This window comes from Crinia signifera, chromosome 4 (assembly GCF_055691185.1).
Source record: "Crinia signifera chromosome 4, ASM5569118v1, whole genome shotgun sequence".
NCBI lineage: Eukaryota > Metazoa > Chordata > Amphibia > Anura > Myobatrachidae > Crinia > Crinia signifera.
In genome coordinates, this window is record NC_139220.1 from 301246327 (window position 1) to 301390505 (window position 144179).

General features: G+C 48.1%; 5 protein-coding genes and 1 long non-coding RNA gene across 7 annotated transcripts in view; 4 read left to right on the top strand and 2 right to left on the bottom strand.

Annotated features, from left to right (window-relative positions):
- Positions 1-13785: 13785 nt before the first annotated feature.
- HOOK2 (hook microtubule tethering protein 2) lies at positions 13786-57236 on the top strand. Its single transcript, XM_083185264.1, has 22 exons — positions 13786-13973; positions 19828-19913; positions 20772-20844; positions 21219-21269; positions 28135-28267; positions 28734-28801; positions 29016-29078; positions 29569-29649; positions 32505-32665; positions 32818-32958; positions 38956-39157; positions 39330-39440; positions 41384-41471; positions 41573-41639; positions 41753-41890; positions 42343-42430; positions 42512-42546; positions 50318-50400; positions 51051-51154; positions 52444-52548; positions 55056-55127; positions 55206-57236. The coding sequence occupies exons 1-22, from the start codon at positions 13926-13928 to the stop codon at positions 55377-55379; spliced, it is 2172 nt and encodes a 723-aa protein (XP_083041390.1). The 5' UTR covers positions 13786-13925; the 3' UTR covers positions 55380-57236.
- Positions 57237-67466: 10230 nt separating this feature from the next.
- LOC146072817 (protein Hook homolog 2-like) lies at positions 67467-77145 on the top strand. Its single transcript, XM_083180014.1, has 7 exons — positions 67467-67592; positions 71436-71568; positions 72746-72813; positions 73022-73084; positions 73584-73664; positions 76648-76808; positions 76961-77145. Exons 2-7 carry the CDS (start codon positions 71520-71522, stop codon positions 77103-77105), a joined length of 567 nt encoding a protein of 188 aa, XP_083036140.1. The 5' UTR covers positions 67467-67592; positions 71436-71519; the 3' UTR covers positions 77106-77145.
- Positions 77146-82574: 5429 nt separating this feature from the next.
- LOC146072818 (uncharacterized) lies at positions 82575-87509 on the top strand. The gene is made up of 3 exons (XR_014473236.1): positions 82575-82685; positions 84449-84520; positions 84599-87509. It is a non-coding gene; the product is annotated as an uncharacterized LOC146072818 (long non-coding RNA).
- A 7449-nt stretch (positions 87510-94958) lies between these two features.
- BEST2 (bestrophin 2) lies at positions 94959-111591 on the bottom strand. The gene is made up of 10 exons (XM_083185265.1): positions 111483-111591; positions 105249-105438; positions 104975-105069; positions 104064-104297; positions 103268-103422; positions 98042-98119; positions 97335-97487; positions 96959-97039; positions 96035-96189; positions 94959-95850 (listed from the first exon to the last, which is right to left on the bottom strand). The coding sequence occupies exons 2-10, from the start codon at positions 105398-105400 to the stop codon at positions 95409-95411; spliced, it is 1545 nt and encodes a 514-aa protein (XP_083041391.1). The 5' UTR covers positions 105401-105438; positions 111483-111591; the 3' UTR covers positions 94959-95408.
- Positions 111592-131543: 19952 nt separating this feature from the next.
- Positions 131544-141290, bottom strand: GET3 (guided entry of tail-anchored proteins factor 3, ATPase). The gene is made up of 7 exons (XM_083185267.1): positions 140374-141290; positions 135853-136000; positions 135507-135655; positions 134160-134310; positions 133958-134065; positions 132223-132420; positions 131544-131793 (listed from the first exon to the last, which is right to left on the bottom strand). The coding sequence occupies exons 1-7, from the start codon at positions 140514-140516 to the stop codon at positions 131662-131664; spliced, it is 1029 nt and encodes a 342-aa protein (XP_083041393.1). The 5' UTR covers positions 140517-141290; the 3' UTR covers positions 131544-131661.
- TRIR (telomerase RNA component interacting RNase) overlaps positions 140889-144179 on the top strand; it is a 7876-nt gene continuing 4585 nt past the window's right edge. The window contains exon 1 of one of the 2 annotated variants that reach the window (XM_083185269.1): positions 140889-141742. In XM_083185269.1, the coding sequence (XP_083041395.1) occupies positions 141110-141742 (633 nt within the window). In that variant the 5' untranslated portion in view covers positions 140889-141109. The remainder of the gene's footprint in view (positions 141743-144179) is intronic. The other variant, XM_083185268.1, reaches the window with a different exon arrangement.

Genomic DNA, 144179 nt, shown 5'->3' on the forward strand with positions numbered 1-144179 from the left:
TGCCCGCGAGGGGCGGCGGTACGCGTCCTCCGACCTTTTTTATACCCCCACTATCCACGTCAGCGTGGAGTTGAGAATAGAAAGTGTGGCGAGCGCAGCGAGCCACAGAGCCCGAAGCGTGGCAGCCCCGCGAGGGGACGCGGATACCTGTGGAGCCCGCGAGGGGACGCGGATACCTGTGAAGGTATCCGAGTCCGCTCGCCACGCTTCGGGCTCGGTGGCTCGCTGCGCTCGCCACACTTTCTATTCTCAACTCCACGCCGACGTGGATAGTGGGGGTATGAAAAGGTCGGAGGATGCTCGCCACGCTTCGGGTTGACGTTAATCGTGGGGTGGCGTTAACAATTGGGGGGGCCATTTTACACTTGAGGGTGGCTATTTGGGCTCTGTGGGCCATTTAACATTGTTCCCTATGTAAAATCGGGTCAATTGGGCCATTTAACATTGTTCCCTATGTAAAATCGCGGTAATCGTGTCGGTCGCATCGCAAGCGATTTTTTGGTCGCATGCGATGCGACCGACGCAATTTTTTACCTTGCGATGCCCAAGATCCAAATCTTGGGCGCCGTTCTAGGTAAAGAGTACCGTCTATTGTATAAATATATGTGACATTCGGGGTAGACGTATGAAGCAATGAGTATAGAACTGAGCCGGAAAAGAAGTTTCCCATGGCAATCAATTAGCTGCTACCTATAATTGTCTAGAATGCCCTGGATCAGGGCTGGGCAACACCGGCCCTCCAGATGTTGATGAACTACACATCCCAGCATGCCTTGCATCAGTTTCAGCATGGCCACATAGCAAAACTAATGCAAAGCATCCTGGGATGTGTAGTTCACTAACATCTGGAGGGCCGGTGTTGCCCAGCCCTGCCCTGGATAAATGTTACGTCAAAGCTGATTGGTTGCCATAGGCTTCATTCATCTCCCCCCATATTACCAGCTGTGTGCGCTCATTTGGAGCAATCGAACAAATCACACGCACACTATTTACAATTCTTACATTCTATTTCACTATTTTGTCCACATTTTTGGTTATATTATATAAGCTTAATAAAGTTTTAATTAAATGGCCGCCATTTTAAGACATCATATTTCTCTCTTACATTTAGGATCTGTAAATAGCCTATTAAAGGGTATAAAGGAAGGGTATTCAATATGTGGCATACTTACCTACTTTCTGGCTGCCCTTTCCAGGAGAGGGCAGCCATCTCAGGGTGGGCGGGGCCGCGGGGAGTGAAAAGGGGTAGGGCGGGGGAAGATACTTGTTGGAAGGCGTGACCAGAGCGATCGCACCATTTTAGACACACCCCCCGACATGCCATGCCGTTTTTAATGCATTGCACTGCTGTAGGTGAGGCTAAAATGGCATGCTTTGCATCATTTGACCAGTGGACCCCCATGCCGAGGGGAGAGGGGTGTGTTGCCGGAGCCAGGAGGCTTTTCGGGAGGGTTGTCCCTCTTTCTGGGAGGCCTCAGAGTTCTGGGACCCCCACGGCCATTCCAGGAGGGTAGGCAACCCTGATATGCGTCCCTCCAACTGCAGTGGCACTGCACATCCCAGCAAGTCCTGTCCCAGATTTAGTATGCCCTAATGGCAAAACTGTGGCATTGTGAATGGTTTTCCCCATATTTGACTGAAAGAGGTGATGTTACCTATAGAAACCAATCAGATTTTGGCTATAATTTCTCTATTGCATCCTAGAAAATGATAGACGATAGACAGAATCTGATTGGTTGGGCAACATCACCTCTTTTCGTTTTTAGAAGCTTTAGTAAATTTACCTCTCTGACTCAGCCCGTTGTAGTCACCGCTCCTGTTGAACTGGTCCTAGATGGTGCCTGTTTAGGGATCAAACCCTCCGGGTGCTTTGCTATATTTATGTACCTGTGACAAAAGGAAGATGCTGAACTCGGTCATTGCCACGCGGGAGTGGAGAGTGTGGCTCAGCAGCGGAGACTGTGCACTGAAGTGACTGACGGTGCCCACATACTACAAAGATCTTAAGATTTGCCCTGTACAAAAGATTTGGTGCAAAAAGTACAATTTGACTAAGATTTATCTTAAGCCCCAGGGCTTTCCGAGCGATTTTGTGAACAATATCGGCAAGTGTGTACCCGCAATCTCGTTACCGATGCTCGCTCATGTAGGTGAGCACCATCCTTTGGTCAAAAAATATTGCTGTAGTGTGTGGGCACCTTGACACATAGGTAAGTTAGGAGGTTGTGCAGTTTGAAGTGTGGTAATACTCCCTGATATTTTTCCGCATTTTAAGGTACCTTCGATAGAACTGAGGATATATATCGATGGACCATCATTAAGTGTCACGGGTGGCGGAGTGGATGGAGTCATGTGGGTCACAGGAGAAGCAGATGAGTCAAAGGAAGTAGGGTTAAAACGAGCTGGTTTAATGATTGATCTTTTCATCAATGGAAACAAAACATCAACACTCTCAAATACTTCTTTGAGAATAACCGAGGGTTAAATTAATAGTAAGCAATAAATTCTTGCTGGATTGGGAATAACCGGAGATGACAGGAACACTGTGAAGACTGTGACTGATGGAAGGGTCAAAAGGATCCTATAGAGGCACGGAGAAGATTGAAGGTAAATGAAGACTGGAGATGCTGAGAACAGGCCCGAGAGGAATGTGAAGGACTGTATCGTCAGCACGGAGGCCTAGATGGCTACAGAGCACAGGAAGCAGGACAGGGATTCCAATAGACACTAGGATGGCCAGGAGAACTCCCAGAGATGGAGCAAGCACTGGAGACTCTTTGTACTGACAGGGAATCAGCCTAGACAGCCCTCCTATATACCTAGGAGGAAGCTGCCATTGGCTAAGCTGTCAGGAAGGGGAGGAACTCCTAACCTTGCCTAAGAACGTTCTTTGCCCACAACAAAGATGGCGGCCTCCCAGCTCCGCCAGAAACAGACCCGGCTCCAGAGCGTGCGTCCCGCTCCCCCTGCTGCCAGACACAGCGTCCACCGGCACCAGACCCCTGAAGCAGCTGCACACAGGCCAGGCGCTGGCGGGCACGAGCGGGTGAGTACGCAGCCCGCCGTGTCCTGCCGCAGCGGCCTGTGAAATTATGTGTGCACCATCGATATATATGGGACCATATTGTCCACAGATATCGTATTGGCTGTGCAACACAGCCAATGCCCAATATATATCTAAAGATATACCAGCGCATCTCTCTGTGTGTACAGGAGAATCACGACCGCCCATACAGCCACCAGTGATTGACAGCTCCCTGAGCGGGCGCATGCAAATGCGTCCGCCCACTTTTGATGTTAATCCTGACGGATCGGGCAGCGTGTATGGAGAACACGATCTATCCGTAGATATATCTACTAATGTGTACACGCCTTTATTAATAAATGTTCCTCTGTCACTCAGTACGTGCATTGATGGTTCCATTAAACCACAAGGTACCGGGAAGGCCTGGGAAAGATGCATAAGGCTGACCTATTGGCAAATCAGTGCCTTCCCAGGCGAAAAGAGCTGCACATTTCCCCAGGGTCCTCGCAAGGACGCCTGACCTGGAGAAATCGCCAGGAAACTTCCTGCACAGTCTACTACAGATGGTATTATAATCCAGACAGACTGAGGTGGTTTGTGCCCTAAATACTGGTGGCAGATGTTGGTGAAGCTATGTCTGTGGACATGTCTAAAAAAGCCAGACTCACGTGTTCCTGCAGCTGCTAGATGTTTAGCCAGGAACTGGAAGAATTCTTTTTTTTACCTCATAACAGGAGCTCAAAAGCTACATCCGACAAGTAGCTGCCATAGAGGAAATAACATCTTCCATGTTATTTATTAACAGTTTCTGATATAGCGCACGCATATTCCGCAGCGCTTTACAGAGTATAATTGAACATTCACATCAGTCCCTACCCCAGTGGAGCTTACAATCTATATTCCCTACCACATGTACACAGACATTCTAGGGTTAATTTTGTTGGAAGCCAATTGACCTACCAGTATATTTTTGGATTGTGGGAGGAAACCGGAGTACACAGAGTACACCCACGCAAGCACGGGGAGAATATACAAACTCCGCACAGTTAGAGCCATGGTGGGTATTGAACCCATGACCTCTGCGCTGTGAGGCAGTAATGCTAACCATTACACCATCTGTGATGGCCATGGCAGGAGCACTTGTGAATTTATAATTGTTTCCATAGAGTAGAGCGCACATGGGCACCCAGGGTCCACAGGGGCCCACACTGCACATCCTGCACCCATTGTTTTCAAGTACTTCCCCTACGGAGTTCAGCACTGCAGAAATTACCAGGAAAACGGCCATTTTACCAAGGCTTGGGCATGCGCAGTAAGAAAATCACTGTTAAAATGTCTGCCACACCGTTTCCATGGAGACCTGTGCATGCGCATTAGACTCTAGGACAGTGCTCCCTAGTGCCCAAAGTCTACAGCCAAAGTCAGCTACAGAGAAGGGGGCCCAGACGGGATACGGTCGTATTGTCGACCCCACTTAGGTCGACACCGTTGGGTCAACAGGCAACAAGGTCAACAGGGTTCTAGGTCGACATGGATGAAAGTCGACAGGTGTCTAGGTCGACATGGGACAAGGTCGACAAATGTGTTAGGTCGACATGGGTTAGGTCAACAGGTCGCGAGGTCTACATGTTTTTTTTACTGTTTTTTTGAGCCGAAATGTGCCGACAGGCGGTATTTCATACCCTACCATCCACTAGGGCGTGGTGGGTGAATAAAATAGTTTGCAGAGCACACAAAGGCACCGTGCCCGAAGCATTGCGAGCAAAGCGATCGATGCGAGGGGCTGCGGTTGACTTCCAACTGTGTCCATGTCGACTGTGTCGACATTCAGGTAAAAAAGCAGTGAAAAAACCCATGCTGACCTCGCGACCTAGCCCATGTCGACCCAACGCATTTGTCGACCTAAAACCATGTCCACCTAGACACCTGTCGACCTAAAACCATGTCCACCTAGAACCCTGTCGGCCTTGCTGTCTGTCGACCCAACGGTGTCGACCTAAGTAGTGTCGACAATACGATCCACACCCACCCACACACCTCTGGACGAGAGACATACTGTATGGCTGGATAAGTCTGAACCGTTAATCATATGGGTCAGGAGTTCCCAATCTATTTTGAATCACGGCAGTATCAGAATTTGTTCATGGCACCCCTATGCCAAAAAAAATGTACTTAGATTGGGTCTATATGCGATTCTTAGGGTCAGTTATGTGGTGAAGGGCAGGATTTGCTTCTGTTTGTCCACATTTTATGGTTGGCAGCAGTGGTCGAAGTGGGGCGGTATACGGGGGTATGCCATACCGCCACTTTAATCTGAAGATAAAAAAAAAAAACTTTTTTTTTCCCCTCAGGATGCTCTCTGATCACTCAGCAGTGCATATTGTGCTTTTGTAATACCCCTGTACAACGGGGCAGTCTGGCAGGGGACGTTGATGGACAGGGGGGTGTCCGAAGGTGCGCACTATATTCACTCTTTACTTTTCCATACCCCCACTTCAAAATTTCCACTTCGACCACTGGTTGGCAGCCACCAGCACTGGTTTTGCTCATAAATAATTAACCAATAATAATTTGAGTTGGTCCTGGACGACCAACCCAGGGAACCCCTGCATGTGTCCCGAGGCACTCCAAGGAGCCACGGCACACACAGTTTGGGAACCACTGGTATGGGTAGATGTATCAAGCCTCTGAGAGAGAGATAAAGTGAGGCATTGCCCATAGCAACCAAATGCTGACTGCAACGCTGCAATAGAAACTCGCCACTCTCGAGTGTAATTCAAATTAAACTTTTTACATTCCACTGGCCGGATCCCGGAACCTGACAGGCGTCAGGACCGGCAGTTGCACAAAAGTTGTGCACAAAGCCCTGGGGCGGGGAATTTACTAAGATGGGCGTTCTATTTCACATGGGCATACCCATTACCGGGGACCCGATTACCGGGTCCTGTCCCGCTGTCCCACCCGCGGCCGGAGGTGTCCCGCTGCGGGGGGGGGGGGGGGCAGTTGGGAGCCCCCCAATTTGACAGAATAGACGCTGTGCGCATGCGCACAACGTCTATTCCCAGCCGAAAACGGGGATGTGGCTCATTTGCATAAGCAGCGCCCCTCATTTACATAAGCCGCGCCCCTTATTTCTGCAGCTACAAAGTTGGGAGGTATGCATGGGATGTTGCTATGGGAAACCAACCAGATACTATCTACTATCTTCTAGAAAGAGCTAAAAAAAAAATAGAACTGCTATCTTAGTATATTCCCCCCTCGGACACAGACGGAGTTTGCAATCAGTATCATCGCTGCGCTTCTCCTCTGTGTCCTACACTCAGGGCTCTGCTCAGCAGGTTGTGCTGTGACTGGGGAGCACAGTGCAGAGCGGAGGGAAGGTGCTGTCACTGGCTGTGGTGGGGAGTATGTAGGGGCCCCTAATGTGTGGGGGCCCCAGGACAGCTGCCCCCTGTCACCCTTCCCATAATCAGGCCCTATATGTCCAGAGTAGTATGTGGCACTATAAAAATAAATAGCCTTTTACGTTTGTTATATAAGTGCTAACAAATGATTATATATATATATATATATATATATAGAACGTGTGGGGTGTCCGGCACTCCTCGCTCAATCAGCTGTATATGCCCGGGTGCCTTCCCAAATGGCCTTGCTGCCACTGATACAACCTCCGATAACACAGGCGTCACTCCAGGTCTTTGGTGAAAACAACGTGATATTTATTTTATCCTTCTAACGGATCGTTAGAAGGATAAAATAAATATCACGTTGTTTTCACCAAAGACCTGGAGTGACGCCTGTGTTATCGGAGGTTATATATATATATATATATATATATATGTGCACGAGAAATAGATATAGAGAGCGCTATTAGGGAACCTCCAACTTAGTGTATTGTGCAACAGTAAGGTACAGATTTTTACAATTTGTAAAATGGCTTTATTAAAACATAAATGGTGTGGTCGATGTCAGACACAATTGACAACATTGATGGTACATTTATGGTACATGAATTTCAGGTGAGTCGAGACCCTTAACAAATGATTATATATATATATATATATATATATATATATATATCTCTTATATATTTGGCTACATCTGTCACTCAAAGTGTGTCTGGAGCTATAACGCTGGGTTGTGGACTTCCATCTTAATTTAATGATTGTCATCACCTGTTTTAAACAGGGTAATTGATAAGAAAGGTGTTTAAGCACAGGTGATGGTAATCCATAAATTAAGAAGAAAGTCCAGAAGCAGAGCAATGTGTCCCTCCTGGAGAGGGTCATGTTGGGAGGTATGCACCTCCCTCCCCCCCCCCCCCATTCACGGCATCCCCACGATTAAATGGCACATGCAAAACACTGACATGGCTATGGTCGACAATGAAAAAGGTTGACAAGATTTATTTTTCACTTTTTCAATGTTTTCATATTCATTCTCATGTGTCGACATGGACACCAATGAAGTGCCACACTTATGTCCACATTTACATGTGTTGACCTTTCTGTGTTGATTTTTTCTTGTGGCGATTCTCGGCACCCCCCGCGACCCCCCTCCCGCAATTCGCGCCCCCCCCCCCGTGACACCCCCCCCTCCTGCGATTCGCGGCACCCCGCGACCCCCCCTCCCACGATTCGCGCCAACCCCCGGGCCCCCCTCCCGCAGTTCACGGTGCCCCCCACGACCCCCCCTACCGCGATTCCCCACCCCTGACCCCCCCTCCTGTCATTGCGGCAACCCCCCGCCCCCGCGACCCACCCTCCCGCGATTCACTGCAACCCCCCGCGCCCCCCCTCCCACAATTCGCGGCACCCACACCCCCCCGCGCGACCCCCCCCTCCCGCAATTCACGGCATCCACCCATGACCCCTCCTCCCGTGATTCGCGGACACCCCTCACCTCCTCCCTCCCCCCCCACCCCCGCGCGCGATTCACGGCAACCCCAGGATTAAATGGCACATGCAAAACACTGGCACGGCTATGGTCGACAATGAAAAAGGTTGACATGAGTTTTTGAAGATTTTTTTTTCTTTTTTGGAATGTTTTCATATTCATTCTCATGTGTCGACATGGACACCGATGAAGTGCCACACTTATGTCAACATTTACATGTGTTGAACTTTCTTTGTTGATTTTTTCTTGTAGCAATTTTTTTCCAGTGACAACTATGAACTATGGCCCTTATTCAGAACTGATCGCAGTACCAATTTCTTCTTAAAATGGGCAAAACCTTGTGCACTGCAGGTGGGGCAGATGTAACATGTGCAGAGAGAATTAAATTTGGGTGGGGTGTGTTGAAACTGAAATCTAAATTGCAGTGTAAAAATAATTCAGCCAGCATTTACCCTGCACAGAAACATAATAACTGACACAAATTTAACTCTCTCTATACATGTTACATCTGCCCCACCTGCAGTGCACATGGTTTTGCCCATTTTGAGAACAAATTTGTACTGCAATCAGATCTGAATAAGGGCCTATGTGCACGTCAACCTACACATCATCAACCAATTCTTTGTATAATATATAACACCTGTTCTGTTTTACTGTAGGTGTTTTAAGTCAGACCTTTTACTGCTACTATTACTGTTTATGTAAATGCATTCTGAATCACAGCAACATCCTACCATCCTTCTACAAGAATATATAACCAACTAGGTGATTCATCGCGCCCCGTGCCCCCTCCTCCCGCAATTCACGGACCCCCCGCGCACCCCCTCCCGCGATTCGCAACCCCCCCTCGCGCAATTCACGCCCCCTCCCACGCTTTGCGGACCCCCGCCCTCTCCCGCGATTCGCCGACACCTGCGCCCCCCCTCCCTTGATTCACAGCACCCCCGCGCCCCTCCCGCAATTCACGGCACCCCTAAGCCCCTCTTTAGTACCCCGTATACTCACACACCCCTATCACTACCCAGCTTCCTGCTCTCCTGAACCGTAACTTCCACCACTGGGGAGTCGCTGACGCTGTTTTGCCCACATGCCCCTAACATGCCTCATAGCCCAGCCTCCTGCTCTCATGCACCCTAACTCCCACCCAGTAGGAGGAGACACTGACGAAGGGCCACCATCCTGTACTCCTGTACTGCCACGCTGGACCCTCACCCACTGGCAGAAGCTGCACAGTATCACCCACCCTCCTCTTTAGTCCCCCTTATGCCCACACACCCCTATCACTACCCAGCCTCCTGTTTTCCTGTGTCGTGACCTCCGCCAGTGGGGAGCCGTTGACTCAGAAACACCCTACTATACTATTGCACACACACACCTAAACAGCATGCACACACAGCCCCCCCCACACCCACAAATGTCACTGTACCATCCACACTATCAATGTACATCTTACTCTGTAACCGCTTTTTAATTAAACAAAACAATACACACCCCCTTCCACATCATATGCTCTCTATTTAACACATTTCACCTATAACTTAAGTTGCAATACAGGCCATCTTTCATACAATTCTAACCATCTTTCTCATATGCAAATGTTCACAAATTAAGGGGGCGCAGCCCCTTACGACGGTGTGAAGAGCGCCCGTAGGGCGCGATGAATCACCTAGTATATATATATATAGATACGCGGCGATGGTGGCACTCGGTCCCGGATTAAATGAATAACACAGAGGCAGCTCAAATGTGCAACGTTTCAGCGCATGTAGCGCTTTTATCAAGAACAGTTATACAAGTGTACACTCACCATTTTTATAGGAGCTCGGGTCCGCGCAGGTGCCGCTGATCTTCCAACTTACGTCTTCCCGGCGCCAGCCTCGGTCGCCCGGAAGTGACGTCGCGGCTCTGTACACGGTTTCCCTGGCAACCTGTGCAACAACACTGGGTAACATGGTTACAGTGTCCGTGGTGACAAACATTTGTGCAGATACAAAAAAATCAATACAATAAGAGGATGACCTGCATTCATATACTGTACATGTGCAAATATTCAAACGTAAAACCGTGTCAGGTTTGTTCACTCCCTACCACTGATACCTAGTTGCTCGTGTTAGATCGTGATCATAGTATTAAAAAAATCACGTGCTGTTATATCACTAGTGTTTCCCCCTAAAATTTATCTCAATGAAATCTGCCTCAGTTTCCTGAAGACCCTAACTAAGATCACTCCATTCTGGATGGTTTGCTCTGCTGGTCATGATATTTTAAAGCTAAACTTATCCGGTGATCCCAAAACAACCTCCTCTATGGCCCTCGACTTTTGGTTTACATGTAGATCCTATCCGGATTCAGTATTGAATCCCGGCGGTCGGGATCCCGGCGTTCAGAATCCCGACGCCGGAATCCCGACAGCCAAAATCCCGACAAGGGGGGGGACGTGGATCGCCCCCCCTTGCGGGCTCGCTGCGCTCGCCACGCAGCGGGCCCGGTGCCTCGCTACGCTCGGCACACTAATTTATTCTCCCTCCAGGGGTGTCGTGGACACCCCAGGAGGGAGAATGTGTCGGGATTTCGGCGGTCGGGATTCCGGCGTCGGGATTCTGAACGCCGGGATTTTAACTGCATCCCTCCTATCCTGGGTCTACTTTTTACATTGTACTCTCTTTCCTATATTAGGAGGGTTCAAAATGGGACATAAATATACTGAGGCATTGGCACACCTAGTGGTTCCCGACTGCCAATGAGTTGATCTCTCTGTGTTAACTGCTTTCATAAAAAACAACTTAGTCCCAGATGCTCATTCAGGCCCCTGGGTGCCAGGGTGCCCAACCTGTGTATCCTGGCACTTTCCTTTTGTAACAGCTTTTTTCCCCTATCCCCTCCCCTATTGGAGGGTGGGACCTGGTCTATAATGCGATATCTGATGGTCGAGACACTGTGGCCAGCTATTGCAAAGTGCCTGGCCACAGGTTGTTCACTGGTTCCTTTTAACAGTGCGGCTTTTATAGAGGACCTATGCATGGCCATTTGTTCGCGAAACTGTCGTTCTGTCTTGCCGACATATTGTAGCAAACAGCCACAACCATTATATATATATATATATATCAACCAAACCCCTTCTTTTTCGCGCTAAATTCTGAGAGATTATTAGTTTGCTGCCTGTTTCCACAATACCCCTGTTGGCTGAGGGGAATTAGAAAAGATACGAGAACAAGTGTGGAATGGCGCACTTCTCAACTTTAGTCCATAATATAGTAAACAATGTCCATAACTTGGTGTTATTCTCTTTATTAAAAGTCTTTTTAGACAAAAAGTGCTGTTTTCACCCAACGCGTTTCGCCCAACAAGGGGCTTCCTCAGGGGTATCAGCTTTATAGAATAACGTTGTGGTAAAACTATAAACAGGGTGGAAAGTGTGTGTGATTCTTTCCTCTAAGCCAAAAGAGAAGGACACCCAGCCTATGCTACTGTCTCAATCGGTTGATAACTGGCCCGAAATGGCCCCGCCTCTGGTAGTAAGAGTTGTTTTAGGGTAATAAATGCCGGTATTCAAGTGGATCGCCCATACAATTGGTCACCTGGATAAGTGTTCACTTGTCTGGCTCAGCAAGTGATCTGATGGAGAGGAATGGAGAGGAATGTGTGATGTCTGAGCTAGTGTAAAGCTGAGGCTGACAGAATGCAATAGGGTAGCGGTCCAGGAACTCCAAATCAGCCACAGTCCATGTAAAAGTCTGAGGGTTCTGAGTGAGAGTCCTCAAAAGGTCTAAGGGAGGTTAATCCCCTATTAGCCCAGAGAACGGAAGGGGATGCAGCCTGGCCTGCCCGAAATCTAAGATTACTCAGCAGAGGGAGGAACAGAGATTGGCATGCTTTTTCCTCACCAGTTCTTTTGTATTCCTTAATAAAGATACATTACTGACATCAATATTGGGCAATCCTGCGCAGTATAAGGTAGCATAGGTATAATGTGTAATTCAGGTGCATAGTGTGAAACCTGACCCTTGGGAGGTCGACCCTCCAGGCAGTGGCAAACGCAGGATTGTTAGAGGGGAGTTTCCAAATGTTATCCAAAATCTCCCACTCTGCAGCGCATTGGAGTAAGAACGGGAGTCTGGGGGAGCGGTAACAGCCTTGAAAATTGGTCTTTTTTTATACACTGCATATATAAAATAATTGGTCAGGAAAAGGTTAAACATATAATAAATAAACACACAAACATAATAGAACCTGTACTGTACTTTCTAAGCTCACAATCTCCCACTTCATGGTAAGGCTCCTGTCTCTTCCTCCTGGCAGCTGCTCTCTGGTCCATTGCGATGTTTGAGGGCTCAGATCCACACATACAGTAAATGTGGTAGAAGAATCTGGTACACTAGGCATGTGCAGCAGCTCTGCTCTGTCCCTTACACTGCATGATGTGTTGGCCGCTCTTTTGATCATATTGTATACCAGTGCTATTTTTGTCATAATTTAAGGCACTTGCCAAGAGGAGGGGGGTTTGGGTGCATCGATGGTGTGTGCACCGATGGCCATCCCTAGTGGCTATATACCCGTGTAGGACAGTCCAACCCAGGCTCCAGGTACTTTGTATTGATCAGTGCATCCCTGGGTCCCAGTTGCAAGCCGCCAGGGCTTGTCTTAAAGTGTAGGCTGGGGTGACTAATGCTGTGGTGAGCAACATGTGTCCAGCGATGTACAATCCATGTGTCCATCTAATCAGGGGATCCCCCACAGGAAGGTGGCCCAGGAATTTGCTCACCCTTACAGGTCATTTACAATCAGCGGTTGAAATCAACCCATCAGGTGAAGGGATGTGAAAAATCCTGTTCTTCAAAATATAAGACACAGACATCTCCAGTAGATTATATAAATCAACATTTCAACATTGAGATTCAAATACATATTGGACCTTATTCTGCTCCACACACACAACGCTGCAAATTACTCAGCATTGGGTGTGGATTAAACGCCGCCCACACAGCCGCCATCAGTGACCATCGAATGATTTGGAACATACACGCATAACTAAAACACTCTCAGGATCCTTAGCTTTGCATGACCCCTGTACGGGAACAGGACGGGCAGCTGACATCCGGTGATGTCAGTTGCCCGCCCCCGGCAGCCGCGTCACTCCCTAATTTCCATGGGAATGCCCAGCGGTTTCATGGGAACACACATGAAATGCTGGGTGTACCCATGGGCGCATCCCCTCGCCGCCGCCACACGCCCCCCCCTCTGCCCACATGTGTATACTCTTGTACCCATGCGCAGAAATGCACATTCGCATAAGCAAAACCTTGCTCCCCCATGCAAACGCGCAAGGGAGCGAGCGCATTAGAATAAGGCCCCCTTATTTAGAAGCAATGATTCCCATAAATATTCAATCACAGGACTATCAAATTTAAAGTCAGTTAATTGCAAAATATTATTGCAGCTAATAATTTATAAAGCCAAGATAATAAGACCAGGCAGCCAGACTGCATCAAACACAGAAGACAGAGCTGTACTCAACAGAAGCAAATGTTAAAACTGAGCAACTAAAAATAGGGACAAGTGGTTAAGGAACACTAGCCATGCAATGAGATAACTCCTGAGAACGAAGCCTCGTTGAGAAGGACTGGTGTACGAACCGTCCGTAATTTAATCCGATGTGCACAGGCTGCATGTGTCTCACTCTGACACGTCACATATTATCATTAATGTGTAAAAAAAAAAAAAGCAGGGTAAAACTTTTGGGGCATCAGGCAGTGCCGGGGGCAGCCCACTGCTGGCAAAAGTGGCATGCGGCGGTCCTTTTCACCATGGCAACCGGCACAAGCTGCGCGCTGATTGGAGGAGTTTGGAGAAGCGGGCGCATGTGATCGGTTACGGGAAGTGTAAGTCAGCCGTGTCTAGTACGGAGGCCGAAGTTGGACATATACAGTTTACCTTCGCCTGGCGGGGCCTGGATTCTTCTACCTTTCCCCGAAGTGCAGGAAGAGCCGGCGGCGACACAGCGGAGATGAGCGGCCAGAGGAAAGGGGAACCGAGTGACCCCCTGCTCACATGGGTATACCTACAAGCTTAGTAACGGGGGGAGGCACCGGGCTAACTGCACCGGGGGTTACTGAGCGTGGTCCCGAACCGCCACGCAGTCACAGTAACAGCTGGTCTGACTAGTACTAGCATACCAGTACCAATACTACATGTTGCTCCCCACAGACCTTCTTACTAATTATTATTCCCAGAATTTGACTACCAATTACGGTTACTCCCCTATGCTACCACTTCTTAGATCCTCTTACCCATTATTACTACTGCTGTTACTCCTGTATGCTACCAGTGCACATACCCTCTTACCCATTATTATTACTACTGCTGTTACTCCTGTATGCTACCAGTGCACATTCCCTCTTACCCATTATTACTACTGCTGTTACTCCTGTATGCTACCAGTGCACATACCCTCTTACCCATTGTTACTACTGCTGTTACTCCTGAATGCTACCAGTGCACATTATTTATTTTATTTACAGTTTTTTATATAGCGCAGCAGATTCCGTTGCGCTTTACAATTGGAAACAATAGTGATTAAACAAAACGACTTAGAGGTAGGAGGGCCCTGCTCGCAAGCTTACAATCCTTTTTTTACGTACTTTTGCAAACAATCCTCTTTATTATTATTATTATTATTATTCATTATCCCAACGTCGGGTTCCCGACTGGCCGGACCCAGACAGCATGTTGAGCGCAACTAAGCCCCTATTCTATTCTCCCGCTATGGGGGTCCTGGACCCCCATAAGGGAAAATAGCGGGTGGCCGCCAGGAACCCGGCTGTCTGGTGAATGCCTGTCGGGATCCCGTCCAGCACCCGTTACTCCTGTATGTTAAAGTCCACAGAACCACTTACTCCTTATTACTACCAGAGTACTAATTAGAACCCATTATTCCTCTGTGCTACCTGTTACTTCTATGTGCTCATTATCCACAGACCATCTTACTCATTATTACTTGCAGAGTACCAATTAGTTCCTGTTATACATATGTGCTACTAGTCCACATTATTTATTATTACTGCTACCTGATTACAATTCTACAGACTCTTACCCATAATCACTACCATACTAATTAAGGGATACAGTTACAATCCCGGCGTTCAAAATCCTGACCCCGAAATCCCGTCACTCTTCCTCTGTGGGTGTCCACGACACCCATAGAGGGAGAATAAATGAGTGTGCCGAGCGTAGCGAGGCACTGGGCCCGCTGCGTGGTGATCTCAGCGAGCCAGCAAGGGAGGGGGGTGGGGGGGTGGGTGGGGCGATCCACGCACCCCCCTTTGTTGGGATTTTGGCGGTCGGGATTTTGAACGCCGAGATTTCCGACCACCGGGATTTAGAACCACTCCCCTAATTAATACCCAGTGCTTATCTATGCTTACAGTCCACAGAGCCTCCTACTAATTACTTCCAGAGGATTACATGATACATATTCCTCATCTATACTACCAGATTAGAGACTCACTAATTATTACAGACAGGGTACCACTAGTCCACAGATCCTTACTTATTATTACTACCAGAGTACCCAGATAGTGCTTGTTCCTCATCTATACCACCAGGTTAGAGACTCTCTTATTATCCCTACCAGTTCATATTTTCATTTTGCTCATTATTACTACTAGAATATGTTACGCGTGGCTGTCATTCCTTTATACTATCAGTCCAGAGCCAATTTTACTCATTATTGCTCTACCGCCAGAGTTCCAAATACAACCTGTTACTCATCTGTGCTACCAGATCCAGGGATTCTGTATTGAATCCCAGCGGTCGGGATCCCGGCGTTCAGAATCCCGACGCCGGAGTACCGACAGCTGAAATGCCGACAAGGGGGGGACGTGGATCGCCCCCCCTTGCGGGCCCGGCGCCTCGCTACGCTCGGCACACTAATTTATTCTCCCTCCAGGGGTGTCGTGGACACCCACGGAGGGAGAATGTGTCGGCATTTCGGCGGTCGGGATTCTGAACGCCGGGATCCCGACCGCCGGGATTGTAACTGTATCCCAGATCCAGAACCCTTACTGTTCCTACCAGAGCACTAAAGCACCTGTGTTACTCCTCTACACTTCTAGACCAGAGACTGCCATGCTACTATATTACTAAAACAGTACCAAAGCCTACTGGTAATTCCTATATATTACCAGATTAAAGACTCTGATTGCTTATTACTACCACAGTAGTACGAGTACTTGTTATCTCTATAAACTCTTACTCATTGATACCACAGTACCAAATACTACCTGTTATACCCCTTTTAAGACATACCACCCATCCTGCGCACCTGCAATTGACCTGGGATTTTAAATAACCCAGGATTGTACCCAGGGTTTAAAATCCTGGGTCAATTGCAGGTGTGCAGAACCTGGGATTTTAGTGGACTATAGTCCCTGGTAGGGCCTTCCAGACATACGCTAGTCCTGGGATGATGCACATGAAAAATCCTGGTATTTTTGTGTATGCCTGAAAGGGGTATTACTGTTCTGTTCTGCTAGATCAGTTTCTCGTTTGACATTAGAACTGCCAGGTTTCCCACTCCTCTATACTCCCTCCTTTAGTGTTCATTCTAGCACCCGCCAGCTTTGAAAACTCCTGCAGTTCCTGTTCCCTGCCTGGGGTGTCGCTGTCTGCTGTGGTGTTTCTAGCACAGATTTGGTTTGCATATCAGTGCTGATAAACAGACCACACTGTGCTAGAAGCACTACAGCGGACAGGGGCACCCCAGACGGAAGAGTAACTGCATGGGTTTTCAAAAAATGGCGAGAGCTAGATTGAACACTACTCCTTTATTATCCCGAGTTCCAAACCAGATCCCCTTTTCGTTGATTAATGGCAGCAGAGTACCAAATAGTACCTGTTACTCATTTACTACTACTACTGTATAATCTCATACTCTTGTGCAAGAATTTCCTAGAGTACCAACCCAGATAGCTCTTACTCATTCTTATTATATTACGAAACTTGTGCCTCCTTATTCATATATATACCAAACCAGATTCTCCTATCGCATTGTATACCACCAGACGTTAACGCCTACCCATTTATATCACCAAAGTTCCTCTTATACAATTAAAAGAGGTATTGTGGTAGTATAAATGCTGGGATGTATAGTTCAACAACAGCTGGAGTGCCAAAGGTTACCAATCCCTGGTCTAGGGCAAGTGTATAGAGCAGGCATGTCCAAACTATGGCCCTCCAGCTGTTGTGAAACTACATGTCCCATCATGCCTTGCCACAGTTATAGCATTCGATAATGACAAAACTTCTGGAGGGCCATAGTTTGGACATGCCGGGTATAGAGTGTCCTTGGTTATGCTTGCCGCGTTTTCTCTGGGTGTCTTTCCTGGTGAAACTGGCTTCTCCGTCAGTATCACTATATCATCCCTGTAATTATTACCCGTTATACGTTACACAGGTTCTGTGGCTGACTGTATCCAGCCTGTAACATGGCTGTAATTATCCCCAGCACTTGTGTCATTTACATGTTCCAAAGGTTACAGCGATGATTGTGCAGCCCTGCTCACCTCTTCCTTCAGCCTTGGCTGGAGAGGCTGAAATAATGCTCCATTGTGGTGCTAAGTAATATCACCAAGTGCTACTGTTTGTAGGGGCTGATTCAACTTTGTTGGCAAAGCAAAAAGAACGCAAGTGGGCAAAACCATGTTGCACTGCAGATGGGGCAGAGAGATTTAGATTTGTGTGGGGTGCATTCATACTGAAATCTAAAATGCGGTCTAACATCTGTGGGCTGCATGCAAAAGCAGCCAGTATTTACCCTACACAGAACCGGCCTTAGGCATAGGCAAACTAGGCAATTGCCTAGGGCATTTGGAATGCCTAGGGGCATCAGCAGCTTCTGCTGATTAAAATGATATGCAGCATGCCTATATTCTGTGTGTGAGTGAGGGTGTACCTGCATATGAAATAGTGTATTCATGGAAATCACTGTAACATAGCATTCCGTATGCAGGTACAGCCACAGTTGCACACAGAATATAGGCATGTCGCATATCATTATAATCATCGGAAGCTCCTTGTGTGTGCTGGTCACAATGCAAATAAGATGAATTTTCAGCAAAAAATGCACCCTACGTTAGCAGAACTGGCCAGGAGCTGCATGGCCTAATGAGGCAAGATGTATGAGGAAACATCTGTATCCAAGCAGAGACAGAGGTCACAGTGTTAGCGGCTGTGCGAGTGCTGTCTGCAGGTGGGTTGGTTGTGCAATAGTGTTCGGCATTTGTGTAAGGGGCATTATGTGTGTCATGTATAAACGCATTAATAATGTGCGACATGTGTAATGGGCATTATGTGTATCGTGTATAAGGGCATTAATAATGTGCAACATATGTGTAATGGGCATTAGGTGTGTCATGTGTATAAGGGCATTAATAATGTGCAACATATGTGTAAGGGGCATTATGTGTGTCTTTATGTGTATGAAGGGCATTAATAAAGGTTGGCATAATGTGTAAGGGGCATTATGGTTATAAGGACATTAATAATGTGTGTTATATGTAATACCCCATTCACACCAGCATAAATTCCTGGGTTGAGTCCGGGAACAACCCGGTACTACCTCTGGTGTGAAAGGTACCCGGGACAAATTACCAGGCTAATTTGCCGGCAATCCAACCCGGCTAGGTAGCAGGGTTGTTCCCGGGGACCTGGCTGGTGTGAAAGGTATAGGGTATACTTACCCGGGTTGCCGTGTCCTGTCCGACGGGAATTAATGCAAGCGGCGGGTGCAAATGACGGGACATGATGATGACGCAGCTCACTGCCGCCGGAGAGCTGCGTCATCTTCATCCGCCGCCTGTCCTGTCATTTGCGCCGCCGCCTGTGTGGATCCCTGGCCTGTGCGGTGGACCAGCAACCGGAGTGAGTATTCTCCCCACCTCCTGTCCACCTCCGCCGCTTTCCCGCAGACTGCCCAACATCATCCCGCCGACTGCCCGCCTCCTTCACACACCAGAAAATGCAGGGACATTTCTGGTGTGAATGGGTCCAAACCCGGGAATGTCCCTGCTTGTCCCGGGAACTGAATTCAACGGGTTTGTCCCTGCATTTCTGGTGTGAAAGGGGTATAAGGGGCATTACTGTGTGGTGTTATCAGGGTTGCCGAGAGAAAGGGGTAGGGGGTACAAATTACCCAGACCAAAGTCTGATGGAAGGGCCCAGTGGGGGCCCCGGTCTCACTCCCCTTAAGTGACAGCAGCAGCTGCAGCTCTTCTCCGCTGCCCAGCACACACTGCTTTGTGCTGGGTTGCAGTGTGGCCATGGAGGTGGTTAAAATACAATATTTTCTCAGGATTTTTTTCTAAGGGTATAATGTAAATAATGTGAGGAGTAATGTACATAAGGTAAAGTGGTACTACTGTGTGATGTAACGTGAATAAGGGACACCATCGCATGATATAATGTGAATAAAGTTGCACTACTGTGTGGCATAATTTGAATTGGGGGTACTATTGTGTGGCCATGCCCCTTCCCAGCAAGAAAACACCCCTGTTTGGGCTGCGCACGGAATGTGTGCACTGTTTCTATTTAAAATATTGCTGGTAGGAGCACCAAAATGATGACTGCTATGATGAGGGTTGATGGTGCTGGGAAAGGGGAGAAGGGTCAGAGGCGGAACTAGTGACGGTGCTAGGGGGCACCAGCCAAAATCTTGCCTAGGGCGTCATTTAGGCTAGGGCCGGCTCTGACCCTACAGAGAAACCAAATAAATGCATTTGCTCCCCTTGCATTACACAACATGGTTTGTTCCACAATGACTTCATTTCTTGCTTTACGGACTCTGGTGGCCTGTAATCCGATTGGTTCCCTTGTGACTAAGCATAATTATACCGTTTCCTTTCCTCACACAGATGCAGACGTTTCAAGTGTCGGGCCCCTGCACATCTTACGAGGACCTGACCGGTGGGGTAGCGATTGCCCAGGTCTTGAAGCTCATGTGAGTGTAAACTTACATAACCCATCACGCCAATTAAATTGCAGGTTCTTTATAGACTATGGAAGCAGCACTTTGGCCCTTATTCTAGTTGAATCGGGTTCTTAGCCTCGCCTACCGTACAGATCGCTCACACCGTCCGAATGCGGTAAGACGCCGACCGAACGGACCGCGAGTGGATGTTTCATGTGAACACCTCCTCCATCTGTGGGAACCTCCCCCATCCTTCGATGGTCGCCGACCATCTAATGATGGACCGAGTGCTCCAGGCCACTTGGACATTTGTCCCAATGAAAGCAGGGATATGGGCGGTCAGCTGACATCCGGCTATGCCATATGTCCACCCCCCACACGTGCGTCACGGCCGCATTACCATACGTACGCCCAACATTTTCCTTTAAAGGACCATGACTCGCGGGTCGTACGCATATGTTAATGAGCCTAAACAGCACTTCACGCCCCTCTCCAGCCCCTGCTCTGATGGTTCCTTACGATCATTTTTTGCACGGAACTCACGCCGTGTTCGTACGTGTGAGACATTTGCACATGCGCAGATACGCCTCCGCACATGCGCAAACACCAACCATCGGCCGTCCGTACGCATTCGGGGCCATCCGACTCAATCAGAATAAGGGCCTTAGTGTGCAGAATTTGACTTATCGGATCACTGAGGTTCAAGGTGTTTAATTGTTTTGCTGCAGTCTTATTAATTGTAATGTCTGCCAGTGATGTCACAATCTTCTAGCATGCTTGTAGGCTATTATTGGTTCAAGGCACAAAATGGCTGCTTCTACTTATAAATGTACCTTTAACCTGTGTCTCATTAAGTCGGGTTCAGCTGCTTTTTTTTTTCACTTGCAGAGACCCCACCTGGTTTAACGATGCTTGGCTGATGCGGATAAAGATGGACTCTAATGACAACTGGAGGCTGAAGGTGAGTCCGTGCCGTATATTTAGGGGTAGTGCTTCCAGGTTTACTCATGGCCTAGGACAGGCATGTCCAAAATGTGGCCCTCCAGCTGTAGGGAAACTACAAGTCCCGTCATGCCTTACTATTAGGGAATGCTACAACTGTGGCAAGGCATGCTGGGATGTGTAGTTTCACAACAGCTGGAGGGTCACAGTTTGGACATTCTTGGCACAGGAGATAACAAATTGGCACATTTCTGCTGTTCAGTATTTATCTACTAAAGCAATGGGGTAACATTGTGTGCCTCTGGATAGAGGCTGTAATGTGACTGGATGCACAGGTGATGTTCCCCTGGAATTTCTAGCTGTGATCTGATTGGTTCTCTTATCTTTCACCAGGTCAGCAACCTGAAACGTATCCTGCAAAGTGTTCTGGAGTATTATCAGGATGTGAGTATCTTCCAGTCACGGAGTGCAGAGCCTCCATAGAGCTATTACAGAACTCGTAACACCTTGGAAGTCGTACAGTCCCATGTTCTACTAATCTCTGGTTCCTAGGTGTAATCTGTCCTTTGTTCTTGTCCTGATTTGCACTGTTGTCTGTACTCACTGTAATGTAGTAATCACACATATATTTAATTTTTTGGTACTTATATGTTAGTTGGGTGCCCACTAAGCAACTTGCTTAGTTTTACGTGTCCCCTCGCTCCGCTCGCCACACTATATTAAATCAATTCCATGCCGACATGGATAGTGGGGGTATGAGCGTAGTAACTATAGTGGGCGCCCAACTAACATATAAGTACCTATTTTTCCTTTTATATAACAAGTGAAGTTTTTTTCTAAGCCTGTATCTAAATGTCCATGGATGTCATCCAATGTTTTTTATCTCCTTTTCAAAATCTCTCTGAGGGTGGAGAAACACATAGCTTCCACTCAGATGCAGACTCACTATGCCAGGGGTGTCAAACTCAAATTCATCGGGGGCCGCATCAGCAGTTTGATCACCCTCAAAGGGCCGGTTGTATCTGTAGGACTATGTGTCCACTCTTTATTATCATAATAGTGTCCTTCATACAAGTATGTCCCAAATAATACCACTGTAACTCAGCAGTAGCATTTCCCTCCTGCTATTGCTGTGAACTGCAGTGCATTAGGGCACACGGGGGCAGCACTCAGTCTTAGGGCATATGTCCTGCTTATTATCATGGGACACAGCAATTAATGATGGGCTACAATGTGCCAGTGCGCACACACACACACATAGGCAGAGAGTTTGACACTTACCCGCTCTGATGCGTCCACTCCAGTCTGAGCTGCTCCACCACCAAGGACACAGCTGCGCTCTCACACAGGCGCATTTCCCCCTCCCTCCTGTGAGTAGCGCTCCTCGCACTATCTATCCAGGAGTGGGGGGCAGCATGCTCCCGGTCACTGTGCAGTGCACACTCAGCAGTAAGTGACCTGGAGCGCACAGCAGCAGCAGCACCATTCACCACGACGGACCTGCTCTTTCCTTTCTCTGGCTCCTATACAGCAGGTGGGAGCAGAGGAGGGGTTGACGACCGGCGGCACTGCGCTAGAGGGCAGATGTTCTCTGGCTTGTAGGCTGCCGCGCATGTGCTGAAGAGGCGGCTTTCTTGTTTAAAAAAATAATAATTTGAGAATAAAAGGTGAAGGCTGGCGGCGGTTGCGCGGGCCACATGAAGAGGTCTGGTGGGCCGGATTTGGCCCGCGGGCCTTGTGTTTGACACCCCTGCACTATGCCATGTGATACTAGGGTGGGGGAGGAGCTTATAGTTCACAGGACAGAGCTCAAATGGATGTTCCAGAGAAGGGGTCCTCAAACTTTTTAAACAGGGGGGCCAGTTCACTTTCCCTCTGACCGTTGGAAGGCCGGACTATAGTAAAAACAAAAACTATGAACAAATTCCTATGCACACTGCATATATCTTATTTTGAAGTGAAGAAACAAAACGGGGACAAATACAATATTTAAAATGAAGTAAAGTTAAATCAACAAACATACCAGTATTTCAATGGGAACTATGGGCCTGCTTTTGGCTAATGAGATGGCCAATGTCTGGTTCCATATTTGTCACTGTTAGTCGTAACAAGTGATGCAAGTGTGCATCCGTTAGTCTTGATCTGTTCCTGAGATGAGGATATGTCTCAGAGGGGAGAGATGCATAGAAATTTTGAAGGCTGCTTGACTTGAATGCGTCTTTCAGAGAGTCACAATTCTGCAGTTCAGGCAGTTCCATTTGGTAAATTGTATCAACATTTTCATTGGGATTCCAAATTTCTATTAGTAAAATGAGGGAGGGCGAGCCAGTCAAGCGCAGCCCAATTAGTGCTCACCAGCGTAGCTCAAGTAGTGACCATGGGACTCGCCTCTTCAGGGGGTAATAATGCTCCCAACCTCCTCCAAGCTGCCTCTGCGCTGTGATGCCTCCGTTTCCTGCACTCACTCTCCCGCTCATCGCGCTCCCGCTTCCGACCTTCACTGCCCACAAGTCACCGCTCAGACGGCCCTCCCAAATGCCCTGTCTTCCTCTGAATCCTGGGAGAGGAGATTTGTAGTCTGGCTGAGCTGTTCGGTTCCTCTCACTCTCCTGAAGCTAGATTGCAGCCGGACAACAATTCTCATGATCCAGCGCTTTAGCCGGCGCTGCCCGCTCTCCCTCTTCCACCAATGACTGTCCTTCTCATGTAAAAATGACAGACAGGCAGCGGCGGCATAATCACCCGGCGGGCCATATGAATGTCCTCAGCGGGCCATAGTTTGAGGACCCCTGTTCCAGAGCCTCTGCTCACTCATCATAGTCCAATTACTGTGGTTGCCATGGTAGTCACATGACACACTGCAGAATTTTAAATCCTGAACCGCCTGAAGAAGTAAACAAAGATAAAATGGTGTTAGCAGTGGCCTTATGGCTTGTTACCAGGTAAACATGAAATCTTGATGAACCCTTCGTCTCTGATGTTACTGGTCCCTGTGAGATTGAATAATATCCCTTCTAGTAGCTGCCTACTTAGCACAGCTGAGGCAGCCATTTTGTGGGATGAATCAGCCTATACAGGAATGCAAACAGTGCCGCCTTTGTGGGTGTGGGTTCTACATATCGGGATGTTATCTCTCTGCTCCAGGCTTTTCTATGTCGTCTCATTCCTTTACCTCACCTGCACTTTCTCCTCCTCAGGTGATACTGAAACCTGTACACCTGCCCCTCCGCCATCTCTAATGCCCTCTGCTATTGTACTTTGTGTGTGACCGTACAGAGTTGTACACGCAAACCGGCTGGTCCATCTTGCAATTTATCGTGGGCAATCCTGAGTTGTACATGCAAATCTATTGCTCATCTGCTGGCAGCTGAAGAGACTGACGGAATGGCGGCTGAGTGTTGTAGTAAGGACCTGAAGGCAGAACTGCAGGCTCTGGTAACCTGCGCGCACACAGAGGGGGGTTATTCTGGTTCATTCGTTCCCCCCGTGCGAGCAATGATGCGCATACGCAGGGTGCGTGCGGCCACGGCGAACAGGGTGTTCACTGGGTGCATGCACACACTTGTGCGGGCACGGGGTGACGGGCCGGGCCATTTGCATATGGCAACGCCCAGCTTTTATGGGCATTCCCATGAGACCGCTGGGCATTCTCGTGCAAATGCCCCAATGGTGCAGGCGGCAGCCAGCTGACATCACCGGACGTCAGCCGCCCACCCATTTCCTCCCGAGCGGCCATGCATATGTAAGGGACTTGAGAGTCACTTTTATATGCGATCCCCCTAGGCTGCTAATGGATGTTACCGTGAAGCATCCATTGGCAGGCCCTGCGAGGGAAATGCCCTTGCGAATGGTTGGTGGCCCAGGCAAGCCGGGGTTTGTTTGGCTCGCAAGGCTGCGAATTCGCAGCCTTGCGCATCAACCAGAATAACCCCCAGAGATCAGTCTGTCAGGCGCAATCCCTGCAGCGGGTATATGGCTGGTGCTAAGGCCTTCTGCTACTGATCACTTCTATCCCTTGAGTAATCATCGCCTGTAAAACGCAGTAGTATCTTTGAGTGCAATGCAATAATGGGTACTTGTTTCCTAGCACGGCCACAACGATCATAATCGCGGTCATCTGGGGTAAAATCGGGGCCATCGCGGGCATCGCATACGCAAAAAAATCGGGTGCGATGGGCCAGACGCGCGATGCCTGCGATTTCCCCATAGAGAACAATGTTAAAAGCCTCAATTTACCCGCGATGACCCCGATTTCCCATAGGAAACAATGTGAAATGGATCAATTTACCCAAATTATCATAGGAACAATGGTAAATGGGCCAAAAAGCACCCCTGAACATTGAAATGTCCCCCCAAAAGTAGTTTACGCCACCACGTGATCAACGTGAACCCGAAGCGTGGCGAGCGGCGGCGGTACGCGTCCTCCGACCTTTTCATACCCCTACTATCCACTAGGGTGTGGAGTTGAGAATAGAATAGTGTGGCGAGCCACCGAGCCCGAAGCGTGGCGAGCGGATACCTGTGAAGCCCGCGAAGGGACGCGTTTACCTGTGAAGGTATTACACTATTCTATTCTCAACTCCACGCCCTAGTGGATAGTGGGGGTATGAAAAGGTCGGAGGACGCGTACCGCCGCCCCTCGCGGACTCGCTGCGCTCGCCACGCTTCGGGTTCACGTTCATCGCGGGGTGGCGTGAACTACTTTTGGGGGGACATGTCAATGTTCAGGGGTGTTTTTTGGGCTTTCTGGCCCATTTACCATTGTTCCCTATGATGATTTGGGTAAATTGACCCATTTAACATTGTTTCCTATGGGAAATCGCGGTCATCGGGGGTAAAGTTACCCATTTAACATTGTTCCCTATGGGGAAATCGCGGCCATCGCGTGTGGACCATTTAAGCATTTTTAGCCGCACACGACGCGACCGACCCGGTTTTTCACTGTTTTCAATGCATTTCAATGGAAAAATCGGGGGCGTCGGTCGCGTCGCAGGCCACTAAAATTACCCCCGATGGCCAAGATTTGTGGCCGTGCTAGGAAACAAGTACCCAATAATGTTTACACCACTTTCTAGATCTTTGCATAATGCGATTTTGCCTGTCGCTACTGGAGTGTCATCTATAAAGGTTCATCTCCTCTCATTATAGGCTCATACCGGAGTGTAAAACAATTGAGGAGGCTGTGCCGTATGATATTTTGTAATGTAATAGTAGATCATTATTACTGCATCAGTATCAAGCTACTTGAGTCCTGTTTTGGTCTAAAAATTGTGAGCTCACGCCCAAGTGGTGCAAAATCAGGATCTGGCCGGGATTTCTCGATTGCCTTGTAAGGGAGATCCTGTAACAGATATTGTGGATTGTAGGTTGTTGCGTTGTAACCTGTTATCAAAGTCTGAATATCCTTATCCCGACGGACTATGTTCCCTTGGCCATGTTCCAGTGTCCGTACGGCAAGCAAATGCCGCACAGCAGCAGTGCACTGTTATGGGCTGGCAGGGAGCTGGAACTAACACAGATAAAAGCAGAAAAAGTTCTTGTGGTGGCCGGCTGCCATACTGTACTGTAGGGAATAGCTGGCAGGGAGATTGATGTTTCCAGTCCGTGTGACCAATAGGAAGCAGACTAGTGCTATATATTTTTATTTTTTATTTTTTTAACAATATTAAAGTGTGCCATCTAGTGTTCACAAGAAGCGGCTGCGTTTTCCACAGTGGAACATCTTCATGTCTGTGTCATTGTCTGAGTGGGATGTTCGGCTATTGTTCCTCTTTTGCGTACTCCGGACCTTGGATAAAAATGTCAGCTGACTTAAATGCACCAGACCTCTCTTGTTTTTATTAATATCCTTTGTCTTATATTGCTTCTAGAAATACCCACCGTCCTGTACCTATTCTTATAGCTTTCATTGTGAAGTCCCAGAAATGTCCAGGCCTGTGTAAGCCCATTATCTCCTCTCACTGGCTAATTAAATGCATCAAAGGCTAATTCCTTTAGAAATGCCGTATAGCTGGTTTAGGGCTACATTTGGGAGTTACTTTGCTAATGTGGTATGTGATTTATACATGATGGCTTATTTTACACAATTATGTTAGTTATAAGTCTAAGGGGTATATTCAATTCCAGTCTGATCCATTTCAACATTTTTTTGTCGGAATGGATCCGACATGGGCTATTCAATGAGCAGCCAAATCTGAATGTCGGATTTAGCCACTGATTGATCACCAGGCTGGCAATGGGTCCGGGTGAGCGCCGGAGGCGGCTGACAGGAGGACGGCACCGTGTAAGCTGCTGCTACTCACCTGGCGCCGTCCTCCTGGCCTCAATCCAACCTCTTTTCATGTCTTATTGAGATTACCGGAAACGTGGCCCAAACATGTCGCATTTGGCTGCATTTTTGTCAGGTGGGTTTGCAGCTATTCCGCCAATCCACCTGGTTTCCGGCAGGTCTGAACATTCCCACCTGTTGGGGAAAAAAACCCAGCTAGCATTGAATAGGTCGGAATCTATTCTACTCTAAAACTGCCGTCTTTTTCGACAAGACGGCAGTTGAGACATCAATTGAATATATACCTACAGTATGTCTCTAATAGGGCCAAAAGCGTTTAGGACAAGATGGACCATACTGTCATGTTCTGTCGTTTCTCGTTTTACCCCAGACTAAAATAAATGAAAGCAATCCAATGAGCATAAGAGACTTGCGTTGTAAAATGGATAATTGTGACCTACTGTGATAACACATCCAGTCATTTAAATTGTCCCTCCTTTTGTTTCTTCTGTCTGCTGCTGAGAATGTTAGCAGCTACAGTCACAGTATATGGTGAGCAGAGAGGCTCTGGAAAACCCCTCTGAGCTCTAAATATAGGCTTACCATATTTCTTTAAATTGGAACCCTAATTACCCAGAGTCTGTAACTAGCTGACTTTTAAACCTGGGTTTAATCAGCCACAGAACTTGTGTAATCATTGAGCATCTCCGTTGACAGGGATAGTATGGTAAGTCTATGTACTGTGAGCTCACCTCTACTGTTACATGACATGCTGAGAGCGGTGAGTGTCTGTGGATATTTGGAATTGCTGCTTTTAAAATGTTACTTGCCACTACTACCACCCCAAGAACTCCGCTGGGAGGGGCATCCCACTCCTCCTAGCATTGCATGTAAGCCTGCTCTTCTACTGTTCAGCAGAAGTCTGGTGTAGCCTGCCATCCATTAGCAAGTTATACTAGGATTGTCTTTCCACCACAACTGGAGAGATTACAGGTTGCAGATGCTGTACATTATCACAGTCTCCCTCCCACCCTCTCTCAGGTACTAGGACACCCGGTGTCTGAAGATCACATCCCGGACATTGCGCTGATCGGGGAGTTTTCAAACAGGGCTGAACTCAGGAAAATGGTTCAGTTGGTGCTGGGCTGTGCCATCAGCTGCGACAAGAAGGAAGGTGAGCAGAGCGCATTGCCTTGTTGTAACAGAACTGTGTAACTACATTGACGCTTCAGGGCAGATGTCTGGCAAATTCAGTATCAATGGGAACCGGAACCGGAACCAGAGGCGTATAGGCTGCAGTCCTCATGTCTTTTGGTTCAGCACACAGAGTTCCTAAATTGCTCATTGCCAGTGCCGCTACATGGTGTACATCTGTGTGTGTGTGTTACGACCTCTCCCAGTCATCACCTAGGAATACCCACTTCTCCCTGTGTGTGCATCAAATCACAACAGCGACTCTGTACAGACACAATCGGGAGGCATGTGCAGTGCAACTAGACTAACACATTGACAGCGTGTCCACCTCCGAATCAAGCCTAGAATGGCTACTGCTACTTAATACAGAGGGGTGGCCTTGGTGTTTGGCCTTAGATATTGCTGAGCTGTTGCCTGATATTTTGTTATGTGTCCTCCCCTCCCAGAGCACATCCAGCAGATTATGACCCTGGGGGAGTCCGTCCAGCAGGCTGTAATGGAATCCATACAGGAGGTAGGTGTGATCACAGTAGTCCTGCCACTGATAGGTTGGTGGAGAAGAGAGACAAGGACTCGTTGTATTGACTAGCTTCATTGACCATAAATACTGTACCACCTTACCACTTTTGTTTTACTCCACATTTTGGTATATTTAAAGATCTGTGATTTTGGTGATACTAAAATGCCACCAATACAACATGTTATGGGTGCGTTTTCAACCCCTACAGCTCCTGAGCAAGGACCCCACTGACACAGTGGCAGCTGACAGCTACGTGAACTATGACAGTCAGGTGAGAGCCATCGGTCTTACTCGCAGCTTACACGCCGGATCTTATTTCATGATCGCTGAGCAGTGCTACTTATCCGGATCAGAGACTGCTGTCCTCTCCCTTTCTGTGTTGTCTGAGCTGCCAAATTTTTTTTTGACTTGTATTATATTCTCCGTGGCATCTAGTGCAACAGTGCAGAAGAGGATGGTATCTATCGGAGATGGGGTTCATTGTTTAAGCAGCATACCCTGTGGTGTGTGCGTGGAAACCCCATCTAAGGATGGGTAGAGGTTTAGGCCTAATTTTCTCTAACTTTAAATCTCCTCTGAATGTGATCACCACACTTCTTTCCTCCTCCTCCTCTGTCTCTTGCGCTCTTGGTTGCACTCAGTCTCCTTCGCCTGTTGCGCACATCCTTGTTCGTTCCCTCCACCTGTTGCACGCTCCCTCCTTCCTCCTGCCCCTGCCTTCCCTTAATTCATTCTCTCCCATGTTACCTTCTCTCTTCCAGTCACGTAAATATTACTTCCTTAGTGAGGACACAGATGAGAAAAGTGACTTCATGCAGCGTTATCACGATTTGGAACTGCAGGTATGTCTGCACTGCGAGTAACGCCAAGCATGTGGTACAGCCATGGTGGTGATGGGATGGTGCGGGTCGTTACTACTCAGAACTGCACATGTGTTTGTGGTGGTGGCGTGTTCTGCATTTGCTGGGCTGTGACTCCCCTAACCAGCATACTGTTGATCTCCCCCTTTTTAGGGTTGAACGAGTACACTAGCACCCCAAGTACAGCCACCCTGTATAGTACAGTATACTGTAGTATACTGACCTAGCTATACTGTGGGGAGGGCACATACTGTGCTGACTATACAATAACCCTATATATCTGTGCTGGAGCTTTGGTGCTGTGACTATATCTGGGGACATTTATATACAAAGGAAGACAGGGCTCCCGTACTGATTCACACAGCTGATGTCCCTAAAGGATCTACCCTCTCACCGGAGATTCACCCACCACATTAGGGCGAATTAGTATAAGAACAGTGTTTTTAAAGACCATACACGTTATAAAAATATTTTCTTAAAATGTAGATTGGTTACGAGGGCAGATTTATTAAGCTCAGTGAAGTGATAAAGATTCTTGTACTTGATCACTGACCAATCATCTCCTGACTGTTAAGTTACAGGCTGGGTTTAAATAGGGACAGCCAGGAACTGATTGGCCGGTGATAAAGGACTAGGCATTTTATCACTTCTCCTCCCTTATTACTGCTTCATACACCGGTGATAAAGTACTAGACACTTTATCACTTCACGAGCTTAATAAATCTGCCCCCAAGTATCTACAAATGGCAAAAAAAGAGGATGGTGAATCCAGCCTGTATTTTTAGGGTCTGAGCGCAATATTTTATTATTTGTATTTCATTGATTGGCATGTGGGCCAAACAAAACACAGGGGGCGGGGCTTCACAGGTGTCGGGGGAGGAGAAAAACATAAGGTACTTATGTAATATCTGGGCTCCCGTTTTTCTTATGAGACCGCGGGGCTCGCTGCGCTTGCCACGCTTCGGGCACGATGGCTCGCTGTGCTCGCCACACTATATAAAATCAACTCCATGCGAGCCCAGATAATACATAAGTACCAAACATTGTTATGCTATTCCATCGATGGAGGGAAACCTTCTGGTTCTCCCCATCGATGGCAAAAGTATTCGACATCGACCATGAACCATCGATGATTTTGAATCGTCGATGGCCATCCCTTATGTTCCCTGCATCTACAATCCCCAGGGCACATCGAGCATATACCTGTATGTGTTATGTATATCTGTACTCTCACTGTTACCTAAACAGCTGTTGCACAGCAATCCAAATCAAATTCCTAGTATACGCAAGTATACCTGGCCAATAAAGCTGATATTGATTCAGCCGTGCACACAGGAAAAATCATCATTCACCATCAAATTATTTATATATTCTTTTTTCCCTGCTCGCAGTGATGAGTGAGCCCAGGACTCTCTCAGCGATGTGACGGCTGCGGGGAGAAGGGGGCCGCTGCTGTCAGTGGCCCTCCCTTCCAACACCTGGGGGATCCCCAGAAAACACCCCCATGGTACGAGCAGGGAGCGCAGACTAATCTTCGCTCACTACCTTCACTGCCTGCTTTAGATGGAAATAGGTTGGTTCGCCCTCTTTACCGCTGTGTATAAATGTCACCCAGTATATATCCGGCTCGCAGTCCGACATCTGCCATCATCAGTAACATATGAATACTGGCAATTTTATTTGATTTTCTGTTGCACTCATACTGGGATTTCTATTATAATAAAGACCAGTCCTGCCATTAATGGCGAGTATTGGTAGTGTAAATACCCGTATATTGTACAGAAATCGCCCAGTGTGGTGTCTGTCCTTTGGTGATCGGGCTTCTAAATCTCCCACTTCATTGAGTGATTTCACCCTCTAAAAAGGTTTTAAGCTGAGGTTGGTTTGGCCTCTCCGGAGATGTGGGTGAGTTTAATCCCTGCCTTGTTTCTGCATCCCCCTAACAATAACCTCCTGCATGTCTGCCACAGCTGCCAGCCGCCACTTAACCCTGAGCATCACCCCCTGCAGCGCTGTGTTGGGGGGGGAGCGTGATGCTGAAACGTGCCTCGCCTGTGTGTTCTTATCTGCGTAACCAGCCTGTGTCCTTCTGCCGTTTACTAAATGATCCAGTCAGGAGGGCTCAGGAAAGATCCATTCATCATTCATTCCAGACTGTTTCAAACCAGTTTACATAAAAGCCATAGAGTGGTATACATAGTCCGAACCTATAAGCCAGGGGTTCTCAAACTCGGTCCTCTGGATCCCACACGGTTCACAATTTACAGGTCACCCGATAGGTGCAATCATTACTTATTGACACATTTCAGAAGATCCACAGGTGGAGCAAATTATTTCACTTGTGATTCTGTGAGGAGACCTGCAAAACATGCACAGTGTGGGGTCCTGCGGACCGAGTTTGAGAACCTGTGCTATAGGCACAGAGTCTTTTATTATCTTTAAGTATGGTAGGGATCTAAACCTGTGGAACACATGGGGGAAGGGGGGTGAAGAGTCTGCAGATTGCTGCATGTACGTTCCCTGTTCTACCCCCTCTGTGCATGGACTGCCTGCAGACCCCGCTGCATCTTGGATCCTTCGCCCTGTCACATGACCAGCCAGCGCTGCTGAGAATTGTATCTTGCCACAATGTCCCGCAGAGATAACGGTTACTATGTTCATAGTCTTTGGGCCGATCCATTGTTTGAGGATTTGGTAGGGAACCCCATATTTGTTACTACCACTTTCCTCTTAACCCCTTACTTATGTGCTCTTTATTAACCCTTCTTACACTGTGGGCCTTGCTCCTCTCCCTCCTGTGTTGCCCGATTCCCCCCCCCCCCCATTTGCTTCATCAGGTGTCGGTGCTCATGGAAGAGAAGAGGAGTCTAATGAGCGAAAACAGAAACCTGAAGGAGCAGCAGGAACAGTCGGAGGAGGGCATGGGGACACCAGTGTTTGGCAAGAAGCTGCTTCTGCTGCAGAGTCAGATCGAGCAACTGCAGGAGGAAAACTACCGGTAATGGGAGCGCTCCCTAAACAGAAACAAACAATGACTGTAGGGGGTTAAATGTCCAGAATGAATGGCTGTCCATGTGCCCCCAGTGGCTTTGGAAGATCTCTGTGAGGCCGCATAGAAGGTAACTTGTGATGTTTCTGGGCTTACTTCAGGCTGGAGAGCGCGAGAGATGACTACAGACAGCGATGTCAGGAACTGGATCGGGAGGTTCAGGATCTGCACATGCGTAACCAAGATCTAACCGGGCTGGCTCATGAGGCGCAGTCCCTCAGGGATGAGATGGACGTACTCAGGTGAGCAGTGGTCCAGGGAATGGGGCTCTCGGGCCTGGAATTGCAGAGAGATCACCTGCTTTATGACTTATTTATCCCTTGCCAGAGGTGTGGTCACAATTTGTAATTTAGTGAGACCAGATTGACTCTAGGCCAGTTGGATTATCAGACTATGCACAGCAACACAGAGTATTTCAGGAGTTGAGCCAGCTGTACTTGTTGAAGTCTTGTATTTGTAAAGTAAAGCAGCAGGAGTGGAATTCATGCATCAAGAATCCAGAGGCTGAAAGTTGTATGGTAGAAGGAGCAGAGTCCCCAACAGAGTAGTGATATAGGGAAATAGAGGCAGCAGGAGGCCACAGGATAAAGGCCCCCATACATTAGTCCAACTTGTCCAAGTTAGACCTGATTTACCCTGCAGCTCCCCACTGGAGGGGTCACACACGATTAGGCACTTGATGTGCCATGTTTTGAATGTGATTTATCATATGCAACTCCCGGGGAGCTGCAGGGGGAGAGGCGGACAAAGAGGCAGCGGACAGGGGACGCTAGTGAGCCAGGCAGGTGGAGCAGTGGGCGGGGGATGCCGGTGAGCCAGTGGGGGCTGGGGGAAGAACGGTGATCTGGGCAGGGGGATCAGGGAGCTGCAAGGGGGTAAAAACACCCCAATACAAATTAATGGGCTGAATCAAATGAATCAGCAATTGGCTGAGATCAATCAGCCAATCACTGGCTGCCCATTCATTTGTATTGGTTTTTTTTCTTTCCTTGCAGCTCCCTGATTGTCCTGCCCAGCTCTCCGTTCACAGGCGTCCCCTGCCCGCTACCGCTGTGTTCGCTGCCTGCTTGTCACTGCCCCTGCAGTGTCCCCCGCCCAGAGGCTGCACATAAGTTTTAGAAAGTGTTATGTGCAGCCGGCCTGACTGGGATCCAGTGCGCAGAGTTAAATCAGAAGGAGCAGGGTACCCAGCAGCACATAGTAGTGATATGAGTGGGGAATAGTGGTAGCAGGTAGACTGAGAGCCAAACAGGCACTGTATGTAGCAGAAGGGTCACAGAACTGAAACAGGCCACCTTCCCTGTCAGTTCCATGTATTCTATACAAGGGCGTAGCTACTATAGGGGCGGGGGGGGGGGTGCAGCTGCTATGGGGCCCAAAGCTAAGAGGGGCCACCTTCCATGTCCATTACATTTATAGTTATTTAGGTGTGTGTTTATTTTATTATACAATTTATTAAATGAATCGCCATAATATTCCACACAACACAACAAAATACAGTAGCAGTAATATCACAATAAGTCAGATCCAGTTTTATTAGATTAAAAGATAAGGGGAAAATATCTCACAATGACTATTGTCAAAGACAATAGAACCAAGAGAAGCTTGAGAAGGAGAAGACATAAGGAAAGAGAGAAAAAACAAAGAAACAAACTGGTAGATTTATTAAACGTCGATCAGGGGAATATGCGCTATCCCCGTGCATTATAGCAGGGGATAGCGCTTCCCCTGATCTCACACCCGCCGAGCGTTTACTCTAACGCCGGTGGTGTGGGGCAGGAGGCATAGCGCAGGGGCGATGTTTTGCACTGCGCCCCTGCCTCCTGCCAGATTTATGAACGGTCAGCATCGCTGACCGTTCCGCCGCCTGCAGCTGTCGACTTCACCAGCTGCAGACGGCGATGCCTATACCTAACAACAGGGACAGCGCTGGGGCCGAGCTGCGCTGGGAGCTCGCGAGACTAGCGAGATCCCGCGCATGCGCAGACGGCCGGGGGGGAAGGAGACGGCGCATCAGTATTAACTGATGCGCTGTCTCCAGGAGGGACATCGCCGGAGGGGGGAGTTAGCGCTCCCCCACTCCGGCGGCAAGATCTTAGTCGATCTTGTCGGTGTCCCCTCCTGCTTCGCCTCGCTAATGAGGCGAAGCAGGAACTGTTTCAGCGGCGCGATAGGCGCCGCTATAATAAATCTACCCCAAAGTGTGTGGCGGGAGGGAGGGAGGGGGGTGGTGGAGGAGAAGTCGGCATGGAGACCAGATCTTGTTAAATGTTTTGGAAGTATGTATTATGGCAGCCATATATTCCTTATCTGGTATACTTAGAAGATTGAATATAACGGCCTGCATGGGGAATGTGGGGGATTTTTCCAGTTGTATAGTTATTTTTCATAGCTGTGAATGAAGCTAAATATTTCTCCACTTTCCAGGCGAGGTAAAGTGGTTAAATAGCCCCCCCCCCCCCCCCCAAAAAAAAAAATTACATGTGGCTTGTAGATTGTAAGCTCCGCTGAGGCAGGAACTAAGGTGTACCCAGCTTAGTTCTTATCAATGAGATGGGTGTAACTGTAACTATAAACCTTTCAAAAATAATTAACAGCTCTTCCAACACACCCATGAGGTGGCTGTGTCGTTTTTTTTGTGGGGTGTCGCCAGTAGCCCTAATCCCCAGATGACCTTGTAGTTCAGACCAAACTACAGACCAGGAAAGTCGTGACTGCTTAGAGTCGGTTGGCAGAACTGTACCGACAGGTGGAACACGGTACATCTCCGGAGAAGTAGTCGAGGACGGAGCAGGCAGCAGGTGCAACAGGTGTCTATTCTTTGTCGTGCAGGTCGCCATTAACTGATGATATGGTATCTAGCTCCATTGGCACGTTATGATAGCTTTTAGCCCATTTAGGGCACACAAATTGAATGTCGTCAAAGAGGCTTTGGTCAATGGCAGGAATCGGCTTTTTGTAGGCTTCGCTGTAAGACAGGGGACATTGTTGAACTGTACCATGCACTTTTGCCATGCACATGTACCATTTGAGTGGAGACGCTGATTTTCCAGTCTCTACGTTTTGCCATGCAACTGAAGAGAAGTAGGGGTGTTCTCGCACGTTGCCGTTTACCCCGAGCCGGAGGGTCTGGTCCTTGCGCAGGAGTTGGGATATAATGTCCTTTGTTGCGGAACCAGTAATACCTGCGTACGACGGTTCTTTCTTAAGGGTACTTCTCCTGATCTCTAACGTATCCTTTCCAGGAAAAGGGTGCGTTCCTAGGGTGAGCAAATATAATATCACACCGAATGCAAACCAGTCCACGCCTGCACTAATTGATGCACCTAATAAAACTTCTGGAGCCTTATAGCCACGTGTCCCAACAGTGATACTGGCCTTGGTTTCTCCATATACATTCAACATGGCCAGACCAAAGTCTGTGATTTTTACATGTCCACTTTTTGTCAGCAATACGTTCTCAGGTTTTAGGTCTCTGTGGATTATTCCTCTGGAGTGCAGGAACTGCAATCCACAGACCAGTTCTGCGGCAATAAATTTTATTGCCGATGGTTTCAGTATGTTCCTGACCCCAAAATCGAAGAGGTCCCCTCCGCCAGCCAGTTCCATTACATAATAAAGATAGCTGTTTGTTTGGAAGGCTGCATATCCACGGGTCAGGAAAGGACTCTCATGTGCCACCTGAAGTACCCGACACTCGGTCATAACGTACTCCCGTTCCAGTGATGCTCTGTTCTTTGCACTTTGAATGAGTGCTCTTTTCTTTAGGATCTTAACTGCTACTCTTTTCTTATGAACAGAGTCTTTGGCGAGCATCACTTTGCCGTAACTTCCCTTTCCAAGAAGCGAGTGGAAAGTAAATGTTCCCACTGTTAAGGGGACAGTAACGCTCTCTACTGGAGTTTGCTGACCTTCTGCAGCTTGCTGACCCTCTGCAGCTTGCGGACCCTCTGCAGCTTGCGGACCCTCTGCAGCTTGCGGACCCTCTGCAGCTTGCGGACCCTCTGCAGCTTGCTGACCTGGTAGGGTGTCTGGTTGTCCTCTGCCAATTGCTGTTATAAATTGACTCTTTTTCTCTTTAATAAAACCAGCAAATCTATTCCAGTGTCTTTGCCAAGCTACTTTGCCTAACTTCTTATCGCACCTCTTTTCCTCTGGCAAGTTTGTCTGGCCTGCCCAATGGCTGCATCCTTCCCCTGGATCTTCAGCAATAGCCATGTTTCTCCTTTTTCTCACTTGCCAAAATCTGGGACATCTGCGACATGATTTAAGGAACTGATCTCTTTTCTTTGTCATAAAGGCTACTAACCTCTTCCAGCCTCTCTGTACACCTGCTACCATTGGCGCATTTCTTCTTCTCATGTGTCTCACTGCCTGCTTTATTTTCCTGCTCCCTTTCCTTCTCCTCTGCATTTTCTTTCCTTTCTTTATCCATGCTTTCTTTCTCTTGATAGGACCCATGTTATGTCCAAAGACAAGACTAGGGCTCTTAGAGAACAAACAAATTTGCACTATCGCAAAAACAAATTTGCACAAATCGCAACTGTGACCTCCAATAAGAACTGTATATCACATCTGAGACTCTGTGTCTTCAGCAGCTGTGTGATGTCATCGGTAACTGTGATGTCACAATGGAGCATAGTTCTAAAGGTCACCTACATTATGACAGCTGATATGAGGTGTTTTTTTTGTTTGTTTGTTTTCTTTACAAATTCTAAAAAAAAATTATTTTCACCAGTTATGATATTAACTATTAGAAAACCTAAATGTGTTCTTTAATATTGCCAATGTTTTCCACCAGTCCTACAAGGAGTTATTTGCTCAATGTAGCTTATATCTATCTAGTGCTTAGTGCTGCTTCATTAATCCGGAAGCCCTAACTTGGCTTAATGGGGACAACCGATAATGGGGCAGATGTATTAAGCCTGGAGTAGAGATAAAGTGGAGATCAGGCAAAAGGAGATATAGAAACAGCCAATCAAATCCCAACTGTCATTTTCAAACACAGTTCATTGGCTGGTGTGTTATCTCCTTTCACTGTATCTCCAGATTCTCTTCTCCAGGCTGAATACGTCTGCCCCATTATGCCTAAATTTGCCCCTGGTGATATGAGGAGGGAAATAGAGACATCGGGACACCACAGACTGAAAGTTCTATAGTATGAGGAAGAAGCTTCCCAACTGGCAGAGTAGGAATAAAATGCTCTTGTTGGTTGATGTTGATGAAGCTTGTTCTGGGAGAATGGGATAAATGTACAGATATGCCCTGCTTCATCTTTTCCCCAGCTGCGACTATTCAATATACCCGTGATAGTAGTTCCCATGAACGGGTTTATGTGTTGCACTCGTACCCACGTCCCAAAGGGAAAGAATAGTTGCTTATGCACGGCATCAAAGACCCATGCGGCCTCCAACAGTTACATGCTTCAATGCGCGTGGCCTAGATTATGCTGGACTCCTCTGTATGCAGCTATTGAACGCTTTACATGGCTGGATCAGTCCCAGGGATGTACTAAGTGCCTAGTGAGAGTATAAGCCACATCCTTACATCGCTTGTCTCACGACACTGTGTACATACAATTAATAAACAGCTTCTATCCCAATATAGTCTTCATTCTAGCACCTTTTTGAAATGTGTGCAGTTCCTCGTTCTTGCCTGTGGTGGCGCTGTCTGCTGTGATGCTTCTAGTACAGTCTGGTCTGTATGAAGAAAACCACAGCAGGTGACGCCACCACAGGCAGGAAAAAGGAACTGCACATGTTTTGAAAGGTGCAGGTTGCTAGAATGAACACTGCCAAAACTGCAGGGAAAAGAAACTCTTCAATTGTGGAATGTGAACGAATGTAAGGTTCCTACATGCTACAGTAATAGGATAGAGCATAAGCCCCTTCGTGCATGGACATGTAGCAGTAGGGTCCTGCAGGATATATTTGGAATTTCAGTATCTATTTATTGCCTCCCAAGCAGTTGCTGCCTGTGTTCCTTTTGGTATATGTTCAGCATCGTCCACAGCTGTTCCATGTCTGGCTTCTGGCCATTGTATGCTTATAACACACCATGCCCCAGAGATGTAGGAGCATATTGACCGTGTCTCTCGCTGGCTTTTGGTAAACGTTCTCTCTGCCTCTCTCTCTCTCTCTCCCTCTCCCTGTCTCTCTCCCTCTCCCTGTCTCTCTCCCTGTCTCTCTCTCTGTCTGTCTCTCTCTCTGTCTCTCTCTTTATCTTTCCATCACCCTCAGGCACTCCTCAGACCGTGTGGGGAAGTTGGAGTCCCTGGTAGAGTCCTATAAGAAGAAGCTGGAAGACTTGGGGGACCTACGACGCCAGGTCAAGCTCCTGGAGGAGAGGAACACGGTCTACATGCAGCGCACCTGTCAGCTGGAAGATGAGCTGCACAAAGCTCACGCGTCACGCGGACAGGTGGACAGCCTCAGCCGACAGGTGAGTGAATACATTCCTGCTACACCCAGCATCTCCTGCAGGGGGCAGATTGTTTTGTATGAAAGCAAGGTACAGATGAACGATCAGCTAGGCCCAAAGCTACAGGACGGACTGCTGGAAGTAATGTCCGTGACTAACAGGAGACCTCTTTACTTTGTTGTGCACATGGCAGATCCAGGAATTGCACAAGAAGCACTCGGCAGAGTCTCTACGGGCGGAGAAATGGCAGTTTGAGTTCCAGACGCTGAAGGAGAAGTTTGAGGCTTTGCAGAAGGAGAAAGAGGTGAGAGGCTGATTTCACAGGGTGCCGGTGATAATGGCATGGGTGGCACCAACAGTCAGTCAGTCAGTCTGCTCTGGCATGGCTTGTCCGACTGATAAATTGGGGGATGTATTGACTCCTCATGGTGCCAAGAACCGACCAGAGGGTTCTTGGTGTCCTTTCCGGCGTCCTCGTCTTTGAAGTTGTCCATTTCAACTCTGCAGAGGTTTAGAGGCCAGCTGTCCGCTATACTAGTCTGCAGGCCATTGTCAAGCAGTTATACATGAATTTGCCGGGGCCACTGTAGAGGCTTATACACCAGGTTTAAGTAGGAGCAGGTTTGATCAGCGTCACATGGGTGTAGTAAGAAGAGCTACAGTAATTACATACACCGTCATTCGGTTGACCCCCATACGGTCGACATGGAAAGGCTGACTGTATAAAAGGTCAAAATGGAAGTGGTTGACACACAAAGGTTGACACAAGTTTAATTTTATGACCACAATCAGTATAAAAGTCTGTCCTCTTGGGTTCACTGCCCCTTGCAACAGGTTACTATTCCCAGTCGTGGTCCTCGTGGGTTCACTGCGCCTGCCACAGGTTACTATTCCCAGTCGTGGTCCTCGTGGGTTCACTGCGCCTGCCACAGGTTACTATTCCCGGTCGTGGTCCTCGTGGGTTCACTTCGCCTGCCACCAGTTACTATTCCCAGTCATGATCCTCGTGGGTTCACTGCGCCTGCCACAGGTTACTCTTCCCGGTCGTGGTCCTCGTGGATTCACTGCGCCTTCCACAGGTTACTATTTCCGGTCGTGGTCCGTGCGGGTTTACTGCGCCTGCCACAGGTTACTATTCCCAGTTGTGGTCCTCATGGTTGACCCCCATACGGTCGACATGGAAAGGCTGACTGTATAAAAGGTCAAAATAGAAGTGGTTGACACACAAAGGTTGACACAAGTTTAATTTTATGACCACAATTTTATGACCTCAATCAGTATAAAAGTCTGTCCTCTTGGGTTCACTGCCCCTTGCAACAGGTTACTATTCCTGGTCGTGGTCCTCGTGGGTTCACTGCCCCTTGCAACAGGTTACTATTCCCAGTCGTGGTCCTCGTGGGTTCACTGCGCCTGCCACAGGTTACTATTCCCAGTCGTGGTCCTCGTGGGTTCACTGCGCCTGCCACAGGTTACTATTACCGGTCGTGGTCCTCGTGGGTTCACTTCGCCTGCCACCAGTTACTATTCCCAGTCATGATCCTCGTGGGTTCACTGCGCCTGCCACAGGTTACTCGTCGTGGTCCTCGTGGATTCACTGCGCCTTCCACAGGTTACTATTCCCGGTCGTGGTCCTCGTGGATTCACTGCGCCTTCCACAGGTTACTATTTCCGGTCGTGGTCCGTGCGGGTTTACTGCGCCTGCCACAGGTTACTATTCCCAGTTGTGGTCCTCGTGGGTTCACTGTGCCTGCCACCAGTTAGTATTCCCAGTCGTGATCATCGTGGGTTCACTGCGCCTGCCACAGGTTACTATTCCCAGTTGTGGTCCTCCTGGGTTCACTGCGCCTGCCACAGGTTACTATTCCCGGTCGTGGTCCTCGTGGGTTCACTGCGCCTGCCACAGGTTACTATTTCCGGTCTTGGTCCATGCGGGTTTACTGCGCCTGCCACAGGTTACTATTTCCGGTCATGGTCCGTGTGGCTTCACTGCGCCTGCCACAGGTTATTATTCCCAGTCTTGGACCATGCAAAAGTTGAACAATATGTGAACAACCCCCAAAACTTGTCGACCAGTCATGTGGAAGTTTTGTACTGGTCACCTTTGAGCACTGTCTACCTTTTTATTTAATTTTTTCACCTGTTCACCATGTTGACGAAATTCATGTCAACAATATGAAGTCGACCTATTGACTGTCTGTCTGGACCTATGCAGCATCTTCTCACTGTTGTCTTGTTTGTTTGACCCAGCGGCTGGTGGCGGAGCGAGACTCTCTGCGGGAGACCAATGACGAGCTGCGCTGCTCCCACCTCCAGCAGACGTGTCTGGTCCAAGCAGGTGAGAGATCTGTAGGAGATGGAGGGCACATTGAGCAGCGCTGGCTGTTGCGTGGTATGCTAATGATGTCTTTCGTGTTGTATCATCCTATTCCCTCACAGACGTTCTCTCTGGCCCGTCGCCGCCGGTGGAGAATTTAGCAGCGGAGATCCTGCCTGCAGAGCTGAAGTAAGAGCCGGCCTGGCACATATTGTATTACGCTGCCGCAGTGATGTCCTGCGTATTACACACCGTGAGCTCCTGCATATTGTGCCCTGTGCTGACTACTGTTCTACTTCCAGGGAGACGGTGATTCGTCTCCAGCAGGAGAATAAGATGCTGTGCATCCAGGAGGCCTCGTACCAGGAGCGCCTGTGCGAGCTGCAGAATCTGCTGGAGGAGTCCAGCCGGGGGCGCAACAGGCTGGAGAGCGAGAGCCGGTGAGTGGGGACTTGTCTTACTGCGCCCGGTGCCAGCTGCCATCCCCAACTGCAGTCTCTATTATTTCATTTTCTTCGTCGGGACAGGTCAGGGGCCACAGGGCTAATGCTGGGTAGTGTAGTGCGGAAGGAGAGAGCATTCCAGGCTCCTCCCATCCTCTACCCCACCTCCAGACCAGGCAACTCTGTTTTTTTTATTTGGTGCTGGCAGGAGCCAACAGCTGACCTCTCCCGCTATATACTGTGTACACCAGAGTGCAAGCTAACTGCCCACTTACAGTAGCCGTATCGGTTGTGAATTGTTGGGTATCTTTTGTTACGTTGAGCAGCGGCCAAACTGTCTGCCAGGGGTTCACTTAAGCTCAACCTTTCCGCACTCACTTAAATTGTAAGCTCTTCTGGTATCAGTGTTGCAGTCACGTTTACCCATTGCGTCCCATCTGTGGTTTCAGGGTGAACCAGCAGCAGATCCAAGAGCTCCGGGCCCAGGTTGATGACCTGCAGAGGCAGCTTCGTGAACAGGGCAGCCGGACAGAAGATGTGAGTGTCACCTGCGTGTTCTATCCGTGTGTTACTGCATCAGCACACGCCTGACTCTAATGTGCCGTCTCTCTATTCCAGTCCTCGCAGCTGAAGAGGAAACTGGAGGAACACCTGTAAGTGTATAGCATTCGCTGGGAAGCACGTTACAGGCTCGGGGGTCCTCCCTGCCACAGGGGCCACCGCAACACACAGAGGGTGCAAAGCAGGGGGATGGAACTATACCCATAGGGATTCCTGTCTCACAGAGCTTACACTCTAATAATATATTTCTCTTTCAATGGTCCTGGTGACACAGCTCAACATTGGGATGATTTATTCTGAGGAGGGGCATGCTATTTTTATTCATGTGCTGTAAGCACATGAATATATATTTAATTTAAAAAAAACTATATATATATTTTTTTTTTACACAGACCAGCCAGCAGGGGGCCGGAGCAGAGCCGCTCATTAGATATTCATATATTCACTTCACCCGATCATTACATATTCATGATCGGGTGTAGTGAATATGCCCGGTCCCCTGCTGGCACCCCCGGGGGGCAGCCTGTGCTGCCTGGCACCCGGGGAGCCCACCTTCTCCCCACAAACGTTGTGGGGCAGGCAGGGAGACTTCCATCTCCCTGCCTGCCACCGTCCTCAGGCTCCCTGCGGCGTTCGCCGCAGGAGCTCATATTCGCCGTCAGGGGCAGTGAGCCCCTGAATCGTTGAATTTCGGAGCCGGCGAGGCTCCGGAACGCGGCGACCAGTGGCGAATGTGCAGCGAATCCTAAATAGGATTCGCTGCACGTCGCCGGTTTTCACATTGAATACCGCCCACTGTCTGGTCTCCCTGTGCGGTGCTTACAGCTTCTAGTAAGAAGCTGCCTGGGCTCCGGAGCGCTCTGAAACCGGCTTCACGCTAGGTGGGGGTCATGGGGGACAGGCGCTCCGTGATGGCGGTGGCCATTTTCTGCGGAGCTTACACGCTGAGCTCCTGTGTGAGAGGACAGCAGTGTGTTACAGGCATGTTCCAAGTGGTCCCCAGCAGAGTGGGAGACACTGAAACTTTGAGATCCCGCAGTGGGAGCGGCTGTCTGGGGGTGGTTGGCGCCAAAAGCCACGGACCCCGCAGCAGCAGGGACTTGGTCTCTTCCCTCACTCTGTTTGGTGCCATTCGGAAGACGCTTGCAGCGGAGCTGAACTGGCTGACAGATTCTGGCAGAGTGTTTGCATTTCCTGGGCATCGTTTTCCCCACTTCTGAAAGCTTCAGACAGATAAGTGACTGTTGTGCATTGGCTCTGTATTTAACGCCTGTACATTGTGCACTGTGACTGTTACCTTTTGCATTATGTCTGAGCAGCAGTCTGTGGCTTTGGGGGAGGGAGCCCTTAATGCATTGTGCGCTTGTAGTGTGTGTACACTAAAATTTGCCCCTGAACAGATGGCCAAGGGGGGCTTGTGTATTACTTGCGCTGGTGTGAGACCCATGGGCAATGAACCCCAGAGGGTAGAGCAATCGGAGCCTGCGTGGGCCAGTGCCCTGGGCAGGTCTGTAAATGCCTTAGTGCAATTGCTGGACAGACAGAGTGATATGTTGGTAGCTTCCCCGACATCATCATCATCTCAGCAGTCCTCTGGCTCCTTGCCTCTGACCCAAGCAGATCCTGGGTCCTTTCAGGTCATGCAGGATACTGCAAAAGGGATCAGCAGATTTAATGATTTGCTAGACAGATTTGATAGTGATACTGTGGGGACCCGTAAAAGGTCTTATTCAGTGCCTTTGCTTGCTGTTGAATCTGGAGAGGAGGGAGAGTGCACAGACATCCCCTGGGATCAGGGTGATGACTCTGAGGATTCCTCGGCCTCAGGGGTGGAGGATTTGATAACTGCTGTAAAACAGGCTTTGAATTTGTCTGTGGAGGATAAGACTCCTGCAAAAGGAGTATTTAAACGGCAGTGTAAGGAAACTGTTACCTTCCCTGCTGATGAAGGTTTACAGGATTTGTTGGAAGGGGCTTAGAAAACGCCCGATAAAAGGCTTCAGATGCCTAAGAGATATTTAAGTCTGTACTCCATGCCTGGGGCTCATGCGGACCTCTGGGAAAAAGTTCCGGTGGTGGATGCTTCCGTGGCACGGCTTTCTAAAGCCACTGTGCTACCTGTCCAGGGGGGTGCAGCCTTTAAGGACCCCGTAGACAAGAAGCTTGAAGGTAACCTCAAGGCAATTTTTGAAGGGGTGGGTTTCACTTTACGCCCCCTTATAGCATCAGCCTGGGTCTCCAAGGCCATGATTGTTTGGGCCAGTGACTTATGTACTATTTTGCATGCTGACCCAGGTGTGTTACTGCTAGCTGAGAAATTGAAAGCAGCTGCGGAGTATGTGCTTGAGGCGGAAGCACTTAACATGGCTTCCAGAGTATCCACGGTGTCCGTCAATGCCAGGAGAGTGCTTTGGCTTAAAGCCTGGGAGGCGGATAACGAATCTAAAAAGGCCTTAGAGGCGTTGGCTTTTAAAGGAAAGCTGTTGTTTGGTTCCGAGCTGGAAGAGCTTATTAAGCAGGCCACGGGAGGCAAAAGTACTATCCTGCCGAAGTCAAATTTCGGTTCTTTCCACAAGAAACCGAGCACCAAAGGTGAGGACAAGCCCTCAGCATGACTACCTGGGGAGTCCCCCAGCGGTGGTCAATATGGGGGGGGGGGGGGCGTCTGCGATGGTTCAGGGCCGCTTGGGCGTTGTTGGACAGGGATACTTGGGTGTTGGACATTGTATCCCAGGGGTACAGGATTCCCTTCAAAGGTCTTTCTCCAAGAAGATTTCTACCCACACCAATGCCAAAGGAGTCACGGCTCCGTTCTGCTCTTTTGGGGGCGTCTCAATCCCTGTTAGAAAAAGGAGTGGTGATCCCGGTCCCTCGAGCGGAGTGGAAGAAAGGCTTTTATTCCACTCTGTTTTTGGTGCCCAAGCCAGACTGTTCCTTCAGACCGATCTTAAATGTAAAGTCTTTGAATCTCCATCTGTGGGTAGACCATTTCAAGATGGAATCTCTGCGGTCTGTGCTACTAAGCTTGGACCAGGGAGAATTTTTGGCGTCCATGGATGTACAGGACGCATATCTGCATGTTCCTATCCACCCGGAACATCAGGTTCTCCTGAGGTTTGCTATAGGAAACCTGCATTTTCAATTCCAGCCCTTTGGTCTGGCCACAGCTCCAAGGGTATTAACCCCTTCCTGACACAGCCAGTTTTTGCCTTCCTGACAGAGCCATTTTTTTCAAATCTGACATGTATCACTTAAGTGGGTATAACTTTTTTTTGCTTTTACTTATCCCAGTGATTTTGAGATTGTTTTCCCGTGACACATTGTACTTTAAATTAGTGGTGAAATTTGGTCGATACAGTTTTTTTTTGGGGGGGGGGGAAATACCAAAGTGTCGTGAAAAAATTGAACATTTTGCTATTTGCAAAATGTTCCATTTTCTGCTTGTGAGACAAATAATCATATCACTCAAAATAGTTAATAACTAACAAAGACCATATCTATTCTTTATTTTTAAATCATTATTTAAACCGCCTTTATTTTTTTTGGATGCTAGGGGGCAGCAGAGTCTAAATTTTACACTCAATGCATTTCTACGCTACTTTTGGCTATTCACTGTTTAACAGCCAATAGCAGCGATCGCCCAAGACGGGAGGCATCGCTGCCCCCCCTGGGCAATGAGGGAGAATGTCTGCGGTCAGGGACAGCAGACATTGTCCCTCTGCCACCTCGTCTCGAGACGGGGTGTCAATTTAAAGTCATGACGTATATATACGTCATGTGTCGGGAAGTACCTCCCGACCATGACGTATATATACGTCAAATGTCGGGAAGGGGTTAACCAAAATTATGTCGGTGATGGCGGCTGCTCTCCGACTGAGGGGAATCACTGTGATTCCGTATCTGGACGACCTGCTGTTCAAAGCAGAGTCGGCGGAGATCTTGCAGAAACACTTGGAAGAAGCCATCAGGTTTTTGCAAGTTCACGGTTGGCTTTTAAATTTACAAAAGTCTCTCAGCTTTTGCCGTCACAGAGAATCCAGTTCCTGGGGGTTGTCCTGGATACCCATCTACATCGGGTATTTCTACCAGAGACAAAGGCCAGGGACATGGTCATCTTGGTTCGGGAGATTCTGTGGCCTCGGAGTCCATCGGTTTGGAGGTGTCTCAAGCTGCTGGGGAAAATGGTGGTGACTTTCGAGACGCTACAGTTTGCCAGGTTCCACTCTCGAGTATTCCAGTGGAACATTCTGACATCCTGGTCAGGGAATACTCAGACCATGAAGTCAGAGCGCATAGTGTTGTCTCCAGAAACCCGGTCTTCCCTGGAATGGTGGATGGAGGTGGATTCCTTTCAGTGGGGTCGGTCTCTGCAGTCCTGGGACTGGCTGGTAGTCACTACCGACGCCAGTCTCGGGCTGGGGGGGCAGTTGCTCTGGACCTACGGCTTCAGGGTTTGTGGACCTCGGAAGAGTCAGCCTTGCCGATCAATATCCTGGAACTGCGGGCTGTGTGGAAGGTGATATCCCTGTGGACTCGTGGCGTCTACCTCTGAGGTCAGATCTGTTAAGGCAAGGGCCGTTCTTGGATTTAGCTTGGCTAAATTTGACGGCTTGGCTATTGAGACCGCCATCTTAAAGAACAAGGGTTTCTCAGAGGCTGTGGTAAACACCATGGTAAAGGCTAGGAAGTCGGTGTCTTCGGCTAACTATTATAGGGTCTTGAAGACCTATATTAGGTGGTGTGAAAGGCAGAAGTCGCATACATCTCGATTTCGACTTTCAAAGTTACCTGAGTTTTTGCAGGATGGTTTCTCGTCTTGTCTAAGCCTTCAGTCTCTCAAGGTACAGATCTCGGCTCTGTCAATCTATTTCCAGAAGAGGATAGCGTTGCTACCGGAGGTGCAGACTTTCCTGCAAGGGGTTTCCAGATTGAAACCTCCCTACAAGCAACCAGTGGCTCCATGGGATTTGTCACTGGTACTGGAGTGTCTCCAAAGGGCACCTTTTGAGCCGTTCAGGTCGGTTGACCTTAAGTTCCTTACATGGAAATTTGTCTTTCTGTTGGCTGTTGCCTCTGCAAAGAGAATATCGGAGTTGGGAGCATTGTCCTGCAAGTCTCCTTTTCTTATTTTTCATGATGACAGGGCTGTTCTTTGAACAGTACCCCAATTTTTACCAAAAGTAGTCTCTGCTTTTCATTTGAGTCAAGAGATAGTTTTGCCTGTGTTTCAACCCCCAGAGGGTTCCAGGAAAATGGACAAATTGAGGAATTTGGACGTTGTGCGCGCCTTGCGCATTTATGTGGACTGGGTGAAGGGTGTCAGGAAGACTGACACTTTGCTAGTCTTGTATGATGTGCACAAGATTGGTTGGCCTGCGTCTAAGCAGAACATTGCTAGGTGGTTGCGTTCTGTGATTGCCTTTGCATATACTAAGGTTGGTAGGCCTGTTCCGGCCAGGATCAACGTGCATGCCACCTCTTGGGCGGTTCGACATGGGGCCACAGCTGAGCAGGTTTGCAGGGTCGCCACTTGGTCATCTGTTCACACTTTTGCCAAATTCTATAGGTTCCATGAGTTCGCGTCAGAGGATGCATCATTTGGGCGAGCAGTGATGAGAGCTGCAGACCTGAGCGTACCCTCCCAAAGGACCGGCTCTTGAACGTCCCAATGTTGAGCTGTGTCACCAGGACCATTGAAAGAGAAAAAAGGATTTTTGTAAGAATTTACCGTTCGAATTCCTTTCTCTGATATGGTCCTGGTGACACAGCGATCCCTCCCTTACGCTCAGTAAGTATGCCAGTGTTCATGATGTTTCATGTTATATATGGTTGAAAAGTTACATTTTGAAATTGTGCATATAATATGTGCAGGCGTTTGTACTGAGTTAATGTATTCCAGTGGCTTTGCAAGATTGAACTGAAGAGTCTGGGATGCAGAGGGAGGAGCCTACCCTCCAAAAGCTTTAGGATAGGTGCCTGGCTCCTACGGACCCTCCTACATCCCAATGTTGAGCTGTGTCACCAGGACCATATCAGAGAAAGGGATTCGAACGGTAAGTTCTTACAAAAATCCCTGGTACTTGTTTCCTAGGGCAGTATTCAATGAGAAAAGTTCTCCGTGTTTTGTGGAGAATTTGTGCTTTTTTCGCCGTGGAGAGAGGTTTTTTTTCTCCAAAGGCGAGCCACCCTATTCAATGTGAAATATTCTCCGTCTTTCTAAGTGATTCTCGCCGTCTCTCGCCGTGAAGAAATTCTCCATCTTTTGATGGAGAGCAGGAATGTGAACTTTTAAACTAAAAGGGTGTTTTTTTTAATTTTGGTGTCAAAAAATCAGGGTTTTTTTTCTGTGAAGGGCCATGTTATTTTTATTCATGTGCCTATAGCACATGAATATATATTTAATTTTTAAAAAAATATTTTTTTACATTTTCGGGTACAGTGAATACTGGGTCCCCCACTGGCTATAGGGGGGGCAGCCTGTGCTGCCTGGGTCCAGGGGAGCCCTGCTCCCCACCCCATATCCCCTGCAGCAGCCAAGAGAGACTTTAATCTCTCTTGGCTGCTACGTCCCCCGGCTCCCTGACAGCTCCCTGCCGCGGACGCTCGTCCGCTGCAGGGGTTAAGACTCGCCGCGAGTGGCGGCGAGTCTTAAAAACGTTGAATAGTGGGAGCAGGAGTGGCAGCGAGCCCTCCGGAACACGGAGAGTGCACGGCGAGCAAAAAAAAATGCTCGCCGTGCACGGAGAATATTTTCATTGAATACTGCCCCTAGAACGGCGCGCATCGCGGGCATCGCATGTACATCGCATGCCATTATAAGGGCATGCGATGCGACCGATGCCTGCGATTTTACATAAAAATGCATGGTAAAATGTAAACCGCGTCGGTCGCAGCGCATGCGGCCAAAAAATCGCATGCAATGTGACAGACGCGATTTACCGATTTTACATAGGGAACAATGTTAAATGGCCCACAGACCCCAAATAAATAGGCACCCTGAAGTGGGAAATGCCGCCCCCCCCCCCCCCCCCCCCCAATTCCAATTGTTAACGCCACCCCACGATCAACGTCAACCCGAAGCGTGGCGAGAGCAGCTGTACGCGTCCTCCAACCTTTTCATACCCCCACTATCCACATCGGCGTGGAAATGAGAATAGAAAGTGTGGCGAGCGCAGCGAGCCACCAAGCCCGAAGCGTGGCGAGTGCATGCGCAATACGAGCCCAAAGCGTGTCAACGGGATGCGGAATACATGTTAAGTAATCAGTGTCCGCTCGCCACGCTTCGGGAGCGTTTTGCGCGTCCCCTCGCGGGGCTCGCCACGCTTCTGGCTCGGTGGCTCGCTTCGCTCGCCTCACTTTCTATTCTCAACTCCACGCCGACGTGGATAGTGGGGGTATGAAAAGGTCGGAGGACGCGTACCGCCGCCCGTCGCGGGGTCGCTGCGCTTGCCACGCTTCTTGTTGATGTTGATCGTGGGGTGGCGTTAACAATTGGAATTGGGGGGGGGGGGGGCATTTCCCACTTCAGGGTGTGTATTTGGGGTCAGTGGGCCATTTAACATTGTTCCCTATGTAAAATCGAGTCAATTGGGCCATTTAACATTTTTCCCTATGTAAAATCGCGGTAATCGCGTCGGTTGCATCGCATGCGATTTTTTTGGGCGCATGCAATGCGACAACGCGATTTTTTTCCTTGCGATGCCTAAGATCAAAATCGTGGGCGCCGTTCTAGGAAACAAGTACCAAATCCCTTTATAGAGCACACATTAGCAGGAGAGAGGGAAACATTGAGAGTAGCGATTACTGTCCCGCAGAGCTCACACTCTATTATAGATTGGGCAGTGACACGTTTGTCTTTCTCAGGGACATGCTGCATGATGCGCACTCTGAGCTTCAGAAGAAGAGGGAATATATAGAGACCCTGGAGCCCAAAGCGGAACTGAATAGTAAGACTCTTACGTGTGTGTGTGTGTGTGTGTGTGTGTGTGTGTGTGTGTGGGGGGACCGTGTATACAGAATGGGCCTGATTCAGACCACCAGCTATGCGGCGTATATTCGGGACTAGTGAGCAGGTTAACGCTGCCCTGGTGAATGCACCCCGCCGCCCGAATCCCCTCGCTACGCTGTGAGTGGAAGTGTACGCTTACACATCCACTCGCAAGCGCCCGCACAGAGGAAAAGTCGTTTGGTGGTTGCTCACCATCGAATTACATTTCCTCTGTTTGCAGCAGAAAAGTAGCCCCGGTCTTGCATTTCTGCCACACATTGTTGCCCGAATTGGGGGGTGGGTCAAGCGACGCCATCCTCCCACCCCAAGCAGGCAGTGGAGCGCCTGCATTCCCTGGGGCCCACCCACCGTTTCTATGGACACGCCCACCGTTATTTGCGGGCGTTCCCATGAAACGAAGTGTTTTCCACCCCGGAATGCCCCCTGCCTGTCAATCCGGCATTGAGCGCCCCGGCGAATGGAAATGCCGCTGAAGGCTCTTGCTACTGTGGACTGCACATCAGGTCTGAATTGGCCCCAATATTTGATGTGTGTGTGTGTGTGTGTGTGTGTAATAATCACTAGTGTAAGAGGCGCTTGTTTCCCCAGTGTCCCGGAAAGTGGATGAGCTGCAGCAGATCTTGCGGCAGAAGGAGGCGGACATGCAGGCGATGGAGGAGCGGTACAAGCGCTACGTGGATAAAGCCAGGACGGTGAGACGCGGCCGATACGCTGATACGCTCCAGCTGTTGTGGAACAACACATCCCAGCATGCCCTGCTATAGTTTTAGCAATCCATTAAATAAAATCTGTGGCAGGGCATGCTGGGATGTGTAGTTCCTCAATAGCTGGAGGGCCATGAGTTTGACACCACTGTTATAGGGTATAGCCGGGGCTGGCGTCTGATTCAGTGTAGAAATTACAGGACTATAGATAAGTTGTTTTTGGTTATTAGTTAAATGTTTGGTTACTTTATACATTAAAAAAGGGGGGAATTTAATTGGGTGCGGGGTTTCACTGCAATAAAACTTTTTGGATTACCGATACCCACGGTATCCAATAAAGAAGAAATGTGCATGGGGAAAAAAATATATATTATTGGTTTGGTGGTTTCCAGTGTTTTCCATTCCATCTTTGCACAGGCAATGGGATATGTAGTTCTCGCTGCTTTAGCCTCCAGAAGCGTGTGGGGGGGGGGGGGGGGGGAGTGATTATTAAACTAATTCAAAACTTTTATAGTTGCTTAATTTTTAGGAAAAAAACACCATTATTTCTATGTAAAAAACTGGCTCTTATTTGCTGTCATTTAATTGAATAGGAAACCACTGCAGGTGTAGGGAAAAGCATATTTGGAAATCCCCCACTCCCAATCCCCCAATATTGTGTCTATAGAGTGATAATACAATGTTATTACAGCATTGGGGGTTGAGAATTAATGGAACCCTTTTTTTTTTTTGCCTATTTGAAAAGAAAAAAACCAAATGACTGCAGATGAAAGATCTAGAGAGCGCGTACGGAACGTTTTATGAGAAGTTCCGTAAATGCCCAGAGCCTCTTCCTGCAGAGGAAACGCCGTACTGGCAGCATTCTACCCAGGCTGTGCCCAACATCAAATCTATTTCCAGTGAGATTGAGGAAATAACCTACACACCAATGAGAGGGATTTTAGGGGCATTTCTGGGAGAATTAGTCATTGGAATCTAAGCCAGACTCTGTCTTTCCAGACAATGTTGGTCTCCGGTATTTTAAACAAAGTGCAGATAAACCCCAGTTATATTTTGGATGGCCTTTGTGCAGTGACGCTAGTGAGCCATGTGCTAAATGTATTATTCTATTTTTATTATCAATCTTTATTATTCCCTATTATAAGTGATCTGCTACTGTTGGAGTTTGATCTGGGCATGAAGAAGGGTAATGGTGCCAGTCAGGGGGCACTTGGCTGAGCCAACCACCGATACAATGAGCAGCAAGTCTTATTTCTTCCCGTTTTGTGTCCTCCCAGGTTATTAAAACCTTGGACCCCAAACAGCAGAATTATATCCCCCCTGAAATCCAGGCCTTGAAGAACCAACTGCAGGAGAAGGACACAAGGATCCGGCACTTGGAGGTGAGCGGGAGGGCGGACATCTAGAGGATGATGCACAGTGGGAGGTACTGTACGGTGTATCTGGTGAGCGGGTGGGCGGACATCTAGAAGATGATGCACAGTGGGAGGTATTGTACGGTGTATCTGGTGTGCGGGAGGGCGGACATCTAGAGGATGATGCACAGTGGGAGGTATTGTACGGTGTATCTAGTGAGCGGGAGGGCGGACATCTAGAGGATGATGCACAGTGGGAGGTACTGTACGGTGTATCTGGTGGTGTATCTGGTGAGCGGGAGAGCGGACATCTAGAGGATGATGCACAGTGGGAGGTACTATATGGTGTATCTGGTGTGCGGGAGGGCGGACATCTAGAGGATGATGCACAGTGGGAGGTATTGTACGGTGTATCTGGTGTGCGGGACGGTGGACATCTAGAGGATGATGCACAGTGGGATGTACTGTACGGTGTATCTGGTGTGCGGGAGGGCGGACATCTAGAGGATGATGCACAGTGGGAGGTATTGTACGGTGTATCTGGTCTGCGGGAGGGCGGACATCTAGAGGATGATGCACAGTGGGTGGTACTGTACGGTGTATCTGGTGTGCGGGAGGGCGTACATCTAGAGGATGATGCACAGTGGGAGGTATTGTACGGTGTATCTGGTGTGCGGGAGGGTGGACATCTAGAGGATGATGGACAGTGGGAGGTATTGTACGGTGTATCTGGTGAGCGGGAGGGCATACATCTAGAGGATGATGCACAGTGGGAGGTAATGTACGGTGTATCTGGTGTGCGGGAGGGTGGACATCTAGGGGATGATGCACAGTGGGAGGTACTGTACGGTGTATCTGGTGTGCGGGAGGGCGGACATCTAGAGGATGATGCACATTGGAAGGTATTGTACGGTGTATCTGGTGTGCGGGACGGCGGACATCTAGAGGATGATGCACAGTGGGAGGTACTGTGTGGTGTATCTGGTGAGCGGGAGGGCAGACATCTATGGGATGATGCACAGTGGGAGGTACTGTACGGGGTGCATCTGGTGTGCGGGAGGGCGGACATCTAGAGGATGATTCACAGTGGGAGGTACTGTACGGTGTATCTGGTGAGCGGGAGGGCGGACATCTAGAGGATGATGCACAGTGGGAGGTACTGTGCGGTGTATCAGGTGGGAGGGAGAGCGGACATCTAGAGGATGATGCACAGTGGGAGGTACTGTGCGGTGTATCAGGTGTGCGGGAGGGCGGACATCTATGGGATGATGCACAGTGGGAGGTACTGTACGGTGTATATGGTGTGCGGGAGGGCGGACATCTAGAGGATGGTTGACAGTGGGAGGTATTGTACGGTGTATCTGGTGAGCGGTAGGGCGGACATCTAGAGGATGATGCACGGTGGGAGGTACTCTACGGTGTATCTGGTGTGCGGGAGGGCGGACATCTAGAGGATGATGCACAGTGGGAGGTACTGTACAGTGTATCTGGTGTGCGGGAGGGCGGACATCTAGGGGATGATGCACAGTGGGAGGTACTGTACGGTGTATCTGGTGTACGGGAGGGTGGACATCTAGAGGATGATGCACAGTGGGAGGTATTGTACGGTGTATCTGGTGTGCGGGACGGCGGACATCTAGAGGATGATGCCCACTGGGAGGTATTGTACGGTGTATCTGGTGAGCGGGAGGGCGGACATCTAGAGGATGATGCACGGTGGGAGGTACTGTACGGTGTATCTGGTGTGCGGGAGGGCGGACATCTAGAAGATGATGCGCAGTGGGAGGTAATGTACGGGGTATCTGGTGTACGGGAGGGCGGACATCTAGAGGATGATGCACAGTGGGAGGTATTGTACGGTGTATCTGGTGTGCGGGACGGCGGACATCTAGAGGATGATGCACACTGGGAGGTATTGTACGGTGTATCTGGTGAGCGGGAGGGCGGACATCTAGAGGATGATGCACGGTGGGAGGTACTGTACGGTGTATCTGGTGTGCGGGAGGGCGGACATCTAGAGGATGATGCACAGTGGGAGGTATTGTACGGTGTATCTGTTGTGCGGGAGGGCGGACATCTAGAGGATGATGCACAGTGGGAGGTATTGTACGGTGTATCTAGTATACTAGTATATGCTGTATGCCCGAGGTATTATGGGTAGGGTTCCTCTTGGGCTTCGGCTCTAGAGCAGGCCTGGCCAACCTAGTAACCTATCCCATTTATGCTGTGACTGGTTTAAATGTAAGGCCCGCATTCCATTACAAAATACAATTGAAATGTCTTTATTGTAGGACACAGGGAGGAAGGGGGCAGATGTGTCAGCTGTGTCCTACATTGCTGCTAAACCTTTACTAAATGTTTGAAGTCATTAAACTGCGTTGTGAGATGAAATATGGCAGTGAGCAACTCTTAGATGGTTTCTGAGGAAATGGAAGTTACATTGGGAAGAATACAACATGCAAAAGCTGCTCTCCCTGTAATATTTCATAGAAATTGGTGAGGTGATCGTTAACCTTTCGCCTTTATTTTCCCAGAACGACTTTGAGAAGACAAAATCTCAGCGTGAACAAGAGGAGAAGCTGATTATAAGTGCCTGGTACAACATGGTGGGTGACTGTCCTTCCTCCGCTGCTGGGTGCGATGGTGCGGTACTTACTCCTGTCCTTTTATTCCTCTCCTCCTAGGGGATGTCTATACATCAGAGGGTCACAGATGAGCGGACACTGAACCCCAGCGGCGCTCAGTCTTTCCTAGCCCAGCAGAGATTGGCCACCAATGCCCGTCGCGGACAGATCTCCCGCTCCCACTCGCTCCTCCCCAGATACACAAACGCTGAGAAGCGCCAGAGCTTGTCCTGACCCTCCCCCTACACAGTGATTGGATAGAGCTGGGAGCTAGGTGTCTTATAAGCTACTAGTCTGTGTAGGGAGTCGGATGACTGGGACTAACCTGTCGCTGTTGCTAGGTAACACTCCTGCCAGCCTAGTGGTCCTGATCTTTTGTTTTTATAAAAGTCCTTCTGTTGGGAATTCGCCTTTTTAAATGTTGCTGCCTCATTTTTACCCCCGGTGGGAACTAGCGTGTCCCTTTAAACAGCCTCCGGCCCTACAAGGAAAGGAAGACTCGCCCCGTCCGACACTACAATGCTTATTCCCCTCTTTATCCGCCCTACAAGCTACCAGTGCCTACACAGATGTCCGATACACATGCCGTGAGGAGAAGTCGCCCTTTATACACTGTTATTACCTGGTGGGTGGGAGAACATAAGGGAAATCTATGTCTATGTGTAAAGCACTAAGAATAAGTACAGGCCCATAATTGCCATATTGATATGTTGGAGGGTGTAGCAGAAAAGATCAGTCTGTAAATGTCTTGTCTGAGAAAAACAATCAAGTCACTTAAATGACCCCAAACTTGCTGTATTTAATTGTGAATGGTACGTTTATAGTGATGCAGCACAACCTTGTGGCCGATAAGGGTTACTGCACCCAGTTTGGATGACATTTTAATGACTACAATGTTTTTTACTTCTGTGTACGACTAATGCACTTTAATAATATTGTAGTTAAGCACAAACCAAAGACCTATCCTTAGACCACATAGCCGCCACCTACTCATTATATAACGGATTACTGCATGGTCCCTGTAGCAGATGTGTCTTTAGAACCCTCGTATGGGTGGCTGCAGTTTCTCAGGACAGCCACATGCTGCACGGAGCTATTGCAGCAGGAAGCATCTGACAAATGACCGGGTGCTTCTGCTTTTTATTCCCTTGTTTGTAGCATTCACGTAGGTCCAGGATTATTTGAATCTATATCATGATGTGGTTTCAGAAGGAAGTCTGGTCACCGTCCTTGGACGTCATACTCTGACGAAAGCCCAGAATAGTTTTTGTCTACGTGATATTTTTTTCCCTGTTAAGGTCACGTTACTCATTAGTGGCAGTTCTTGACACTGGATATTTGCTATTTGTTGGAGTTTGGGCTGATCTTTGAGCCTCTTAGACCCTAATATGATACATGTGGCAGCGTCTACTGTAATTGCATTTCCAGCTCCGTTCTCACCTGCCTTCGCTGCCAGCTTGCTGCTTTTTTAGTCTTTGTGTGAGTGAGGTAACGCGTTTCGCCATAACTGAGTTGTTGGGATTTTATTTTTTCACAGCTGTTTACTATTTTTCTTTTTATTTATATGTAACTTAAACTGTGACGTGCTGGCAATGTAATACTATCCTTCCCCACAATGTATTTTATTTTCTGTCTACTTTATTTATATATATTTTGTGTTACACCCACTTTTTCCATTTTAGGTACGCAGGGGTGTAGGTGTAGCCTAAAATGTGTCATAGGAGAAATATCACCTTTGTTTTCCGTTATTCTTTACCGATCACCAATCTGTTTGCCACCATTTAAAATCTACTGTAACGAGTTTGATTAATTGTAAGAGGTGCAGTACCTTCTTGTCGTCTTTAGATGGCACTGTATGCTTCCCAGTCCATGAGTTCAGGGCAATAGCATCAAGTGTTATTCTTGTCTTCGTCAGTATTGCTTGACTAGTGCATTATGAATTGGCCTGAGAAGGAAGTGTCCATCGGAGGGATTTCCACACTGCTGACTCCTTGTTTAGCTGCGAAGCCTTCTCCACTTGTACTAATGTTTTAAACAATTTTGTCTACTTTTATACACTACAAATAAAGTTTTAATGCTCTTTTTATCTTCCTAAGTCTGTGGCCTCCTCATTATCCTATTCAGGGGTGGGGCATATGTTAATGGCAGGAAGAGGAGGGGTTGGGGGTTATTGATTAATGCGACTTCTTGTGTCCTATGCTGGCATCATGCACCAGACTCTGGGGTATCCAGTAATTTACAGATGACATTTCTTTTAGAAGTGTTTTAGGAACAAAACCGTGCGACTGTCAAATGTTTCTGAGCGCTAATTCTGCTCCTCATCTCTATGGGAAATGTAAGTGTTTTGCACACCAGCAGCCACTAGATGGCACCCAACACAATGCAAGTATTGCTCCATTCAGCCGTGCACACGTGTCAGTGCTGATATTACGGTAATGTTGTTTTTACAGGCCAGTAACTAGAACATAAATCAGTCTGATTTTAATTCAATTAGAGAAACCAGAAGTTTTGATTTATTAGCAGTATAATCTAAAATCAATTGCTCATCGGAGAAATCTAAAGTGCTCATATCCGGATGGATGGGAGGTTCAGGGCCTTTCCTGCGGCGCTGTGTATTTAAATCTGGCGGCGAAGGCAGCGGGGGTCCCTGCAGTCCATTAGAAATCACGAGCGCTATCCGCCGGGCTATGCGGAAGCGCTTCTAGTGTGAAAACACTGGCAGCACGCTGATTGGCTGAGATCAGCGTGCGCCGTGCTGCCAGAGTTTTCACACTAGAAGCGCTTCCGCATAGCCCGGCGGATAGCGCTCATGATTTTTAATGGACTGCAGGGACCCCCGCTGCCTCCGCCGCCAGATTTAAATACACAGCGCCGTAGGACAGGTAACCGGGCGGCACAAAATGCCGCCCTCCAGTGGCCGGCGCCCTAGATTTGCCTAGTGGTGGCGCCGGCCCTGGGGAGGTTGGATAAAAATGTGTATAATAATATGTAGATGTCATACAGAATCTCTGTAATTCTGGTCAAGGATACGGAATCTTTTAAATTGAAATCTAAGTCGACATTCTTTTTGACTGTCCAAATCGTTCATTTATTAAAATTCAATTGTGAAATAGATTTCAAAATCGAATTTGATGTGTATCAATTCTAATTAGTGGCGTCTTGTTCCGCTTTGAAATCTATTTAAAAAACGAGCGAAAAATAACCTATACAATTGAATTAAATGGAACACATGCTCCAGGCCACTTGGACATTTGTCCCAATGAAAGCAGGGATATGGGCGGGCAGCTGACATCCGGCTATGCCATATGTCCACCCCCCACACGTGCGTCACGGCCGCATTACCATACGTACGCCCAGCATTTTCATGGGAAGGCCCATGAATCGCGGGTCGTACGCATATGTTAATGAGCCTAAACAGCACTTCACGCCCCTCTCCAGCCCCTGCTCGGATGGTTCCGTACGATCATTTTTTGCACGGAACTCACGCCGTGTTCGTACGTGTGAGGCGTTTGCACATGCGCAGATACGCCTCCGCACATGCGCAAACACCAACCATCGGCCGTCTGTACTCATTCGGAGCCATCTGACTCAATCAGAATAAGGGCCTTTGTGTGCAGAATTTGACTTATTGGATCACTAAGGCTCAAGGTGTTTAATTGTTTTGCTGCAGTCTTATTAATAGTAATGTCTGCCAGTGATGTCACAATCTTCTAGCATGCTTGTAGGCTATTATTGGTTCAAGGCACAAAATGGCTGCTTCTACTTATAAATGTACCTTTAATCTGTGTCTCATTAAGTCTGGTTCAGCTGCTCTTTTTTTTCATTTGCAGAGAACCCACCTGGTTTAACAATGCTTGGCTGATGCGGATAAAATGAGATTTATGTCTTACCTGGTAAATCTCTTTCTTCGAGGACATCAGGGGCCACAGCTTTACTTTGGGTAATAGGAGTGGGAGTGAGCTCCAGCACCCTAGAGGATAACTTTAACTGCCTCCCAGGCAGTCAGGCTCCTCCCCTCCTATACCCCGCCTCCAGGCCACGGACCTCAGTTTTTTAACAAGCCATGGCAGGAGACAGGAGAGAAGGAAGAGAAGCACCACACAGAGACACATTCTGAAACATGTTAGTACCCTCAACAGAGGAGTAATATATATAACCAGTGAAACGTAACTTGTAACGTAACTGAAGCAGGCGCGGCAGGGAGGGATCCCTGTGGCCCCTGATGTCCTCGAAGAAAGAGATTTACCAGGTAAGACATAAATCTCATTTTCTCCTTCGGGAGACATCAGGGGCCACAGCTTTACTTTGGGACGTCCTAAAGCAGCCACCTATGGGTGGGGACGCGCCTGCGCCGCAGCCAACACGCTCTGCCCGAAGGCAGAGTCCTGGGAGGCAAATGTATCAAAAGTGTAAAAACGCACAAAAGTAGCAGCTGACGACCATGTCGCAGCTCTGCAAACTTGCTCAGCTGTAGCACCGCCCCGAACAGCCAAAGACGCTCCCACAGACCTAGTGGAATGTGCCCGGATACCAGCCGGAACCGGGAGAGAGGCACCCAGGTATGCCTGCCGGATGACAGAACGAAGCCAGCGGGCAATAGTCTGTTTAGTGGCTGGCCATCCCCTCTTTTGAAAGCCATACAGCACAAAGAGGGAGTCCGTCTTGCGAAAGGACCGGGAGCGGCGCACATAGATGCGCAGCGCCCGTACAACATCCAAGGATGATTGATCCAAAGATGCATCTGGCCCTTGAAAGGCCGGAACCACGATTTCCTGGTTAACGTGGAAACTGGACACCACTTTTGGTAAGTGAGAAGGGACAGTACGAAGAACCGCCCGGTCATTGTGTAAGACCAGGAAGGGGGACTTACAAGACAGGGCAGACAGATCGGACACCCTCCGAGCTGATGCTATTGCCAATAAGAAAACCGTTTTCCAGGTGAGCCAACACAGGTCCACTGACCGCAAAGGCTCAAACGGTGGTTTCTGGAGTGCAGATAGCACAAGGGAAAGGTCCCACGGAGCAACCGGGGGGACAAAGGGAGGCTGGATACGCAGAACCCCCTGCATGAATGTGCGGACATCCCGCAACAGTGCTAATCGTCGGCGAAACAAGATGGACAAAGCCGAGACTTGAACCTTCAAGGTAGATAAGCGCAATCCAGCCTCCAGGCCCTTCTGTAAGAAGGATAGAATCCGAGCCAGGCGGTAAGACTTAGGATTGAAGTGGCGAGTCCTACACCAAACGAAGTAAGCCCTCCAAACCCGATGATAAGCTCTCGCAGAGGAAGCCTTTCTTGCTCTAAGCATAGTGGAAATTACTCGAGCATTAAACCCCCTAGATCTCAAGAGGGAGGTCTCAACAGCCACCCCGTCAAAGCCAGACGCCTCAGGTCTGGATGCAGACACGGACCCTGAGAGAGAAGGTCCCGACGCAGAGGCAAGCGGATCGGGGGGGCCACCGACAGAGCCTGGAGGTCTGAGAACCAGACTCGCCTGGGCCAATACGGGGCCACGAGGATCAATGTGCCTCCCTCCGCCTTCAGCTTGCGAATCAGTCGCAAGAGGAGGGAGAATGGCGGGAAGGCATACATCAGCCTGAACGGCCACGGAGCGGACAGAGCGTCCACCAAGATGGCGGCCGGGTCGCGGGCCCTGGCTCCGTAAGAGGGAACCTTGTGGTTGTGTTGAGAGGCCATCAAGTCCACCTCGGGTAAGCCCCACCGATGTACCAGCATCTGGAAAACCTCCTGATGGAGGGACCATTCGCCGGCATTCAGTGTTTGACGGCTTAGGTAGTCCGCTTCCCAATTCTGGACTCCCGGAATAAAGACCGCCGATAGAGCTGGAATCTTCTTCTCCGCCCACTGAAAGATGCGGGATGTTTCCATCATTGCCGCCCTGCTGCGGGTGCCACCCTGGTGGTTGATATAAGCCACTGTGGTGGAATTGTCCGACTGGACCTGCACCGGACGACCCCTCAGCCAGGGTTCTGCCAGGCAAAGGGCTCGGAAGACCGCCCTCAGTTCGAGGACATTGATTTGGAGCTTGGCCTCCGATGTAGACCAAAGGCCCTGGAAAGACCTCTGGCAAGTGACCGCTCCCCACCCGCGGAGACTGGCGTCCGTAGTGAGAAGGGTCCACTGATGGATCCAGAATGGGCGTCCCAACGTGAGGTTCTGGTCTAGGAGCCACCACGAAAGAGAGAGACGGGTTGTCGGTGATAAGGTTATCACCTGAGATCGGAGAGAGAGGTAGGATCCCGACCACTTGGAGAGGATCTCCTTCTGAAGGGGGCGGGAATGGAACTGGGCATATTCTGCCATGTCGAAAGTCGACACCATGGAACCCAGTACCTTCATGCAGGCATGTATGGACACCCGTCAAGGATGGAGGAGCCGACGGACTCTGGACTGTAGAATCAGACGACGGTCCTCCGGCAGGTAGATCCTCTGATGGATGGTGTCCAACCTGGCCCCTAGGTGAACCATCGACTGTGCTGGAATCAATGAGGACTTGTCCCAATTGATGATCCAGCCGTGTCGCTCCAGAAGCTGTATTACCACCCTCAGGTGGTCCTGGAGAAGTTCTGCAGACGGAGCAAGAATCAACAGGTCGTCCAGATATGGGAGTATCCGGATCCCCTGGTTGCGCAGACTGCTGCCCATTACTGCCATCACCTTTGTGAACACCCGGGGAGCAGTGGATAGACCAAATGGTAGGGCTCGGAACTGGAAATGTTGGTCCAGGATGGCAAAGCGCAGGAACCGCTGGTGTTCTGGGCGAATGGGGATGTGTAAGTACGCATCCTGAATGTCCAGGGATGCCATGAAGTCTCCTGGCTGAAGGGCCAGGACAATGGAGCGCAGAGTCTCCATCCTGAACTTTGGGACCCGTACAAACTTGTTTAGCTTCTTTAGGTTGAGAATGGGCCTGTAGGAACCGTTTGGTTTCCTGACCAAGAAGAGGCTGGCGTAAAACCCCGAACCCCTTTGGGACAAGGGGACGGGTATGATGACCCCTGTTTGAAGCAAACGTTGGACTGCCAGTTCTAGCGCTTTGCGCTTTTCCGGGTCTGATGGAAGACTCGTGGAAAAGAACGATGTTGGTGGGCGATGCCAAAAAGTTAAGGAGTAGCCCCGAGAGACCACCTCCTGAACCCACGCGTCTGTGGTGGATTCCAACCAGATGGGGGAAAACTCCAACAGGCGACCGCCCACCCTGGGGTCCTCCCGGTGGGGGCCCCCCCTGTCATGCAGCGGGCTTGTCCGCCGGCTTTGGGTCAGGGCGTCTTGTGGCCCAGGGACGTCTGCCCCTAGCACGGGAGGATCTGCCTCCCTGGGAAGATCTGGAGGAGAAGGACTGTCCTCTACCACGGCCCTGAAACCGAAAGGACTGAAAGGCCGGCCGGGGCCGTGTAGTCGGGGTGGATGGTAGGAAGGCAGTCTTTGATGCTGCCACCGTAGCCACCATCCTGTCCAGCTCAGGACCAAACAAGAGGGAACCATCGAATGGAAGGGCTTCCAAGGCCCTCTTCGAATCCGTGTCCGCCTTCCAGGAGCGCAACCAAAGTGATCTGCGAGCAGCCACTGCTGAAGCTGACACCCTGGAGGAGAGAGTAGCGGAATCAAGCGCCGCTTCGCCTAAGTAGAGGGCAGCCTGATGTATCAATTCTATAGTCGGCAGAAGGGTATCTGCTGGGGCCCCCTCAGACACCCCTGTTGTGAGGGCAGCGGTCCATTTAGTTAGAGCCATAGCCACCCAGGCTGACGCCAGGGCCGGCCTGCCCGCTGCCCCTGCCGTGGTGTATATCAGCTTCAGGAAGTTTTCCAACTTCCTATCCGCCGTATCCTTAAGAGACGCTGTAGGTATGGGCAACAAGGAGGCTTTAACCAGTTTTGCCACATGAGCGTCTACCCTGGGGGCTGTCTCCCAGGGGATCCTGTCCTCCTGGGGGAGAGGATAGAGGAAGGAGAAACGTTTGTGAATGATAAACTTCCTATTTGGGACCTCCCAAGCTTCCTTAATGACCGAGTCCAGGTTATCGGACTTGGGAAAGCGACTGAAGGAGCGTTTAGGGCGCTTAAAGATAGGGCCCGACTCCGCAGGCGGGTCAGCCTGGTCGTCTACTAGCAGGACCTTCTTAACCGCTGTAATCAGGCCTGGTACATCAAGGCGAGACGGGGGGTCCTCTCCAACACAGGCATCCCCTATGTCAGCGGCGACGTCAATGGCGTCATCGACTGCCTCCTCCACATAGTCATCATCATCGACATCGTCTTGCTCCTCCTCCTCCTCATCGTCAGTATCCTGCCCGAGGAGGGGGCGGAGTGGCGACGGTCTTCTAACTAAAAGCCTGCGTGTATCTGCGGGCAGTGGACCCTCCCCCTGGGCATCCAATGCTGGGGGGGCTGCACTCGCTGCAGATAAGGACGGCATGGACCGCTGGGGCAGCGCAGCCGAGACTTTATCAACTAGCTGCGCCATCATCTGCACAAGGGATGAGGCCCAAGCAGGCTCCTGAGAGGAGGCCGTAGGCGTGGGCAGCGCCTGCGCATTGTAGCAGCCTGCGCATACGCCGTCCTGTACATAGTCCAGGGGAGATAGGCCCGCATTACAGGCTGTGCATGACAGCAATGCTGGGGCGTCCCCCTTTTTGGACTTGCTCTTCGGCATAACTACTGTAAGTACAGGAGGGCTGAGTACAAAAAGACACCAAATACACTGCAGCAGCTATCTCCTATATATTTGGCTACATCTGTCACTCAAAGTGGGTGTCTGTGTCTATAACGCTCTGTTCCTGGACTTTCCTCTTAATGTGTGATTGCCTTCATCTGTGCTGAACACCTTTCTGAGAAATTAACCTGTTTAAAACAGGTGATGGCAATCATACATTAAGGGGAAGTCTAGAAACAAGAGCATTGTGTCCCTCCTGGAGAGGGTCATGTTGGGAGGTATGTGACAGAGAACCAGCCCAGTGAGCCCACAGACAGTGCCAGACACCCACTGCCTTCCCATGTTGCCCAGCACTGCTACTCCACAGCCACCAGGTGAGCGCCCCCCATCCCGCGATTTGCGGCAAAACCTCCCCCCGCGCGCGCCCCCCCCTCCCGCGATTCGCGGCAAAAACACCCGCTCCCCCGCGACCCCCCCTACCGCGATTCGCAGCAAAAACACCCCCGCGACCCCCCCTCCCGCGATTCGCTGCAAAAAGAACCCCCCCACGACCCCTCCCGCAATTCGCGGCATAACCACCACCCCGCGACCCCCCCCTCCCGCGAATCGCGGCAAACCCTCCCCCATGCCCCCCCCCCCCGATTTGCGGAAAAAACACCCCCCGCGACCTCCCTCCCGCGATTCGCGGCAAAAAGAACCCCCCCGCGACCCCCCCTTGCACGATTGGCGGCACCCCCCCTGCGACCCCCCTCCCGCGATTCGCGGCACCCCCCCCCGCAATTCGCAGCAGCCCCAGGATTAAATGGCACATGCAAAACACTGACATGGCTATGGTCGACAATGAAAAAGGTTGACTTGAGTTTTTGAAGATTTATTTTTAATTTTTTTAATTTTTTCATATTCATTGTCATGTGTCGACATGGACACCAATGAAGTGGCACACTTATGTCAACATTTACATGTGTTGACCTTTCTGTGTTGATTTTTTCTTGTGGCGATTCGCATCACACCCCCCCCGCAACCCCCACTCCCGGGATTCGCGGCACCCCCCGTGACCCCCCACCTCCCGCAATTCGCGGCTACCCCCCACCGGAACCCCTGTGAACACCGCCCTCCCGCGATTCGCGGCACCCACCCCCGCGACCCCCCCTCCCGCAATTCGCGGCACCCCCCCCCCGTGATTCGCGGCAGCTCCAGATTAAAATTGCACATGGAAAACACTGACATGGCTATGGTCGACAATGAAAAAGGTTGACATGAGTTTTTGTAATTTTTTTGTCATTTTTTGAATATTTTCATATTCATTGTCATGTGTCGACATGGACACCAATGAAGTGGCACACTTATGTCAACATTTACATGTGTTCACCTTTCTGTGTTGATTTTTTTCTTGTGGCGATTCGCGTCACACCCCCCGCAACCCCCCCTCCGGCGATTCCCGGCACCCCCCACGCGACCCCCCCCCTCCCGCAATTCGCGGCAACCCCCCCACCGGAACCCCCATGAACCCCGCTCTGCCGCGATTCGCGGCACCCACCCCCGCAACCCCCCCCCCCTCCCGCAAATCGCAGCACCCCCCGCGATTCGCGGCAGCCCCAGGATTAAATGGCACATGCAAAACACTGGCACGGCTATGGTCGACAATGAAAAAGGTTGACATGAGTTTTTGAAGATTTATTTCATTTTTTGAATGTTTTCATATTCATTGTCATGTGTCAACATGGACACCAATGAAGTGGCACACTTATGTCAACATTTACATGTGTTGACCTTTCTGTGTTTGATTTTTTCTTGTGGCGATTCGCGTCACACCCCCCCGCAACCCCCACTCCCGCGATTCACGGCACACACACACACCCCGCGATTCTCGGCACCCCGTGACCCTTCCTCCCGTGATTCACGGCACACCCCCCGCGACCCCCCTTACCATGATTCGCCGCAACCCCCGCCCCCATAACCCCCCTCCCGCGATTTGCGGCAACTCACCCCGCGACCCTCCTCCCGCGATTCTCTGCAATCCCTCCCCTCCCGCGATTCACAGCATCCACCCCCCACAACCCCCCCCCCTCCTGCAATTCGCGGCACCCCCCGCGACCCCCCCTCCTGCAATTCGCGGCACCCTCCGCGACCCCCCCCCTCCCGCGATTCGCGGACACCTAAGTTGCAATACAGGGCATCTTTCATACAATTCTAACCATATTTCTCATATACAAACGTTCACAAATTAAGGGGGCGCAGCCCCTTACGACGGTGTGAAGAGCGCCCGTAGGGCGCGATGAATCACCTAGTTGGGTTAATAAGTACACATATACAGCAAGCATACAGAGGCATACAATGCAAATAGAAAGTCAATGGCACTAGGCTCTTGCAGCAGCTATGGCTGACTGGAGCACTCAATAACTGTGACCTGTGTCGCGCAGGAGAGGTACAGGGGGGACTTGCCCAAGCCTCCTGGCAGTGAAAGAGTGGAACCTCGGGTGGCACTGGAGCTTCTCCGTGTCCCTCCTCACGTGCAGCCAGGCAGACAGGAAGGGATGTCAGTGGCGGGAACTCTCTGTGCGCCAAGCACAGTTCCCTGCCTACTGTCCCCGGGGGAGGGGCTGATGTGGGGGGAGCCTCCTCCCCCTGCTAACAAATGACCATAGGGAAGGTGTCCTCATGCAGCGCTGGTAAAATGGCGGGGATCCGGCGCGCGCCGGGCGGCCCCGCATACCAGCGCTGCTGCCCACAAACTAGTTTCCCTGGTGGTCCAGCGGGACGGGCGGCGAGCCGACCGCTTGCTAGCACAGCCGGCGGTCACCCCTCGCCGGCTGTAGCAGCCATCTCTATGCGCCTCGGTGCGCTATCGCACACGCTCCCGGCGGGGAGCGTGTATTACTCACAGTGCCGTCCCGGTTCTTCTGAAGCGGGCGCCTGTGGTCCCCGGCGTCCGGCTGTGGCTGCAGGCTCCCCAGTGCCCGGGGGCCGCTGCTGGTCCCCACCCGCGGGTGGCGAGGCAGCGCCGGACCCGGGTGTTGGAGCCAGCAGTGCAGGGGTCTATTCAGACCCCCAGCGCTGCTGCTCTGATCAAAAATAATAAATAAAAAAAAAAAATTAAAGTTATGGCTGCTAAATAGCAGCCCCTCTTTTGGGTGCATCTGGCTCCTGCCAGCACCCTAGAAAAAACTGAGGTCCGTGGCCTGGAGGCGGGGTATAGGAGGGGAGGAGCCTGACTGCCTGGGAGGCAGTTAAAGTTATCCTCTAGGGTGCTGGAGCTCACTCCCACTCCTATTACCCAAAGTAAAGCTGTGGCCCCTGATGTCTCCCGAAGGAGAAAGATGGACTCTAATGACAACTGGAGGCTGAAGGTGAGCCCTTGCCGTATATTTAGGGGTAGTGCTTCCAGGTTTACTCATGGCCTAGGACAGGCATGTCCAAACTGTGGCCCTCCAGCTGTAGGGAAACTACAAGTGCCGTCATGCCTTACTATTAGGGAATGCTACAACTGTGGCAAGGCATGCTGGGATGTGTAGTTTCACAACAGCTGGAGGGTCACAGTTTGGACATGCCTGGCCCAGGAGATAACAGATGAGCACATTTCTGCTGTTCAGTATTTATCTACTAAAGCAATGGGGTAACATTGTGTGCCTCTGTATATGGGTTGTAATGTGACTGGTTGCACAGGTGACGTTCCCCTGGAATTTCTAGCTGTGATCTGATTGGTTCTCTTACCTTTCACCAGGTCAGCAACCTGAAACGTATCCTTCAAAGTGTTCTGGAGTATTATCAGGATGTGAGTATCTTCCAGTCACGGAGTGCAGAGCCTCCATAGGGCTATTACAGAACTCATTGCACCTAGGAAGTCATACAGTCCCATGTTCTACTAATCTCTGGTTCCTAGGTGTCATCTGTCCTTTGTTCTTGTCCTGATTTGCACTGTTGTCTGTACTCACTGTAATGTAGTAATCACACATATATTTAATTTTTCCTTTTAAATAACAAGTGAAGTTTTTTTTTTTTTTTTCTAAGCCTGTATCTAAATGTTCATTGATGTCATCCAATGGTTTTTTTATCTCCTTTTCAAAATCTCTCCGAGGGTGGAGAAACACATAGCTTCCACTCAGATGCAGACTCACTATGCCGTGTGATACTAGGGTGGGGGAGGAGCTTATAGTTCACAGGACAGAGCTAAAAATGGATGTTCCAGAGCCTCTGCTCACTCCATCATAGTCCAGTGACTGTGGTTGCCATGGTAGTCACATGACACACACTGCAGAATTTTAAATCCTGAACCGGCTGAAGAAGTAAACAAAGATAAAATTGTGTTTTGAGTTTTACCAGGTAAACATAAAATCTCGATGATGTTACTGGTCCCTGTGAGATTGAATAATATCCCTTCTAGTAGCTGCCTACTTAGCACAGCTGAGGCAGCCATTTTGTGGGATGAATCAGCCTATACAGGAATGCAAACAGTGCCGCCTTTGTGGGTGAGGGTTCTACCTATTGGGATGTTATCTCTCTGCTCCAGGCTTTTCTATGCCGTCTCATTCCTTTACCTCACCTGCACTTCCTCCTCCTCAGGTGATACTGAAACCTATATACCTGCCCCTCCGCCATCTCTAATGCCCTCTGCTATTGTACTTTGTGTGTGACCGTACAGAGTTGTACACGCACACCGGCTGGTCCATCTTGCAATTAATCGTAGCCGAGCGTGCGCACATGTGGGCAATCCTGAGTTGTACATGCAAATCTATTGCTCATCTGCTGGCAGCTGAAGAGACTGACGGGATGGCGGCTGACTGTTGTAGTAAGGACCTGAAGGCAGAACTGCAGGCTCTGGTAACCTGTGCGCACACAGAGGGGGGTTATTCTGGTTCATTCGTTCCCCCATGTGAGCAATGATGCGCAGACGCAGGGTGCGTGCTGCCACGGCGAACAGGTTGTTCACTGGGAGCACGCACACAAGTGTGCGGAGCGTGGGGTGACGGGCCGGGCCATTTGCATATGAGAACGCCCAGCTTTTCATGTGCATTCCCATGAGACCGCTGGTCCTTCTCGTGCAAATGCCCCGATGGTGTAGGCGGCAGCCAGCTGACATCACCGGACGTCAGCCGCCCGCCCATTTCCTCCCGAGCGGCCACGCATATGTAAGGGACTTGAGAGTCACTTTTATATGCGATCCCCCCTAGGCTGCTAATGGATGTTACCGTGTAACATCCATTGGCAGGCCCTGCGAGGGAAACGCCCTTGCGAATGGGTGGTGGCCCAGCCAAGGCTGGGTTTTGTTGGCTCGCAAGGCTGCGAATTCGCAGCCTCGCGCATCAACCACAATAACCCCCAGAGATCAGTCTGTCAGGCGCAATCCCTGCAGCGGGTATATGGCTGGTGCTAAGGCCTTCTGCTACTGGTGAGTTCTATCCCTTGAGTAATCATCGCCTGTAAAACACAGTAGTATCTCTGAGTGTAATGCAATAATGTTTACACCACTTTCTAGATCTTTGAATAATGCGATTTGCCTGTCGCTACTGGAGTGTCATCTATAAAGGTTCATCTCCTCTCATTATAGGCTCATACCGGAGTGTAGAACAATGGAGGCGGCTGTGCCGTATGATATTTTGTAATGTAATAGTAGATCATTATTACTGCATCAGTATCAAGCTACTTGAGTCCTGTTTCGGTCTAAAAATTGTGAGCTCGCTCCCATTTGGTGCAAAATCAGGATCTGGCCTGGATTTCTCGATTGCCTTGTAAGGGAGATCCTGTAACAGATATTGTGGATTGTAGGTTGTTGCGTTGTAACCTGTTATCAAAGTCTGAATATCCTTATCCCGATGGACTATGTTCCCTTGGCCATGTTCCAGTGTCCGTGCGGCACAGCAGCAGTGCACTGTAACGGGCTGGCAGGGAGCTGGAACTTTGTTCTAACACAGATAAAAGTAGAATAAGTTCTTGTGGTGGCCGGCTGCCATACTGTACTGTAGGGAATAGCTGGCAGGGACATTGATGTTTCCAGTCCGTGTGACCAATAGGAAGCAGACTAGTGCTATATATTTTTTTTATTTATTTTTTTAGCAACATTAAAGTGCGCCATCTAGTGTTCAGAAGAAGCGGCTGCGTTTTCCAGACAGTGGAACATCTTCATGTCTGTGTCATTGTCTGAGTGGGATGTTCGGCTATTGTTCCTCTTTTGCGTACTCCGGACCTTGGATAAAAATGTCAGCTGACTTAAATGCACCAGACCTCTCTTGTTTTTATTAATATTCTTTGTCTTATATTCCTTCTAGAAATACCCACCTTCCTGTACCTATTCTTATAGCTTTCATTGTGAAGTCCCAGAAATGTCCAGGCCTGTGTAAGCCCATTTTCTCCTCTCACTGGCTAATTAAAGGCATCAAAGGCTAATTCCTTTAGAAATGCCGTATAGCTGGTTTAGGGCTACATTTGGGAGTTACTTTGCTAATGTGGTATGTGATTTATACATGATGGCTTATTTTACACAATTATGTTAGTTATAAGACATTTTTTGTGGGAATTGATCCGACATGGGCTATTTAATGAGCAGCCCAATCTGAATGTCGGATTTAGCCGCTGATTGATCACCCGGCTGGCAATGGGACCGGGTGAGGGGGGGAGGTGGCTGACAGGAGGCCTCAATCCAACCTCTTTTCATGTCTTATTGAGATTACCGGAGACGTGGCTCAAACATGTCGCATTTGGCTGCGTTTTTGTCAGGTGGGTTTGCAGCTATTCCGCCAATCCACCTGGTTTCCGGCAGGTCTGAACATTCCCACCTGTTGGGGAAAAAAAAACAGCTAGCATTGAATAGGTCGGAATCTATTCTACTCTAAAACTGCCGTCTTTTTCGACAAGACAGCAGTTGAGACATCAATTGAATATATACCTATGTCTCTAATAGGGCCAAAAGCATTTAGGACAAGATGGACCATACTGTCATGTTCTGTCGTTTCTCGTTTTACCCCAGACTAAAATAAATGAAAGCAATCCAATGAGAATAAGAGACTTGCGTTGTAAAATGGATAACTGTGACCTACTGTGATAACACATCCAGTCATTTAAATTGTCCCTCCTTTTGTTTCTTCTGTCTGCTGCTGAGAATGTTAGCAGCTACAGTCACAGTATATGGTGAGCAGAGAAGCTCTGGAATACCCCTCTGAGCTCTAAATATAGGCTTACCATATTTCTTTAAATTGGAACCCTAATTACACAGAGTCTGTAACTAGCGGACTTTTAAACCTGGGTTTAATCAGCCACAGAACTTGTGTAATCATTGAGCATCTCTGTTGACAGGGATAGTATGGTAAGTCTATCTATGTACTGTGAGCTCACCTCTACTGTTACATGACATGCTGAGAGCGGTGAGTGTCTGTGGATATTTGGAATTGCTGCTTTTAAAATGTTACTTGCCACTACTACCACCCCAAGAACTCTTCTGGGAGGGGCATCCCACTCCTCCTAGCATTGCATGTAAGCCTGCTCTTCTACTGTTCAGCAGAAGTCTGGTGTAGCCTGCCATCCATTAGCAAGTCATACTCTGATTGTCTTTCCACCACAACTGGAGAGATTACAGGTTGCAGACGCTGTACATTATCACAGTCTCCCTCCCACCCTCTCTCAGGTACTAGGACACCCGGTGTCTGAAGATCACATCCCGGACATTGCGCTGATCGGGGAGTTTTCAAACACGGCTGAACTCAGGAAAATGGTTCAGTTGGTGCTGGGCTGTGCCATCAGCTGCGACAAGAAGGAAGGTGAGCAGAGCGCATTGCCTTGTTGTAACAGAACTGTGTAACTACATTGACGCTTCAGGGCAGATGTCTGGCAAATTCAGTATCAATGGGAACCGGAACCAGAGGTGTATAGGCTGCAGTCCTCATGTCTTTTGGTTCAGCACACAGAGTTCCTAAATTGCCGCTGCATGGTGTACATCTGTGTGTGTGTGTGTTACGACCTCTCCCAGTCACCACCCAGGAATACCCACTTCTCCCTGTGTGTGCATCAAATCACAACAGCGACTCTGTACAGACACATTCGGGAGGCATGTGCAGTGCAACTAGACTAACACATTGGGCGGTATTCAATGAGAATACCTGCGAGGTGCAGCGAATCCTTTTTAGGATTCTCTGCACCTTCGCCACGTTCCGGAGCCAGCGGGCTCCGGTATTCAACGTCTCAGGGGCTCGCTGCCCCTGACTGGCGAATATGAGCTCCTGCGGCGATTGCCGCAGGGAGCCTGAGGACGGTGGCAGGCAGAGAGATGGAAGTCTATCTGACTGCCCCAGAACGTTTGTGGGGGTTAGGTGGGCTCCCCGGGTGCCAGGCAGCACAGGCTGCCCCCTGGGGGTGCCAGCAGGGGACCTATATTCACTATACCCGATCGTAACGATCGGGTGCAGTGAATATATGAATATGTAATGAGCGGCTCGGCTCCGGCGCCCCCTGCTGGCTGCTGTGTAAAACAAAATAAAAAATAAAATATTTTTTTTTTAAATTAAATATATATTCATGTGCTTACAGCACATGAATAAAAGTAGCATGCCCCTCCTCAGAATAAAATTCCTGATTTTTAGACACCAAATGTAAAAAACAAAACAATTTATTTTAAAAGTTCACATTCCACTTCTCCATAAAAAGATAGCGATTGCTACTCGGTGAATCATGGCGAAAAAACCCTTCAAATGTATTCGCCATGTTGTCATTGAATAGGGTGATTCACCGTTTTAGTCAGAAATTCGCCAAACAGCACAAATTCCCCATAAAAACATGGCGAATCAGGCTCATTGAATACCGCCCATTGACAGCGTCTCCACCTCCAAATCAAGCCTAGAATGGCTACTGCTACTTAATACAGAGGGGTGGCCTTGGTGTTTGGCCTTAGATATTGCTGAGCTGTTATCTGATATTTTGTTATGTGTCCTCCCCTCCCAGAGCACATACAGCAGATTATGACCCTGGGGGAGTCCGTCCAGCAGGCTGTAATGGAATCCATACAGGAGGTAGGTGTGATCACAGTAGTCCTGCCAGTGATAGGTTGGTGGGGAAGAGAGACGAGGACTCGTTGTATTGACTAGCTCCATTGACCATAAATACTGTACCACTTTTTTGTTTTACTCCACATTTTGGTATATTTAAAGATCTGTGATTTCGGTGATACTAAAATACCACCAATACAACATGTTAAGGGTGCGTTTTCAACCCCTACAGCTCCTGAGCAAGGACCCCACTGACACGGTGGCAGCTGACAGCTACGTGAACTATGACAGTCAGGTGAGAGCCATCGGTCTTACTCGCAGCTTACACGCCGGATCTTATTTCATGATCGCTGAGCAGTGCTACTTATCCGGATCAGAGACTGCTGTCCTCTCCCTTTCTGTGTTGTCTGAGCTGCCAAATGGTTTTGTGACTTGTATTATATTCTCCGTGGCATCTAGTGGAACAGTGCAGAAGAGGATGGTATCTATCGGAGATGGGGTTCATTGTTTAAGCAGCATACCCTGCGGTGTGTGCGTGGAAACCCCAACTAAGGATGGGTAGAGGTTTAGGCCTAATTTTCTCTAACTTTAAATCTCCTCCGAATGTGATCGCCACACTTCTTTCCTCCTCCTCTGTCTCTTGCGCTCTTGGTCGCACACTCAGTCTCCTCCGCCTGTTGCGCGCGTCCTTGTTCGTTCCCTCCACCTGTTGCGCACTCCCTCCTTCCCATGCACTCCTCCTGCCCCTGCCTTCCCTTAATTCATTCTCTCCCATGTTACCTTCTCTCTTCCAGTCACGTAAATATTACTTCCTTAGTGAGGACACAGATGAGAAAAGTGACTTCATGCAGCGTTATCACGATTTGGAACTGCAGGTATGTCTGCACTGCGAGTAACGCCAAGCATGTGGTACAGCCATGGTGGTGATGGGATGGTGCGGGTTGTTACTACTCAGAACTGCTCATGTGTTTGTGGTGGTGGCGTGTTCTGCATTTGCTGGGCTGTGACTCCCCTAACCCTTTTTAGGGTTGAATGAGTACACTAGCACCCCAAGTACAGCCACCCTGTATAGTACAGTGTACTGTAGTATACTGACCTAGCTATACTGTGGGGAGGGCACATACTGTGCTGACTATACAATAACCCTATATGTCTGTGCTGGAGCTTTGGTGCTGTGACTATATCTGGGGACATTTATATACAAAGGAAGACAGGGCTCCCGTACTGATTCACACAGCTGCTGTCCCTAAGGGCTGTTTCACACAGTACGGTTCCTGCCGCACGGTGAAATCCCGTACGGCCAGGGAGCCGTGCCGCACTCAGCAGTTGTGAATGGACACTATTGTGTCCATTCACACGGGACGGCCACGGCCCGGCCGCACGGCTGCAGCCGGATCCCCCCACTGGAAGGGACGGCTGCCGGGCTGTGGCCATCCCTGCCATTATAAAATTCTGAGTGCGGCGCGGCTCCCTGACCGTACGGGATTTCACCGTGCGGCAGGAACCGTACTGTGTGAAACAGCCCTAAAGGATCTACCCTCTCACCGGAGATTCACCCACCACATTAGGGCGAATTAGTATAAGAACAGTGTTTTTAAAGACCATACACGTTATAAAAATATTTTCTTAAAATGTAGATTGGTTACGAGGGCAGATTTATTAAGCTCAGTGAAGTGATAAAGATTCTGGTACTTGATCACTGACCAATCATCTCCTGACTGTTAAGTTACAGGCTGGGTTTAAATAGGGACAGCCAGGAACTGATTGGCAGGTGATAAAGGACCAGGCATTTTATCACTTCTCCTCCCTTATTACTGCTTCATACACCGGTGATAAAGTACTAGACACTTTATCACTTCACCGAGCTTAATAAATCTGCCCCCAAGTATCTACAAATGGCAACAAAAAGAGGATGGTGAATCCAGCCTGTATTTTTAGGGTCTGAGCGCAATATTTTATTATTTGTATTTCATTGATTGGCATGTGGGCCAAACAAAACACAGGGGGCGGGGCTTCACAGGTGTCGGGGGAGGAGAAAAACATTGTTATGCTATTCCATCGATGGAGGGAAACCTTCTGGTTCTCCCCATCGATGGCAAAAGTATTCGACATCGACCATGAACCATCGATGATTTTGAATCGTCAATGGCCATCCCTTATGTTCCCTGCATCTACAATCCCCAGGGCACATCGAGCATATACCTGCATGTGTTATGTATATCTGTACTCTCACTGTTCCCTAAATGGCTGTTGCACAGCAATCCAAATCAAATTCCTAGTATACGCAAGTATACCTGGCCAATAAAGCTGATTCTGATTCAGCCGTGCGCACAGGAAAAATCATCATTCACCATCAAATTATTTATATATTCTTTTTTCCCTGCTCACAGTGATGAGTGAGCCCAGGACTCTCTCAGCGATGTGACGGCTGCGGGGAGAAGGGGGCCGCTGCTGTCAGTGGCCCTCCCTCCCATCACCTGGGGGATCCCCAGAAAACACCCCCATGGTACGAGCAGGGAGCGCAGACTAATCTTCGCTCACTACCTTCACTGCCTGCTTTAGATGGAAATAGGTTGGTTCGCCCTCTTTACCGCTGTGTATAAATGTCACCCAGTATATATCCGGCTCGCAGTCCGACATCTGCCATCATCAGTAACATATGAATACTGGCAATTTTAATTGTATGTTACGGGCGTGATTCTCTGTTGCACTCATACTGGGATTTCTATTATAATAAAGACCAGTCCTGCCAGTAATAGCGAGTATTGGTAGTGTAAATACCCGTATATTGTACAGAAATCGCCCAGTGTGGTGTCTGTCCTTTGGTGATCGGGCTTCTAAATCTCCCACTTCATTGAGTGATTTCACCCTCTAAAAAGGTTTTAAGCTGAGGTTGGTTTGGCCTCTCCGGAGATGTGGGTGAGTTTAATCCCTGCCTTGTTCCTGCATCCCCCTAACAATAACCTCCTGCATGTCTGCCACAGCTGCCAGCCGCCACTTAACCCTGAGCATCACCCCCTGCAGCGCTGTGTTGGGGGGGGAGGGGGGCGTGATGCTGAAACGTGCCTCGCCTGTGTGTTCTTATCTGCGTAACCAGCCTGTGTCCTTCTGCCGTTTACTAAATGATCCAGTCAGGAGGGCTCAGGAAAGATCCATTCATCATTCATTCCAGACTGTTTCAAACCAGTTTACATAAAAGCCATAGAGTGGTATACATAGTCCGAACCTATAAGCCAGGGGTTCTCAAACTCAGTCCTCGGGATCCCACACGGTTCACATTTTACAGGTCACCCGATAGGTGCAATCATTACTTATTGACACATTTCAGAAGATCCACAGGTGGAGCAAATTATTTCACTTGTGATTCTGTGAGGAGACCTGCAAAACATGCACAGTGTGGGGTCCTGCGGACCGAGTATGAGAACCTGTGCTATAGGCACAGACTCTTTTATTATCTTTAAGTATGGTAGGGATCTAAACCTGTGGAACACATGAGGGAAGGGGGTGAAGAGTCTGCAGATTGCTGCATGTACGTTCCATGTTCTACCCCCTTTGTGCATGGACTGCCTGCAGACCCCGCTGCATCTTGGATCCTTCGCCCTGTCACATGACCAGCCAGCACTGCTGAGAATTGTATCTTGCCACAATGTCCCGCAGAGATAACGGTTACTATGTTCATAGTCTTTGGGCCGATCCATTGTTTGAGGATTTGGTAGGGAACCCCATATTTGTTACTACCACTTTCCTCTTAACCCCTTACTTATGTGCTCTTTATTAACCCTTCTTACACTGTGGGCCTTGCTCCTCTCCCTCCTGTGTTGCCCGATTCCCCCCCCCCACCCCCATTTGCTTCATCAGGTGTCGGTGCTCATGGAAGAGAAGAGGAGTCTAATGAGCGAAAACAGAAACCTGAAGGAGCAGCAGGAACAGTCGGAGGAGGGCACAGGGACACCAGTGTTTGGCAAGAAGCTGCTTCTGCTGCAGAGTCAGATCGAGCAACTGCAGGAGGAAAACTACCGGTAATGGGAGCGCTCCCTAAACAAAAACAAACAATGACTGTAGGGGGTTAAATGTCCAGAATGAATGGCTGTCCATGTGCCCCCAGTGGCTTTGGATGATCTCTGTGAGGCCGCATAGAAGGTAACTTGTGATGTTTCTGGGCTTACTTCAGGCTGGAGAGCGCGAGAGATGACTACCGACAGCGATGTCAGGAACTGGATCAGGAGGTTCAGGATCTGCACATGCGTAACCAAGATCTAACCGGGCTGGCTCATGAGGCGCAGTCCCTCAGGGATGAGATGGACGTACTCAGGTGAGCAGTGGTCCAGGGAATGGGGCTCTCGGGCCTGGAATTGCAGAGAGATCACCTGCTTTATGACTTATTTATTCCTTGCCTGAAGTGTGGCCACAACTTGTAATTTAGTGAGACTCTAGGCCAGTTGGATTATCAGACTATGCACAGCAACACAGAGTATTTCAGGAGTTGAGCCAGCTGTACTTGTTGAAGTCTTGTATTTGTAAAGTAAAGCAGCAGGAGTGGAATGGATGCATCAATAATCCAGAGGCTGAAAGTTGTATGGTAGAAGGAGCAGAGTCCCCAACAGAGTAGTGATATAGGGAAATAGAGGCAGCAGGAGGCCACAGGATAAAGGCCCCCATACATTAGTCCAACTTGTCCAAGTTAGACCTGATTTACCCTGCAGCTCCCCACTGGAGGGGTCACACATGATTAGGCACTTGATGTGCCATGTTTTGAATGTGATTTATCATATGCAACTCCCGGGGAGAGGCTGACAAAGAGGCAGTGGACAGGGGACGCTGGTGAGCCAGGCAGGTGGAGCAGGGGGTGGGGGATGAACGGTGAGCTGGGCAGGGGGATCAGGGAGCTGCAAGGTGGAAAAAACACCCCAATACAAATTAATGGGCTGAATCAAATGAATCAGCAAATGAGTGAGAGCAATCAGCCAATCACTGGCTGCCCATTCATTTGTATTGGTTTTTTTCTTTCCTTGCAGCTCCCTGATTGGCAGGGGGGGTGCAGCTGCTATGGGGCCCAAAGCTAGGAGGGGCCACCTTCCATGTCCGTTGCGTTTATAGTTATTTAGGTGTGTGTTTATTTTATTATACCATTTATTAAATGAATCGCCATAATATTCGACACAACAAAATACAGTAGCAGTAATATCACAATAAGTCAGATCCAGTTTTATTAGATTAAAAGATAAGGGGAAAATATCTCACAATGACCATGCGGCGAACCGTCAAAGACAATAGAACCAAGAGAAGCTCGAGAAGGAGAAGACATAAGGAAAGAGAGAAAAAACAAAGAAACAAAGTGTGTGGTGGTGGGGGGGGGGGTTGTTTTGAGAAGTCGGCATGGAGACCAGATCTTGATAAATGTTTTGGAAGTATGTATTATGGCAGCCATATATTCCTTATCTGGTATGTTTAGAAGATTGAATATAACGTCCTGCATGGGGAATGTGGGGGATTTTTCCAGTTGTATAGTTATCTTTCATAGCTGTGAATGAAGCTAAATATTTCTCCACTTTCCAGACGATACTGGTCTAGAGCGGTAAAGTGGTTAAATACCCCCCCCCCCAAAAAAAATAATTACATGTGGCTTGTAGATTGTAAGCTCCGCTGAGGCAGGAACTAAGGTGTACCCAGCTTAGTTCTTATCAATGAGATGGGTGTAACTATAACTATAAACCTTTCAAAAATAATTAACAGCTCTTCCAACACACCCATGAGGTGGCTGCCCAGTGTCGTTTTTTTTGTGGGGTGTCGCCAGTAGCCCTAATCCCCAGATGACCTTGTAGTTCAGACCAAACTACAGACAAGGAAAGTCGTGACTGCTTAGAGTCGGTTAGAAGAACTGTACCGGACAGGTGGAACACGGTACATCTCCGGAGAAGTAGTCGAGGACGGAGCAGGCAGCAGGTGCAACAGGTGTCTATTCTTTGTCGTGCAGGTCGCCATTAACTGATGATATGGTATCTAGCTCCATTGGCACGTTATGGTAGCTTTTAGCCCATTTAGGGCACACAAATTGAATGTCGTCAAAGAGGCTTTGGTCAATGGCAGGAATCGGCTTTTTGTAGGCTTCGCTGTAAGACAGGGGACATTGTTGAACTGTACCACGCACTTTTGCCTTGCACATGTACCATTTGAGTGGAGACGCTGATTTTCCAGTCTCTACGTTTTGCCATGCAACTGAAGAGAAGTAGGGGTGTTCTCGCACGTTGCCGTTTACCCCGAGCCGGAGGGTCTGGTCCTTGCGCAGGAGTTGGGATATAATGTCCTTTGTTGCGGAACCAGTAATACCTGCGTACGACGGTTCTTTCTTAAGGGTATTTCTCCTGATCTCTAACGTATCCTTTCCAGGAAAAGGGTGCGTTCCTAGGGCGAGCAAATATAATATCACACCGAATGCAAACCAGTCCACGCCTGCACAAATTGATGCACCTAATAAAACTTCTGGAGCCTTATAGCCACGTGTCCCAACAGTGATACTGGCCTTGGTTTCTCCATATACATTCAACATGGCCAGACCAAAGTCTGTGATTTTTACATGTCCACTTTTTGTCAGCAAAACGTTCTCAGGTTTTAGGTCTCTGTGGATTATTCCTCTGGAGTGCAGGAACTGCAATCCACAGACCAGTTCTGCGGCAATAAATTTTATTGCCGATGGTTTCAGTATGTTCCTGACCCCAAAATCGAAGAGGTCCCCTCCGCCAGCCAGTTCCATTACATAATAAAGATAGCTGTTTGTTTGGAAGGCTGCATATCCACGGGTCAGGAAAGGACTCTCATGTGCCACCTGAAGTACCCGACACTCGGTCATAACGTACTCACGTTTCAGTGATGCTCTGTTCTTTGCACTTTGAATGAGTGCTCTTTTCTTTAGGATCTTAACTGCTACTCTTTTGTTATGAACAGAGTCTTTGGCGAGCATCACTTTGCCGTAACTTCCCTTTCCAAGAAGCGAGTGGAAAGTAAATGTTCCCACTGTTAAGGGGACAGTAACGCTCTCTTCTGCAGTTTGCTGACCTTCTGCAGTTTGCTGACCTTCTGCAGTTTGCTGACCTTCTGCAGTTTGCTGACCTTCTGCAGCTTGCTGACCTTCCGCAGCTTGCTGACCTTCCGCAGCTTGCTGACCTTCCGCAGCTTGCTGACCTTCCGCAGCTTGCTGACCTTCCGCAGCTTGCTGACCTTCCGCAGCTTGCTGACCACCCGCAGCTTGCTGACCACCCGCAGCTTGCTGACCACCCGCAGCTTGCTGACCTTCCGCAGCTTGCTGACCTTCCGCAGCTTGCTGACCTTCCGCAGCTTGCTGACCTGTTAGGGTGTCTGGTTGTCCTTTCCCAATTGCTGTTATAAATTGACTCTTTTTCTCTTTAATAAAACCAGCAAATCTATTCCAGTGTCTTTGCCAAGCTACTTTGCCTAACTTCTTATCGCGCTTCTTTTCCTCTGGCAAGTTTGTCTGGCCTGCCCAATGGCTGCATCCTTCACCTGGATCTAAAGCAATGACCATGTTTCTCCTTTTTCTCACTTGCCAAAATCTGGGACATCTGCGACATGATTTAAGGAACTGATCTCTTTTCTTTGTCATAAAGGCTACCAACCTATTCCAGCCTCTCTGTACACCTGCTACCATTGGCACATTTCTTATGTGTCTCACCTGCTTTATTTTCCTGCTCACTTTCCTTCTCCTCTGCATTTTCTTTCCTTTCTTTATCCATGCATTCTTTCTCTTGATAGGACCCATGTTATGTCCAAAGACAAGACTAGGGCTCTTAGAGAACAAACAAATTTGCACTATCGCAAAAACAAATTTGCACAAATCGCAACTGTGACCTCCAGTAAGAACTGTATATCACATCTGAGACTCTGTGTCTTCAGCAGCTGTGTGATGTCATCGGTAACTGTGATGTCACAATGGAGCATAGTTCTAAAGGTCTCCTACATTATGCCAGCTGATATGAGGGTTTTTTTTTTTTTACAAATTCTAAAACTTATTTTCACCAGTTATGATATTAACTATTAGAAAACCTAAATGTGTTCTTTAATATTGCCAATGTTTTCCACCAGTCCTACAAGGAGTTATTTGCTCAATGTAGCTTATATCTATCTAGTGCTTAGTGCTGCTTCAGTAATCCGGAAGCCCTAACTTGGCTTAATGGGGACAACCGATAATGGGGCAGATGTATTAAGCCTGGAGTAGAGATAAAGTGGAGATCAGGCAAAAGGAGATAAAGCAACAGCCAGTCAAATCCCAACTGTCATTTTCAAACACAGACTGAGAGTTATATAGTAGAAGGTAGAAGCTTCCCAACTGGCAGAGTAGATGTTGATGAAGTTTGTTCTGGGAGAATGGGATAAATGTACAGATATGCCCTGCTTCATCTTTTCCCCAGCTGCGACTATTCAATATACCCACGATAGTAGTTCCCATGAACGGGTTTATGTGTTGCGCTCGTACCCACGTCCCAAAGGGAAAGAAGGGTTGCTTATGCACGGCATCAAAGACCCATTAGACCTCCAACAGTTACATGCTTCAATGCGCGTGGCCTAGATTATGCTGGACTCCTCTGTATGCAGCTATTGAATGCTTTACATGGCTGGATCAGTCCCAGGGATGTACTAAGTGCCTAGTGAGAGTATAAGCCACATCCTTACATCGCTTGTTATTGTGGTGCGCATGTCTCACGACACTGTGTACATACAATTAATAAACAGCTGCTATCCCAAAATAGTGTTCATTTTAGCACATTTTTGAAATGTGTGCAGTTCTTGCCTGTGGTGGAGCTGTCTGCTGTGGCGCTTCTAGTACAGTCTGAGGAGCGGGCAGGGAGGTCCATGCCGGCTTCTGACAGGAGCCTGCAGTGATGTCCTTGCCGCGCGGGTACCTGCGGTGCTGTGTATAAAGCTGGCGGCGGCAGGGGGTCCCTGCAGTGACACCAGCATGGACGCCAGCACGGACCCCCCTGCCCACTCCCCAGACGGTGCAACAGGTACCCCCCACCCCCCCCCCCCCGGCACCGGGGCGCACCCACCCCGACTCGCCTGGGGGTGGGGGCGCACATTAGCAGGAGAGGGAAACCTTGAGAGTAGCGATTACTGTCCCGCAGAGCTCACACTCTATTATAGATTGGGCAGTGACACGTTTGTCTTTCTCAGGGACATGCTGCATGATGCGCACTCTGAGCTTCAGAAGAAAAGGGAATATATAGAGACCCTGGAGCCCAAAGCGGAACTGAATAGTAATACTCCGCCCGAATCCCCTCTCTACGCTGTGAGTGGAAGCTCACAAGCGCCCGCACAGAGGAAAAGTCGTTTGGTTGCTCACCATCGAATTACATTTCCCCTGTTTGCAGCAGAAAAGTAGCCCCGGACTTGCTTTTCTGCCGCACATTGTTGCCCGAATTGGGGATGGGTCATGCGATGCCATCCTCCCACCCTGAGCAGGCAGTAGAGTGCCTGCGTTCCCTTGGGCCCGCCTATTTGAAAAGAAAAAAACAAGTGCAGATAAACCCCAGTTATATTTTGGATGGCCTTTGTGCAGTAACGCTAGTGAGCCATGTGCTAAATGTGTTCTTCTATATTTGTTATCAATCTTTATTATTCCCTATTATAAGTGATCTGCTACTGTTGGAGTTTCTTCTTGGCATGAAGAAGGGTAATGGTGCCAGTTAGGGGGCATTTGGCTGAGTCAACCACCGATACAATGAGCAGCAAGTCTTAATTCTTCCCGTTTTTTGTGTCCTTCCAGGTTATTAAAACCTTGGACCCCAAAAAGCAGAATTATATCCCCCCTGAAATCCAGGCCTTGAAGAACCAACTGCAGGAGAAGGGAGGGCGGACATCTATAGGATTATGCACAGTGGGAGGTACTGTACGGTGTATCTGGTGAGCGGGAGGGCAGACATCTAGAGGATGATGTGCAGTGGGAGGTACTGTACAGTGTATCTGGTGAGCGGGAGGGCGGACATTTAGAGGACGATTGACAGTGGGAGGTATTGTACGGTGTATCTGGTGTGCGGGAGGGCGGACATCTAGAACATGATGCACGGTGGGAGGTATTGTACGGTGTATCTGGTGTGCGGGAGGGCGGACATCTAGAGGATGATGCACGGTGGGAGGTATTGTACGGTGTATCTGGTGTGCGGTAGGGCGGACATCTAGAGGATGATGCACAGTGGGAGGTACTGTACAGTGTATCTGGTGAGAGGGAGGGCGGACATCTAGAAGATGATGCGCAGTGGGAGGTATTGTACGGTGTATCTGGTGTGCGGTAGGGCGGACATCTAGAGGATGATGCACGGTGGGAGGTATTGTACGGTGTATCTGGTGTGTGGGAGGGTGGACATCTAGAAGATGATGCGCAGTGGGAGGTATTGTACGGTGTATCTGGTGTGCGGTAGGGCGGACATCTAGAGGATGATGCACGGTGGGAGGTATTGTACGGTGTATCTGGTGTGCGGGAGGGCGGACATCTAGAACATGATGCACGGTGGGAGGTATTGTACGGTGTATCTGGTGTGCGGGAGGGCGGACATCTAGAGGATGATGCACGGTGGGAGGTATTGTACGGTGTATCTGGTGTGCGGGAGGGCGGACATCTAGAGGATGATGCACAGTGGGAGGTATTGTACGGTGTATCTGGTGAGCGGGAGGGTGGACATCTAGAGGATGATGCACAGTGGGAGGTACTGTACAGTGTATCTGGTGTGTGGGAGGGTGGACATCTAGAAGATGATGCGCAGTGGGAGGTATTGTACGGTGTATCTGGTGTGCGGTAGGGCGGACATCTAGAGGATGATGCACGGTGGGAGGTATTGTACGGTGTATCTGGTGTGCGGGAGGGCGGACATCTAGAGGATGATGCACGGTGGGAGGTATTGTACGGTGTATCTGGTGAGCGGGAGGGCAGACATCTAGAGGATGATGCACAGTGGGAGGTACTGTACGGTGTATCTGGTGAGAGGGAGGGCGGACGTCTATAGGATGATGGACAGTGGGAGGTATTGTACGGTGTATCTGGTGTGCGGGAGGGCGGACATCTAGAGGATGATGCACAGTGGGAGGTATTGTACGGTGTATCTGGTGTGCGGGAGGGTGGACATCTAGAGGATGATGCACAGTGGGAGGTATTGTATGGTGTATCTGGTGTGCGGGAGGGCGGACATCTAGAGGATGATGCACAGTGGGAGGTATTGTACGGTGTATCTAGTATACTAGTATATGCTGTATGCCCGAGGTATTAGGGGTAGGGTTCCTCTTGGGCTTCGGCTCTAGAGCAGGCCTGGCCAACCTAGTAACCTATCCCATTTATGCTGTGACTGGTTTAAATGTAAGGCCCGCATTCCATTACAAAATATAATTGAAATGTCTTTATTGTAGGACACAGGGAGGAAGGGGGCAGATGTGTCAGCTGTGTCCTACATTGCTGCTAAACCTTTACTAAATGTTTGAAGTCATTAAACTGGGTTGTGAGATGAAATATGGCAGTAAGCAGTGAGCAACTCTTAGATGGTTTCTGAGGAAATGGAAGTTACATTGGGAAGAATACAACATGCAAAAGCTGCTCTCCCTGTAATATTTCATAGAAATTGGTGAGGTGATCGTTAACCTTTCGCCTTTATTTTCCCAGAACGACTTTGAGAAGACAAAATCTCAGCGTGAACAAGAGGAGAAGCTGATTATAAGTGCCTGGTACAACATGGTGGGTGACTGTCCTTCCTCCGCTGCTGGGTGCGATGGTGCGGTACTTACTCCTGTCCTTTTATTCCTCTCCTCCTAGGGGATGTCTATACATCAGAGGGTCACAGATGAGCGGACACAGAACCCCAGCGGTGCTCAGTCTTTCCTAGCCCAGCAGAGATTGGCCACCAATGCCCTTCGCGGACAGATCTCCCGCTCCCACTCGCTCCTCCCCAGATACACAAACGCTGAGAAGTGCCAGAGCTTGTCCTGACCCTCCCCCTACACAGTGATTGGATAGAGCTGGGAGCTAGGTGTCTTATAAGCTACTAGTCTGTGTAGGGAGACGGGTGACTGGGACTAACCTGTCGCTGTTGGTAGGTAACACTCCTGACAGCCTAGTGGTCCTGATCTTTTGTTGTTTTTTAAAGTCCTTCTGTTGGGGATTCACCTTTTTAACTGTTGCTGCCTAATTTTTACCCCCGGTTGGAACTAGCGTGTCCATTTAACAGCCTCCGGCCCTACGAGGAAAAAGAAGACTCGCCCTGTCCGACGCTACAATGCTTTTCCCCTCTTTATCAACCGTACAAGCTACCAGTGCCTACACCAGTGGTTCCCAAACTGTGTGCCGTGACTCCCTGGGGTGCCTCGGGACATTTGCAGGGGTGCCACGGGTCGGTGGTCCAGGACCAATAAAAATTATTTGCGATCAATTATTTATGGACAAAATCAGTGCTGGTGGCTGCCAATCATAAAATATATGTACAATCAGGAGAAAATCCTCCCCTTTAACACATAACTGAACCTAAGAAGCACATATAAACATAATCTACTTAATTTAAAATATATTTTCCTGGGCCTAGGGGTGCTGTGGAAAAATTCTGATACTCTAGGGTGCCGTGATTCGAAAAAGATTGGGAACCCCTGGCCTACACAGATGTCCGATACACCTGCCTTGAGGAGAAGTCGCCCTTTATACACTGTTATTACCTGGTGGGTGGGACAACATAAGGGAAATCTATGTCTATCTGTAAAGCACTAAGAATAAGTACAGGCCCATAATTGCAATATTGATATGTTGGAGGGTGTAGCAGAAAAGATCAGTCTGTAAATGTCTTGTCTGAGAAAAACAATCACTTAAATGACCCCAAACTTGCTGTATTTAATTGTGAATGGTACGTTTATAGTGATGCAGCACAACCTTGTGGCCGATAAGGTTTACTGCACCCAGTTTGGATGACATTTTAATGGCTACAATGTTTTTTACTTCTGTGTACGACTGATACACTTTAATAATATTTTAGTTAAGCACAAACCAAAGACCTATCCTTAGACCACATAGCCGCCACCTACTCATATAACGGATTACTGCATGGTCCCTGTAGCAGATGTGTCTTTAGAACCCTCGTATGGGTGGCTGCAGTTTCTCAGGACAGCCACATGCTGCACGGAGCTATTGCAGCAGGAAGCATCTGACAAATGACCGGGTGCTTCTGCTTTTTATTCCCTTGTTTGTAGCATTCACGTAGGTCCAGGATTATTTGAATCTATATCATGATGTGGTTTCAGAAGGAAGTCTGGTCACCGTCCTTAGACGTCATACTCTGACGAAAACCCAGAATAGTCTAGGTGATAATTTTTTCCCCGTTAAGGTCACGTTACTTATTAGTGGCAGTTCTGGACACTGGATATTTGCTATTTGTTGGAGTTTGGGCTGATCTTTGAGCCTCTTAGACCCTAGCCAGACTTTCATCGTCTGCAAAGCTACTTTGTCAGTCACTTCATTGGTAACCTGTATTCTACCGTACTCAATACAAAATTATTTTACTTACACACAAAGCCATAAACCATACTACACCAACATACATATCTTCTCTTATCTCAAAATATCTTCCAACACGACCTCTACGCTCCTCCCAAGATCTGCGTCTCTCATCCACACTCATTACTCGCTCCCATTCCCGACTGCAGGACTTTCTTCGGGCTGCACCCACTCTGTGGAATGCCCTCCCAAGCACAATAAGACTCTCCCCCAGTCTCCAAACCTTTAAGCATTCCCTAAAAACACATCTCTTCAGGCAATTTATCAAATCCCAGCACCAGTCACAGAACCTGGCATTCTGGTGGAATCAATGCATTAAAGAATACAGTATGTATACTTATGTATCAATACCTATTTCCCTATAGATTGTAAGCTTGCGAGCAGGGCCCTCCTACCTTTTGACTCTCTGTAAATACTCTGTTGTATCACTGTCTCCTTTGTAAAGCGCAACGGAATATGCTGCGCTATATAAGAAACTGTTAATAAATAAATAAAATAATATTATACATATGGCAGCGTCTACTGTAATTGCATTTCCAGCTCCGTTCTCACCTGCCTTCGCTGCCAGCTTGCTGCTTTTTTAGTCTTTGTGTGAGTGAGGTAACGCGTTTCGCCGTAACTGAGTTGTTGGGTTTTTATTTTTTTTTCACAGCTGTTTACTTTTTTTTTTTTTTATATGTAACTTAAACTGTGATGTGTTGGCAATGTAATACTATCCTTCCTCACAATGTAATTTTTTTTCTGTCTACTTTATTTATATGTATTTTGTGTTACACCCACTTTTTCCATTTTAGTTACGCAGGGGTGTAGATGTAGCCTAAAACGTGTCATAGGAGAAATTTCACTTTTTTTTTTTTTTCGTTATTCTTTACCGATCACCAATCTGTTTGCCACCATTTAAAATATACTGTAACGAGTTAGATTAATTGTAAGAGGTGCAGTACCTTCTTGTCGTCTTTAGATGGCACTGTATGCCTCCCAGTCCATGAGTTCAGGGCAATAGCATCAAGTGTTATTCTTGTCTTCGTCAGTATTGCTTGACTAGTGCATTATGAATTGGCCTGAGAAGGAAGTGTCCATCGGAGGGATTTCAACACTGCTGACTCCTTGTTTAGCTGCTAATCCTTCTCCACTTGTACTAATGTTTTAAACAATTTTGTCTACTTTTATACACTACAAATAAAGTTTTAAAGCTTTCTTGCTAAGTCTGTGGCCTCCTCATTATCCTATTCAGGGGTGGGGCATATGTTAATGAGAGGAGGAGGAGGGGTTGGGGGGTTATTGATTAATGCGACGACTTGTGTCCTATGCTGGCATCATGCACCAGACTCTGGGGTATCCAGTAAGTACAGATGACATTTCTTTTCTAAGTGTTTTAGGAATAAAACCGCGCGACTGGCAAATGTTTCTGAGCATCCTATATAATAAAATGCTAATTCTGCTCCTCACCTCTATGGGAAATGTAAGTGTTTTGTGCAACAGCAGCCACTAGATGGCACCCAACACAATGCAACCGTTCAGCCGTGCACACGTGTCAGTGCTGATATTACGGTAATGTTGTTTTTACAGGCCGGTAACTAGAACATAAATCAGTCTGTGATATTAATTCATTTAGAGAAGCCAGAAGATCTGATTATTAGCAGTATAATCTAAAATCAATTGCTCATCTGAGAGATATAAAGTGCTCATATCCGGATGGATGGGAGGTTGGATAAAAATGTGTAGAATAATATGTAGATGTCACACAGAATCTCTGTAATGTTGGGTTTAATTCTGAAATCTAATGAAGTCGACATTCTTTTTTCACTGTCCAAATCGTTTATTTTATTAAAATTCAATTTTGAAATAGATATCAAAATCGAATTTGAGGTGTGTCAATTTTAATTAGTGGCATCTTGTTCAGCTTTGGAATTGATTTCAAAATCGAGCGAAAAATAACCTATACATTTGGAATAGGTTATTTATCTGATTATTATGTAGATATTTCTCACTCAGTGTGCAATTGGGAAACAAAATGTTGTTTTCCTAACCAGAATTTCCCCTCCCTTTTGGCACCTGAGTGACAGACGTCTGATTGAGCAGCTTACCAACAAAAGTGTTGTGCAGTTGAGAGAGGCATAGATGGGTCAGCATTAGGAGGGATTGCTGACACCTGAGTGCCATTGGAGAAGCCAGGGGTAGCTCCAGGTAAGCTGGCTCTCAGATGTTATACACCATTATCATGTGGCCTTACACTGGGCTATTAAGCCCAGACATATATGTTACTGTTAATGGGATGGGTTTGGGAGTGTGGTGCCCCCTGTGTTGGTAGGGCTGGTCTGCTCCAGGTTAGCACACCCTAACACTTTATTAACTCTTATTTTTTCCTATCACATTGTATATATTTTGTATTTTAATCACACCTTCACTTCCCTATATAGCACTTATGTGCTTCTTATTAACCCCCACTAACTTTCATTTGTGTGCTGCCCTGGAGTACTCAGCCTGTGTCGGCATGTTGGGGGCCCACACCCCAGACCCAGTATTAGGGACCCCCCAGTGACAGAGATGCCTTGACGTACGGCCTGGGGGCTTAGCCCTATATCTGCAGATATATGCAAACCAAGATCTCTGTATTATCTGATTATTATGTAGATATCTCTCACTCAGTGTGCAATAGGGATACAAAATGTTGTTTTCCTAACCAGATTTACCCCTCCCTTTTGGCACCTGAGTGACGGACGTCTGATTGAGCAGCTTACCAACAAAAGTGTTGTGCAGTTGGAAATGTGTGTTCTGTTTCATTCAATTGCACAAAACACCACATGCACGATGCGGCTGTGTTTCCTATAATGCTGGTTTGTGTACATCTCCAATGATGGGGCATCTGCACTAATTTGTGTACATCTCTAATGATGGGGTGCCTGCACTGGTTTGAGTACATCTCTGATGGTGAGACACCTGCACTAATTTGTGTACATCACCGATGGTGAGACACCTGCACTAATTTGTGCGCATCACCGATGGTGAGACACCTGCACTAATTTGTGCACATCACTGATGGTGAGACACCTGCACTAATTTGTGCACATCACCGATGGTGAGACACCTGCACTAATTTGTGCACATCACTGATGGTGAGACACCTGCACTAATTTGTGCACATCACTGATGGTGAGACACCTGCACTAATTTGTGCACATCACCTCCTGTGCATGTGCAGAACGGGTTCTGCTTTGTCGCATACAGTGCCCCCCCTTTGTTAATTGATCGGCAAACACAGGTCCAGAGATAAAATCTGTTATCAATTCTTTTTAAAAGCCTCAAGTCAACGGTGTTTGTTGGCGGAAAAGCTTGGGTCCGGGATGGGAGGTTGCCCACAGCAACCAATCAGAATCGACTTATTTATTTAGCACCTTCTAGAACAGGGATGGGAAACCTCCGGCTCTCCAACTGCTGTTGAAATACACATCCCAGCATGCCCTGCCAGGTTTAGCATGGCCAAATAGCAAAACTGTATCAAGGCATGCTGGGATATGTAGTTCAACAACAGCTGGAGGGCTAAAAGTACCCCATCCCTGTTCTAGAAGATGATGGATAGAATTGGATTGGTTGCCCATAGCAACATCCCATCTTCAATGGACCGTCCATCTTAGTAAATAAACCATTTAACCATTAACTGTGGTGTCCCAGAGCCTCCCCTTATGTATACATACTGTACACAATGCATTGGGGAACCTCATCTGCTGACGTTAATGTTCTAGCAAACTCCAAATTAGCGAGATGGCAGGAACTGCAGTGACCGGGTGCAGGCGCTGAGCCATAACTCAGAGTAACTACAACCCAACGAATCTCCAGAAAACTTCCCTTGTTCAAAGTGGTGATGCAAATGCCGTTATAACATCTCCACTGACTCCCTGGAGTGTATTACTGTGGGAAAGGTTTACTCAGAGCTTAACTGGCTGGATAATATAGAAACCAATACTGTAATAGTCCTGTGGAAAAACGTGTTCTGTACTTTATCTCCATATTACAGTAATACGAGCATGGTTTGGCGGGGTGTTTGCACTTTAGGCACCTGTAATCAGCACAGCGGCTGTATGCAGCACCATTGGGGTAATACTGTACTGTTGTACCAAATGGAAGGCATTGCCCATTTCAGAAGAAGGGGGGAGCAGTTGGCAGAGAGTAACCCACCAGGGACTTCTAGAGGAATATGAGTCAGTCTCTACAGTCTGTGGAGATAAAAATAAGTTTCCCATGATTCATCCCCAGATCTTTTTGCCAATAATATAAAAAATAAAAAACACACCGTACTTTTATGATTTCTACTACAGCGCAGAGCCGGATTTGTCACTAGGCCCGTGAGGCACGGGCCTAGGGGCGGCACCTATTACGGGCGGCAGCCGGTGCCACCATCAGGGACTGCAGTACTGGGCTGATACAGCGACGGGGGACCTACCTAACAGAGTGGCGGGCGGGCCGCAGTAGTATGAAGCTGGGAGGTCCGGAATGAGCAACGCTATCAGATGCTGCTGCTCCGCGTGCCAGCCTCTCCCCTTCCCTTTATAACGGGGTTACTGTGTATGCGGGGAGTGTATTAAAGCTGTGGACAGGTGCCGGACACAGAAAGACCTTTTTTTTTTTTTTTTTTTTTTGTTTGCTATGTACGGCGCTGCGGACACTTTGCGGCGCCATATAAATAAACGTACTACTACTACTACTACTACATGCAGTGAGAAGCCGGAAATGCGCTCTATGTGACTCTGTCCCGGATTCCCCGTCCTCACCCCCAGACTCACTGCCTGGCTAACTGACTGCCTATGGAGGATGGCCTTGGCCCCTTTTGCCTGCTTAAAGTGTTAATAGCGATACCCGTTTGAGGTGCTCTCCTGGGGCCAGTATCTGTGCAAGGTCTGTAGCATGTTATGTGTACCTGTTTCCACGCTGGTGCCTATGTCCTCCCCTCCTCTGCCCGGGACCTTCTTTCTCCCCTTCCCTCCTGGAAGTCACAGGTGGCTTCGTACCCCAGGCTGATGCCTGTGACACCACAGTGACCTGATGGTGGGGACCCTACAGTGTCATGGGTTTTATCTTAAGCCAGCAGAAGGGGCCCTGGGCCCTAATTGTATCTACCTGTACCCATTGTAAAAGTAACTATGCCTGCAGCATGTATTATAGTGGTCACTAAAAAACCCTTATATACCCCTGTGCCACATGTAGTAGACACGATCACCACAGGTATTTTTTGTTTGTTGTCTCCCCCATAATATTACCCCTAAATATCCATTCATAGTCTAAAGGGGGGGGGGGGGGGGAAATGTTGTGCCTAGGGGCGGCCTGACCCCTAAATCCGGCCCTGCTACAGCGGGGATTGATTCAGTAGCTGGAGGCAATTCTAGGCATATGGAGCCGGAAGGGACAACCACATCTTGTCCAGGTCCAAAGCATCACTTAGGATAATGTAACGGGACAGATCTATGGACCTCGGCCCCACCGGACCTGCCAGTGCAGCCTAGTCACCGCTAAGCCATCTGGTTTATATCTCCGCTTCGTTTCCTGCCCTCTTTGGTTTATGACTCTCAGTTCCTCATTGATGGGAAGAGGAAGGATTTAACATTTTCCACCTTTTCTGTTTGCCCATTGATAGTCTCTTATACCCCTTATCCTTGGGAGCAGCAGCAGGTGTCTGATAGAAGTAGATGCCCCCCTGAATACAGTGTCCCAGGATGCAGCAGTGGATCTCCTGTGACACCATTGGCCAGTTGCTTGACACATGAGGCCGCACAAGCTGACCGCTGCCGCGCCAAACTGGAGGCCAGGAAATCTGTCTTCCTGGCTGTGGCCATCACTACATCCAACTGACGGCAATTACTGACCGTCTGCACCCGTAGCGCGTCCAACACCGCAGGACCTTTACTGCACACATTCAGTACATGTCCTGCGGATAAATGGGCCTAAGATAAAAAAAAAAAAAAATACATGTCTTTTTACTGCTCTGCCATTGACCAGCCAGACATGGACCAAGCTTGAGCTTACATTCCAGGTTACATGCAGATTGCAGACATTTTACTCTAATGCTGTGTACACACGGGGGAGATATATTGCTCAGTTTCTACTGTACATCAGCGACCAGAGATGGTCGCTGATGAAAAAGAAACTGCCGGGGGGGAGCCCGGCAGTGGTAATCAGCTGGTCGCAGGAGCATGTTCCTGCCACCAGCGATCACCACAGGGGCAAAAACGGGAGCGCGCACCCGGCGATATATTGCTGGTGCACACTCCCATTGCGGGCAATATGGTCGCTCAGCGACCATATTTCCCACGATTTTGCATAAAATCGCCCCTGTGTGTACGCACCTTAAGAAGAATAACCACAACCTGTATCCTAATACCATATTTTGTAAGGGTAACACACATCACAGATTCACGATTACCCTTATGCCCATGTTTATAGCTGCTGCTGCCTCGTGGAGAAATATTTCAGGTGCACATTGTGCCATGAAGACTGTGGCCAGAACAGCCCACAGAAATACACGGGGAGGCCAAGGTCAAACAGGACACATCCAGGGGTCCACTGACTGTCACGTGGGCACAGTCCTTGAGGAGCGTGAATGTGGAGCTGAGCTGGCTGTAGCCGCGTCCATGTCTGGTCTCTTGCTGCAATAGTCTCTGAGAATTCACGCAAGTACCGCTACAGACACATACAGCAGAGAGTGAGAGATACAAGTACCAGCCAACCAGCTCCTAACTGCCATGTTACAGGCTGTGTTTAAAAGATGAGATTTCAGAGTTAAGTGGTTGGCAGTTTAGGTGTGTGTGTGTGTGTGTGTGTGTGTGTGTGTGTGTGTGTGTGTGTGTGTGTGTGTGTGTGTGTGTGTGTGTGTACCACACACTGGGCCTGATTCAGATTTGATCAATGCTGTGCAAATTTGCAGAACCCTGTGATCGGATATCCTCTCCCCAACAGAGTGACATCCCGCCCGGTGCAGGCCTACGAATGGATCGCTGAACTGAAAACCAGTCCACAACTTGCTCATCATGACATGATTTCCCTGGTCTGTGCACTCGTGCGTAACCCTGTCCCTTCCACAAGTCTGCCACAGAGACGGGCTGATCGAGGCAGGAGGTGACGTCACAGACCCTTCCTGAAAAGCCTAGGAATGCCTGCGGGTTTTCCTGACACTCTCAGTAAAGGCCGGTCACCACCCCCAAATGCCAGATTCCCGCCAGTCACGTTGTGAAGGGTGTCACGACCACCATCTCAGCTACCCTGGCTCCCTGTGCTGTTCCGGTCCTACAGACCTCTGATATGCTACCCTCTGTCTTGGTGCTCACCTCCGCTGCTGATACCCATGCTGGCTGTCTGCGTTCCGACACTCTGTCACCACCAGGTGACAGCTGTGGTGTGCAGTCTCCTGCTGTACAGGCTCTGGGTGGCGTGAGGCATGAGCCGCCATGATGGTGTCCGTGTCAGGTTAGGCCTCTCACTGGGAAGCGCCGGCTGCAGCGCCTCCACGTATATTCTCGCCGGCTGGTTTCTGACGCTGCATCTGGCGGCGGCCATCTTCTTGGTTGCTACAGCCTATGCTGCGCGGCTCCAAAGGGTGAGGTCACACACGCAGCCAATCACCGCTCAGCTCTACCCTTAAAGTCTGACTAGCCGGGCCAGACAGGCAGTCAGTACAATAATGTCTACCCGCTAACATCATTGGTCACTCCTGGCTATCCCTGTAGTATCCAATACAGCTCTCCTTCGCATCCTGGTGAAAGTCTTCTCTGATCTCCTTGCTGATTGTCCACCATATCATCACGGAACCCTCTGCCGCCTATTAGGATAGGACAAGGTTAACCCCCCAAAGGGTGTCATCTTCTTCCTTCATTCCTGACTGTTATTATCCGTGGTCGCATCCCTGGTCCTGCAGCTACAATCTCACTCAGCACAGATTCAACTGGACTTCACCTTCTTCTCTTTCATCCAATCCTTCATCCAATCCAACATCCAATCTTTCTTTCAATCATCCAATCATCTTCTAGCTCTACAACAGGCATGTCCAACGTTGGCCCTCCAGATGTTGTGAAACTACACATCCCAGCATGCTTTGCAATAGTTTTAGCATTCTCTAGTAGCAAAACTGTGGCAAAGCATGCTGGGATGTGTAGTTTCAAAACATCTGGGGGCCAACGTTGGACATGCCTGCTCTACAATAAGTATTGTTTATTATTGCCTTCTTTCAGTTTATCAATATGTACAGTTATTCTTTATGCCAACATTCATATATTGTACCGCAGTAACGTTATTAATTTTATCCAATTGCTTCACTCCAATCTGCCGTTCATGCAACAGCCCTACATTAAAGCACCCAGCCTCTGTTACACTCCAGCTGGTGCTTCACGAAACATGACAAAGGGAATGTGATTTTTTTTTTTATGTCACTGTTTGGCGTTGTGCATGCACGTTACTATCCATACACACGCACAGTCATCCAATATCGATAAGATTGCAAATCCGCACAATAGCAATCTGGTCTATTTAACCCTCAGAAACCCTGAATGCTCTACACTGCTCCCAATGCCGTTGTTGTGGTTTTTTTTTTACACAATATGTAAAAAATAAAAATTATAATATAATATAATGCAAAACACGGATTTACACAACAGTAGAAAAATAGCTTTAATAATAAAATGTAATGTTAAAAAATCCCTAGCCTGAAAGCAGACTAGCTTGTTATTTTATGTGCAAAATACATAATAATATATACAGGTAGAGCAGGCCTAGAAGCGGCTTTGGCACAGGGTGGCGGCGAGGCGGGGGGACATTGTGCAGACAGAAACAACTTGTGCCACAGACTAGTCACTCTAGAAGTCCAGGCAGAGGGTTTGTACCGCAATGGGCCGAGGTGTGTTCCTTTACCTCGCAACCATGTAAGGGGAGTCTATGTCCATTTTGGTCAGGCATGTCCAACCTTGGCCCACCAGCTGTTGTGAAAGTACACGACCCATCATGCCTTGCCACAGTTTTGCTATTACGGAATGCTAAAATTATGGCAAGGCATGCTGGGATGTGTAGTTTCACAACAGCTGGAGGGCCAAGGTTGGACATGCCTTATTTAGGTTATATTTGGAGGAGCCTCACTTGAGCCATTGGATTCATTTTCCTGCGAGACAGGGACAGTATCCACTATGGGAGTTGTGGGCTCATTTGGGGTATAAAAGGGACTGACCAGCTCTACATTGAATATTGTGTGGACCGGGACGTCTGGTGGTCTGGTCTCCGGATGCGGTAGAGTCTCTGTGCACGCTGGGTCCTCAGGACTCTCCTGGTCCAGGCTGCCAGAAGTCTCAGAGGCTGAGCTGGCAGATCGTCTCAGTAGCATCTCACCGCTCCCAGGGGCAGCAGATGGGGCGGAGAGAGCGGAGGATGAGGAGAGCGGAGAGGCCCCCACGCCTGGAAGCAGGCGGCTCAGCAGAGGAAACGGACGGTTGACCGATTCTTCGTTCATCTCCTCGATGTCCGAGAGGGGCTGGAACTGCATGTCTTCCTTAGCGAGCCTGCCACCAAAAAAAAAAGGAGACCAGGTAGGTTATGACGTAAAATAAGAACAGGTCTACAACATCTCTACGTTTAGATTGAGTAATAAGTAGATAGTGAAGCGGAAATGCCCATAGCAACTGATTCTGAATGGTTGCTATGGAAATGTGTCTTTTTAAAGCTTTAAATAGTGGTGGTACTCACGCCATGTCAAATGTGGATCCCTGGAAGGAGGTTTGATGTTTCTGGAATAACGTGGCGGCGGTGTAGGGAGGACGGGGATCCGAATCATTCCAGTATCGATCCTTCACTAAGAGAGGGACATCCCCATACATCTCATCAACAGCCATCATGGACACCTAGAGGAAGCGGGAAGCCGTAGTTACAGGTGCTCATGCGTGTGACTGCCATGTGTGGTAAGGGACACAATGGGCCATAATACAGTACAATATAATGCCAACACGAGAAACAAAAGAACGTGCAGAGTTGCTGCCAGAGACCTACGGTGGAGGAAATGGAAAGCGGTGATGACCAGACCTTGCCTTGAATAGCACTATAGCAGTTACCATAGGTATCCCCAGAGCTTCCTCCACAGTACCGGAGCATGGATACAGGTATCAGTTAGTGCTGGTATGTAGCCTCTCCTGCACTTACCCCATCAGTCATGGTCCTATTACAGTGGTTCTCAAACTCGGTCCTCAGGACCCCACACAATTCACGTTTTCCAGGTCACCCAACAGGTGCATTCATAACGGACTGACACATTTTGAATGATCCACAGGTGGAGCTAATTACATCACTTTATTCTGTGAGGAGACCTGCAAGACATGCACTGTGTGGGGTGGGGGGCCTGAGGACTGACTTTGAGAACCTATGTCCTATTAGAATACCAGCAGGATAGGGGCACATTGCGCATGGCTATTAATGACTACAGAGCGTGGAGACTTGTGTATGATGACATGAAAGGTTGGTGACAATTTAGGTCACCAAGAGCTACGTCATTATGAGGTGGGGTGCCTAGGATGGACAGAACTCCATTCACATGAATATTTTGGCACTAGATCCTGGGGAGAGTCCTCCTGTGACGGATGCAGGTTACACCGTGTTCCTGGGAAAAGTTCTTGTTACCTGGAAATTCCGGTCGATCAAGAAGTTTGTTTCAAAATCATCGTCATCGTCACCAAAGGGATTGATCAGCTGCTCAGCCACCTGGAGGGGGGAATATGGAGAACGGTCAATTGGATTTAGACATGGTGCACAACGGCCCCTTATGTAATTACCACCAGCTGCCGACACAGGTGTGATCCCGGTGACGTATCTTTATCGGCAATAAATTTAAAATGAAGATAAACAGTTTGGTCGTTCCAGAACATTTCCTTATTCGGCATGCGCAGAACTATTGCAAAGAACAGATTCATTATTACTCTAGAGCTTTAAACTGAACATTTAATTAATGGCAGCATAAAAAGTGTTGAAGGGTATCCAGGCACATTAACATCCCCACCTTGAGCCAGCCAGCATAGAAGAAGAACTGCAGCAGAGTGAATACAGGGACGTAGAGGTCCAGGTCATGTCCGGTGTACCCCTTGGATGTGTCCAGAAACTGCCGTCCAATCAGACAGGTGATAAAATAGCTGTACACCGCGATGGTCACCACCTAGTGGAGAGAGAAGAGTGACAATGTGACTGTCACCTGGTGTCAGAAAGGGAGTCTGCACCCTACAAACACACATGCCCACACACCCACTCCACAAGCAGGATCTCTGAGTTAGATGTATGAAGCAGTGAGAAGTAGGCCAGAGGAGAAGTTGGCCCATGGTGACCAATCAGCATAGAAGTACCATCTATAATTTGCATAATATAAGATTATACAGAGCCGCTGATTGGTTGCCATGGGCTACTTCTCCACACAACCACCACCTGAGACCATCTTAGACCTCCTAAGGAGGAATCTTCAAATAAATATAATTTTATAGTATCCTCCGAACCTTCCCAGAGACGCCGGAGTTCCCCGACACTGGACACAACTGTCTGAACAGTTAGTGGTTGGTAACAATGTATGAGTCCTTACATAGAAGTCGAGTGAAGGGAATTGTTTTTTTTTATCCCAGCAACCTGTGTATAAGATTTCTATACGCTGACTGATAACACGCCCCCTTAGAAGAGCCAATCAGCTGCCGACCTGCTGGGCACTAGTGACGCCCTCCTTACCTGAGTGTAGACCAATGGGATGCTGATCCAGTCATAGTGGAAGAGCATGCTGCAGTTCCCCCGAAACGCATTCAGTTCCTAGACACAGAGAGAGCAGCGGAGATAGGACATAACTGTCAATACGGTTCTCTTTAGGTCTGTAAATGGTCAGAAATACATCGCAAAGGAGAAAAATTAACGTTCATAAGCTGGGTACACAGACCGTACACTAAACGAATGACCACCGGTTGGGCTCCCACTCCAACCCACGTTTACAATATGCCACCCAGCAGTGGGCGACCAGGAGAGGAAGGCTGAGGGCGACAGGGAGAGGAAGGGGGTGACCATTTAAAGGTGTGTACACAGTAGACGATAAAATCAATTTGCACAATAACGAGGAACGCTAATGATATTTTCATGCAGACCGTCTAAGCCAGGCATGTCCAAACTATGGCCCTCCAGCTGTTGTGAAACTACAGACCCCAGCATACTTTGCCACAGTTTTAGTATTCCCTAATAGAAAAACTGTGGCAAGGCATGATGGGACTTGTAGTTTCACAACAGCTGGAGTGCCATACAGGGGCGGATTGGGAATTAAAACCAGCCTGGGAAATATCTTGAAGCAGCCCTTGGGGGGGTGGGGTGTTGCGTGCCCGAACAAGAGGGCCCCTTTATCTATTGAAAGACCTGTACACCTTATGCCACACAGTATGAGCCAATATTCACATTCTGACACATGGAGCGTCCTTTGAGAAAGCCTCGGCGAAACACGTGTGAGGAACGCCTCTGACACACCCCCGTGCCTCCGTCACAGACGCCAGTCACAACCTTCATCTCGAGTAGCGGCTCCCGTCATATGGCGCCGGGCGCCGCTCCTCAAAGCTAAGTTATACTCGTTTAACCAGTAACTTTGTATCTCTACCCTAAACTTTATCCTTGTTTTTCCACCTCCGCTACATCACGCTAAACTACCGCTCTGCTGTGATCAGACACAGCACGCGTACTACCCAGCAGTAGCTGGGCAGTCTGTCACCTCTCTGCATATACCACAGACAGTATTTTAAAAGGCTTTTTCCCACTAAGCCTCTGACGCTGCACCTCTGTCATATAACAGGCATTTTTGTTGTAGGAGGTTAAACACGTTAATGTAGTGGTACAGACGAGGCAATTACTTGCTAAAAAACTTTATAATCTTTTTTCTGTCATTCAGTTGATTAATCTGTTATCTATACTTTGCATGAGGTAATTGTTTGAGAAATATCTGTATCGATACAGACTAGGCAATTATCTGCCAAATCTCCGTATTTTCACTGATTAGAGGAAGTACAGACTAGGCAATTATCTGCCAGATTTTTTTCTTTAAAACTCTCACTATTTGTATGCTAATCTTATACAGTCAGCATTTAAAACTGACCAAACTGTTAAACTAGACCTGAGCTAAATCATTGTTTCCAATTTGATCAATCTCACATGTTGAAACTGTGATATTTGCACTTGATTTGTATCAATCGTGGATTGACACTCTGTTGATATTATCATATGTCTGATAGCCTATCTGGCCTTCTATAGCCAAAACCATCCAGCCTGTTCAAATACAGTGTTTGCAATCTACGGCTACCAAAACTTATTAAATCTATCAAGAAGGCTCACAGACCATGCAAACCTAGCAAAAAAATTCCTCAAGGTGTCACACTAGCCCCAGTCAGAACCACTCAGTACTGGCAACAATGGCGCCTAAGGTGCACTACTAATGAGGATACAAACATCATTTATTTAGATATCAACCCCCATTGTTGATAACCTACATCTGTGGCAACACTGAATAGTGGTTGCCTAAACCCCATTACCCTTCTTCTATTCCGGGGAAAGGATCAGCGTTCTCCTACTCTCTCATTCACCATTTGATACAACTAGTAGATGGTGGACAGCAGAAGTCAGGGTCCGCATTGTTGATACCAACCCACTACCTATGCCACAACCCTTCTCTTCAGTGCTCTCTCATCAGTCGCGTCAAAACTGAACCCCCTGCAATGCAGGTAAGCAACAGGGTGAACCATTGATGGCGCCTCAGAAAGCAGAAGCACTCTATTTCAATTGGGCTACAATGTTGGTGATCCCCTGATTTTGCCAACATTACTACCATACGTCACTGGATCGCCTGAACCCGTCCCGATCTCAGTAGCTAAGCGGTGACCGGCCGGACTAGTACCTTTGGGACGACTCACTGGGAATACTCGGTGTTGTAATTACACTGCGAAGAAGGGACCTCCTTCTAGTTTTAGCTCAAGCTGTCTATACTCTCCACTATTCCTTACTTCCTTATCTTTCTACTACTCCCATTCCTTTAAATATCCACAGTTGTGACCCATTAATACTCGTCTTTTACTGAGGACAACACATTGTATATTGGAATTTTTTATTGTCTAATTAAGTGTGTCATGCATCCATAAACCAATACCTGTATCAATTATTGCTTTTATGCAGATTAGATAACCTATGAAAGGTGCTGATCCTACGGGTATGGTTTACTAATATCTAAACATTGCGCTGATCTTGTGACTATTATCAAGGACCCACGTTTGGCAATTAGCCATATTATTCTAAGGCATTGAATTTTGTCTCTTTCTCTTTTTAGTAATAATTAGAATAAAAGTTAAGTTTTATTACACCAATTACTCAACTAACCACTAATTCATTATTATTACCATATATACTTTTTTCAAGTGTGCCCCAAAAACCTTATGCATGTTCCCTTGTAGTCACCCTCGTGACGCCCCCCCTTTTTTTCAGTCTAACCACTGAACATCTTTTGGGAGCACCACCAACCTAATACTGCCAAGATTGCCTGTAAGCAGTAAATATGTTGGTTATCTAACAAATATACTTATCATGTAACTCTATAGAAGTTTATGACCAGTGCCAATCCCTCCCGCTAATCAACATGGAGTGATCCAAAATTCACAAAATGCCACACAGAATGATATATAAAAAAATAACATTATGGTGTGAGGATACAGGGAGGGGGGACGCAGGGTGGCGGAGGATGTGAGGTGACAGAGGGCAGACACAGAGTGGCATAGGATTTGGGGTAGTGAAGGATTTGGGTATGGAGGGGGGGAAGCAGGGTGGGAGGGGGTATGCAAAGTTGAAAGCATATCCCCTATTTGTTTAACATTAGGGCAAGGAGAAGGTTTAAGCTTCTGATGGCTATACAGCTTTTATTAAGAAGAAAAAAAGGACCCCTTTATTATGGAGTGAGCTAAGTAGCATGTGGTACAGTGACTTGGAATGGTATGGAGAAGGTTGATGATGACTGCAGTTGTATATAATAGTACAAGACTGGAGGCAGCAAGGTTCAGAGATCACTACCTAGATCCGAGTCAGGAGCCGTAGGGGTTAATAGTTCTGTGCTCTGATTAGTAATGTGCCTCTGCAGCAGTCCAGCCCTTGTGATAAGGGGGCTTCCCTGCAGCAGCACAGTCCCACATGCAATTAGAGGGCCCCTCTTTCACAAGAAAACCCTCCTAACAGGAGCACTTAGCTAGCAGGGAAAATACAACCCCACAGAATAAGGGTTCAGCCAGCGGGGAAAGCCCACTGCTGTATTGTGCGAGTTCAGCCAGCGGGGAGAGCGCAGACACCGCAGGATTATTTAGCCGCCAGGGAGAAGGAGCCGGCGTGACAGCAGGGCGCAGTCTGAAGCAGAGGACTGCGCCGCTGTAGCAGCACTTCCCACCGATCACAGGTCAGTCAGGTATGAGCCGCCGCGATTACACAAGCGGGCGCAGGCACTCACCTTAAGTGGGGATCCCAGAGTAGAGGGAGATTTATTCCTGCCAGGTATCGGTGCTCAGGGCCACCCAGCACTCAGAGGCTCTGCTATCTAGCCTCCGGCGGGACACTTCCAGCGGCCGCGGTGGGTCAGGAAATTTAGCTCCGGGCTAAAGGTGGTGGAGTGAGGTCACGAACCCCCGGCTCCGCAGTCTCAGCCCACACTAATAAGGGTGCGGGGATGAAGAAGGGGCAAAGAGCATCAGACATCAGTCTATCAAATACCGCAGGAGGAGCTGTGTGCAGCCGCGCATGCGCACAAGCCCTCCCGCGGCCATTTTAAGTTTGGGTAACCCAGGGCTGGCCACAGCCATGTTTAATGAGTGCATAGTGCTGCGGCCGCTAACCATGTATATGGGGGTCCGCGGCCCCAATTTACCTTAAATGAGCCGGCCCACCGGGAAAATGCCCGGTTTCCCGGCAGGCCAATCCGCCCCTGGGGCCATAGTTTGGACCTGCCTGGTCTAAGGTGTATGTCCTAGAATGCAGGGAGAGACAGAGGTTGACATACAGAGAAAGACCATGACAACGAAAGGCAAGGGGAGGCAGTGGGTGAAGGGGGCAGTGGGTGTCAAGCACAATGTCCTGCATGGTGCGGAGTACAGGGGGCATGTAAGGTGCAGGTCCATCAGACAGTGGGGTCCACCCTGCACTCTGCACTGGGCAATTCTGCCTCTGGTTTACAAGTAATCTAATGTGGACCCAACTATAGACTCCAAGGGTGCAGCACCCCCTTGTGGACAAATAGTAATTATCAAGTCACAGAGCTGAATATTTCTTTAATCGCTTGCTCTAGTAAAGTATATTCTGGAAAACTTAAATGTTGGTTGTAACACAGTTGGATGACACAGTTTTGTAACCTGTTTTATAATATTAGATCAGACTGCATGCACTATGGTTGATAAACCACAAGATGGCGCTATAGTACTGAATACCGGACACATGTTACTGCATAGTCACCAAGTATTAGTACATTCTCATTAGAGCAATGTGGAGCTTGTTGAACCTAAAGGGAAAATGCTCTAATCCAGGGGTTCTCAACCCTAATCCTCAGGTACCACCAACAGGTCATGTTCTCAGGATGTCTTAGCGCAATCCACTCTACCTAAAGCGCAATTACCAAGTCCCACTCCCTCAGTGATAACAAGTTCTGGCCAATGCGGTTGAGAGGGAGGACCAATCAGAAGCTTCACTCAGAGACAGTGGCATCTGGTTGGCCAACCCGCTCACACAAGTCATCTGCAGGCAGATCAGGAGTGAGTAATGCATTGGGGTTTCCGGATTTGGCTATAATGAAGCACAGCAGTAAGGTATAGCAGCCCTGGGTGTACCCAATGGTTGGACCTTTCAGCTACAAACTACAGAAATAAAAGGGAGAATGTATCATTATTTTACCACTAGATGGCAGTCTCTCACCTGTATGAGCATTTGATATGCGTGGTCATCGTGTACTCTCCCTTCTTTCCGGGCCTGAGCTGCCAGACTGCAGAACCAGACACATGGAACCCAGAACTTATTATAGGAGGACTGGAGATTCTCAAACTTCTTCCTCTCATGGCGAGTCATAAACCCTGCGGAACAGATACATGACATATATATGTAACTTAAACCCCATACACCACCCTGTCCACGTGTTCTAAGTCACTGCCATCTGTCACCCTGTGGTGGGAGGGACAGACCCCACGTCACATAGCTCCCTCCTGTCTGTGTCACCCTGTGGTGGGAGGGACAGAACCCATGTCACATAGCTCCTCCTATCCGTGTCACCCTGTGGTGGGATGGACAGACCCCATATCACATAGCTCCCTCCTGTCTGTCACCCTGTGGTGGGAGGGACAGACCCCATGTCACATAGCTCCCTCCTGTCTGTCACCCTGTGGTGGGAGGGACAGACCCCACGTCACATAGCTCCCTCCTGTCTGTCACCCTGTTGTGGGAGGGACAGACCCCACGTCACATAGCTCCCTCCTGTCTGTCACCCTGTGGTGGGAGGGACAGACCTTGTCACATAGCTCCTCCTATATGTGTCACCCTGTGGTGGGAGGGACAGACCCCACGTCACATAGCTCCTCCTATATGTGTCACCCTGTGGTGGGAGGGGCTGACCCCATGTCACACTTGCCATATGAGCATATACACAATTACACTATGGTTACTTTCTGTAGAAGTCCACCTTATGGTTCCACGATAAAGCAGAAGATGGGTCACTCACCAGCCTCCACCACATGATCTATAGTTGGAAACCTCTTGAAGGCCGCGGTGCTGACAGACCTGAGGATGAGCAGCCCTGAGAGGCTGCAATAACGCATGAGTGTGCGCCGGTACATCCTCCCCCGCTCATCCGATCCATGCACGGTGGCAGAGATGGCGCACATGACCCTGTCAGGAAAGGGCATGCAGAGGTACTGGTTCCACCACCGGTTCACCACCAGGGTGACGTAGAAACCTGCGAGGTAGGAGAAAGCAGTGGGTCAGAGGGTAGATGCAGGACCAGTCAGGGGGTGGGGGGTGTCAAATGGGATACAATGGGACAGACATAGACCATCCCACCAGAAGACAGCCTACAGATTCACCAACCACCAGTGGCACCATGTGCCCGAGGGGAATTCTAGTGAATGGAGGAGAGACTGAACGTTGGTTCGGGCATTTTATTTTGGTGTAGAGCACAGTGGGGACAGAAGAGAAGGCGTGAGTAGGGTCAGGGAGGTCTGCAATAAGTCAGGTCAGAGGGAGCGGCGGTGGGTGAGTCAGGAAGGGAAGCAGTGACAGGGATTAGGAGGGGCAAGTATGTGTGTTTGGGTAATATTATAAAAGTCAGCAGTAGGTGGGTGTCAGGGAATTTCGGCAGGGGGTCAGAGATAATGGCGGTGGGTGAAATCAGGGAGGGCAACAGTGGGTCGATGGGGTCAGGTTTAATGGCAGTGGGTTGATGGGGTCAGGAATAATGGCAGTGAAAGAAGTTCAGGAGGGCAGTGGTGGGGTGGGTCATGACAGGCATCAGTGAGTGGGATCAGGGAGAGTAACAGTGTTTGCGTGTGTGTTGGGAGATCAGGAAAGGTGGCAGTAGGTGGGGTGGTGGGTCACAGAGGGCGGCATTGGGAAGAAGTGGGCACGGTTTCTCACCAAGCACAAAGGACACAGGAATGAGGTTGGCATAGTTGTTGCAGTACAGCGACACTTTCTCAAAACAGCTTCTCTGATCCTCTGAGAGAAGGAACCTAAGTAATGAAAACAACGGAGTTAAAACACTGTAGGCCATCGGCCAGGAAGTCAAAAAGCAGCCAATAACAGCGCACATTGCTGCAATGGGCCACAGGTATAGTGTAGCACTGCCTGCTTCTATCAGCACTGAGCGTGTCATCCGGGTACCAACTGCACTATGCAGCCCACAACCTACCTGTAAGTAATACTGAGGGCCAGGTACATGACAAAGAACGCCAGGATCTCCTTGTACAACAGCTTGTAGATGCTCCCTCTCCATAGCAACAGCAGCTTATAAAACCCTCCAAAGCGGGCATTTGCCACATGAGCTGTGTATGTGACAGTCATAATGGGTGACGAAGTGCCGCAACAGGGGATACCGAAGCCTGCAAAATAGAGGAGTGGTTACAGGGGTAATAAGATGCTCAGGGGATGGGTTACTTTAACAAGATGTTACAGGGGTAATAAGACGCTCAGGAGCTGGGTTACTGTAATACGATGTTACAGGGGTAATGAGACGCTCAGGAGCTGGGTTACTGTAATAAGATGTTACAGGGGTAATAAGACGCTCAGGAGCTGGTTACTGTAATAAGATGTTACAGGGGTAATAAGACGCTCAGGAGCTGGGTTACTGTAATAAGATGTTACAGGGGTAATAAGACGCTCAGGAGCTGGGTTACTGTAATAAGATGTTACAGGGGGTAATAAGACGCTCAGGAGCTGGGTTACTGTAATAAGATGTTACAGGGGTAATAAGACGCTCAGGAGCTTGGTTACTGTAATAACATGTTACAGGGGTAATAAGACACTCAGGAGCTGGGTTACTGTAATAAGATGTTACAGGGGTAATAAGACGCTCAGGAGCCGGGTTACTGTAATAAGGTGTTACAGGGGTAATAAGACGCTCAGGAGCCGGGTTACTGTAATAAGATGTTACAGGGGTAATAAGACGCTCAGGAGCTGGGTTACTGTAATAAGATGTTACAGGGGTAATAAGACGCTCAGGATCCGGGTTACTGTAATAAGATGTTACAGGGGTAATAAGACGCTCAGGAGCCGGGTTACTGTAATAAGATGTTACAGGGGTAATAAGACGCTCAGGAGCTGGTTACTGTAATAAGACGTTACAGGGGTAATAAGACGCTCAGGAGCTGGGTTACTGTAATACGATGTTACAGGGGTAATAAGATGCTCAGGAGCCGGGTTACTGTAATAAGGTGTTACAGGGGTGGGTTACTGTAATAAGATGTTACAGGGGTAATAAGACGCTCAGGAGCTGGGTTACTGTAATAAGGTGTTACAGGGGTAATAAGACGCTCAGGAGCCGGGTTACTGTAATAAGATGTTACAGGGGTAATAAGACGCTCAGGAGCTGGGTTACTGTAATAAGATGTTACAGGGGTAATAAGACGCTCAGGAGCTGGGTTACTGTAATATGATGTTACAGGGTAATAAGACACTCAGGAGCTGGGTTACTGTAATATGATGTTACAGGGTAATAAGACACTCAGGAGCTGGGTTACTGTAATAAGATGTTACAGGGGTAATAAGACGCTCAGGAGCTGGGTTACTGTAATATGATGTTACAGGGGTAATAAGACGCTCAGGATCCGGGTTACTGTAATAAGATGTTACAGGGGTAATAAGACGCTCAGGAGCCGGGTTACTGTAATAAGATGTTACAGGGGTAATAAGACGCTCAGGAGCTGGTTACTGTAATAAGACGTTACAGGGGTAATAAGACGCTCAGGAGCTGGGTTACTGTAATACGATGTTACAGGGGTAATAAGACGCTCAGGAGCCGGGTTACTGTAATAAGATGTTACAGGGGTAATAAGACGCTCAGGAGCCGGGTTACTGGAATAAGAGGTTACAGGGGTAATAAGACGCTCAGGAGCCGGGTTACTGGAATAAGAGGTTACAGGGGTAATAAGATTCTCAGGACCTGGGTTGACAAACATTGTACAAATACCTGTGTAAAAGGAAGTCAATACAGATGATATAATAATACATAATAAATAACATTGTGAGTGTGCGATAATGAGTCCTGGTCGCTGTACCCCACAGAGCGCAGTGCAATTAGCGAGTGAGGCGAGAATTATTGGGGCATGAAGGTCTCCACTAAGAACGGATAAATAATGAAGCTTTTCTTTGATGTAAATGATCCAGTTCCCGCAGTAAGCGTGTACAGAGGCAGAGACTGCTTATCTCACGTGTACACACCATGTACTCCGCACACATGCCTGGGAACAATGGGAAGTGCAGGAAATCCTATAAGCAGCGCAGTGTATGTACATAGGGTACAGTCCCACAGGAGCAGACAGGGGAAGTTCACCAATAAGATAACAGCATTTTATAGACCCAGCCATAGATAACAGGATGAGAGGGGCTCCCAGCCTGGGCCTTCCCTGCACTTACTGAGCAGGTGAAAGAACTTTGTTTGATTACGGAACATTACACATTAATCCTTGAAAGTGTTTTTTTACTAACATCTAATTACTTCTCAAATTTACTGACTGACATTTTAGCGGCCATCGGCCATGGACAACCTTCAGACAACAGGTAATGCATACATTTCCCGCCCCCCAAGTACCACGGCCATGGGTAGAATAGACTGGGTGCTCTTTAGGGCAAGAAACCGCTTCCGACAGAAGTTCTATGGTAGCGGGCCCTTACTGTAGGACACCAGTAGCCATCACGTTACCTCAAAGACCACTGGTTATTGACCATGGCATCGAGAAGATGGCACGGTGGCTGGCAGACACATTCTTACCGCAAGACAAGACTTTTCTGGCCCAGAGGCATGTTCTGTCAAAGAACCCACATGATACACAAACCTGGTGGAACAGTCAACAGACTGGAAAGTGGACCAGAGAGTTTAACCACTAGAGCCTCATAATGATACCGGATTATAAAACCTTAGCTCTTTAGTGGCTAGCGATAATGCATGTGGTAGCCAGGCTTTGAAGACCGACCATCTGCGCTCTTTGTATAATTTCCTGGGGATATCCCATGCAAGAAAACTCAGGCCAAAAAGTTACGCATCTACTAAACACAGAAAAAAATAATCCAAGTGGTTCTTGTAGATTAGTGTTCATTCTAGCACCCGCCATCTTTGAAAACCCATGCAGTACCTCTTCCCTGCCTGAGGTTTCGCTGTCTGCTGTAGTGCTTCTAGCACAGTGTGGTCTGTATGTCAGCACTGATATGCAAATCAGACCTGTGCTAGAAACCCCACAGCAGACAGTGACACCCCAGGCAGGAAACAGGAAATGCATGGGTTTTTAAAGATGGCGGGGGCTATTGAAACACAAACTAGTCCTACGGATCTAGTGTTCTTCATAAGGAATTAGCAGGGAGAGGGAGAGAAACAGAATGTGTACATTTGGGGCAGAGACCTGGGAAAAGCAGAGCAAGCTGAGAAATTAGAGCAGAGACGGGGGCAAAACTGAGCAGACGGGGAAAGGGGAGCAGAGACGGAGGCAAAACTGAGCAGATGGGGAAAGGGGAGCAGAGATGGGGGCAAAACTGAGCAGATGGGGAAAGGGGAGCAGAGACGGGGGCAAAACTGAGCAGATGGGGAAAGGGGAGCAGAGACGGGGGCAAAACTGAGCAGATGGGGAAAGGGGAGCAGAGACGGGGGCAAAACTGAGCAGATGGGGAAAGGGGAGCAGAGACGGGGGCAAAACTGAGCAGATGGGGAAAGGGGAGCAGAGACACGGTCAAAAAAAAAGCAGACGGGGTATGGGGAGCAGAGACTGGGGCAAAACTGAGGAGACAGGGAAAGGGGAGCAGCGACAGGGGGACAAAATTGCAAAACTGAGCAGACGGGGAAAGGGGAGCAGAGACGGGGCAAAACTGAGCGGACGGGGAAAGGGGAGCAGAGATGGGGCAAAACTGAGCAGATGGGGAAAGGGGAGCAGAGACACGGTCAAAAAAAAACGCAGACGGGGTATGGGGAGCAGAGACTGGGGCAAAAGAAGCAGATGGGGAAAGGGGAGCAGAGACTGGGCCAAAACTGAGCAGACGGGGAAAGGGGAGCAGAGACAGAGACGGGCAAAACTGAGCAGACGGGGAAAGGGGAGCAGAGACTGGAGCCAAACTGAGCAGACGGGGAAAGGGGAGCAGAGACGGGGCAAAACCATACCTCCCAACTTCTGTGTTGGGGAAATAGGGACACAGCGTCCGAAAAGGGGGCAGGGTGTATGCAAATGAGGGTGCGGCTTATGCTAATTAGCCACTACCTCATTTTCATAAGAGAATAGACGCTGTGCGCATGCGCACAGCGTCTATTCTATTAGATTGGGGGGTCTCCCAACTGCCACCCCCCGCAGCGGGACAATGCCTGCCGCGGGTGGGACAGCGGGACAGGACCCAAAAATCGGGACAGTTGGGAGGTATGGCAAAACTGAGCAGAGACGGGGGGGGGGGCAAAAAAAGCAGACGGGGAAAGGGGAGCAGAGATGGGGGCAAAACTGAGCAGATGGGGAAAGGGGAGCAGAGATACGGTCAAAAAAAAAAGCAGAAGGGGAAAGGGGAGCAGAGCCGGGGGAAAAACTGAGCAGACGGGGAAAGGGGTGCAGAGCCGGGGGCAAAACTGAGCAGACGGGGAAAGGGGTGCAGAGACGGGGGCAAAACTGAGGAGACAGGGAAAGGGGATCAGCGACAGGGGGACAAAATTGCAAAACTGAGCAGACGGGGAAAGGGGAGCAGAGACGGGGGGGGGGGGGGGCAAAAAAAGCAGACGGGGAAAGGAGAGCAGAGATGGGGGCAAAGAAAATAGACAGGGAAAGGGGAGCAGAGACGGGGCAAAACTGAGCAGATGGGGAAAGGGGAGCAAAGCCGGAGGCAAAAAAAAAGGCAGACGGGAGCAGAGATGACGAAAAACAAATGGGTATAAAGGGGAGCAGAAAATTGGCAAAAAAAAAATGAAAAACAGGTACTTGTTTCCGAGCATGGCACCCCCAATTTTCATCGCAGTGCATCTTATGCAATCGCATTGCATGCAATATATCGGCATGCGATGCGATTTATAATTGTACAAGCACCCTGATGGGTGCTTACAATGTTAAATGCACCACCATTGTCAATGGCACCCCCACTATTAACACCAACCCGAAGCGTGGCGAGCGCCGGCGGTATGTGTCCTCCAACCTTTTCATACCCCCACTATACACTATGTCGGCGTGGAGTTGATTTTAGATAGTGTGGCGAGCGCAGTAAAATTACTTTACATGTATTCCACATCCGCTCGCCTCACTATCTAAAATCAACTCCACGCCGAGGTGGATAGTGGGGGTATGAAAAGGTTGGAGGACGCATACTGCTGCGCTTGCCACGCTTCGGGCTGGCGTTGATAGTGGGATGACGTTGACAATGGCATTTAACATTGTAAGCACCCATCAGGGTGCTTGTACAATTAAAAATCGCATGCCATTTGCTGGCAAGCGATGCTATGCGATATTTCATTGTACACGCACTCCTGCTAATTTAATGTGAATATCGCATTGCATCCCACTAATTACGGTATGCGATGGGCGCCGTGCTAAGAAACAAGTACCGAAAAACACATGGGCAAGTAGAGTAGAGAAGAGAAGACAGCAGCTATGTTGTAAAAAGAACAGACGGGGGAGCAGCATTGAGATGGATAAAAGGGCAGCAGCAACAATGGGATAAGGCAGCAGCAATGGGCGCTACTACACAAAGCAAAACCTACAGAGTAGCAGGGGTATTGAAAGCCCATAAGAAAGGGACTAAGTAAAAACCGGACCCGGATAAGACACCGGAACGCCGGACCAGACATCAAACTCTGCATTCCGGAGCTTATAGTGTCTGGTCCGAGGGGTGTCCCATGCGGGGGTTGTCCGGGGGGATGCCTGTGATTGCTCACACCAGGGACATGGGGAAGGGGAGATTACAGCCTCCCCGTGTGGTCTGGACCGTTCCAGTTTTTATTACACCCCCGGACCATGCGGTGAGGCTGTATTCTCCCCCGTCTCCTCTCCTAGGTGACAGGTGCGAGAGCAGCCTCATCAGATGGAGCACCCCCGGACAGGACACCCCCGGACCGGATACTACAAGCTCCGGAATGCAGAGTTTGATGTCCAGTCCGGCATTCCGGTGTCTTATCCGATTCCGGATTTTACCCATACCCCATAAGAAATGGGATAAATGATTGCAGCATCACAAAGGTGGCAGACACCGGGGTACAGTGCCATGTACCAGGGAATAAGAAGGACAGATGGCATGTGCACTACACTGGGATGTGAAGTTATAAATAGAAGGCAGCGACTTGTGGAATGATAAGTACTATAGTAATACACAATAACACAAACCCCGTATTATTACCGAGCCCACTAACTCATCCACAGCTGATAGCAGGGCCCCTCCGGCTCCACCACATAGTACAATTCCCCCAATCCGCACTCACCTGTCTCTCACCGTCCCCGGTCTCGCATCTCCGGAGGATGCCTGCCCGCACTACTGCAGCCCCTGCCCCGGCTCTCCTCTCCCCATAGACAGCCGCAGCAGCAGCCCCCTCCCCCCAGAGCCTGCCCCTCTCACCCCGCGTCTGATTGTCCAGGTGATGGGGGAGTATCTACACCGAAACCCCCGCAGAGTGTATATAGAGCTACCGAGTATGACTCACAGCCAGTTCCAATACACAAGTGCCCCCTCTCACCAGGCTGCACTCCACATGGGGACACTGGCATAATACCCCCTCCCCCAAAAATAGTTTCTTTTTTATATATATTTATATAGATTGCCAGCTCTTTGGACAAGGCTTCCTGACTTTTGCTTGCAGACAGTGCACATGTCAGCTGTTGGGTGCAGCCAGTGTCCATTCTCTGTAACACCAAATAATTATCCCAGGATAGATTTGTGCCAGGATATATTTGTTTCTCAGCATTTATTTTATTTATATGGGCACCAGCATATTCAGCGCAATGAGGGTTAGCAGATAACAGAGGCCGCAGCACACAAGCTCACATGCTATACCAGACATTTCCTCACGGCTATCTATCTTTGAGCACAAGTGATTTAATTCGTTCTTCATGCGGTTTGATTATACCAAGTATGGCTATTATCCCTGAGACCTGCCCTGTTATTTAGGGGGCCTGGAGGACGGATTCAGTATGAAATCCCGGCGGTCAGGATCCCTGCGTTCAAAATCCAGACGCCGGAATCCCGACCGCCGAAATCCCGACAAGGGGGGCATGTGGATCGCCCCCCCTTGCGGGCTCGCTGCGCTCGCCAGTAAACTGCATCCCTGGAGAACAGACTTTGAAAAACCTGGCTGCTCTATGCACTTGGGCATATTCAGAAATATGGTGCGAACATATACAGAAGAGAGCAACAACTATGGGGTCATAACCTCCAACATGACCCATTCCATTAGGTACAAAATTCTCTGTTCCTGGACTTCCCTGCCAGTGGCAGTTACAGAGGTTGGAATCCAGCACAGTCCAAAATTCAAAGAGGGGGGGGGGGGTTCACATCAACTGCCAGCGAGTCCAGGAAAGTGATGTTTGAGGTGGCAGTTGGTGTGGCTCCCCTTTTTGAATATTGGACTGTGCTGGAGCCTCACCTCTGCAACTGCCACTGGTAAGGAAGTCCAGGAACAGAGCATTTGGTACCTAATGGAATGGGCCATGTTGGAGGGGGGTCCAGTAGCAGATTTCACTTATGGGCTGAAGTCCAGTGAGCCAGTAGAGATGTTACCCATGGCAACCAATCTGCTCTAAAGTAACATGCATCCAGTGCAGTCTATAAAATTGCATGTAGCACCTGATTGGTTCCTATGTCAACTTCTGTGTGGGGTCCTGAGAACTCTTCAGAAGCTGTGTTCTATTGTCATGTTTTCCAGAATGCTGTAAAGTGCCGGACTGTGGCCCTGTGTGTGCTGTGTAATTTATACCCTTTTTACACCAAGGCATAACCCAGGTTGGACCCAGGTCAGCTTTAGTGTAAAAGGGGCCAGCACTGAATAAAACTTTTTGAAAAATATTTTACAAAATAAACAAACCAACATTTTTCAATGCTAACTAGTCATGTCTTTTAAGTTTAATTTTAAATCATTGAGGGAAGGTTGGATGGCAGTCCTAAAATTGACATTTTTAATGTCATCCATAGGGAAAAGTAGTGTTGACCCAGGTTCAGTGTAAACGGCGCAGACCTGGGTCACAGTGCTGTGTAATACTGCTTTCAGATTGCAGAAATGGGTAATGACACAGTATTCTTAAATGGGACTTTAAAACGGGTCTGAGCCTTGAGACCTTTCACATTGCAGGTGAAAACCGTTTTAAAAATAATTTAATACCATTCAAACATTCAACCCGTTTAACCCCCAAGGGACACGTTTCAAGCCATTGAAATAGAGCTGTTCAAATTGCCAAAAAAAACATCTTTGAAATGTGTAGGACTCTGCTTTTTAACCGTGTTGAAATACCGGTTAACTTTAACCGGTAAATCAACCCTGGCACTTTCACACTGCAGCCTTAAACATTTTAAAATGGAAAAAAAACGGCAATATACCGTTTTAAAAGTGAGATGTGAAAGGGGTATAAAGCAGGGTCAGATCCTGGAAACTCCAGCGTTAAAAGACCAGGGTCCGACCAGGGTTTTTGGTGTAAAAGGGGTATTATTGTTCTCTGTTATCAAACATCCTTTTGCAGCTGAATGAGTTCCCCAACCCTAATTTTTGTCCGTCCCTGGTTACTGGGCCGTGGGGTGTAGGCAATAGGTACTTAGTCATTTCAGATGTTTATTTTAATGCAATATACCCATTCCCATGCAATATATTCCTAGAGTGTGGCGGGAGCAGGGTGCTAGTGCTGTGGCATCAACATATACTTCATACTATTATAGTATTAGTATTATTACACATGGGATGTTACTTCTGATTTATACCCCTTTTACACCAAAATCCCTGGTCGGACCCTGGTCTTTGAACACGGAAGTTTCCAGGGTCGGACCCTGCTTCATACCCCATTTACACAGCACTTCAACCTGGGACGGACCTGGGTCTGCACCATTTACACTGAACCTGGGTCAGCCCTGCTTTTCCCTATGGATGATATTAAAAATTTCAATTTTAGGACTGATAAACTGTCAGCCAGCCTTCCCTCAATGATTTATAAAAATTAAAAGACATGAAAAGTTAGCATTGAAAAATGTTGGTTTGTTTATTTAGCAAAATATTTTGTCAAAAAGTTATTTTCAGTGATGCAGCAGCAGTCAGTTGGTCGACCTAAAGATGGTCGACAGTCATAAGGTCGACACCACTAGGTCGACATACTGCAAGGTCCACATGGGACAAGGTCAACAGGTCATTAGGTCGACACAAGCATTAGGTCGGCATAGGATTTTTCACTGTTTAATGAGCCGACATATACCGACAGGCGGTATTTCATGCCCTAATATCCACTAGGGCAGTGATGGCTAACCTTGACACTCCAGCTGTTATTGAACTACACATCCCAGCATGCCCTGCTACAGTTTTACTATTTGGCCATGCTAAAACTGATGCAGGGCATGCTGGGATGTGTAGTTCAACAACAGCTGGAGTGTCAAGGTTAGCCATCACTGCACTGGGGCATTGTGGGAGAATAAAATAGTGTGCCGAGTGCATGGACACTTAAAACTGTGTCCATGTCGACTATGTTGACATTCGGGTAAAAAAAAAAAAAACAGTGAAAAGCCCCATGTTGACCTTTTGACTGTGAATCCTAGACCATGTCGACCTAATGCTTGTGTCGACCTGATGACCTGTCGATCTTATCCCATGTCGACCTAGACACCTGTCGACCTTGCATTATGTCGACCTTATGACTGTCGACAATCTTTAGGTCGACCATACAATCCATACCCCTCCCCCCAGCCCCCCCAAAACAAACATAAATGATTTCTGTAGGTAGAGTATATATCCCTTAAAAAATTGAGTCACTGGAGTGGGAGGCACATCACGCACCCTCCTCCTTTAAACTCTTGGTCCCACTACTGCCTGACAGCGCTGCATCCTAGTGCCAGATAGGGTTGTGGCAGGTCCAACTGTGGAGTGCCAGGTAGCAGCCTGTGTGCACTGTCCGCACGGGTTGCTGTCTTCTTCTGCTGCTGCAATGCACTGTGAAACGCATGGTACTGACTTACTGAAAGGCGTCCCATGCTTCTGGTATCCTTTCAGCACTACCCAGACGTCCCGACCTGGGTTGGGACCATTTACACCGCTCACGACCCAGGTCCGACCAGTGTTCAACCCTGGTCAGGACCTGGGTAGGAGACCAGTGTCAATGGACCTGGGTTGGTCCCATTTACACCAACACTGACCTGGGTCCGACCTGGGTTTTTCGTTGGTGTAAAAGGGGTATTATTGAGCACCTTCTAGATAATAGATAGGATGTTGCTATAGGCAACCAATCAGATACTATCTGAAAAAAGATGTCCATCTTAGTAAATTTCCCATCTTTCCCAGCCATAAAGTGACAGTGGCGGCAGCCATCTTTGTTTCACAGTACATATGTGTGTTCTATGGAGGCAGAGATCTGGTGATTTTATTCAGTGGCTGTCCAATGCTTGCTGCTATTTGTAGTTCAACACTAGCACGCTGCAGCATGCCGAAAGCTAGTCACACATTCTGTAATCTGTATTTATTTCATTTTATCCAGTGGATGACCAAATTGTACAGATGTGGTTGTATCGTGTGTGGGCACACGGTCCTGTTTTGCTGGATCAGGAGAATCAGTATTCAGTTTAATTGTATTATAGATAAACTCAGATATCAGATACACGGATGAATTGTTTTGGGCTGAGGCGTGAAGGGATGGCTCGCAGCCATTGTCCTGGTCTGTCACTGCTCCGGATACTGATGTCAGTGAGGAAAAAGCATTCCAAAAGTCATTCATTGTAAGTGGAAACAATAATCGTGATAGATGGTGGTCATTAGCTTGCCCCCCCAAAGGTCAAAATGCCAAGAAATAATCCCCAAAAACCTCACGTCAACTCATATATGCAATAAAATATGTTGTGTGACACTAGGACCAGAGTCTCTACCAGATAAATCCTCAGGAGACGTTGCAGGAACCAGAAGTTAGTTCAACATGTGAGCAATCTCATCCGACTGGAAGCGATTAACGGTAACACACAGTATAGCAGTGATGCTGCAGTGCAGAGGCCGGCCGCTGGATCAGGTGTGGATGTTTTGGGAAGTTATGTAAGGGGCTCAGACATCTCCTCTGCTGTTCCTGGTACATCCCGTCTCGCTCAGGCTCCCCTGGGGGCTTTGTCTAACACTAATTAGGCAGAAAAATGAAAACAGGGAAGGGCGGAGGGCAGCGCAGAGAGAGCGATGGCGGGTCAGCTCAGTCTGGGGAAATCTGTACTATTGTCTCACCGGCTATAAAAGGTGTGAACTCATAGTAATACAGCCCCTGCCACTCTCTATACAGGATGTCATCACACTGCACAATGGTACAGAGTATCTATACACTGATAGTATCATTATACAGCACAGTGTGATCACTACCAGTGTATAGATACTCAGTATCATTATACAGAGCAGTGTGAGCACTATCAGTGTATAGATACTCTGTATCATTATACAGCACAGTGTGATCACTATCAGTGTATATATACTCAGTACCATTATACAGAGCAGTGTGATCACTATCAGTGTATATACTCAGTACCAGTGGCGCCGGAACGGGGGGGGCGAGGGGGCAGCTTGCCCCCCCCAAAATTTCTGTGGCGGCGGCGCTAAGGCAGATGCGGAAGCCAGGGGAAGGAGACGTGACGTCTCCTTCCCCTGACTAGTGAGCGGCTCATGTGGGCGGGGGCTGAAGATGCGGCCAGCGCGCGCCAAGCCCAGCCGCCCAGCCACCCTCCCTCCCGCCCGGCGCTGCGCGGCCGTCCTCCCTGCTGCCCGGCCGCCCTCCCTCCCGCCCGGCGCTGCCCGGCCGCCCGGCGCTGAACGCCCGGCGCTGCCCACCCGCCCGCAGAATCAAGGACCAAAGAGGTGAGCAAAATTGCCAGCAGTGTCCCCATATTGCAAGCATTGTGCCCTTATTGCCAGCAGTGTGCCCTTATTGCCAGCATTGTGCCCTTATTGCCAGCAGTGTCCCCATATTGCCAGCAGTGTGCCCTTATTGCCAGCATTGTGCCCTTATTGCCAGCAGTGTGCCCTTATTGCCAGCAGTGTCCCCGTATTGCCAGCAGTGTGCCCTTATTGCCAGCAGTGTGCCCTTATTGCCAGCAGTGTCCCTGTATTGCCAGCAGTGTCCCCGTATTGCCAGCAGTGTCCCCGTATTGCCAGCAGTGTCCCCGTATTGCCAGCAGTGTCCCCGTATTGCCAGCATTGTGCCCGTATTGCCAGCATTGTGCCTGTATTGCCTGTATTGCCAGCAGTGTCCCCTTATTGCCAGCATTGTGCCTGTATTGCCAGCATTGTGCCTGTATTGCCAGCAGTGTCCCCGTATTGCCAGCAGTGTGCCCGTATTGCCAGCAGTGTCCCCGTATTGCCAGCAGTGTCCCCGTATTGCCAGCAGTGTGCCCGTATTGCCAGCAGTGTCCCCGTATTGCCATCATTGTGCCAGCATTGTGCCCGTATTGCCAGCATTGTGCCCGTATTGCCAGCATTGTGCCTGTATTGCCCGTATTGCCAGCAGTGTCCCCGTATTGCCAACATTGTGCCTGTATTGGCAGCATTGTCCCCGTATTGGCAGCATTTTTTGGACATCGACCAAAATCATTTCAAAATTCCGGACTCCATCAAAAATTACTTGCCTACCCCTGGCCTATATTACTGATTAATCGCAGCCGCCCGCCCAGCTGCTTTAGCGCCTCAGCAAGAATCCGATTCCTATTCGCAGCCGTCCGCCCACATGGATGACTGCTGCGGGGAGCCGAAGAGGAAGGAGGGACACGCGGGCGTAGAGACCCTCCCCACTTGAAGCAGCCCAGAGCAGAAGCGGTGCATCTGAGTGTGGCAACGCTGCAATAGCAGCGCCCACACTAGAACGCCCCTGCACAGGAGAGGAAGCCAGCGCCAGCCTGACCGATGGCCGGAGGACCAGTCGAGACGGGCAGGAGCCTGCACCTTGTTCCAGGATACAGGTACTCTCCCTTACAAGGGCCCCTGACTGGTGTCCCACGCTCCACTCCCTGCCACCAACGTCTCGCTGTGCTAAAGCTAGGAGCCCACGTTGAATTCCCTGTCCCTACCCTGATGTGTGGCTGGAGCCTCAGGGACTCCCGGAAAAGACCCTCTTTGCCCCATTCATCATTTGCCCGTCTGCCGCTCCGTAGAAGTACAAAGTGTACTTTCCCTGCTAGAACTGAATGCATGTGTCAGCAGGCTCTCAGCATTGCAGCACTCCTGCTCTAGCTCCAGCAGTGACAGTCCCCTCAATCCCCCCGGTGTATAATGCCCACATGTATATGCCGCTGCCCTGTGCATAATGCCCATGCGTAAATGCAGCTGCCTTGTGTATAATGCCCACGCATATATGCCGCTGCCCTGTGTATAATGCCCATGCATATATGCCGCTGCCCTGTGTATAATGCCCACGTGTATATGCCGCTGCCAGTGTGTATAGTGCACGGGGGTAACATATAGCAATTTAGGGGGCGCCAAAATGAGATTATATCTTGCCCCCCCCAACCTAAAAACGTTCCAGCGCCCCTGCTCAGTACCATTATACAGCGCAGTGTGATCACTATCAGTGTATATATACTCAGTACCATTATACAGAGCAGTGTGATCACTATCAGTGTATGGATACTCAGTATCATTATACAGAGCAGTGTGAGCACTATCAGTGTATGGATACTCAGTATCATTATACAGAGCAGTGTGAGCACTATCAGTGTATAGATACTCTGTATCATTATACAGCGCAGTGTGATCACTATCAGTGTATATATACTCAGTACCATTATACAGAGCAGTGTGATAGCTATCAGTGTATATACAGTATACTCAGTACCATTATACAGAGCAGTGTGATAGCTATCAGTGTATATACTCAGTACCATTTTACAGCGCAGTGTGATCACTATCAGTGTATATACTCAGTATCATTATACAGCGCAGTGTGATCACTATCAGTGTATATATACTCAGTACCATTATACAGAGCAGTGTGATCACTATCAGTGTATGGATACTCAGTACCATTATACAGAGCAGTGTGAGCACTATCAGTGTATAGATACTCTGTATCATTATACAGCACAGTGTGATCACTATCAGTGTATATATACTCAGTACCATTATACAGAGCAGTGTGATCACTATCAGTGTATATACTCAGTACCATTATACAGAGCAGTGTGATAGCTATCAGTGTATATACAGTATACTCAGTACCATTATACAGAGCAGTGTGATAGCTATCAGTGTATATACTCAGTACCATTTTACAGCGCAGTGTGATCACTATCAGTGTATATACTCAGTATCATTATACAGCGCAGTGTGATCACTATCAGTGTATATATACTCAGTACCATTATACAGAGCAGTGTGATCACTATCAGTGTATGGATACTCAGTGCTCACACTGCTCTGTATAATGGTACTGAGTATCCATACACTGATAGTGATCACACTGCTCTGTATAATGGTACTGAGTATATATACACTGATAGTGATCACACTGCGCTGTATAATGATACTGAGTATATACACTGATAGTGATCACACTGCGCTGTAAAATGGTACTGAGTATATACACTGATAGCTATCACACTGCTCTGTATAATGGTACTGAGTATACTGTATATACACTGATAGCTATCACACTGCTCTGTATAATGGTACTGAGTATATACACTGATAGTGATCACACTGCTCTGTATAATGGTACTGAGTATATATACACTGATAGTGATCACACTGTGCTGTATAATGATACAGAGTATCTATACACTGATAGTGCTCACACTGCTCTGTATAATGGTACTGAGTATCCATACACTGATAGTGATCACACTGCTCTGTATAATGGTACTGAGTATATATACACTGATAGTGATCACACTGCGCTGTATAATGGTACTGAGTATATACACTGATAGTGATCACACTGCTCTGTATAATGGTACTGAGTATATATACACTGATAGTGATCACACTGTGCTGTATAATGATACAGAGTATCTATACACTGATAGTGCTCACACTGCTCTGTATAATGGTACTATCAGTGTATAGATACTCTGTATCATTATACAGCACAGTGTGATCACTATCAGTGTATATATACTCAGTACCATTATACAGAGCAGTGTGATCACTATCAGTGTATATACTCAGTACCATTATACAGCGCAGTGTGATCACTATCAGTGTATATATACTCAGTACCATTATACAGCGCAGTGTGATCACTATCAGTGTATATACTCAGTATCATTATACAGCGCAGTGTGATCACTATCAGTGTATATATACTCAGTACCATTATACAGAGCAGTGTGATCACTATCAGTGTATGGATACTCAGTACCATTATACAGAGCAGTGTGATCACTATCAGTGTATAGATACTCTGTATCATTATACAGCAAAGTGTGATCACTATCAGTGTATAGATACTCAGTACCATTATATAGAGCAGTGTGATCACTATCAGTGTATATACTCAGTACCATTATACAGCGCAGTATGATCACTATCAGTGTATAGATACTCAGTACCATTATACAGAGCAGTGTGATCACTATCAGTGTATATACTCAGTACCATTATACAGCGCAGTATGATCACTATCAGTGTATGGATACTAAGTATCATTATACAGAGCAGTGTGAGCACTATCAGTGTATAGATACTCTGTATCATTATACAGCGCAGTGTGATCACTATCAGTGTATATATACTCAGTATCATTATACAGCGCAGTGTGATCACTATCAGTGTATATATACTCAGTACCATTATACAGAGCAGTGTGATCACTATCAGTGTATATACTCAGTATCATTATACAGCGCAGTGTGATCACTATCAGTGTATATATACTCAGTACCATTATACATCGCATTATGATCACTATCAGTGTATATATACTCAGTATCATTATACAGCGCAGTGTGATCACTATCAGTGTATATATACTCAGTACCATTATACATCGCATTATGATTACTATCAGTGTATATATATACTCAGTATCATTATACAGCGCAGTGTGATCACTATCAGTGTATATACTCAGTACCATTATACAGCGCAGTGTGATCACTATCAGTGTATATATACTCAGTACCATTATACAGTGCAGTGTGATAGCTATCAGTGTATAGATACTCAGTACCATTATACAGAGCAGTGTGATCACTATCAGTGTATATACTCAGTACCATTATACAGAGCAGTGTGATAGCTATCAGTGTATATACAGTATACTCAGTACCATTATACAGAGCAGTGTGATAGCTATCAGTGTATATACTCAGTACCATTTTACAGCGCAGTGTGATCACTATCAGTGTATATACTCAGTATCATTATACAGCGCAGTGTGATCACTATCAGTGTATATATACTCAGTACCATTATACAGAGCAGTGTGATCACTATCAGTGTATGGATACTCAGTACCATTATACAGAGCAGTGTGAGCACTATCAGTGTATAGATACTCTGTATCATTATACAGCACAGTGTGATCACTATCAGTGTATATATACTCAGTACCATTATACAGAGCAGTGTGATCACTATCAGTGTATATACTCAGTACCATTATACAGCGCAGTGTGATCACTATCAGTGTATATATACTCAGTACCATTATACAGCGCAGTGTGATCACTATCAGTGTATATACTCAGTATCATTATACAGCGCAGTGTGATCACTATCAGTGTATATATACTCAGTACCATTATACAGAGCAGTGTGATCACTATCAGTGTATGGATACTCAGTACCATTATACAGAGCAGTGTGATCACTATCAGTGTATAGATACTCTGTATCATTATACAGCAAAGTGTGATCACTATCAGTGTATAGATACTCAGTACCATTATATAGAGCAGTGTGATCACTATCAGTGTATATACTCAGTACCATTATACAGCGCAGTATGATCACTATCAGTGTATAGATACTCAGTACCATTATACAGAGCAGTGTGATCACTATCAGTGTATATACTCAGTACCATTATACAGCGCAGTATGATCACTATCAGTGTATGGATACTAAGTATCATTATACAGAGCAGTGTGAGCACTATCAGTGTATAGATACTCTGTATCATTATACAGCGCAGTGTGATCACTATCAGTGTATATATACTCAGTATCATTATACAGCGCAGTGTGATCACTATCAGTGTATATATACTCAGTACCATTATACATCGCATTATGATCACTATCAGTGTATATATACTCAGTATCATTATACAGAGCAGTGTGATCACTATCAGTGTATATATACTCAGTACCATTATACAGCACAGTGCGATCACTATCAGTGTGTATATATACTCAGTATCATTATACAGTGCAGTGTGATCACTATCAGTGTATATATACTCAGTATCATTATACAGCGCAGTGTGATCACTATCAGTGTATATATACTCAGTACCATTATACAGCGCAGTGTGATCACTATCAGTGTATAGATACTCGGTATCATTATACAGAGCAGTGTGGTCACTATCAGTGTATATATACTCTGTATCATTATACAGCGCAGTGTGATCACTACCAGTGTATAGATACTCAGTATCATTATACAGCGCAGTGTGATCACTATCAGTGTATATACTCAGTATCATTATACAGCGCAGTGTGATCACTATCAGTGTATACTCTGTATCATTATACAGCGCAGTGTGATCACTATCAGTGTATAGATACTCAGTATCATTATACAGCGCAGTTTGATCACTATCAGTGTATAGATACTCAGTATCATTATACAGCGCAGTGTGATCAGTATCAGTGTATATACTCAGTACCATTATACATCGCATTATGATCACTATCAGTGTATATATACTCAGTATCATTATACAGCGCAGTGTGATCACTATCAGTGTATAGATACTCAGTACCATTATACAGCGCAGTGTGATCACTATCAGTGTATAGATACTCAGTATCATTATACAGCGCAGTGTGATCACTATCAGTGTATAGATACTCAGTATCATTATACAGCGCAGCGTGATCACTATCAGTGTATATATAGTCAGTACCATTATACAGCGCAGTGTGATCACTATCAGTGTATATATACTCAGTATCATTATACAGCGCAGTGTGATCACTATCAGTGTATAGATACTCAGTACCATTATACAGCGCAGTGTGATCACTATCAGTGTATATACTCAGTATCATTATACAGCGCAGTGTGATCACTATCAGTGTATATATACACTCAGTATATATACACTGTGCTGTATAATGGTACTGAGTATATACACTGATAGTGATCACACTGCGCTGTATAATGGTACTGAGTATAATACACTGATAGTGATCACACTGCGCTGTATAATGATACTGAGTATATAAACATGGATAGTGATCACACTGCGCTGTATAATGATACTGAGTATCTATACACTGATAGTGATCACACTGCGCTGTATAATGATACAGAGGGCGGTATTCAATGAGGCTGATTCGCCAGGTTTTTATGGCGAATTTGTGCTGTTTGGCGAATTTCTGACTAAAACGGTGAATCACCCTATTCAATGACCACATGGCGAATACATTTGAAGGTTTTTTTCGCCATGATTCACCGAGTAGCAATCGCTATCTTTTTATGGAGAAGTGGAATGTGAACTTTTAAAATAAAGTGTTTTGTTTTTTACATTTGGTGTCTAAAAATCAGGAATTTTATTCTGAGGAGGGGCATGCTACTTTTATTCATGTGCTGTAAGCACATGAATATATATTTAATTTTAAAAAATATATATATATTTTTTTTCACACAGCAGCCAGCAGGGGGCGCCGGAGCCGAGCCGCTCATTAGATATTCATATATTCACTGCAACCGATCGTTACGATCGGGTACAGTGAATATAGGTCCCCTGCTGGCACCCCCGGGGGGCAGCATGTGCTGTCTGGCACCCGGGGAGCCCACCTAACCCCCACAAACGTTCTGGGGCAGGCAGATAGACTTCCATCTCTCTGCCTGCCACCGTCCTCAGGCTCCCTGCGGCAATGCCGCAGGAGCTCATATTCGCCAGTCAGGGGCAGCGAGCCCCTGACTCGTTGAATACTGGAGCCGGCGAATGTGGCGTGGCGAATGTGCAGCGAATCCTAAAAAGGATTTGCTGCACCTCGCAGGTATTCTCATTGAATACCGCCCTGAGTATCTATACACTGATAGTGATTACACGGTGCTGTAAAATGATACTGATTATATACACTGATAGTGATCACACTGCGCTGTATAATGATACTGATTATCTATACACCGATAGTGATCACACTGCTCTGTATAATGATACTGAGTATATACACTGATAGTGATCATACTGCTCTGTATAATGATACTGAGTATACATACACCGATAGTGATCACACTGCGCTGTATAATGATACTGATAGTGATCACACTGCGCTGTATAATGATATTGAGTATCTATACACTGATAGTATCATTATACAGAGCAGTGTGATCACTATCAGTGTATATATACTCAGTATCATTGTACAGCGCAGTGTGATCACTATCAGTGTATATATACTCAGTATCATTATACAGCGCAGTGTGATCACTATCAGTGTATAGATACTCAGTATCATTATACAGCGCAGTGTGATCACTATCAGTGTATAGATACTCAGTGATCACACTGCGCTGTATAATGATACTGAGTATCTATACATGAGATAGTGATCACACTGCGCTGTATAATGATACTGAGTATCTATACACTGATAGTGATCACACTGCGCTGTATAATCATACGGTGTACATATACATTGATAGTGATCACACTGCGCTGTATAATGATACTGAGAATATACACACTGATAGTGATCACACTGTGCTGTATAATGATACTGAGTATATACACTGATAGTGATCACACTGCTCTTTATAATGATACCAAGTATACATACATTGATAGTGATCACACTGTTCTGTATAATGATACCGAGTATACACTGATAGTGATCACACTGCGCTGAATAATGATACCGAGTGTACACTGATAGTGATCACACTGCGCTGTGTAATGATACTGAGTATCTATACACTGATAGTGATCACACTGCTCTGTATAATGATACTGAGTATATATACACTGATAGTGATCACACTGCGCTGTATAATGCTACTGAGTATATATACCCCCTGTATAACACACAGGTAATGATCACACCCCTGTATAACACACAGTGATCACGCCCCCCCCCCCCCCCCCCCCCCTGTAGAACACACAGATAATGATCACGCCCCCCCTGTATAACACACAGATAATGATCACGCCCCCCGTATAACACACAGGTAATGATCACACCCCCCTGTATAACACACAGTGAACAGATCCCCCTCTGTATAACACACAGATAGTGATCACACACCCCTGTATAACACACAGATAGTGATCACGCCCCCCTTTATAACACACAGGTAATGATCACCCCCCCTGTATAACACACAGATAGTGATCACGCCCCCCCCTGTATAACACACAGATAGTGATCACGCCCCCCCCCTGTATAACACACAGGTAATGATCACCCCCCCCCTGTATAACACACAGATAGAGATCACGCCCCCCCTGTATAACACACAGGTAATGATCACCCCCCCCTGTATAACACACAGGTAATGATCACACCCCCTGTATAACACACAGGTAATGATCACACCCCCTGTATAACACACAGGTAATGATCACACCCCCTGTATAACACACAGTGATCACGCCCCCCCCCCCCCCCCTGTAGAACACACAGATAATGATCAGCCCCCCCTGTATAACACACAGGTAATTATCACACACCCCTGTATAACACATAGTGAACAGATCCCCCCCTGTAGAACACACAGATAGTGATCACACCCCCCTGTATAACACACTATCACACCCCCCTGTTTAACACATAGTGAACAGATCCCCCCCTGTAGAACACACAGATAGTGATCACACCCCCCTGTATAACACACAGATAGTGATCACGCCCCCCCCTGTATAACACACTGATAGTGATCACGCCCCCCTGTATAACACACAGGTAATGATCACCCCCCCCTGTATAACACACAGATAGTGATCACGCCCCCCCTGTATAACACGCAGATAGTGATCACGCCCCCCTGTATAACACACAGGTAATGATCACCCCCCCTGTATAACACACAGGTAATGATCACACCCCCTGTATAACACACAGGTAATGATCACACCCCCTGTATAACACACAGTGATCACGCCCCCCCCTGTAGAACACACAGAAAATGATCACGCCCCCCGTATAACACACAGATAATGATCACGCCCCCCGTATAACACACAGATAATGATCACGCCCCCCGTATAACACACAGATAATGATCACGCCCCCCGTATAACACACAGGTAATGATCACGCCCCCCGTATAACACACAGATAATGATCACGCCCCCCCGTATAACACACAGATAATGATCACGCCCCCCCGTATAACACACAGATAATGATCACGCCCCCCCGTATAACACACAGATAATGATCACGCCCCCCCGTATAACAGTGATCACAATGCGCTGTATAATGGTACTGAATATATACACTGATAGTGATCACACTGCTCTGTATAATGGTACTGAGTATCTATACACTGATAGTGATCACACTGCACTGTATAATGATACTGAGTATCTATACACTGATAGTGATCACGCTGTGCTGTATAATGATACTGAGTATATACACTGATAGTGATCACACTGCTCTGTATAATGACACTGAGTATACACTGATAGTGATCACACTGCGCTGTATAATGGTACTGAGTATATATACACTGATAGTGATCACACTGCGCTGTATAATGATACTGAGTATATATACACTGATAGTGATCACACTGCGCTGTATAATGGTACTGAGTATCTATACACTGATAGTGATCACTGCTCTGTATAATGATACTGAGTATATATACACTGATAGTGATCACACTGCGCTGTATAATGGTACTGAGTATATATACACTGATAGTGATCACACTGCGCTGTATAATGGTACTGAGTATATATACACTGATAGTGATCACACTGCGCTGTATAATGGTACTGAGTATATATACACTGATAGTGATCACACTGCGCTGTATAATGATACTGAGTATCTGTACACTGATAGTGATCACACTGCGCTGTATAATGATACAGAGTATACACTGATAGTGATCACACTGCGCTGTATAATGATACAGAGTATATATACACTGATAGTGATCAGGCCCCCCTGTATAACACACACAGATAGTGACCATGCCCCCCCTGTATAACACACAAGTAACGATCACACCCCCCTGTATAACACACAGATAGTGATCACGCCCCCCTGTATAACACACAGGCAATGATCACACCCCCTTGTATAACACACAGTGAACAGATCCCCCCCCCCTGTATAACACACAGATAGTGATCACACCCCCCTGTATAACACACAGATAGTGATCACGCCCCCCTGTATAACACACAGATAGTGATCACGCCCCCCCCTGTATAACACACAGGTAATGATCACCCCCCTGTATAACACACAGGTAATGATCACACCCCCCCCTGTATAACACACAGATAGTGATCACGCCCCCCCTGTATAACACACAGAAAATGATCACGCCCCCCGTATAACACACAGATAATGATCACGCCCCCCGTATAACACACAGATAATGATCACGCCCCCCGTATAACACACAGATAATGATCACGCCCCCCGTATAACACACAGATAATGATCACGCCCCCCGTATAACACACAGATAATGATCACGCCCCCTGTATAACACACAGATAGTGATCACGCCCCCCGTATAACACACAGGTAATGATCACCCCCCCCCCCTGTATAACACACAGGTAATGATCACACCCCCTGTATAACACACAGGTAATGATCACACCCCCTGTATAACACACAGGTAATGATCACACCCCCTGTATAACACACAGTGATCACGCCCCCCCCTGTATAACATACAGATAATGATCACGCCCCCCGTATAACACACAGATAATGATCACGCCCCCCGTATAACACACAGATAATGATCACGCCCCCCGTATAACACACAGATAATGATCACGCCCCCCGTATAACACACAGATAATGATCACGCCCCCCCCGTATAACACACAGATAATGATCACGCCCCCCGTATAACACACAGATAATGATCACGCCCCCCCGTATAACACAGTGATCACAATGCGCTGTATAATGGTACTGAATATATACACTGATAGTGATCACACTGCTCTGTATAATGGTACTGAGTATCTATACACTGATAGTGATCACACTGCACTGTATAATGATACTGAGTATCTATACACTGATAGTGATCACGCTGTGCTGTATAATGATACTGAGTATATACACTGATAGTGATCACACTGCTCTGTATAATGACACTGAGTATATATACACTGATAGTGATCACACTGCGCTGTATAATGGTACTGAGTATATATACACTGATAGTGATCACACTGCGCTGTATAATGATACTGAGTATATATACACTGATAGTGATCACACTGCGCTGTATAATGGTACTGAGTATCTATACACTGATAGTGATCACTGCTCTGTATAATGATACTGAGTATATATACACTGATAGTGATCACACTGCGCTGTATAATGGTACTGAGTATATATACACTGATAGTGATCACACTGCGCTGTATAATGGTACTGAGTATATATACACTGATAGTGATCACACTGCGCTGTATAATGATACTGAGTATCTGTACACTGATAGTGATCACACTGCGCTGTATAATGATACAGAGTATACACTGATAGTGATCACACTGCGCTGTATAATGATACTGAGTATATATACACTGATAGTGATCAGGCCCCCCTGTATAAACACACACAGATAGTGACCATGCCCCCCCTGTATAACACACAAGTAACGATCACACCCCCCTGTATAACACACAGATAGTGATCACGCCCCCCTGTATAACACACAGGCAATGATCACACCCCCTTGTATAACACACAGTGAACAGATCCCCCCCCTGTATAACACACAGATAGTGATCACCCCCCCCATGTATAACACACAGATAGTGATCACGCCCCCCCCTGTATAACACACAGGTAATGATCACACCCCCCCCTGTATAACACACAGATAGTGATCACGCCCCCCCTGTATAACACACAGGTAATGATCACCCCCCCTGTATAACACACAGGTAATGATCACCCCCCTGTATAACACAACGGTAATGATCACCCCCCTGTATAACACACAGGTAATGATCACCCCCCCCCCTGTATAACACACAGATAGTGATCACGCCCCCCCTGTATAACACACAGGTAATGATCACCCCCCCTGTATAACACACAGGTAATGATCACCCCCCTGTATAACACACAGGTAATGATCACACCCCCTGTATAACACACAGTGATCACGCCCCCCCCCTGTAGAACACACAGATAATGATCAGCCCCCCTTGTATAACACACAGATAATGATCAGCCCCCCCTGTATAACACACAGGTAATGATCACACCCCCCTGTATAACACACAGTGAACAGATCCCCCCCTGTATAACACACCCCCCTGTATAACACACAGATAGTGATCACGCCCCCCCTGTATAACACACAGATAGTGATCACGCCCCCCCTGTATAACACACAGGTAATGATCACCCCCCCCCTGTATAACACACAGATAGTGATCATGCCCCCCCTGTATAACACACAGATAGTGATCACGCCCCCCCCTGTATAACACACAGATAGTGATCACGCCCCCCCTGTATAACACACAGGTAATGATCAACCCCCCTGTATAACACACAGGTAATGATCACACCCCCTGTATAACACACAGGTAATGATCACACCCCCTGTATAACACACAGGTAATGATCACACCCCCTGTATAACACACAGGTAATGATCACACCCCCTGTATAACACACAGGTAATGATCACACCCCCTGTATAACACACAGTGATCACGCCCCCCCCTGTAGAACACACAGAAAATGATCACGCCCCCCGTATAACACACAGATAATGATCACGCCCCCCGTATAACACACAGATAATGATCACGCCCCCCGTATAACACACAGATAATGATCACGCCCCCTGTATAACACACAGATAGTGATCACGCCCCCGTATAACACACAGGTAATGATCACCCCCCCCTGTATAACACACAGATAGTGATCACGCCCCCCCTGTATAACACACAGGTAATGATCACCCCCCCCCTGTATAACACACAGGTAATGATCACGCCCCCTGTATAACACACAGGTAATGATCACACCCCCTGTATAACACACAGTGATCACGCCCCCCCCTGTATAACACACAGATAATGATCACGCCCCCCTGTATAACACACAGATAATGATCACGCCCCCCTGTATAACATACAGATAATGATCACGCCCCCCCCCCGTATAACACACATATAATGATCACGCCCCCCGTATAACACACAGATAATGATCACGCCCCCCGTATAACACACAGATAACGATCACGCCCCCCCCCCCCCTGTATAACACACAGTGATCAGGCCCCCCCCCGGTATAACACACAGTGATCACGCCCCCCCCCCCCCCCTGTATAACACAGATAGTGATCACCCCCCCCCCTGTATAACACACAGATAGTGATCACGCCCCCCCGTATAACACACAGATAATGATCACCCCCCCCCCTGTATAACACACAGATAGTGATCACGCCCCCCGTATAACACATAGTGAACACGCCCCCCTGTATAACACACAGATAGTGACCACGCCCCCCTGTATAACACACAGATATTGACAACGCCCCCCCTGTATAACACACAGATGTAATGATCACGCCCCCCCCCCCTGTATAACACACAGTGATCACGCCCCCCCCCTGTATAACACACCCCCCTGTATAACACACAGATAATGATCACACAACAGTTCAGGGTTTTTTTTATAAACAGAATTTAATAGTCGCTCCAGTCCCAAGAGCACTACAGAGTGTGGGAGGGAGGAGGACTGTATACGGCGTACACTGTAGTTACAGTTCCTGTGGTGGTCATGCTCTTTACTGATATATGCTGCATCATTCTCATGAGTCAGTGAACATATGAGACAAATAACAAGGGAGGGAGACAGGGCAGACAGAGAAAGCACGGAGATCGCAGTGAAATGGACTAAGTGACTTGTTCCCGAAAAATCCAAAAATAAATAGGCCCCTCCCAAAAATAAAAGGGTGGGGGGGGGGGGGGGGGGGTTTGGCAGGAAGTTTTGGGAGGGAAAAACCTGGTCTGTCAGCTGGAGAGGTGGAGTCTGCCTTGCTGGACTCTGTAGTGCTTATGAAACAGTAAGGTAAACGCCTAGCCCCTGACACCTCACTTCTCGATGGGGGGGCTGTATGGTTCCAGGAGGAGGTTGGAGAAGGTGTTGACATTTTCTGCACCCCGTACTTCATGTGGGAGAAGAGGAAGCTTCACAATGTGGAAATCTTCATAGAGATCCTCCATCTAAGAGAATGGGAATTGTATACGTCAGTTAGTTACACTCACCTGTTTGGAATGATGTATGCCACCTAGTGGTAGAAGGAAGGTACTGCATATCATATCGTTCACTGGTCTTCAGGGAGAGCACAACAGACCTATAATTTGCTGCACCTAGGGGTGGGCTGCATGGCAGTCATACATGGAGACCAATCACCCCAACAAGCGTTGTGGCTAGTCCCCTATTTTCCCAGAAGCCTCTGCATCCTGCCAGCGCCTATTACCGCGCCTTGTCCTTGCCCCACGTTTCTCTGCTGCTGCTCACCATCTCCTCCTGCCTAAACACCACTTCTTGTCTGTCTTCCCTTCTCTGACAAGTCCCCCCACCTCTATCCCCTCCACCCTACCGTCCCTCTCTCTTCTCTCTTCCCTCCTCCCCCCCCCCCCCCCGCTTACCTGGTCCAGGTACTTGGACTGGATCTTGTGCCTAGCCTCACACATCCTGCACGGTTTCTCGGGTTCAGGGAACACCAGCTGGTTGACAATGATGTTGTGGGTGTCTATCTTACACTTGGCCAACTCCTGGATCAAGCGCTCAGTCTCGTACAGCGACAGAAACTCAGCGATGCAGACGCAGATGAACGTCGTCTGCTCCTGTTGGCGGAGAGCAAAACCGAATGGTCAGCGGTTCCTGAACTGCACAATACAAATGGGGGGTGAGGTCATCTGATGGGGGAAGGGCACCGTAACCAGGCAGAAGGAGATCTACCTAACAGTCATTTGTATCATCACACCAAGACTACTGCCCTCTAGCTGGGTCTCCCAGCCAAAGGATAGCACCAATTACAGCTGGTACAACATGCAGCTGCCAGGCTATCAACCAACCTTGTTCTAGACATATAACATTTACTAAAATGGGATCTAAGCAGTCCCCGAATCAGCTTCCGATCCCTTACTGCACCACCCCATTACTGCGATCTGTAGATGAAGGACCGGATTCATCTGGGGGGGGTGGTCGAACTTTCAGATTGGCTCCGACTCTATGGAGCTCGCTTCCCCTCACAGTGTCAGTGGCCTCCACCTCAAGAATCCTTCAAAAATGAACTCAAGACTTTCCTGTTTATGCAATTTTTTTCTCTAAAGTAGTGGTGTTCTTCAATGCAAATACAAAGCACTTTGAGGTAAAATTTACCAAGATGGGAGTGCTATTGAAGATGGGATGTTGCCCATAGCAACCAATCAGCTTCTACTTATTTATTTAGCACCTTTTAAAAAGATAATAAATACAATCGGATTGGTTGCCACGGGCAACATCAATTTTCTACAGAACTCTCATCTTAATAAAATTTACCCATTGGAATAAAAAGTGCTATATAAATAACATTATTATCGCTATTATACTATTATTATTCAGTGTTCAGTCTGCAACATTATCTCTAATGCCCCCCCCATACATTTATTTACAGTTTCTGAGATGTATTGCGCCAAGTCCCCGATCCCCCGACAGTCATGTCAAGGAATCGCGGATACTAAACATATTTAAAGATCCCAATCCCGGTTCAAGATCCCCGATGAATATATATCGTACATCATTGCTGGCCACTGATCGGGAGTGCCAGAGTGTCAAGGTATCTGGAGAATACGCCCGCAGATGTATGGGGGGGGGGGGGGGTGTTTACGGGTGACTCTGTCCTAAACACTGCAGAGTATGCTGGTACCACAAAATGTTCATAGCAGTAGTAGTATTAGCGATACCTACTATCATCATCAACTTTGGCTCTATGAACTAAATGCTTATTAGAATTGTATTATAGCCTTTACCCGACTGCTGGCTCCACCCCTCATGTGGGAAGGGTAAAATAGGGTGGAGCAAATAGATTTTCACCCCACCCAGCAGTGAACAGAGGACTCGCATTGGCTGACTTCAGGATAGGCAAGTGCTGTGTACAATAACCCTAAAGACTGGATATAGGTAACCCTGATGGCAAACAGGACAGGAGCCACTCAGAGCCCACACACACACATAACCTCTAACAGAACATATAAACATATACCTCGAGTTTAGATTTTACGTTCAATTAAATAGGTATTTTTTAAACCCACAGGACATAGCGACTTCCATGGATGGCGGCTTATTGTAACGCACAACAGTCCACCAGTCCTGCGTATGCTACAGCGATAAGTCTCTCACCGGGTCTTTGAACTGTTCGCTGACTGATCGGATGACGGGGAGAGTCTCCTCTAACTTGGAAGCGAGCTGGTCAGCATTCATGTCCCCCAGCCCCAGCATATTGCACATCTGGAGGATAGAAAGTGGAAGGCGGTGTATTAGGACTGAGCGTCCCCGAAGCTACTAGGATGACCGGCAGCCGTAGGACAAGGAAAATCCCCACCTGAGATATAAAGGGGCTGATCTGGTTCTTGATTTGCATCAGTCTTCCCAGGCCTCGCTCTACAATGGTTGGGAAGTTGAGGAGCCGAAGCGTGTGTCCTGTAGGGGCCGTATCAAAGACCACCACCGAGAAATTCATCCCCTTCACCAGCCTGAGGGAAGCAAGCACAGACAATTCATACACTTCCCCCTGATGTCCAACATCCTGCCATGTAGAAAGCTTCCCTCTCCTATGCCACCGGTAACCTCTCCACTTTCATCATTATACTCACCTGCTATCTGCAAAACCCTATTAGCCCGGCCCCTGAAGTAAGTGGAAGGGCTTATTCATTAACATGATGCAAAGATTCATTCGGCAGCCAATCAGATATTGCCTTTCTTTAAAGTAACGTCATTACACAGCTGAAAGCCAATATCTAATTAGTTTCCACAGGTTATAAAACATTAAAGCTCTTTGCACGGTGCATGGACCACTGCATACACAGCTTTGCTGTACAGGCCAATACCCATTACAGACCGCCCAGCTGGCAGTAACAGTATCTCACTCAAAACTAACAGTGTAACGGACAGACACGCTCCCCAACGCGCGGAAAAAGGTCTTATGGGTGTAACGGTCATAGAACATCTGCTGATGACGAGATCCCACCACTGGTTCCGCACCCATTCTGGATTTGTCATGTCAACCAGAGCTACCGACTTGACACAAAGATATAGGAAGGAGTAAGTAAGACTAGGAGAAAGCAGGACAGACCCAGTTCCAGCAGCAATTTGGGGTTTCATATTTCTATTTTAATAGGGCTATGCCCCTCCCAACACACACACACACACACAAACGGGACAGATCAGAATGAAGGCGCTATAAAAAGGTGGCTACAATAGAATAAACTATATCCGTTTTATATATAGCAGCAGCAAGTTCATGTGATTTTGCGCGCATATTATATGGATTGGATCAATCCTCATCGGATACCCCCTTTCACATCACAAAAATAACCTGGGTCGATCCCAGGTTTTGCCTGTTCAACCCGGGTCTCTGTGCGATGTGAAAGTGTCTTTTTCAATTTCCTGGGTCCAGCGACCCTGGCATTCCGACCTGGGTTAAAAGAAGGGTTAATCACTGGTCAGACCCAGAATGCTGTGCAGTGTGAACAGGTAACCCAGGTTGAGTGACCTGGTGCTTGTTCACACTATGGAGGAGGCAGCGCTTGGACAGCGTCAGCTCCAGGTGCTGCTTCTTCTCCCTGTCCCCCTGGCATACAGCAGCATCTGAGAGACTGGGAATACACACCTCAGGGAGGCTTGCATTGGACTCCACATACAGGGACAGACAGAACAGACCGGGGCTCACCTCATCACCTCCGCGTAGCTCATGGCCTCATCTATCCCAGGGAACGCACTCATGGCTTCCTGCATCATCTTCTTACCCATACTCAGCATGTTGTCCTCCTCAAATATCTCATCTGGCAGCTCCGCCACCCCAAGGCTGGGATCTATCTCCTGCACAGGAGACACGGGTGTTAGTCACCCACACTGCGGGTATGGCACGTAACGAAAGTACCCAGTCTCAGCATGAACACAGAATAAATTACCCGATAACGTCCAGTTCATGAATACTTGCTCTACATGAAGCTGGAATATATATGTCGGAGAGAGTGGTGCATGTGCCCAGCTTACAATGTATGGAGTCAGCTCACCATTGCAAAGAGGTTATCATAACCGCGAACTTTGGTGGGGACCTTGGAGAACTTCTGGTCAAAGGCGTCAGAGATGTTGTGAGCGGGATCCGTGGAGATGATCAGCACGCTCTCCCGTATCCGAGACAACTGCACAGCCAGACTGCAACTACGGGGGACACAGACACCAGGCTCAAGTCACTACCTTCCAATCTAGGCTAATAGCTGCCTCAAACATACAGTATCTGAACTGAAGTCAGCTCTCTAATTATAATAATAATAATAATTGTATTTATACAGCGCTCTTTCTCCAATCTGACTCAAGGCACTTAACAGATAGAATGAATGTAATACAGTACAGGAACAATGAAGTAAAGAAAAGCTTTTCATAAACTAAATTACAGAAAGGCTTCAGTAAACAGGAAAGTCTTGAGCTACTCTCTCTGGAAAAAAAACGAATACAGAAAGGGCCTCCCTCATCTAAGGATACAAGTTCCTCACTTTATACATTTCTTAGGGCCTCTGTGGAACATTCCTCCTTGCAAACAGATGTAGTGCGATGGCTTGAACATTTTCCCTCCCTAACCACTGAAGTCCTTCTTAAAATGTTGGAATATTCCATCACAGCTTTTAATATGGCAACATATATGGAAATGTACCTTAATCTCTCTCATAGATCTTATATCTCCCCTATATCTCCCCTATAGGGGATTTCATAGAAACATAGAATGTGACGGCAGATAAGAACCATTTGGCCCATCTAGTCTGCCCCTTTTTTATCCTACAGGTAATCTCAACCATATTTGATCCTTATTTCTTTGTAAAGATATTTATATGCCTATCCCAAGCATGTTTACATTGTTCTACTGTCTTAGCCTCTACCACCTCTGATGGGAGGCTATTCCACTTATCCACTACCCTTTCTGTGAAGTAATTCTTTCTAACATTTCCCCTGAACCTACCTCCCTCCAGTTTCAGTGCATGTCCTCGTGTTCTATTACTTCTTTGCCTTTGAAGAAAATTCCCCCCCCTGTACTATGTTAAAACCGTTGATATATTTGAAGATTTCTATCATGTCCCCCCCTTTCCCTTCTCTGCTCCAAACTATACATATTAAGATCTTTTAGTCTTTCCAGGTAAGTTTTGTGATGTAGGCCATGCACCATTTTAGTTGCCCTTCTTTGTACAGTCTCTAATGTATTTATATCCTTCTGAAGATATGGTCTCCAGAACTGGACACAGTATTCCAGATAAGTCCGTACCAATGACCTATAAAGTGGCATTATTACGTCATTTTTTCTGCTACTGATTCCTCTCCCTATGCAACCAAGCATCTGACCAGCCTTCCTCATTGCTTTGCTACATTGCTTTCCTGCCTTTAAGTCACCTGAAATAGTGACTCCTAGATCTCTTTCCTCCTCAGTAGTTTCCATTTTAGTACCCTTGATACTATATTGATCCTTTGGGTTTTAGAGTCCCAAGTGCATAATTTTGCATTAAACTGTAGTTTCCATGCTCTTGACCAATTCTCAAAATTACTTAGATCAGAAGTCATTTGATTTACCCCTCCTGGTGTGTCTACTCTGTTGCATATCTTTGCGTCATCTGCAAAAACGCATACTATCCCTACAATACCATTTGCAATGTCACTAACAGTACAGATCCCTGGGGTACTCCACTGGTAACATGTCCCTCCATAGAATGCACTTCATTTACTACAACTGTCTGTTTCCTATCCTGCAACCAGGTTCTTATCCATTTAATTGTTTTATAATCCAATCCCACACTTTCAAGTTTATTTAGCAGTCTGCGATGTGGGACAGTGTCAAATGCCTTACTAAAGTCTAGATATGCCACATCTACAGCCCCCCCTTCATCTATTATTTTGGTCACAGAGTCAAAAAAAGTCAGTAAGATTTGTTTGGCATGATCTCCCTGCAGTAAAACCATGCTCTTTTGGATCCTGTAAATTGTTTAATTTAAGATATTCCACTATTGGAATTTAGACAGTCCTAATTGCCCCAAATGTATCCAGGCCCCAGCAGACTTGTTTCATTGTTTTTTTGGTCTTGTCCTATTAGTAAAGGATTTTGGAGACAAGTTTGGTGCTTTACGATAGATCACTTTGTTACTTATGCCCCTTTTAGGCCACGTTGGGCGATATTTGGTTTATTATCCTCTGATAACAGAATTGCTTGGGATGCCCGTAAATTGCTTTTAGTGAAGCTTTACTTTATTTTTCATATGTGCTGGTTAGAGGCAATGCTCCAAAAAGAGAAGCGTACCAAAAAAGTTTTCGTAGCACAGAAGTCCTACCACTCACCATAAAAGAAAATATTTATAAGTGCTTTTGTAATACCTTATTGTATGAAATACTTATACTGTATTTCTCAATGATCCTCCAATAACACTCGGATTCTGTTTATTATAAAAAGGTCTTGAATGTTAAGCCCCATACAGACGGAGCGATTAGTCGCTCAGCAACCAAATTGCTGAGTGTCCCGTTCTCATCAGCGACCAGTGATGGCCGCTGATGAAAATGGGACACTGCCATGACCACTGCAGGGCTGCGTATGTACGGGGCTTTACTGTAGTTGAAAAACTGGACATTGCATTTACTGTTATGGTTCCTAAAGGGTACTTGTATTGTAATCTTTTATATATGTTGTAGGTTTTCAGCAGCTTTTTATTGCATTATTGAATCCAAATATCAATCATCATCCGATAGGATCAAGCAGTACAACTGTCAAACATCAGGGCAACCATCCCCCGGAGTGATGCCCGGTACACACCAGGATGACCCCGCTCATGATTCGTCCGACCCGCTCACAATCACGCGGAGCGCATGACCCACTGGCGATGTGCACCATGAGTGATCCGATCGCGACCCACACCCAGGTGTATGGTCATTATTCAGATCCTACCTGCTGCAGGTAGGATCTGAATAACGACCGACCGACCCACAGGGCCGCGCATCGGATCGAGATCGGACCAGAACAGGCAAAAAAGGGCCCAATCTACATCCAGTCGGTCGGGATTGGATCTAGATTGATGGGATTGGGCCCTTGTCGTTCTGGTGTGTACCCTACATGAGTGTAATGCTAACTTGTGTGCAGACCTTTCTCAAGACCGCAAACTCCATCCAGTGGATATGCAGGGCATGGCAGAGGGTCAAAGAATGTGTAGATTAATAATGTATAGGACCCCGCTACGCAAGACAGATTCCTATTGGCCGGAGGGGAGGATATAGTCCCGGTTTGGAAAGGAGAGATCACACTGACTTATTGTACCTTGAAAAAGACCCCAGCGGGTTTGAAATGCGTTGGAGAAGGCTACGGGCAGCGTAGTGGTGTGGTGAGCATACAACTAGTAGCGTCTATTTGGAAGGTGGCAGAGTGTCCTGTACTCTTCATTTGCCTTTATGTGCATCTGGAATGATTTGGCTACAGTTCGAATACCTCTTGGTAATTATTCCACCATGCTGGACAACCCCTATGCCATGATTTGTTTTTATGTGTGATTTATTGTTGTCATTATTTTTAGTGTGTATAAAAAAAGCTGTATTGCATTATGATATCCTCTCTCTAATTCACATGCTCCATTTGTCCATGAGAGGGAGGAAACAACTGTGGTCATACAGAACACGAAAGAATTTGGTCAGGAAAAGCGCCAGGTTTACTCTGCGTGCTATTGTTTTGGGGTGTAACGTTTGCTGGAGGGTTTTGGACATCTCTTTGTGTTCAGACCCGTCAGGCCTCTCTTTAATGCGCAGGGATTATATTCTTGTAGCTTTTATTTTATTTAACCAATCAGATTCTGATCGCTTGCTATGGGCAACATCTCCACTTTTAGAAACGGCAGTAAATTTACCCCCATGGTGAATGCAGGAGAAATCCAGGGGATCGGAGTGGGGACATCTCAATAATTAAGTCAATGGGAAAGTTTGGCTCATTCCCTGTTGTTGCTTCAGTTACAAATCCAAATACATTTTTTTTTTAAATAAATATAAATCTATTATAAAATTTCTCAACACTTTGGCGGTGCAAGATGAATAAGGGGCAATGGCTGCAATGTGCCTCAGTGATGGTTTTGGGTCATTACCTTGCCCCTATTACATCATGCATCTAAGATTACAGCCCCACTCTGGCCAATGCACAGGGAAGTAAAGCATGAGGGGGACCGCACCGGGAAGTGAGGCACAGCACAGGAAATAAAGGCAAAACAAGGGGGAAGATGGCATGTGGGGCACCGCAGGGGGAAGCTGACCAAAAGGGCACCGCAGGGTCTTATTGCTGATATTATTACATAAATAATACATATATAGGCCATGACCTCAAAATCCAGAAAGACTAGAAAGACTATGGGAGGAAATACTGGACTTGTAGTTCCACCAGAGCGGGAGAGGCTGGGTAACTACCTAGAAACACCCCATACAGAGAGATGGCTGCACCCACATCCTCCTCTTCACCCCCGCACAAGTGCGCAGTTGGTACATCCCGCCTCCTCCCAGATGACATCTGCCCTCCTCCCCCTGTAACTCACCTGCAGGTAGTCTTGCCTACTCCTCCCTTCCCTCCCACGAAGATCCACCTGAGAGACCGCTGCTCTATCACGTTGCTGAGAGTGGGTTCCAGGGGCTCCACATCTGGGGCATCCTCAAACTCATCATCCACCGGCGCTGCCATCTTTCCGCTGTGTCACGTGATTCCGAACAGCCAACCTTCTCATCGCTAGGACCGACCCAATCAGACAGGGTGCTGAGCCCCCGCCTCTCCACTCGCCAATCACGGTGGCGGCGCTCGTTTGTGCAATAGGCTGATTGAGATGCCAATCAGTGCCAAGTGACGCTATCCAAATTGCCTTCGTGATTGGCTCACTGCCTTAGCATGCTGACTTCTGATTGGCTAATCTGGATGCCTATCACTGTCAAACGCATGACAACAAAACGTAATCACATCGGCACATCCTCGATTTGCTGATTGGCCGGCCTTCGTGTCAATCAGCACCGTGTTTCGGCTATTTCCTTCTCCCATTGGTTGAGCGTCTTGTTCGTCATTTCCTCGCCGCGATTGGCTGGCGTCACACCGCTAGCGTTCCACTGTTGGCTGCTGCGTTGCCAGACACCCTAATGACTCCTCCCCTACCGACTTCACCGCGGAGGCAATAGCATCCGCCATTTTACCACCGCACCGCCGGTTTTCCCGCCATTTCCTTGCCCCGGCGGCGGGTCCGGTCGCTGCCTACTTGTGAGGGGACGGGGCCCGCTGCTCGCCTAACGATGACGGAAGAGAGGCCGCGGCCCGGCTCGGAGGAGGACAGTGACGAGGCGGGGGAGAGTGAGGAGGCCGCAGAAGTCCCAGAGCTGCCGGTAACGGACGCCCCGGAGGAGGAAGAGGAGGGGGATGATGAGGGGGAAGAAGCCGCCTTACCGGAAGAGCCGCCGCCGCCGGCGGAGGAGGAAGTAGAGGCCCCGCTACCGCCCCTGCCGCCCCCGCCCCCTCCGGCCCAGCTGCCGCCCCCTCCCCCTGCCGACCCCCCGGCCCCACCACCACCGCAGACGTCCCGGCCTCCGCTCCTTCGGATATCCAGGCCCCCGCTCCACTTGGCACCACGGCCCCCGTTGCTTGGAGTCTCCCCGGCCTTCCACCAGGCTGTGTGTCTGGACTCCTCCCCGCCGCCCCCGTTCTTATACAGTACGCCGGTGGTGATGTACAACCCGCAGCCCCCCGTCGTCGCCGCTGCTGCTGCCGCCGCCGCCTCCTCCTCCTCTGGGGGGGTCAACATCTTTGCCAACGACGGCAGTTTCATGGAGCTCTTTAAAAAGAAGATGGAGTCCGGCAGCAAAGAGGAGGCCCAGGCCGAGGAGGAGGACAAGAAGCCGGAGCCCGAGCGGAGGAAGCCCGTCAGCTTTGTAAGAGACCACCACAGGGCTGCCTGGGGAACCACTGCTCTATAGTGTGTGTGTGTGTGTGTGTGTGTGTGTGTGTGTGTGTGTGTGTGTGTGTGTGTGTGTGTGTAATGGTGTGTACACACTTGTACAATCTGCATGAGATCCAGATGAGATTTTGACTTCTCATCTGGATCTCATGCAGATTGTATGGGTTTTATCACAAGCAATCAAGATGCGTGCTCCCAAATCTCAGCAGAAAGTCTTGGCTGCCCTGTCTATATAGTGCAGATCTGCACTATATAGTCTAAATTGTATGCAGATAGTCTAAATTATATGCTGATAGTCTAAATTGTAATCTCATCTGGATCTCATGCGGATTGTACAAGTGTGTACACAGCATAAGGTTCCCATCCGCTGGCGCAATCTGAACTCTTTTTTTCATCCGGTTCCGACGCATCGGGGCGAGAAATCGGATGATTAGTGTCAGATCGCATGTGGTTTTCCTCTGATCTGCGATCCCATGTGCGTCAGATCGGAGACGGAGATTGTCATGGCTGCCACAAGTATCTATTGGATCCCGAAGCCATGACTGAAGCTGCCCATACAGTTAAACTGATCCGTTTTGGGCTAAATCGCATCATGCAATGTGATGAGATGAGAAGCTAGTACAAAAAGTATGCGCAGCACATAGTTTTTGTACCGTACCATGAGATGCGCGCTCCTGCGCATCTCAAAATACAGAACGGCTCCGTGTATGGGCAGCTTGAGATAGCATGTGATACATCGTACGCTGTCAGTGACTTATGCCCCTTCCACACCGAGCAGAAAATTACCATGTTAAAAATTTCAACCCGGTACTTTGCTGAATATACAGACATTTTGTAAGCGATCTCACTAGATTGCTTAAAAAAATGCCCCTACAACATGTGTGTAGGGGCCACAGTAATAGCGATGCACGGCCCCGCGCCTCACTATCACTTGACGATTAATATCTACCATGCTCTCCGGTGAGAACACTGGCCCTGCCAGATCGCCCAGCACACAGCAATGACGTATTGCGCTGTGCTGAGCGATCATACACAAGCGTTCTGAGCCATCTAGCATCGCCCAGAACGCTTCAGCATCGCTTTTGTGTGGGCCCTTTAACACGGGTATTTCTTCAGTGTGAAGGGGTCAACCCGGGTCATAAAATCATAGGTCACAACAATGACCCGGGTTGACCCTTTCACACTGAAGAAATACCCTTGTTATTCAACTAGGTAATTTGCTGCTCGGTGCGAAAGGGGGGTCAGAATGTGCCGGGCAAAATTATGCTGGCTAATTGCCAAGTCACAGGTCTGAGGGGTATTATGTGATGCTATAGGGAAGAGAGGACACACTGGTAAGCAGGGGGGGTGCACAGGAACCTTTTTAGATTGATCTACTTGACCAAATGTATGTAGATGCATTTGACCAGTGTTGCTCTGATAAAAGACATAGGGGAGTATTCATGTACGCTACGTAAAATAAATGACTACTTTACTCTATACATCGCAACAGTTCGATGCAATGTACACATTTGGTAAGTAGCAATTCATGTGTATACTCACCTTTCCGGCATACCAATGTGTGGTATCTGGTATCAGTGGCGCTGTCTTCTGATAGCATTGTTCTGACCCAATGACTTTAAAAAGATAATTAGCAAGAAAGTGTACTGGGTGATTCAGTGCGCACAACAGAAAATCCAAAAGCAGCTTAATAACAGTTTATAGGTGTCATTCAACAACACCTAGGCATGGAGTACAAGTGAAGAGGTGGAAAAACTGTTATAATAGCGCTAAAGGTGTTCCCAAAAACGAATCCTTAATGTGACAGTCACAGAGTAATGGATTAATGTCACCAAAGTATGTCCCCTGTAGGGATTCCGGAATTACAATCCTCCAATGATTATACTCTCCCGAGGTAGATCAACATATGAAGGAAACAAAAGTGGTGGAATAGTGCATAACGTTTTAAAACAGGGTAAATTTTAATAACAAGTTTGCACTTACAATTGAGCAGATAAAACAAAGCATGTAACAGTTGCGCTCGAGGCACACTGTGTCACAGGAACAGTCCAGGGTTCAGTCAAATCCCAAGCAGTCTCCGGATACTGAGATGGGTCAGAGCCGTGGGTCCCGTTAATGCCGTCGGAGCGGTGATGTTTACAAGGTAAGACACGCCAAATGCATTTCGGACCGCCAGGTCCTTCTTCAGCAGCGTCTGCTGAAGAAGGACCTGGCGGTCCGAAATGCATTTGGCGTGTCTTACCTTGTAAACATCACCGCTCCGACGGCATTAACGGGACCCACGGCTCTGACCCATCTCAGTATCCGGAGACTGCTTGGGATTTGACTGAACCCTGGACTGTTCCTGTGACACAGTGTGCCTCGAGCGCAACTGTTACATGCTTTGTTTTATCTGCTCAATTGTAAGTGCA

Coding starts and splice junctions, on each gene's coding strand:
- HOOK2 (XM_083185264.1), top strand. CDS start 13,926: ATGAGCGGCCAGAGGAAAGGGGAACCGAGTGACCCCCTGCTCACATGG. Junction 42,547..50,317: donor AGGAAACTGGAGGAACACCT/GTAAGTGTATAG, acceptor TGTCTTTCTCAG/GGACATGCTGCATGATGCGC. Junction 51,155..52,443: donor ACGTGGATAAAGCCAGGACG/GTGAGACGCGGC, acceptor GTGTCCTCCCAG/GTTATTAAAACCTTGGACCC.
- LOC146072817 (XM_083180014.1), top strand. CDS start 71,520: ATGGTTCAGTTGGTGCTGGGCTGTGCCATCAGCTGCGACAAGAAGGAA. Junction 71,569..72,745: donor CAGCTGCGACAAGAAGGAAG/GTGAGCAGAGCG, acceptor CTCCCCTCCCAG/AGCACATACAGCAGATTATG. Junction 73,085..73,583: donor ACGTGAACTATGACAGTCAG/GTGAGAGCCATC, acceptor TCTCTCTTCCAG/TCACGTAAATATTACTTCCT.
- BEST2 (XM_083185265.1), bottom strand. CDS start 105,400: ATGACTGTCACATACACAGCTCATGTGGCAAATGCCCGCTTTGGAGGG. Junction 97,040..97,334: donor TCTATGCTGGCTGGCTCAAG/GTGGGGATGTTA, acceptor TCCCCCCTCCAG/GTGGCTGAGCAGCTGATCAA. Junction 95,851..96,034: donor GGATCCACATTTGACATGGC/GTGAGTACCACC, acceptor TTTTGGTGGCAG/GCTCGCTAAGGAAGACATGC.
- GET3 (XM_083185267.1), bottom strand. CDS start 140,516: ATGGCAGCGCCGGTGGATGATGAGTTTGAGGATGCCCCAGATGTGGAG. Junction 136,001..140,373: donor GTAGGCAAGACTACCTGCAG/GTGAGTTACAGG, acceptor TGTCCCCCGTAG/TTGCAGTCTGGCTGTGCAGT. Junction 132,421..133,957: donor GCGAACAGTTCAAAGACCCG/GTGAGAGACTTA, acceptor CTCCGCCAACAG/GAGCAGACGACGTTCATCTG.